Source organism: Zalophus californianus, chromosome 13, assembly GCF_009762305.2.
Source record: "Zalophus californianus isolate mZalCal1 chromosome 13, mZalCal1.pri.v2, whole genome shotgun sequence".
NCBI lineage: Eukaryota > Metazoa > Chordata > Mammalia > Carnivora > Otariidae > Zalophus > Zalophus californianus.
Genome location: NC_045607.1, coordinates 31,861,132 through 32,005,310, shown reverse-complemented (window position 1 = coordinate 32,005,310; position 144,179 = coordinate 31,861,132). Strand labels below are relative to the sequence as shown.

Genomic DNA, 144,179 nt, shown 5'->3' with positions numbered 1-144,179 from the left:
TGACCACCATCTCTCTGTTTCCCTCAACCGCCAGTCCCTGGCTACCACCATTCTAATGTCTGTTTTTGTGAGTTCAGCTTTTTTTAGATTCCATGTCTAAGTAAGACCATACATTGTCCCTGTGCTTGGCTTATTTTACTTAAGCATAATATCCTCCAGGTTCATCCTTGTTGTCCCAAATAGCAGGATTTCCTTCTTTTCTATGGCTGAATAATATTCCATTGTGTGAATATGTGTGTGTGTGTATGTGTGTGTATCTCATATTTTCTTTATCCAGTCACCCCCTGATGGATCCTTGGGTAGTTTCCATATCAGAAATTTCTGAGCTTGTATGAAAAGGAGGAGAGATTGAAAGAGGGTAGGCTTTTCCCATGACATCCACTGCTTCAGCCACCTTCTCTTGCTCTAGGGCATTTGACCCCTCTGAGAAGCAGCCGCTGGCTGGGGTTAGAGATGGGGGTGAGAAGAGCTGCTGAGTAAGCTCCGTGGCCACCCTGGACGCTCCCTCCCAGTCTGGCTCTCTCCTGCTTGGCCCTGTGCACTCGCCTGTCTGACAGGCTTCATTTCCCAGACTCAGGCTGGCAGGTACGTTCCAGGCAAGGGAGCAACATGCCCCAGGGTTCCAGAGCAGAACATGGGATGGTGCCTCTGGGACTCAAGGAAGGCTTTAGGAACAAGGTGATGTTGGAGCTCATACTTTAAGGATAAAATTAGTTTGCAAAGTGAGGAAAACATGATGATGGTGCACAGGTGGGAAGATGGTGAAGGACCATCAAGGATCAAGGGTAGATCAGGAACTGATGCAAACGCACAAAGGACTTCATTGGTGGCTCCCCCAAATATGTCCATGTCCTAACACCTGGGACCCATGAATCTGACCTTATTTAAAACAGGGGTCTTTGCTGATGTAATTAAGGATCTCAAGAGGAGTTCCTCCTGGATTATCCTGGATTATTATGACAGGTACCCTTATGAAGGAAAGGCAGAGGGAGATGCGAGACAGGAGAGAAGGGAAAGGCCACAGAGGAGAAGGCCACATGAAGAAGCAGGCAGAGATCAGAGGGATGCTGCCACCCCCGAGGAACATGTGGAGCCATGAGAAGCTGGAAGAGGCAAGGAGGGATTCTCTCCTGGAGCCCTCAGAGAGAGCATGGCCCTGCCAGCCTTGATTTCAGGCTTCCAGCTTCCCCAACTGTGAGAGATGATGTCTCTGGTGTTTTAAGCCACCAAGTGTGTGGTAACTTGTCACAGCAGCCCTCGGAAGCTAATACAGATGACCAGCTGCTCACTGTGGCAGGAATCCGGCGACCCCTCTGTTTCTGCTTTCTATCAGCTATGGATCCAAGCCATGCTACCCTTCACCTTTCTGGCAAAGAAACCAGCCACCTACAGCTAGCCTGGCTTCTCTTCAAGGAAAGCCAAGCTCGTCAGTCAAAACCAGACGCAACAGTGAGGAGACCTAGGTTTCTAAAAAGGGCCAGGCTGACATATGCTAATCTACTGATGCAAAGGGGCTTGGTCCCCAGTCCCCGGGAGGATGAGAGCCACCCTCACCTCTCATTCTGGGACGTGCCAAAACCGGAGGTGTCACTCAACTTGGTGAAATCAGAGAGAGAGAGCTGCCCCTTGGGCAAAGGTCTGCAGTGAGGACATCACACTTGAGACTGAAGAGAAAACCGTGTGGGGAAAGAGAACCTGAGAGAGGGGAACCCAACGGCAGAAAGTCAGACATAGCCCCGAGGACCTCAGGCCTTTTCTGGTGTGGGCTAAAACAAGGAGGAAGTATCTGCATTTTGTAGCTTGATGCGGGACGTCCCTTCCTGGATCTGGGAAAGAGCCTCAGACAATGACCACATTGTCTGTCTGATGGGTCTGCTGTGGCTGGAGGGGTAAGGTGGGGGAAGGGAGTGGCCCTGGGAGCTTCTCTTCTCTGGAACCGAAGGGTGCTGGCCTCTGCGGGCATCCCTACGCTAGACAAGTCATGTCGGGTGATGACAGCAGCGAAGACCCCCACCCCAGCCAAGCTGGGAGTAAAACCGAGCTACAGAGGAGGGCTTTCAGCCGGGGAGGGCATGATCAGATGTGCTTTTTATAGAGATTTCACTGTAAGAGCAGTGTGGGAAATGGAGTGCACGGGAAGAAACTGGTGACAGAAGGATCATGTTCCAGAATGTTTAAATCACAGTCCAAGAGAGATGAAGAAGAGCAGACGAAGGCAGTGGCGGTGTGGGCAGAAGCGCTGACTGGGGACTGAGCTGGGAGCCGTGCTGTGAACCAAGATCTGGACAGAAGGCAAGAGGCAGAATTCTCCATCTGATTCCTATTCCCCGAAAACTGGGGCTGTTGGGGGCACCAGGGCTACTCAGGGATCGAAAGAATTGCAGGGCATCTCCACGTTTGAGGCGTTCAGTACTTTGTATCAAAAGAAAGAAATGCAAAAATGGGGCCAAGTAAACTGCAGTATCCCTGAAATATTTGCTTAAAAAAAAAATAATGGCTTTTCAACCACATGAACAAAGCAGTGCCTGTTTGTTTACTCTCCAAAGACAATCAGAGAAATCATCAATGAGTTTACTATACCATCAGGGCTCATAAAGAGAGAGAATTTTCAGTGGCACACGAAGAGTCGTCTCCCAGGCTTGGCAGTGCCTCACTGAGACTGTGTGCATAACCCTGATTTGAGATGAGGTTAAAAATAGACACCAGGGGCTTGACACAAATGTGAGGCCTGGGCATGCAGTCCTCAGGAATAAACACTGAGGCCTGGTGGTGGATACTCTGACCGTTGAACCCTGAAAACCCGCCCAAAGAAATAATTAATCCAAAGCTGCTGGCTGGAAAGAGTTAGAAGCCAGCAGGACCAGGCTGAGGAAGGGCTGGAAGCAAAGGGGGCAGAGCCCGGAAGCATTCCCAAGCCCACCGGCTGGCAGGCACGCGGGTAGGGGTAGGGATGTGCTCAGAGGATTGAAGGAGACAGCCTGGGGCCACTCTCCCCGCCTCTAGCAGACTGTGCCAGAATAAAAGCATGTTCCGTGGGGGCCCGGCGCTTCCAGTCGCGTGGCAATTTGTCTCCTGCGGAATGCACTCTTTTGAGCCCTAAGTCCACTTGAGAGGCTTTTGCTGATTGGGATTCTGACCTGGGTTCTCTCTTTCTCCTACTCTTCCATCTCTAACTGCTGGTGCGTGTCCCGTGGAGCAGAATAGAGCAGTGAGAAAAGTGCTGGCTTCGAGGTCACACAGATCTAGCTTCAAATGCATGGGTGCGGCAGTGCCTTATTCTGAGCCTCGGCTTCTCCACCTGTGAAATGGGAGTGGTAGTACTAATCTTGTAAGGATTTGTTGTGAAGATGAACAGACAATGGCGATGAATGTGCCTTGGGAACCCCCCCAGCACCCCAGCACAAGCCCAAAGTGAGGTCATTCTGCTTGTACTTAGTGTGGGGGGCTCCTCCTGGCGCAGGACCCAGAGTCAGGGATGCAACCACAGCATTGTGACTTGCCACCGAAGTTTCCACAACAGCCACCGCCCCTCCCTGTGACTCAGTGCCATGGGATGTCCTCTACCCTAACTTCTCTTTCTTGGCTGCCCAAAACCACCTGTGTCGCTCCAGCTGGCCCTTGCATGGCCTAATTAGGATCTGTTCTTCCCATCAGCCTGGAGCACCATCCTGAGCCCAGATCTTTAGGCGCCCTTCACCACCACACTTGTCCTACAAGGTCTCTCACTTGGGCACTGGCTTTGAACACGGCCGGTCTCTAGTGGTTGGAGGAGCAGAATGAGGAGAGGAAATATGATCGCAGTGACCTTCCAACAAGTATGCCCCCCTGCCGCCGGCCCCATAAACAAGGCTTTGGGTTCCATCCATGTTGTTCTTCAAAGCCCAGCTAACGTGTTTTCCTCCAGAAAGCTCCTTGATATTCCTGATGCTGTGAATTCTGAGTCCCATCTGCCTTCTTTAATGGCCCTGAGCACTCTGAGACATACATGATAGTGATGTGAGTTCAAATAGCTATCTCCCCCACCATATCGGGAGCTCCTCGATTTACCTACGATTCATCTACGTATCCCTTGCAGTGCTGGACATATAGTAGGCACTCAATTACATTTACTGAGTTTATAACAAATGCCCTCATTAAGGTTTTCTATTTACCGAGGGCATCTCTCCACGCACAATATTCTGAGTGTTTTACAGCAGAGCTCAGAAAAGTATGGCCCACCATCTCTTTTCGTAATGGAAATTTTATTGGAATACAGCCATGTTTTTTGTTTATTTAGTGTCTGTCTCTGTTTTCATGCTACAATAGCAGTATTGAGAGTTGTGACAGAGACCTCATGGCCCACAAGGCCTAAAATATTTACTATCTGACCCTTTGCAAAACTTCTGTTCAACCCTATTCTATAGCAAGCAAGTTTAAGATTTTTTATCTGCAATGCAGGGAAAATAACCAGCATCAGAGAGCTGTTGTGAAGATCAGAAAAGGGTAGTGGGTGTAAAATTGTTCTGCAGCCAGCATCCACTTTGCCCGCCACACAGGGTCGAGGTAAAGCTTGAAATCTCGAGTGCTGTTGTGGGAAGTAGGAAGGTTCCCTTGGGGGGCAGCCTATCCCATCTAAGCTGACACCTGAGACAGATACAGTGCTACATAAATACAGAACTTAAATATCTGCCCACAAGGAATCAGATAACCTTGCCCTCCAGGATAAGACTCTTCCCATAGGGCATGAATTCGGACGGGGCTTTGGCTCCTGCGGAGAATAAAATAGGCCCCTGAATGTTCCTGTTCCTCATTTACGATCAATGCTCTGAGAAGTAAGAATGTGCTTTAATTAATGCCATTGGCAGACTTGCATAACTGCTGGTTATGGGAGATAAGAATGATTTTTTTACTTGATTTGACAGAGCTAACATGCAAACCCCAAACTATTTCCAATTAGCCTTCTAGCTAGTTATCAACATGGATCTCACATTTCCTAAGGTGGGCCTCCGAGTCTTGAGGAAGTGGCATGTTTTAAGCTGTAGAGGAAGTGTGGGTGATGGGATGGGCAAGCAGGGGCACGGCCCCATGTTTATATGGAAGGAGACATTTCACTGTGGCCGAGCCCAAAGAAGCGTTCGCCAAGAGGGCAGAGCTGGGGTTCGGATTTGAAGGCCGTGCTGCTCCTGGCTGCCTGTTGCCCCTGGGCCAGGATGGTGGGATCTGATTGTGTGGACGGGAAGCACAGCTGCCTTCATCAAACTGAGCTCTCTCAATCACCTTAATGACATATGAAGTCTTGCCCCAGAAAGGGGAAGTCATGCCCGACGCTCTCCGAGGGAGTCAGGGGTGGGGATGAGCTGGACCCACTCGGATACCCTCTCCCGGCCTCATGCTGTGTTGGTGCTTCACTTTACTGCTCATCAGACACCTTGACTGCCACTTGCAAACTGGACGTGGGAAGGAGACAGGGGGTTGTCAACACTGTGTGTGCAGAGGAGGAAACTGAGGACCAGAAATGAAACAGTGCTTGTGCCCCTCCCCCCCCCCCCCGCCCCCCACCGGTAGCACACACCGCTGGGAACTTGGATCCCAGCCCTGAAGCTTCCTCTCCACCATGTGACTTATGAGGATGGCCTCCGGGGTGTCCGACCCTGGCTGCAAAACTCTGGGTTGGGTCTTCTTATCTGACCACCAGCAGCGAGGCTGAACCTCTGCTCAGGCCAACCTTCCCATCTGAGATACCCCGCCCCCGGCTGCCACCCCTGAAACCTGTCTGGGGTCCGGGGTCTTGCCCAGGCTGGGACGAGGGTGAGGTAAGCGAGGCACCGAGGGGGTGCTCGTTCTCAGGGCCGTGCAAGCGCCATCGTCTTGTCGTGAGGATTAAATGAAATAAGAAAGTGCTTCGAGGCAGAACCTGACACATAAGCTATAAAAATATTCAACATTATTATTATAATCAGTAGTAGCCATACTATTACTGGCAGCATTGAGAGAATGTTTCTTCTTCTGCTCGCTGGAGATAAAATTAATTTTTGTCTGTGGAAAGAAGGAATACTGTAAAGTTCTCCAAATGTAAGCTTTTGTTCCAGAAGGCCTTATACTACTTTGGGAACACCACTGACCCCGAAAGAGGGACAGTTATCTTTGTCCCATTCCGTGGCCTCAAGTGACCCCCTCCTCTGCCTGGCCTACCTTCCACGCTAAGAAACTTGGCTTCCATGAAGGAGCTAACAGGAACCCCTGACAGGTTTCAAGCTAGAAGTGATATGGCAAATCTGTGCTTGATGAAGATCCCTCCGGTAGTGTGGTCTTAGACCGGAGAGGGCCAGAGCCAAGCCAGGGAGGCCAGTCAGAGGCAAGTGAACAGTCCTGGCAAGAGACAATGAGGTTTGAAGAAGGTAGTGGTAGTGGGGACGGTAAAGGACCGAGCAAGAGAGTGGGGATGAGGAAATGAAATCCGTTCATCACTCCTGGAAAAACAACTGTGAATCAGTGATACCATCTTTATCCCCCAAAGCAAACAGATCCTTCATTAGTGCTAGCAATTGAGAGCTGTGTGAGGTTTGGTACCCACTAGCTGCTAAACATGCATATAAAAGGAAGCACACCATATGCTGTGATGAGTTAGTGCCAATTGGCCCCACTCAGATATATACTGCTTTAATTTTAACACTTTATTTGAACAAAAGTCTACTTCTAAGGAAGCTCAGGATTCCCAGAGCTTCTTTCTGCTGGCCATTTGACTTGATTTCTTTCCTCAGTAATGAAATGTAGCTTTCAGTAAGTATGGCCAAGATTCAGATGTCAACTTGATAGAATAAAAAACCTCATGGACAGATGAAATGAGACACCCTCTGCGGTAGTGAGCTCCCTGTCACTGGGGCATTCAAGAAAAATCTGGATGGCCACTTGATGGAGTTGTTGCAGAGAGGATTCAAACATCAGAAGGTGAGTGGAATGGGGATGTTAGACTTGATGACCTTTAAGGTTTTTAAGAACCATGAAATTCTAAGAGATTGAATCACAAATGTACTTCTTGGCTGATCAGGGGAACCCCATAATCACAGCAGAGTCAGAATGAGGATCTAAGATTTTTCAAGCAAATTCAGAATTTTTAACCCCCTTAGGGAAGAAATCCAGACAACCCATCAGCCAAGACAGCTCCAGGACAGAAGAATGGTGATCATCAGAAGAAAAAGTTTCAGTGTCATCCTGTGGAGCCTGGCACAAACAAGGAACTTCTCTTAGGGCTAAGAACTAGAAAAGCACTTTGGTCTTCTTTTCTATATAACTGTCCATGTATCTCTTTTCACTTTGGCAGTTAGGAAGCTCAGAACTTAATTTGCACATGAAAAGAACAACTGCATAGACCCTTATAATCTGCTTGTCATCAGTGCTCTCTCCTACCTCACCATCATTCTGGCTTCTTCTTTTAATGTATACGTTTCCTAGTCCTAATTTTGTCTTTAATGATAGTTTGCCTTCTAATGCTTCCTAAAAACTTCCTCGACTGCTCTGAGAAAAAAGGAGGGAAATCAACAAGAAAATAAATAATAAACCACCATCTGGGAAATGTTATTGGCTCCCACTGATAAACTGTGGGGAAATAGCAGGGGGAGCATTAGACTGGGGGCGCCACTGGAGGTGTCAGCTTTCCTTTGCCACGGTGGGAGCTTGGGGAAGATGCTTCCTGGACTCAGTCTCCCCTTCTGTAAAACAGACTAGAGAATGGGCTTGGATTGGGGTTTGGCTCCCAAGATCACCTTGCCTGCAACTGTCCTGCCAGGGTTCCCAAGTGAATCTCCAGGTGCTGCCCCTCCACCAAGTTCAGACCTCCCCTGGACTTTGAGGTCTCTTGCCTGTAGACAGTATCCTAGGCTTTTTATTTATGTATCAAAACAACAGATGTATATAGTTTTCACTATGTTCTGTACTGTTCTGAGTACTTCGATATAGTGATTGATGTAAATTTTGTAATGATTTTATGAGAGAGGTACTCTTATTATACCCATTTTACCGATAGGAAAATTAAGGCCTTAGGGTTTAAATAAATCACTAGTAAATGACAAAGCTAGATTCAAAAGCCAGGCAATGAGTCTCTGAGTTCATGCTCTTAACTGTATGTTCCTTCAAATCGAGCCATGACTTTGGCTCAGCTCCCTGACCTCACTATAATTCCCGACCTGGATTATTAGCTCTCCTGGATTACTGTCCTCTTGCCATCCAATTAAGCACAGACTTGTCTGAGTACCTACTCTGGATCAAGCTCTGTGATGGACTGGGTACAGGCATGAATCCAATATGGTTTCATCCAATGGGAGCTGTCTATTTGAGGACGAGTCAAACATATATCCCACCCACTAGAATCCAAAGAGGAATTAAATGCTATGTGGAAGTTCACACAATGGCTATGTCAATGGGACTTCCACTGTGGGAGATGACAGTGGAAGCGGGTGGGGAAGAGCATCGCAGGCAGAAGGAAAAGCACGAGTAGGTCCCAGAGGCATGAAAATATATGGTACATGTCAAAGGGTCTGGCTCTTGGCTTTCTTTCCAGTCTGGTCCTGCATCACCCTTCCCATTCAGCTGTTATACATATTTGTTGAGTGCCAACCATGAGTCAGGCACTGTTCTAGGTGCTGAGGATACAGCAATCAAAAATGTAGCTTTAATCATGACCCTCACAAGCTAGTGGAGAGACAATTCATTGACAAATAAAAATGATATGCCAGCTGGTGGTAGGTGTGATCAAGAACAACATGTAGAGCAGCGGAACAGAGAGCGAGGGAAGGCCACTGTCATAGGAAGAGTGCAGTCCAATGCTTTACCCCTAGGCTCTACCCCCTATCACAGGAAGAGCGAACAGAGTGAGCAGAAGAGTGTCCGCTCCAGGAACATTTTAGTGTAAACCCAGAGGAAATGAAGGAGTGAGCTATGAAGATATGTGGTATGAGGGTGGTTAGGTAGAAGGGAGAAAAAAATGCAGGTGCCCAGAAAATGCACTATGTTTGCCATTTCTGAGGAATAGCAAGATGAGGCCAGGGGGAGGGGGAAGATGGAAGAAATGAGATCTGAGCTGTAGTAGGGGCTCTAGACTATGTGTGATCTTATTGATGAGAAGAAGGACTTGGGATTTTGCTCCCAGTGCAGTAGGAAGCCATCGTGAAGCTGTTGTTGGGCCAGACCATGAGAGTCCTGTGAGGCTTTCTAAATCTCTCTGGGAAAACCAAGTTCTGTCCTACCTCAGGGCCTTTACCCATACTGTGCCTTCTGCCAGGAATGCCCCCTCCATCCCCATCTCTTTGCTGAGCTATTTCCTACTCCCTAAAGGCAGTCCTTCAGGGAAGCTGCTCCTAACCCTCCTAAACAAATTAGATTCTCCTGCTAAACAACCTCACCATCCTATACTTCCCTTTTGTGGCACTTAACAAAACTACCATGACATAATATAAACCAATACATAACATAACTTTCATTTTCTATTGTTTTTTCCACTGGAGGGTGAGCTCCATGAGGTGAGACTGCATGTCTTTCCTCTCTACCTCTGGATCTTCAGTACACTGTACAGGGTCTAATTCTTAAGAAATGCTCAATATTTGTTGAATGAATGCAAGAATAAATGAAGTGAAAGGAAAGGATAAGAGGGAAGGTTGGAAGCTCTAACTCTGGGCTGGAAAAGCAATATTGGCCTGTAACAGGCCACAAAGAAAGCATATGAGGGGTGCAGGTCAAGGTACACTTAGGCCAAGCCCCTGATGACTATGGGCAGGAGAGATTGAAAGGTAGTGAGACTAGGGTCAGAGAGAATGGAAAGCAATTTTTAAAACTGTTTGGTGGACTCCCTGCCCTATATAAAATGTTCATATTAAAAGAGAAAAAACTGGGGTGCCTGGGTGGCTCAATGGGTTAAGCGTCTGCCTTCAGCTTGGGTCATGATCCAGGGGTCCTAAGATTGAGCCCCGCATCCAGCTTCCTGCTCAGAGTGGAGTCTGTTTCTCCCTCTGCCCCCCCACCCCCCTCTTGTGTTCTCTTCCTCTCTCTCTCTCTCTCAGATAAATAAAATATTTTTTAAAAATTCATGCTTTCATGAATTTGAGGAGCCACAAAGGTCTCAAGGTATATCCTTGGGATGTTGCTTGAGACGGTGATAATCATCAGCTAACATGTGACCAAACAACAACAACAAATGCCAAGTAGCAGAAATCATATTATATGGGAGTCAGGAGAACTGGATTTTCTCATTCACTCATTCATTCATTCATTCATTGTTCACGCAGTAAATATTGGCTATTGACCACAAACCAAGGGTTAGACCCTGTGATAGGCATTGGGTTTATATTCTGTTTGTTACCTATTGAGTACACAAACTTGGACAAGTCATTTAACCTCACTAAGAGGGAAAAAAACCTTCATTTATAAGGGAATGGCCTTCCTTATTAAAGGAAAATACAAAGCCCTCTAGTACGTGAATGGGGTCTCCACACAGGAAGAAATGATGTAATAAAAGGTCTTAATTCTGTCCCTTTGACTTTCCTTTCCCCTTGAAGTTCTTACTTTGATTTTGGCTGGCACACCCAAAAAAGTCTGTAATGATTGTCATCATCTGTTTCATTGCCTAGAAAAAAATCTTCCTCTTCTTTAAAGTCCGTATCAAACACCAGGGCTCTTGAAACCTTCCTTGGCTTCCTACTTCCTAGGCAAAATGAATCTCTCCCATCCTGCCCTGCCTTGAACACTAGATCATCAAGTGTTTTGCAGCTTACTACTCCATGTGATGCAGCTGAGTTCACCAAGAACTTTTTTCCTCCCCGCCCCCCCCCCCCACCGTTTCCCCAGCCTTTGGCTGAGTGTCTGGCCCAGAGCACATTCTCTAGTTAAATGGATAAAAAGTGACCAGGCCAGCAGAAGAGTTGACAAACCACACAGTGGTAGAATGACGTCCAAAAAGACTTGCTAAGACCCAGAAAGAAGAGACTAAACCAGCTAGGAACATCAATGACTACTCGCTGAAGCACTGAGAGACCATGGGACATTGTGGGTTGGGGTCAATGCAACTTCCCTGTTGGAGAAGACAAAATGGCAGTCAAGTATTTATTTTCTTTAACAAAATTACATGGTAGCCCATACCTTTGCAATTTAGAGGCTGATGTAAACTTGGGAAAGTCATTTAACCTCTCCGTATAAGGAGGAAAACATGCTGATGGCTTACTGAGCTGTCTGTGTGGACATGTGGCCAGGTCTCCAGATGGGAGTTTAAGTCCACAGTGACAAACCCTTGAAGTGGGCATTACAGCTTAGAATTGCTGATATCTTTTCTAATGGAATGTAAATAATTAAGAGATAAGCACAAGATATAAATTTTTAAGTATAGCAGTTGTTCCAGATATATCAAAGCTATGTATCTCACTACATAGCTTTCACTTTGCCCAAAAAATGAACTTCTGTTTGTTGAGGACTATGATGTCTGTGAGTACTACAGTATGGTGCTCAGTGTTTTATATGTATTATGTAATACAAAACTAATGTAGCAAAATGAGGGAAGTTGTTTTTATATTGTCCCTCAGGACACCTCTCAGGGGGGAAAACTTGAACATGACTGCAAGCAATACTTTGATAGACCATGTGAGTGAAAGATGAGACCCCAAAAAACATACTGACATAATAAGGGACAAGTGCCAAAGTTCCTTCTGATAGACAGTTGGATGTCCACTTAATGGCAGGGCTTTTGAACTACTGGGTAGCAAGATGCCCGTGGGACTGCCATGACTGCAACAGTGTGCAAGTTTGGGGCAGAACTGAATTGTTCAGAAATAATAGAGCAGAGGCTGAGGACAGTGTTCTGGAGGGATCCTAGGGACTGTGAAAACCCACTGTGATACATGTAATGAAACCTTCTCCATCTCCCCTGGAAAATCACCAGAAAATTCTTCCTTATTCCCCAATGCTCTTGGGTCATGAAGATTACTTCACAGGGTAGAAAGAAAATCGGAGGTCAGCAAAGTCAGCAGACATAGAGGAACAGCCATAAATCTGGGTTACATTTAACCCACAACCCCATGAGACAAAAAGGATTACCTTCATCTTACTGGTGAGGAAACAGGCTGGTATAGGTTAACAACCTTGTCCGATGCTCACGGCTAACAGTGGCTGGGCAGCCATGGCGCACAGATCTGCTTCATCGCAACACCTGTCATTTTAGCCCCAGGAGATGCCTCCCTCTGTGATTCTATGACTGTTCCCTGCCTATCAAAAAGTTTGATAAGTTGGATGATTGCTCTCCCTCATTATATTTTAAGCCACATTAATAATAGGAGAAATAGTTGCACGTGGAATAGAAGGAGAGGAATGTTTCCAGCCATGGGGTATAAATAGCCCACTGATCTCCCGTCTTCAGAAAGGGACCAGAAGTGGAACTACAGCAGGAGGAGTGATTGTCTGTGAGGGAGGGGAGCAGCCTTTTGCACACATGGGCACACGCTGCCGAAAATGAGACTTGCGTTATCACTGCCATAGTCTCGACAAACGCCCACCATGGAATGACATCACTGCCAAAGCCCAATTAGCTCAAGAAGACCCTGGCACTGGATGATGTTCCTTCAAGATGGCATGAAATTCCAAATATAAATTGGGTCCGCACTGGGCGACGATTCAAGGAATCGTATTGGCCAGTTCACAGGACAGCTTGGCAACTAGAAATCCTTTAAACAGGCTTTTGAAACTGTATCACCCCCTGAAAAGACAGAGGTATAATTATACCCAGATCCTTCAGTAAAAATCTAGAAAAAGAAATGCAGAGGTTCTCTGTCCATGGCGTGATTATATCATAAATTATAGAAAATATGGAGGAAAAGTTCATCAAGATGCATCATCTTCCGGCATTACTTTGTCTTTTCAGAAAAACAATTATTAAACATTTAAAATAGCAAAACTTCCTCACAGCTTATAACTCTTTACAACATGCTGCATGCTTTCATGTACTTCATGTGATCGTACCCTCCCAACAGCTTGATGCAATTATTGTTGCTATTTTACAGTTGAAAACCTAAAGTGTAAAGAGGGATCTGTTAAGGACTGTTTGAGAGCAGGGATTTTGTATCGCCCTTCTCTGTGCCATCAGCTTGGTTTTTAGGGCCTGACATCTCACAGGGTTACTGTAAATGTGAAGGGAATGGAATACACTGGAATAGAACTGAGTGACTCGCCCAAGCCAACTCCCAGCTCAGTGTCCGTTTCTACAGGATGTGCAGCCAAATCATTCAACCAAATGTGGACCATACACCTGTGTTATGTCTGGGCATGTAGAAGTCACTAGAGAGCGTGAAGAGCATGAGGGAAGGCCAGGTGTAACAGAAGCCTAAGATACAGTCCCTGTGAGAGACTGAATATACAAATGGACAATGGCCAGACGTATATAAAAACAGGACTCTGACCCACAATCTGCAACCATTGGTCCAGGAAGACAATCCACTATCTACAACGGACATTCAAGGAAGCCAAACAATGACTCCTATAGCAATCAGCTCCAAACAGTGGAAACTGATGAATCACTGACAGGTTCCCTCTTTGTTCTGGCGTCCAACTTAGGACCAAACAAAGAAAACCAAATATGCACTCCTAACCACTCACATAGAATGCTCTGCTTCTAGTTAGCCTGCCTCCGGCTTATCTATGCCAACGGCCTCCAGTCAGGGCACACGGGAAGCATTCCCTTTTTCCCACTATAAAGCTTTCCTATGCCCCTGCCTGCCTTTGAATCTCCACCCAACCCAAGTGAGGGTGGCTGACTCCCTTAGTATAGCAAACTCTGCCTAAATAGCCTTTGCTTATTCTCATTTGGATGGTCTTTGTTTACTTCTACATCTGTGTTTAAGGAACTCATCCTACAGTGAGGAGAGGAAAAAGAACAAGATATATAGGAAATAATAAAATGATAATATAAAAACAGTGCCAAAATGAGTGGTCAACTACCCGGAAAAAATAAGGATTTTTAAGTACTAGCAGTACAAAGAAATAAGTGATAATTGCCTGGGGGAAGTGCTCCATTACCAAGGTTGATTTGTCTCTGTTGAGCTGGGTGGACAGGTTGTGAGGAGTACAAGGTCATGAGATGTCACAGGGATGACCAAGCTTCCCAAATGCAACCAACTACTACACTTATTTATAGATCCATAAAGCATCCAAACGGCTATGGATAACTCTCTCGACACTCGGAAGTACTGGATAAAAATTGAGAGATTGAGGGGCCAACTTCTTCCAGTTGAAAGGTATGACCTTGAAAGACAAACAACTGTAGGAGGTGAACATTTGGCTACATAAGAGGATTGTGAGAGTCTGCTCAGGACCGTGGTTGACAATGGGCTTTTGGAAAGGTATGGGGAAATCCTATCAGAGCCACAAGATTCTGCATTAACCTAATAAAACATTATCTTACACAATACTTTTGGAACAGTTAAACAATGCCAAGTATTCTTCAAAGAGCTAGAAATACAACAATGAATAATGTTGTCTGTGCCCTCACAGCCCTTACAATCACTTGCTTTAAGTTAAAATTTGAAGGAAAAAGAATAAAAATGCTAGGAAAATTCTAAACCAGATCCTAATACAGTTGTATACAGAAGATATAGGAAGTATCCAATAGTGCTAAGAATCCAATAGGAAAGGCTATCCATATATCCTCAGATATCTGCATACTAATGCCCAGAGCATGGACATAAAGCCACCCTAAAATGTTAATACTGACTAGGAAGTATGTAGAACTTAATAGGACTTGTGCATCAGTCCTGGTATCAACAGGCTTTAAACTTCCTCCCATCTTTCCCATCCTCCAAAAGCCATCAGAAAAGTTTCTTAAGTCTGACATACTTGTGATCATGTAATTCTCCAGCTCAAAACACTGTAGTGACTCCCCATTACCCAATGCATGGTTTTCAAGGCCCTCTACTGTCTTTTAAATTAATTAATTAATTTTTTCATGATTCATTTTTGCAATAAGCCAGCATATAGTACATCATTAGTTTTTGATGTAATGTTCAGTGTAGTGCATATAACACCCAGTGCTCATCACCACATGTGCCCTCCTTAATACCCATCCCCTGGTTACTCCATCCCCCCATGCCCCTCCCTTCTGAAACCCTCAGTTTTGTTCCCAGAGTCCAGAGTCTCTCAAGGCCCTCTACTGTATTATGTTGCCTCAGTAAATCTTCTAATGCAGTCTTCAAAAACCCTTTCCCCAAAAGATCCCTTGTTCTAGTCACTCTAGATCTGTGTTGTCCCAATGGCAACCTCTGGCCACATGTGACTACTTACAATTAAATTTATTAAAATTAAATTTATTAAAATTCAGTTCCTCAGTTGCACCAGCCACATTTAAAGTGCTCAATGGCCACATTTGGCTAGTGGCCACCCTACTGAACACCACAGATATAGAACATTTCCGTCACCATAGAAAGTTCTATCAGAAAGCACTCTACTAGACTAAGCAATCCCTGAACACATTCTCTGTGCCTTTAGTCATTCTGGTCCTTCTTTGCCATTCGCCGTCTCTACCCTATAAAAATTCTAGCCATCATTACATTTTCAGTTCAAGTGGCACTTCCTTCAGGAAGCTTTCCAGAGTAAAAATTAATCGGCTGTCCTCTGTGTTCCTTTGAGTTACCTGGGACTACTCTTCATCACTAGTCATACTTTGCTTTGACTAAGGTCCTCGTGTAAGTAAATATTTCCTCCATCAGCAGAAATTTTTTAGGGCTCTGTATCTGGTAGTGTCTTACACATATAGTTAAGGACCAAAACACTTCTGGCTTTCTGTTGAATCCTGGTGGAACTGACTCCTGACCAAAACGAAGCAATGGGAGATAGGATGACAATACACAAAGGAAGGAATGTGTGGTAGGCAAAATAATGACACCCCAAAAGATGGTCATGTCCTAATCTCCAGAACCTGTGAATATATTAGGTTACATGGCAGGAGGGGAATTAAGGTTGTTAAACAGCTGACTTTAAGATAGGAAGAGCAGCCTGGATTACCCAGGAGGGCCCAATATAATCATTTTCTGATATAAAAGTAGAAGAGGGAGAGGAGAGGGAGAGCCAGAGAGATGACAGTGTAAGGGCTTGGCCTAACACTCCTGGCTCTGAAAATGAAGGAAGGGGGTCATGAGCCAAGGAATGCCGGTGGCCTCTAGAAGCTAGAAATGGATTCTTCCTAGAACCTCTGGAAGGAATGCAGCCCTGTTGATACTCTGATTTTAACCCAGTGAGACACATTTTGGACTTCTGAACTCCAGAACTCTAAGATAATAAATTTGTATTTGTTTAAGCCATTAACTTTGTGGTGATTTGTTACAGCAACAATAGGAAACTGATACAGAGTGGCAAAGGAATATTACAAATCAAGGCTCATGATTCCTGCATGGATCAAAAACTGACAACATTTGTATCCTTCCTCTAGCACTTTACCTCCATACATTTGTCCTAATAATCAGAATTCTCATCCTATATCAGGATGTTCACTGACAGCATTATTTGTTCCAGTAAAAAGTTCAGTAAGAAGGGATTGATGGCCATCCACATAACACATCACGTGGCCATTAAAAAACATTACATCTTTGAAAATGATTACATGACATGGGAAGAGCTGACAGTCAAGTTTAAAAGGCAGGATACGAAACAATATATGATTCCAATTTATGAAAGTTAAAGGAAATATACCAAAATATTAATGATGGATTAAAAAAAATTAATGTTCATGATGGTTATCTTTGTGGGATAAGATTAGGAGAGTTTTGGTTTTCCCTTTACACATTTCTGTGTCTTCCAGGTGTTCTATAATGAGCATGAATTACTTTTATAATCAGAAAAATAAACAATGTTTTTTTCATGTAAAGCAAACCCCTCAGGTAACAAGAACCACAAAATTAATCATGCCTTTGACCACGTAATCGCATTCATGAAAATATATCCTAAGGAAATAATTCAAAACACAAAAAAAATCTTTTAAGTAAAAAGGCAATGTTTTATAGCAATGTTACTTATAATAGTTTAAAATTGGAAGCAACCTGAATATCCAGCAATTTAATTATGATAAAGCAAATTATAATATATTTGCTTGATAAAATATTGGGAACTCATAAAAATAATGAATACCAACATTATCTAGAAATACAGGCATTACAGAATAACACAAAGCAAAAAGCTCAAGGACAAAACACAAAATATCTAGATTATAATAACTCCACTTAACATGGATAAAGATGGGAAGAAGAGGTAGAAATTATAAATCATTGCTATGTTGAATGGAATTCTGAGAGTAATCTGTATAAAGTTGTTTTGATAACAAACACAACTATCTGATAAAGACTCACACCAGCGTGTAAATCAAGAAACCTGAGAGTGACAGACACGTTAAGAATGTGGAATGATAATGGATGCAGCAGAAAAGGGAGCAACACCTGTGAGACAGGGCACCAGAGACCACCCACATGGGGACATGTGTTTTCATTGCTCTATCCAGCAAATATTCATTGAACCCCACATATGAGTAAAACTGTAATGAAAAACCAGGGAATAACAAACACCAAATTTAGCGTTTGAGTTACTCTTGGGGAATTAGGGTTCTACCAAGGAGGGGAACACTGAGAGTTTCACAGGGGATCCGTCATCTCTTAAACTATTTCTTAAATTGGATGCATGGATGTTCTTTTTATGATTCTTCTGATAAATCACAAGTGCTTACAACAGTGCTTGGCATATATTGGCTCACACAAGAAACTATTTGTAGAAAGAAACTTTTCGGGGCATCTGGGTGGCTTAATGGGTTAAGCATCTGACTCTTGATTTCGACTCAGGTCATGATCTCGGGGTAGCGAGATGGAGCCCCACATTGAGCTCTGTGCTCAGTGTGGAGTCTGCTTGTCCCTCTCCCTCCCCCACTGCCCCGCCCCCTGCTTGCGCAGGCACGCCCTCTCTCTCTCTCTCAAATAAATAAATAAATAAAATCTTGAAAAAGAAAAGAAACTTTTCAGTGGCTCTGTAAATAAAGCTCAAACTCTTTAATATGGCATACAGAGCTCTTCAGGAACTGACTTGTACCTAATTTATCAACACCTATGACTTCCCCCCAATCTACAATCACTCTTGTTCATTTTTTGCTAACGATATAGGACTTTTTGGTGCCTCTGAGACTTTGTCCAGCTGCTTTTTTTTTCTTGCTGGAATGTTCTGCTTCACCTAGAGATCTCCTAATCTCAAGGCCAAGTTACACCATATCAGCTTCGCAAAACCTTGCTGATCTCCCTAATTGTCTCTCCTCTATGTTCCCGCAGTGTTTTCCTTACTTGTGCATTAGAACCTGACTTGCTCTAATCTATTATAATCTCTCATATTATTGCTTTATTGCTTACAAAGTACTCTTAGCTCCATTTTACTTGCAATAACATTGTGAGTTAGTCTCCATTAGCCCACTTAACAGATGCACGAGTTTCCAAAGGAAGAGCAGGACTTGAACACAGGTCTTCAGATTCACGTGGTCCCTGAAGGGACAGGGTTGCTGGGGCAAGAGAGAGCAGGAAGGGGCTGAGGGGATGAAGCTGCGTCTGTTACCACACACACCACGTTTGTAAGATGAGAAAGGACATTTTTGCAAGAATTAAGATGGGCCATGAAGATCAACTCCAACATGCTTAAGACACGTAAGTTATACCTGTCAGAGTACAAGGTGAAACAGGCTAAAAGAATGACCACAAAATTGAAAGGAAAAAAGAAAAGGTTAAATGAATTCAACAGAATGGGCCTTACATCTTACCAGGAAACTTCAAAATGGCAGACTTGTCTCCAAAGTAGAAATCTTGTCTTATTTTTCTTTTATTCCAAGTCCCTAGAATAAGGCCCAGCACTAAAAAGGAATTCAATGCATGCTGAATTAATTAATTAATGAAAGGATGTGCTATTGAGAAGCACAATTAGTTTTAGCTTTCCTGAAACTGCTTCCCCTCAGTCACGTGGCCCTTTCAGTTCAGGGGGACTAAACATCAGTTTCTTGTGTGTTTAATAATTCAGATCCTGAAGCTTCTCTAATGCTCAAAACCAAACAAAATATTCACTTGTTTGAATAAGTCAACAAGTATTTAGGTAGTAAAGTGGATTTAGAATGTGTTAGCAGATACCTGCCCTGTCTTTTATACTATTTTTAACATTTAAGACACGCACAATGCCTGATTAGAATACATGAAAAAAATTCTCATGCCCAAAAGTCACAGATCCAATGAGAAGAAAATCTACAAACAAGAAGCCTTGACCTGCCACAGAGACCCAGCTCTGATGAAACTAACAGTAATATTGAACAAAAAGACACCACTGAAAAACTCAAGAGCTTTTGAAAGCCTCCCATCGAACACCAATGGCTATCTACTCTATAAGTTGATCATAGAGAACATGTTTTTGGGAAATTGGTCATTGAACAAATCAGCCATTAGAGAATTTATTTTTTGCAAACCTTGAACTGAGGCTGGATCCTGGGACTAGGCACTCTGGGTGTTTCACAGCCTGGCCTGTTGAGGCAATCCATAGTTCCTGACTGATCATGGTTCTGGGATACACCTCAGGCAAAGAACAGGTCTAGGTTCAAATAAGTCAATTAAAAGGCAATGTTCTCAATAAGAAAGGATTTAAAGGATGTGCCAAAGGGTTCCAATCCTGGAATGGGCTAAGGGTCTTGCCCCAACTGCCTTCTCTCTGTGTCTCAGTGTATGTTTTCATCTAGCAGGGGAGAGGAGGATGTAGACAGCAATCCCTCAAGGAACTAGGGCTGGATTGCTCATATGTGCATTTCCTCTGATGGGTTCTGCCATCCCCAGACCCAAATGTCTTCCATTCATTCTCTTATTTCATAAACACTAATCAAGTGTCTATATCCTGTTCTAGGAGCTGGGAATATGATAGTGAACAAGACAGGTAAGGGCTGGGTTCTTAGAAAGCTAATGTTGTAGAAGAAAGAAATGATAATAAGAAAATATCAACTTGGCAAAGTTGAAACCCCCCAAAAGTCTGTGCTATTGTAGTCAACAATGTGTTTAATCTTCATTCCATCTCCCAGCAACATCAGACTAACACTTGCCATTAAACTAGACCAAATAGCAGACCTACTCAAATGCTTAGCAGTCCCTGGAAGAATTTGATTATGAGGGGTGGACAGGGGAGAATTTCTCTATTTGGTCCAATTTCTAAATGGAAACTCACAGTGTTTGATGAATAATGAATGTGAATAATTAATGCATTTGAGAAAGGAAAATTTCTTACCTGTCAGTTACTTATCTTGGAGATTACACATCTATCACTCCTCCCCCCAAGGGGCTAGACTCATCTCCATAGAAACTGGGGGCAACCCAGAATGTTAATTATGCCTCAATGCCAGATTTCTCTGCTTAGAATGTGACTCACCGGAAGACCTTCTAGGGCTAACTTGTTCTGAAAAGTAGAAAACTCAATTTATCTGAAGTATTTTTTAAATCTCCAAATAATGAAGTATCTTAATAAGCCTAAAAAACAATCAAGAGAGTGACTCGGTGTGTACACACACGTGGGAAAATATTGTGTAGAAACACATGCATCCTCTGGGCAAGAGGCTAAATGGAAGAAATGGATCCTTGGTCCATTAATAACATAAGTACCAGCACCTAGAACAGTGACAAACACAGAGTAGATGCTCGTTGAATATTACTGTTATTGTTGAATGTTATGTTGAATGTTGTTAAATGAACTACCAATTCTGTGCTGTGATAATACAACAATTCTCATTATTATTGGTGACACTGTACACAACGTCCTTTTCATACACGTTATTTCATTTATTCTTTATTTTTAAAAACATATTTTATTTACTTATTTGAGAGAGAGACAGAGATAGTGAGAGACAGCACAAGCAGGGAAGAGAGGGAGAAGCAGGCTTCCCACCAAGCAAGGAGTCTGATGCAGGACTCGATCCCAGGACCCTAGGATCATGACCTGAGCTGAAGGCAGATGCTTAACCAACTGAGTCACCCAGGTGCCCCTCATTTATTCTTTATAACAACTTGAAAAATAAGTCCATAGTACATTATCCATATTTTTTTTAAAACTCTAAAACCAAAAGTTTGGGGGAAATGAATGTGATGAAAAGCCTGATTTGAGTTGAAATGAGCCTCTTCATAGTCCTTACCCTACTTATGTAAATATTTATACATTTTGCTGCAGAAATATTAATACATTTGCTTTCAGAGGACATCCTAGGTCCTGTTGGGCTTTTTTGATCTATATATCATATGTAACATGTTACTTTTCTAAAATCTAAAAAATTCAGAATTCCAGGAGCACCTGGGTGGCTCAGGCAAGTAAAGGTCCAACTCTTGATTTCGGCTCAGATCATGATCTCAGGGTTATGAGATCAAGCCCCACATCATGCTCCACACTCAGCAGGGAATCTGCTTGAGATTCTTTCCCTCTGCCCCTCCCCCTGCTCAAACACACTCTTCTCTCTCCCTGCCCCACTAAAATAAATAAATAAATCTTTAAAAAAACATAAAAAATAAAAAGTAAAAAATTCAGAATTCCAAAAACACATCTTGCCTCAAGAATTTTGGTTGGGAAGAGGACTCACATTGGACTCTCATAGACTCACGTTATCATCCAACTTTTACAACTAGGATTCTTTGACTCAGGAAAGCTAAACAATTTACCCACAATCACAGAGCTAGTAAATAGATACTTAAACTAAAATCCTCTGATGCCCAATCTTTGGGGTCTTATTTTCCCCACCATACTAAACCTCAAACAATTAATCTGAAATTGAGTATTAAGATAATTGTCTATCCCACTGACATAAAAGAGGTAAATTAATCAGAGGCAGCACAGACTTGGTCGGTACAGCAGAAACTGAAAAAGAACAAATGGCATAGGGTCTGGAGGTAGGTGAGGGCTGTCTCATGTGGAGAGACCTCTGCTCCCTGAAGGAAATGACTTCTGAGACTTAATCTCATTCTCCAGTGCCTAAAGTGCACATGAAACAGAAGCTGACCAAAGGCTGTCTGGTAGACTTCTTTGAATAAGTCAGATGTGACCCACGTGATATTGTCATACCACATCCACTTTTTTTTTTCTAATCACAGAACTTTCATTTAAAAGTGAATGATACCCAGATCTCTCTCTTGGGAAGAGAGAATACGAAGACCAAATTACAAGGTTGGCACTTTCATCAGTCAGGAGAGTCTAGGTTATGCTGTGGTAACAAACAACCCACAAAGCCCTATGGCTTAAAACAACAAAGGTTTGTTTCTTGCTCATATTACGTGTTTACTACAAGAAGTCAGGAGAAGCTCCATTCATTGTAATAATTCTGGGGGACCCACGATGACAATGCAGCCATTCTCTCTAACATTGCTAGTTAGCCTGACAGAAGAAAAGAGAAGGCAACAGAGCATGCCCTGGTTTTTTAAAGCTTCCACCTGACTGATATGCTGTCACTTACACTCACATAGTTCATTGGCCAAAGTAAGTCATCTGGTCACACCCAACATCAAATGGTAGAAAGTACAAAACTCATGGCTTTCAAGATCTTCAATACATTTGCCTACTCAACAAATATTTTCTTGAGTGCCTGCTAGTGCTAAGCACTATTCTATGTACTGGGGATTTAAAAAAAAAAAGTGCTGAGTGCTATGAAGAAAAATAAAGTGGAGCAATGGGTGGTGAGGGATTGGGTTGGGGAAGAAGAGGTGAAAAGCAAGTTCAGGGAAAGATTCTCTGAATAAAATACCTGGAAGAATTGAGGGACGGAACCAAGTAAGGGAATTCTGCCTCTGAGGCCAAAGCAAAACACAAAGAACTCAAATCCCAGGAAAATCCAGAATGATTCCTAAAGTAGAGACAGAGGGCTGAGACATCAACACTGTGTATCTGTGGGGCTGAAATAGCCCCACAGGCTCATTCTCTTCAAGCCCCATAACACACCGTCCCACTTCCTTTTTTTCCTGACTGAAACCACACAGGCAGCAGAACACTTCCTTTTTCCCGTGGTTAAACAACATGCAAAAATGGTTTACTTCAGGAGGGGATAGCAATCAGCAAGTGTTCTGTAAACAAATAAAATTATCCATTTATTGATGAAAATCTATACTCCATGAAGGGTCATGGGTGTTTTAGATACTTCATTTTATTGAATAGGGTTGTTGTGGAAAGGATAAGATGTATAGGATACCATTTTACAAATGAAAAAGCTATAATGTGAGCTAACTGACCTTCTGGAAAGGTGTGCAGATCTTTTGTGGCAGAGATAGAGTCTGACTCCCAAGCCTGTGCCCTCAATTATCATAAAACATAAGGAACCTTAGACTTTTTGGAAGGCAAACTTGTGGAAATCCACATCTACATGAATTCTTATTTGACAATTTAAAGATGGAATTGCCCTTGTTATAGGGAAAAGGAGTGTTATTTAGGCATCTTTGCAACAGCGGTCAGGTCTTTCTACAGATGAGACTGAACCCATGGCTACTTCATCACACACTCATCCAAAGGTCACCTTCTCTGTGAAGTTTCCCCTGACTACCCTATTTAAAATTTCAATGCTGCCTTCTCAGGACTTCCTACCTCCTTCTCTGGTTTTGTTTGTCCCCATAGCACTTAGGACCCTCTTATAAACTGTATGATTTATTTGTTCACTGTTTGTTGCCCACTTTTTGAAAGTAAGCTCCATGGGTGAAGGAAATTCTTGTCTGCTTTTTTAAAAATCACTTTTATTTCCCCTAGAGTGTAGAAAAGTACCTTATACTCAATCAGTAATTATGAATGGATGGTCAGAATGAATGAGTGAATGAACGGATTCAGAGAACGATCTCTTACTTGAGCAAGAGTTTTTCATCTGGGGTACATTAATGGGCTTAGGCATAAATTACATGCAATTGTGTGGGGAGGAGAGTAGTTGTGTGTGTATAGTCAATCTCAAAGAAGCCAATAACCCAAAGGTTAAAAACCACTTTTTGTGGCATAGCCATACAGGGGAATCTTATTCAGCCATAAAAAGAAATGAAGTCCTAAAAAAAAAAAAAGAAAAGAAAAAAAAAAAAAGAAAAGAAAAAAAAAAAAAAAGAAAAGAAAAAAAAAAAAAGAAATGAAGTCCTAATACTGGCTACATGGATGAAGCTTGGAACAATTATACTAAGTGAATGAAGCCAGACACAAAAGGTCACATATTGTGTGATTCCATTTATATGAAATATCCAGAGTAGGCAAATCTATAAAGAAGAACCTAGATTTTTAGTGGTTGCCAGGGGCTCAGGGGAGAAGGGAGGGCAGAAAGGGGAGCAACTGCTTAATGGATATGGGATTTTCTTTCAGGGTGATGACAATGTTCTGGAACTAGACAGGGGCCAAGGTTGCATAATATTGTGAATATAGTAAATACCACTGAATTGTATACTTTAAAATGATACATTGTGTGTTATACCACAATTTTTTCAAAAAAGAACCACTTTGTGAATAAGGAAAACAGATGACAAAGACAAGGCAAATCATCTCATACATCTAACAGGATGGATGATGGAATCTAAGTCTGAAAAACTGTCAGTTGCAATCAAACATTCTAAGAATATATGGAATATGGAATATTTACGAACTTATATTCGTATCAGATTTTGCAGTTTTGAACAAATTTCCCAGCGCATTATTTAATTCCTAGAAAAGAAACTTGTGAGGTGGGTGAGGCAGTTACACTTCTTGATTATCTCCATTTTATAAATGAGAATAATGTGATTCAGAGAGGTTAAGTAATTTTCCCAAAGTCACGTAGCTACTGAACGGTAAAATAAAGATCAAACCCCAGGTCTGTTTATGTTTTTGGCAAATTGGTTCCTCCAGCTCTTTCCAACCTTCCAGTATCTTTCCAGAAATCACAAATCTTCCTGTGGTAAGTCCCCCCAGGTGAGGTCAAAGGCAAAGTTTCTTCTCTAACATTTGGAATGACATCCTCTTACTGTGGTCACACTGAGTACTTCACTGTGACCAGAAGCTCTGGCTAGAAATTATATACACCCATGATAAATGATAGCACTAGGAAAAATAGATTCATTGTTACTTATGTAAATTTTTGAGAGTGAGAATGTTCTAAAATGTAGAGTCAATGGTAAGAAAAAGATAATCAAAGCTAACGAATGAAAGCCAACTTCTTCATTTTGCCAATGACAAAAGTCAGGTACAAAAAGGTTTGTATAAGATGACACAGAGTTAGTATCAGAGGTAAGATTGGAATGCAAGGCTTTTGAATGCTCTGTAAATGTACAGAGTTTCTAGGAAACTAGTCTTCCAACAGCCTTCTCTTCTCCGAGAAGAGATTATTTGAAGTTTGTGCAGTTAGCAGTTCACGAATATGCTGACATTTATCATAAACATGGAAAGGAAGAGGTACAGATTCAGTGACGATAAATAGCCCAAATGCTTAAATTTAGCCTCAAGTGAACCCGTTTTCTCCCTTTTGTCATCTCCACTGGGCTAAAGCACAAGGACACAGTAACTTTTCTGTTTTACCCAAGAATGGTCAATTATCCAGAATTTACTAGTCATGTTTTGTAAACATAGTTGGTGGCAGGGTGGATAATGCAGGCCCACGGTGTCACTTCCACCCATGGAGACACAGATGGTCAGAGCTGAAACCTTAGAGATCTTCCAGTCTGGGTTTCCCCAGCCACAGTCAGCTGACCTCCAGGGAGTTACTGCCTTGAGCCTGTGTCCAACGCCACCTTCCTTCTCAGAGACAGAGCTTGTGTTTGACTCTCCTCCCCCTTCTCATCTTCTGCTCCCTCCCTCTGAGGTAGGTTGAGGGTTTGCAATAAAGGCTCCTAAAATGGAGCATCAGCCATCTTAGGGAAGATGTGGAGGAGAAAACTTGAAAAAGGAGAAAGCACCTGCTAGAACACAGTAAACTTAGCAAAGCTCCCCAGTGTACACATTGAGCTGGAAGGAAGATGTTAAAATCATGTAAACTAAACCTTCCCTCCTTCCATGAAGAAAGTCAGGCCCAGAGAATGGATGTGACTTGTCCAAAGCTACAAAATCAGGAAGTGGTAGAGTTGACACTAGAACTCAGATCCTCCAAATTCCAATCCAGTGCCTTTTCATGATACATTTTCTCAGTTTCCATTGTTCTCCTTTACATAAAATAACCATGATTCATAACCCACCAGTGCCACATCAGGCATTGACTATCCTACGTATTGCCTGCATGTTTCACAGAGTATATTTTAACACTCATGATATAGGAGTGAGGTCATGGGTGGTATTTTTAACCTATAGCTCCTCATAACTAGTACAAGCTCTGTCTCATAAGAAGTATGCATGAGTTTTTTGATGGAATGAATGCTATGGATGGGACAGGTGGAGTGTCAACACAGCTACTAAGGTCTTTCATGATATGCCATCCTTTCCTCAGGGTGAAGGTCTTCTCTTCATGTCCTCTCTACTCTGTTCCCTTTTCCCCCCTGTTTCCCAAATCATTTTTCAAGCCCCAGTCAAAAGCTACCTCCTGTTATCTCTAACAGAAAGAGAACTGCTGGGGCGCCTGGGTGGCTCAGTTGATTAAGCGTCTGCCTTCAGCTCAGGTCATGATCCCAGAGTCCTGAGATCGAGCCCCACGTCGGGCTCTCTGTTCAGCGGGAGGCCTGCTTCTCCCTCTCCCTCTCCCTGCTGCTCCCCCGGCTTGTACTCTCTCTCTCTCTGTCAAATAAATAAATAAAATCTTAAAAAAAAAAAAAAGAAAGAAAGAAAAAGAACTGTCAAGACTGGCATCAAACAACCTCGGATCTGCATGCCCCCCCGACATATGTTATGTGTTAAATGTATGATAAGGGCGAGTTACTTAAACTCTCTGAGATTCAACTTAACCACTTGTTAAAGAGCTCATAATACTGATTTAATTTGATTTTTTCTGTGGAAGAAATAACATACGTAAAATTTCTACCACAGTGTGTGCCACATGGTAGCTACTTAACAAATGTTAATTCCCTTCATCTGGGCAATTCCTTCCTTAAAAGTGTCCCATGGCTCTCTGCTTACTCTCCACTAGTTTATTATGCATTATTTTACAAATTGTTGATAACTTTAGAATACTTCTGTCTCTCCACTAGATCATAAACTATCTTGAGGGCATTACTATATCAGGAAATCTTTGCATTTAACTCACCGTGACTTCCCACAGCATCTAGAAGAACATTTAGCACAAATGTGACAGACAAAACTTATTTTTGTAGAATTGAATTGAAGTGGGTGTGGGTGGTGGTATGGGGAGTGCATAATGTATCAGGCCTTTTAGATTGTTTGCCTGAAAAGTAAGAGCCCTTATGCTGGTGTCTTCCGTATTTCTTCATATTATGTTTCTTTTCCTCCCTAAAAAGAGGTAGACAGGGGTTTGGCAATGACACCTTTCCATCTAAAGTGAGCATCTAAAGAGGTGACACCCCATCAGTGAGTGATCAAGCTGCATTTCTGTGTTGGGTCCTCATGCCCCCATGAAGAGGAAGTGGTATTTCAGGGATGGCAGATGACAGAGTGACGTCACCCATCTCCGTCAGTACTCATTTCATTTCTTCAATTTCAGCAAAGAAATGATAGAAAAGGTTGTTCCTTTGTCACATGGGTGACCTATTTTTATTATTTATTGATGGAAATAGAGAACCCTCCCCACTGAGCTTCCCATTTCTGCCCTCACCTCTTGTCCCAACTTTCTGGAGGAAGTAAAGGCCAGTAACTGGAACTTAAATGGTAAATTCCTAGATCACATCTATCTCTATTATAATCTAAAAAAGTAAAAAAGCCAAAATTTTTTTAAAGAATTGAAGTTTAGATACCTCTGCATCCCTATGATAATAGTTAAAATTAACAAATGTCTACAAATTATCACCAGACAACAGTTAACTGAGTTCTTGTTATGATCAAGTCACTGTGCTCTATGTTTGATCACTTCATTCACTCCTCAGCTAGCCCTATATGGAGGGTGGTATTAACAGAGAGGGTCAGTAACCTGTCCAAGATCTTATATACGGCTAGCAAGAGTCAGGGAGATTTGGATCTACACTTGTCTGAATCAAGGGGATGCATTCATAATCATTACCCATACTGCCTTACCCATCCATGCAAGGGATTGAGTCATGAGTTAGTAATATGGAAATTAATAACACACAGCCACTTCCCTTAAGAAGAAGATAACAATGTAGAATATACATACATATACATATATATCCTAGAGAGAAAGAATATATATATATATAATTACAATATAAAGTGATTGGTGCTATATTAACACTACTAAAAAAGGGCTATGAAAGCTCCCAAGAGGAGAACTGAATTCTAAGTTGAGGTCTGGATAACGGAGAAAACCGAGTATCTAATTTGTATAAGAGGTTGTTCTAGGTACTTTCACATAGGTGATCCTATATAATTTTATTTAATTACAAAGTACTCCTATGTGATAAGTAGGTAGTACTACCCCCATTTTACAGATGTGAAAACCATGTCTCATAAGATAATAGTAAACAGCTATCTAGCATTTAGGACATACTGTGTGCTGTTCTAAGAACTACATGTGTATTAGTTCATTTAATCCTCACAACGATTCAACCATACAGGTGCAAAACCCATTTTAGAAATGAGGAACCTGAGTTCCAGACTGTTCAAGTCATTTGCCCAAGGTCTTACCACCAGTAAGAGGTAAAGCCAGGTGGAGGGGGTACTGAGTCCTTGTTTCAACCATCGTGTTATTGTTCTGTTGGGGGAAAGCAAGATGCCCAAAGTTACCACCTAGAAAGGGGTAGAGTCAGGATTTGGCCCATGTCTACCTTTCTGTAATAAAGACAGTGCTCTTTAAAAAAATTTTTCATTTAAAATAGTTTATACCCTAAAAGACACTGGAAATAGAGGTTGAAGTAAAATGCCCTGAATACCATAGCAAAAAGTAAGAACTCTATTCTATGGCAAGGGAAACCCTTAAAAGATTTTGAGCAGAAAATTAAAAAAAAAAAAATCAATATGATTCAATCTGCATTGAGGAGGAAAGAAAGCTCACTAAAATGTAAACCATGAATCAGAAGTGGGTGAGGCAGAAAGTAACAAGCCCCATTAGGAGGATTCTGTGCAAGTCATAGTGATGAAGGTCTGAGAGAGGACAGGTCATGATTAACAGAGAACATGGGAGGAAACAATCAAGAGAGTTTTCAGAAATGGCTTTGGCAGGACTTATCCAATGTGGAGGGAAAGGGACAACTCAAAGAGGAGCCCAAAGTTTGCATCGTGAAAGGCTGAGAGAACAGTGCTAGTCTTGAATGGTCTGGATAACCTGGAGGGATAAGAAAGGTTTGGACATGTTGAGTTTCTGGTGCTTGTAAATCCTGAGAAGCTAACCAAGAGAGAGTCATTTCAGGAAATAAGAATTATTTCGTCTCTTGGTCTCTAGCAGAAACCCTTCAGGACTGAATAATCCAATCTGCTCTTCGTAAGTCATTCCAGCCAATAAAGCAGCAATTGTGACCTCTTTTCTGTAGCAACACATATGAAGAATGCCATCCACAAACCCAGCGTCCCCTTAGCCACACCCACGATGTCGTAGAACCTTCAAGGTGAGTGAGACAGGTAGTACATTGTACACAATTCTCAGAGCACCAGCTGTCATTCCAAAACACAAAGTTTTTTTTCTTCAGTATTTCTAATAACATGAGAAAATGTTTAGGATGTAATCAGGTTAAGTGGGAAAAAAGCTGAGAACAAAAAGATACATAACGTATTCCAAAAAAAAAATCATATACATATATATTACACACAGAAAAAACACTAGAAGGAAATGCACCAAAATATAAATAGAGGGTCCTTCATTAAGCAAATATTATGGAGCACCTGCCATATGCCAGGCATTGTGCTATTCATCAGGTATGGTGAGAGAAATGGACCTATTTGATGCCCTCATATAGCTTACAGTTTAAGGACTAAGCTAAGCTAAGAACATAAAGACAACTGTGAAACAGTCTGAGTACAGAATCCTTCTAGCCTTTTATAGTTGACCGAGTCCTTGTTCTCAACCATCATGTTAATGTTCTACAGGGGTAAAGTAAGGTGCCCCAAAATACCAGCTAGAAAAAGGCAGAGCCAGGACTTTAACCATGTTGAACATGGACACCAATTCTTTTAGTGGCTTACGTGTTTTGTGGCACAGATGTTTATAAAACATTCAAAGTTCTCAGAGAAATGACTCTCTTTTGCACTCATATTTCATTGATTTACATATTATGTAATTAAATTCTGTAATTACAATAACAAGTATGTCTGGCATTTCTGTATATGTGAATAAACACAAGTGATTCTTTTTGAGCATGGAAGGGGCACAAATGCCTGAGCACACTAAAAAAGAGGCCACTGGCTACCAGCATTCAGCACACTGTGGGCATCAGTTGGCATAACTTACAGAAGTAATCAAGAGAACACCTCAATCTAAGAAGTCAACTAAATGAAAATTGGTTAAGAGAAGCTACATTGTGTCATATTTCTGGTCACACAGCTTGAGATTGCCATAACATTAGGCAGCCAGTTAAATCATATTGACCTCCCTATCAGTTAAAATCTTATTTTCATTATTATATCTGCCATTAAGTCACAATTCTGTGCTTGTTATGGGTTGAATTGTGTTCTCCCCGAGTTCATATGCTGAAGTACTCCCCACCCAGTACCACAGAATGTGAATTTATTTGGAGATAAGGCCTTTAAAGAAGTCATTAAAGTAAAATGAGGTCATATGAGTGGGTCCTGATCCAATATGACTGGTGTTGTTATAAGAAGAGATTAAGACACAGATGACACACAGATGGAAGGGCAACCATGTGAGGACACAGCAAGAAGGTGGCTGGCTATCCACAAGCCAAAGACAGAGGGCTCAGAAGAAACCAACACTGCTGGCCCCTTGATCTTGCACTTCCAACCTCTAGAACTGTGAGAAAAAAAATTTCTGTTGTTTAAGTCATTAAGTCTGTTGTATTTTGTTATGATAGCTGTAGCAAACTAATACAGTGCTTATCTCAATGGCTGGCACATGACCAGCACTCAAATATTGATGTAAATGAGTGAAAGGGGAATATATATGTATCCCATCCTCCATTTCTATGGTTGATTTTTTGAGGACCTTTAAAAAAGAAGTTTAATAAGCATAGGTGTGCTCTAGTTACCTGCCAGCACTGAGATTTTAAGATAAGAAAGTAGGCCTTCTTTTTGATTCATTTCTACCTCTTGATCCTCAGACTCCGAAAAGAAGTTCCCATAAATTCCAATTTAAGACCATGTCAAATGATCAGAGCAGAAATCCCAGCACTATTAGAACAGAGCCAGTCCTCAACAGATTCAGGGAAGCCTTAAGCTCCTTCATGCTGGGTAATGATGTCTCATGGGGCTTCACTGAGGCCCCTGGTACACATGGACAAGGCTAGGATGTGAAATGACCAGAAAAATTGGCAGGCAGCCAAGAAAATCTCTAGGGCCTTTGATACATGGTATATGAGGTCATGGGAACAAAGGTTGAACTTTCTCCCCCTCTCCTCCCTAAGGACAAGAATTAAGGTACTTGAAGAAGCCAACACACACCCTGGATGTGCCCTTAGCAATGTGACCTCAAAACTGGACCGGTAAATTACCTGGATTCTAAGCACTAGCATAGAGTGTCAGAGCCCACCTAATCTCCAAAGGTATGTGGCCCAACCTTCTCAATTTGCAAGGAAGGAAACTGAGTCCCCAAAAGGGGAAAGATCTATCCCCACTCTTGCCATCATCATTTCTTAAGCCTTTGCCTTAGAAGTCGAAGTTAAACATTTCAATCTTCATATTGTTACTTTTGAAAGAGAGCTTCTTCCTGAACACCTTAGTGAATAGCATCTAGACTTTACTCAAACACTTCTAGGACTGGGGAACTCACTGTTCCCGAAGGTAGTAAGACCATCTTTGAACAGATTCCACTGTTAATTCCATTTATTGAGCCCAAATCTGCCTCCCTGCATCTTCTACCCACTGGTTCCCATTATGCCTTCTTAAGAATGAAGGAATCCATCCAACTCCTCCTTTGCATGGTGGCCTTCAGATATCTGAAGACAAAGAAGACTTTTTTTTTTTAAAGATTTTATTTATTTATTTGAGAGAGAGAGAATGAGAGATAGCACGAGAGAGAAGAGGGTCAGAGGGAGAAGCAGACTCCCTGCCGACCAGGGAGCCTGATGCGGGACTCGATCCCGGGACTCCAGGATCATGACCTGAGCCGAAGGCAGTTGCTTAACCAACTGAGCCACCCAGGCACCCGACAAAGAAGACTTTTAACATTATGTCATGTATCATGGTTTTGAACTCTCTATTCATCCTTGTCACTATTGTGAATTGCTTTAAGTCCTCATAAAGACCAGTTAGTGACATATCAACAGACAGAAATATAACAACCTAATTAATGAGCGCTGGTCCCTTGACCCGGAATGAAATTATATATGAATACCCCTAAGTGAGTGGGAAAAGTGGAATGGGATTCCTTACCAATAAAGAGAAGAATAGCCCCTCCCAGATCTAGTTGTCTTGTCTGAAACCCATTCCTTCCCTGAATTATTCATAGGCCTATTACAAGAAGCTCTGTCTAAAGTCTTCCCTGGCCTCTTCCCTGTACACTGGTCATCTCTCCTCCTGCCATCTGCCATCCTCAGCCCTGTCACTTTCGCCCCCAAACCTCCAGTGGGTCCTGGACTTGGATGTATGGAAGCACAATCCAGGAAGCTTCAAGCATCTGCCAAACTTCTTCCAAGGAGAGCAACCCTCACCAATTTTCTGACTTTTTCTTGCTATTCCCTTCCCGATACACTTATTGTAAAAATGAAACCAACACTGATATACTCATCACAGTGGGTTGGAATAAAGACTGGTGCCCATGCTGAAGATCTTACGTGAGCAGGACTCATAAAGACTAACCACCCAGGAGGTACTCCTTACTGAGTGAGTCTTGGCAAGCTGACACAACCAACTCCTCTTTGTTGAGAAGCAAAATGAGCCAAATAAACAGCAAAGGGCCACCAGACCTGGCCAGCTCTCTTTAACTGCTTAGGACTGGATGGAAAACATGTACTGAAGAAATGGGAGCCTGGGTGACTGAGTGGTAGATGAAGGGATGGACATTCCCGTATTTCCTTGCAATCAATCTGCATTTCTAATAGGAAGACTCCAGAGTGAAGGTTTTAAAAGTCTGCTCCTGCTTCCCTGCCTCCCCTCAAAGCTGAAGGGCAAGATGTTTACATAATGACTTTTCTTTGTTCTCATTGCTTCAGAATCCTTCCTCCATGTTTAGGACATCCTTTACAGGGTTTTGATTTTACCTTCTCTGTAAATGAAACTTATGTAGATTGCAATTTTTCATATTAAACACTAGATACTGTGAGGATATAAAAGGATATGCAATTCTTGGGAATGCAGGAAAGTCCAAATGATTAGAGATGTCTAAAAACAAAATTACTTTATTTCGGGTTTCTTCAATGAAGATACTCCCCCCATAATGCCAGAGAATCAGAGATTCCCCTTTGCCTCTTTTATTCATTTTGGGATGTGACAGGGAGGGATGAGCTTAGAAAGTGGGAAGAGGGGCACCTGGCTGGCTCAGTCAGTAGAGCATACAACTCTTAATCTTGGAGGTGTGAGTTTGAGCCCCACTTTGGGTGTAGAGATCATTTAAAAATAAAACCTTTTTTAAAAAAAAGTGACAAGAAAAGAATAGGCCCCAGCTCATCTCAAACTCCAGAAACTTCCACCTTGCCAGAGATGAACACCTTGCTTTTCATTTCAACACATAAGATTCATGTGAGTCATGGGGCACCTGGATGGCTCAGTCTGTTAAGTGTTTGACTCTTGATTTCAGCTCAGGTCATGATCTTGGGGTCATGAAATCAAGTCTCACATTGGGCTCCATGTTCAGCAGGGAGTCTGCTTCTCTCCCTCTCTTTCCCTCTGCTCATGTTCTGTCTCTGAAATAAATAAATCTTAAAAAAAAAAAAGATTCATGTGAGACATAGTCAGATGAAATCAAGTTTAGACAAAAGATGTCATTCAACAAATTAATTCATTCCAACATCTTGCTATGGACTGAATGTTGATGTTCCCCCAAAATTCATATATTAAAATTCTAACCCCCAATATGTTGGTATTAGGAGGGGAGGCCTTTGGGAGGTAATTAGGTCCGTGAGGGTGGAGCACTCATAATAGATTAGTACCCTCATAAGAAGGGGCAGGAGAAAACCTGCATCTTCTCTCTGCTCTCCAACATGTGAGGATACAACAAAAAGACAGCCATCTGCAAACCAGGAGGCAGGCCCTCAGGAGGAACTAAATTGGCCAACACCTTGATCTTGGAATTCTAGGCTCTAAAACTGTGAGAAATAAGCATCTGCCATTTAAGCTACCTAGGCTATGGGTATATTTGTTACAGCAGTCTGAAAAAGACATATCTACGTGTGCCTAGCCATGGGCACACACCACTGGGGAGGGAATGGAATCAAAAAGATTTATAAAATCTGGGCTCTGTCCACAATGAGCTAAAAAATCTAACTGGGAAAATAAAATTCCCATGTGACACTGTTGGCCAATGGAACAGTTTAAAATAAAGTGCTCAATGGAGTGGTACAGGTGCTCAATAACTAGAAAATGTATAACAAAATGTTAAGTATGTGGTCTTGGCAACAAATTTTGAAAAAGTTTAAAGAAAGATCAAGATGGAGTAGAGATATCAGAAAAGACTTTATCAAGAAAGTGGTGCCAGAGTTAAGTTTTAAAGGATAGGCAGGAGGGGGTGGGCATTCTGGGCAAGAATAAAGGCAGAGTGGCAAAAAACACACACAAAAAACAAAAAAAACAAAAAACCCAAAAACCTGACAGTCACTGGGTAGGGATAACAGAGGAAAACCAATTAAATAACCACAAATTGTGAATGTTATAAAACAAAACCAAACAATTCAGATCACACCTAACAAACAAAATTATAATAGAAATACCATGTCTGCTCCCCAAACACATGCACATTCTAACACATTCTTGGAAAGAGTGTTGTAACATTGATTTATATCTGACAGTCCAAGTAAAAAAAAATGAAAGAGCTGCCAAATCTGCCTATATAAATCCCAGTGATTTCACATGTTTTTATCCTATGAACTGAAGGCAGAAAAAAAGATTTAAGCCTGTGAGACAGCAGACAATAAAATGGTACCCTAGCGAAGCTTCTCTGAGGAGTCACTAGAATCATATTTATCATGTCCGAGACTGACATTAATTCTAATGTGCAGACACTCTTCGGCATTCAGATGCACAATATTAAATAACTCTAACAGGTGAATTTATCGAGTTCTGCAGTGGTATGCTGAGCCATACAGAGGAATGATATAACAGCAGTTTTATGCAGAATCAAACACTCCATAGGAGCCATGTTAAGCTTCTTCTGTTGACAGCCAGATGATTGACAAGACCCTCCTCCAAAATCTTCCTAGATAAAAGTGCTCCTCTTTGGCCTTGTGGTGTCAAACCCTTGGGCTGCAAATGCCTTGAGCAACTGATCAGAACCAGAACTGCTACCTAAATGAGAAGTCCGGGCCAGGCTTGTAGGTAATCCTAACCAGTTCATGAAAAGGAGGACTGATCCTCTGTCTTGGTGAGATTACAGATCCAAATCCCTAGCTCTTGGAAGAAAACATTGCTGCTGCTTCCTTGTTCCTACAGAGAAAATCGCCTGCCTCCCTGACCTCATGAGAGTGCCCCAGTTATTAGCTAACAAGCTACCGCTCTGATCAAAAGCCCAAAGAGCGAGGTAAGGATCTGGGGCAGAGCCAGAAATCTGCATTTCTAACAGGCATCTCCAGGTATTCCTTTCCTAATTTGCTTGATCACCAGAAGCATCTGGAGCAGTTTCAAAGTGTGGATTCTCAAAGCACACCCCAGATCTCCTGAATGGAATCTCCAACAGTCTGTAAATGATGATGAAAGTGATGGATCATTATGCTGTTCAGAATTGTTTATATAACAATGAAAGTGAGAGATTCCAGTTGGTGTAGGTGTCACTTCTCTGTTTGCTTCCTTTTACAAGAAAAGAAGAGCTAGGTAAGCCATTATGTTTCTGTTCTTGCCTTGGGTACCAGGAAACTGAAAGCTGATAGCAACTCTTCCTGGCTTAAATTTCTAGGTATAATTGTTTCCCTTTGTATTACTGGTCCTTTTTAGTATCTTTTTTAAATGTAACTTTGAATTAAGTCACCTAGAATTAGTGGGAGCATAAATTACAAATTATTACAATATAAATTCCAATTCAAGCTTTCCCTCAACTTTCAGAAAGTCGCTTTCTCTATTCAGCTTGTAAATGTGGGTGAATCTTGCATTTTACAGCTTCATACCAATGACAGGGCTCCCATCAACCTGCCTCTTGGGACAAGTGACAGAGGACGAAGGGCCCCAAAGGACTACTCTACTTGGCAGAGTGGAGGAACCCAGGCCTTGGTCATTTGTCCAGAAGCTCAGTTGCTCCCTCTTAACCCAATTATCTGTTAAGGAGAGCCAGCTATGGAGTAGGGAAAACAAGATGTGAACCAAGTCCGAGAACCGAGGTTCAAACCCCAACTCTGTGTGGCATTCCACATGCCCTTACCTCTAGTTTCCTCATCTGTGAAATGGACGTGACTTCCTTGCCTTTGCCTGTCTCTTGGGGTTACTGTGAAAGAAAGTTCTTCGTAAAATGAAACGTTTTATACGATGGAAATTAACAACTATTGGAAATAGCTCAGAAATGCTAAATAAAATATATTCAAATGTGATAACTGGCCCTTCATCTAAGAGGGCTCTCTTGCTCCTAGGAAATGGTCACTAGGTTTTAAAAAGAATTCTAGAGGGGACGCCTGGGTGGCTCAGTCAGTTAACTGTCTGCCTTCAGCTCAGGTCATGATCCCAGAGTTCTGGGATCAAGAACCACATTGGGCCCCCTGCTCAGCGGGGAGCCTACTTCTCCCTCTGCCCGCCGCTCCCCCTGTTTGTGCTCTCTCTGACAAATAAATAAAATCTTAAAAAAAAGAAAAAAGTTGGGGTGCCTGGGTGGCTCAGATGGTTAAGCATCTGCCTTCAGCTCAGGTCATGATCTCAGTGTCCTGGGATCAAGTCCCATGTCCCGCTCTCTGCTCAGCGGGGCATCTGCCTCTCCCTCTGTGCTCACATGTGCTCTCTCTCTCTCTCAAATAAATAAGTCAATAAAATGTTTAAAAAAAAGAAAAAAGAAAAAAGTCTAGAGGATCCTAATGTGCTCCTCCAACAGATGAAAACTTAAGAGCCCCCAGTGGGCAGGGTGAGGTCCTCAACTGGGAGGATGGCCTTCGAGGGTCAGGGTGTTTAGTTTAACCTTGACTTTGCCCTGAATTCAGATAATGCTTGGAGCATTGTATTCATCCTTCAACAGCACACTGTAGGAGGCCTTCACCACCTATAGTACGTCCAAAGGAAACCAACCAGGGTGTAAGGGGCCTAGGAACCATGTCCCTTTAAAAATAAAGGAACTCAGCACATGCAGCCTGGAACAGGCTCAGGGGCCATGGCCCTCTCTTAAAATGGATATAGTGACATAAGATTGTCATGGAAAAGAGGGAGGAGTTTCTTTCAGTGTGGACTCCCCAAAGTGGATTTGGGGAAAGTGGATTTCCCAAAGGAAAGTTGCCAGACACAAGATGTCGATTCAGGGGAAGACAAATTTCAGGATGGAGTACACTAACAAGTAAAATGAGGAGCTCCTACAACATCAGGTTTTAGATGTTTCCAAGAAACATCCAAAGATGTTTCTTGCTCTTAGTGAGAAGTTACAATAGATAATCTTTGAAAAGTTCTGACCATAAGATGCTCCAAGCCAATCCCTTCATCAATGGCAGACATAAAGTTTCTCATTCCTGGACACAAAATAAAATCCTTTGGCTAAAGAATCCAAACTTGAGTTCAGGTGGTAGAAGTTTAGAGTTATTGCCGAGAAGGGCTTCACTTTGGAACTCTCAGCCCACCCCGTGCCAAAACTGGTGCTCTTCAACGTCTTCTATATTTACTACTTCACTTTGATTGCGAGACTTCTCAGATCGAAGCTTGATGTGTCACCATCCCCCTTCTCTGCCTCACCTTGGCACCAAGCCAGGAATCCACTGCTGCCATTTGTGTTTTCATTTAGTAAATAAAGATCAGAAATGACTGCTGTTTTAATAGATTGAAAACTCTGGTCTGCAAATAAATATCTTGGGGGAATTAGAGAAGATTTGGAGAACAACAGTCAATCTCAATATAATTAAAAATAAGCTCTCACCTGCTACTAATTTCCTTCTTGTTTCTTTGCTAACAGAAATCTTTGTTTGAACAAAGAGGTAAAAGGCACAGTTAGAAGCTGTTTACATAGTGCAAATGAGAGTGCTAATTGTAGGGAGCCTGCATGTTAATGAGAGAGAGGTTATTTATCAGTGTGAAATTCTGAGTGCAATAAATTGCAGGTGATATTTCAGGAAACATTCATTTTCTAATGATTTCTTTTCACCGACAACAGTGGCCCCAAATCAAAGTGCAGTATGTTGTAATAAAATAAGAACTGCTCTGGAAGCCAGGAGATCTGGTTGTGGCCCAGTGCTAGCTGTATGCCCTGGCATCAGCTGCTCTCCCTCTCTCTCTGACTCTCGGGCTCAGTGGAAATCTGACGTCTCTCATTTTCCTTCCATTTCTGACCATTGTTGTCTAAGAAGTACCCAGAGCTTCTACCGAGAAATGTTTCTTTCTTGGGATAACCTTCGTTATTCTGAAACCAACTTACCAAAACACATTCTTGGAAAGGGCCTGGTTTCCTCACTCCCAGGTTTTCCCCTACCCTGGCTGCTATGGTTTTGCTCAGCAGTTTTGTTTTGTTTTGTTTTGTTTTTAAGATTATTTATTTATTTATTTGACAGAGAGAGACACAGTTAGAGAGGGAACACAAGCAGGGGGAATGGGAGAGGGAGAAGCAGGCCTCCCACTAAGAAGAGAGCCTGATGTGGGGCTCTATCCCAGGACCCTGGGATCATGACCCGAGCCGAAAGCAGATGCTTAACTGACCGAGCCACCCAGGCACCCCTTGCTCGGCAGTTTTTGAGGAACTCTTGGAAGATCCCTGGAAGCAAGCCTCCTAGCAGCACCCCAATACCACGGGCCTCCCAGCTGCTTCCTCGGTCTTTCTCAGATCTCTGAAGAGGCGCCAGGCCCCCTGGCATCCCCGCAACTCATTCATTCAGCAAATACTCTTTGAACACCCACTGTGTGTGCGGCACCATGCTGAACACTAGGGACACAGAATTCTGTGAGGCAAACCTGGGCCATGCCAGCCTGGAAAGCATCTAATGGGGAAGTCAGATGTGAAACAAATAATTATCCAAGCGACCGTGGGATAAGCCCTAAGTGGCCAAAATATGGGTTGCCATGACAGGAGGGTTAGGAAAGGCTGTCCTGAGTGACACTTGCACTCCAACCTAAAGTAGGGGAAAGTTAGTCATGGGGGGAGGGGCATACAAGCTGAAGAAACAGTACTCAGGGCCATGGGTAAAGAGCCCCAGCACATCCAAGGACCAGAAAGTCAGTGTGACCAGAGGGCTTGGAATAAGCAGAGAATGGACCAATACAGTCTGGAGAGGTAGGTAGGGCCAATTCCTGTCAGACTCTGGAGGCCATGTAAGGACTTTTGGACTCTGCCCCAGATAATTGGAAGCCATTGATGGATTTTTTTTTTTTTTTTTAAGTAAGCTCAACACCCAATGTGGGGCTTGAACTCACGACCCCGAGATCAATAGATTTGAAATGAGAAACAAATGTGATCAGACTGAGCAGTTGTATCAACCTCTCTCAACTATACTATCTAAATTCAGTTTCCTGAGGGACTGGGCAGGACCCCTGAAACCCTCGTCCATTCCCTCCCAGGGGAAAGTATACCAAGTCCCAAGAGAAAAGGGAATCCCAGTGTTCAAAGGAAATGGAATGTTCCAAGTGTTCCAAGGAAAATGAACCCACAAATAACATTTTGGTGACAATCCTCACCATAGGAAGAAATTCCAACAGGGATCCTTCCACCGCCCCCTCCTGCACTTCTCCCTCAGGTGTACCAAGTAAACAGGATAGATAAACAGGAAGGAGCTCTACTCCAAAGGGAAACAGCAAGACAGGAAGTGATAAGCCGGGAACCCTGAAGGCTAGAGCATATAAAGGAGTGCAAACAGAAAAAAATGTAGAAAGAAAAGACATCTGCAGTTTCTGGCCCTGGACAGAATTCTCAACTCACACTCCCAGAAGCCTTTGTATGAACTATTGTCAAACACTTGCGGGGGCAACTGCTAATCCCCGCTGTGAGAGGCAATAGCCGGAGGTGGGTCCATGAGCTTTGGGGGATGCTAGAGGCAGAGGTGGAGGGAGATAGAAGTAGCAGCCTTCACAGCGTTTCTCAAAGCATGATCTATAGACTGTATGTTTCCTAATCAAATAGGGTGTGGTGACAAATGTAGATTCCCCAGCCCCAGTGACAGTACAAGTAGCATGGAGCCAGGCGTCAGCACACAGGCCCTGAAGTCAGACTAACTGGTTTCAAATCCTGATTCTACACACTTACTAGCTATGTGAACTCCGGCACTTTGCCTCATCTATTTCCGCCTCAGCTCCCTGGCGTGTAAAAATGCACGTCATAATAGGACCTACCCGGTAGGGTCACTGTGATGAGGAAATGAGGTAACTCCGGAAAAGAATTTAGAATGATGCCTTCCTGGGACATCGTAAGACCCTGATCCTTGCTAACCGTTAGTGTAGCTAAGAGTGGGCCTGGGAACCTGCATTTTTAAATATGTTCCCCAGGCAATTAGCCCCACTCATTAATGTCCTATCTTCAGTTTGAGGAATATCTATATGCCAGCCTCCGAGCTAAGCCTTTTATGTTTCTTATCTCATTTAAGACCCAGGAAGTAGCACCAATATTTCCCCCCTTACCAATAAGGAAGCAGAGGCCTGGAATGGTTAAGTACCTTGCGCAAGGCCAGGTCCTGAAGTTCTGGACATTCTTTCATGAACAGCATATTCCACCAGGATAGAGACAGAGAGAACACAGGTAGGGGAACTGAGCTGTGTGGCTCGTGAGCCCTGCTAAAGAAGCAGCCTTTCAGACTCACCCTCCTCCAGGGCTGGGAATAGAAATCCGCCCCGATATGCCAAGGCATGACCAACCCTGGGCAGCCTACTCCTTTGGGACTGACCCAGTGACTGTTTTCACCACAAAATCACTGGTAAAAGGAATTGAAAATTCTTGCTTCTAATCAACAAGCCTCCCCTGCCATGCAAGTAAGGGCACGTCTGCAGAGCAAATGACCACACAGTGAAGTCTCATGCCCTTGAATGGAAGCCAGGCCTACCTCTGAGACTTTGCTGTGACACCTCTGGACTAAGGGTCCACCTGGTGCGCCAAACACACAAGCATGGAGTGGGAAACTGAGCAGAGCCCAACCTCCCACCAGGGCCAAGCACGACTCAGGAGGGTACAAGACAGACACTTCACGAAGTTTTCTGATGAATGAATAAATGAGTGATTGAAACACTGAAGGAAGGATCCCTTCCAAAAGAGGGCCTTTTCATTTCAAACATTCTAGAGATAAAATTTCAGGCCAGTCATGATTTCCTCTGGATATACAAACCCACAGGAGCGCAAGTGGCTATAAACACCTGGGTGGAGTCCTACCCCGAGTGTCTCATACTCATCAGGAGTTCCCACAGTCCTGAGGGGCAGAAGTTGCCTGGCCCAACACACTTGTCCCCGTTCCCATCTGCCTCTCTGTGCGGCCCACCCCACTCCCCAGCCATTTTACCTCAATTCATTCTTCAGATCTGATCTGAACTCAAAGGTCAGTTCCAGAAGGCCCTTTTTGAAGGAGGAACTGAAGAGCAGGACGCCCACGTTCTTCTTGGAGTAGCACACCTGCCCATCGGCTCATCGCAAAGGTAATGACCTATAGTGGAAAAAGAGAGAGACCGAGGTATAACGCTCACGCTTGGGGTCATGTTTACCGAAGGGTCATGAGATCCCTGTTGGACTCATTAGAATTACTTACTAGCAAACCATCAGGCGAACGAACAGGAATAGCAGCAAAGAGAGGGGAGTTGCCAGGCTGGGTTAACATCAGTTTGTCGGCCGGAGGAGGAACTGAATGACAGGAGGGAAATTTCTGGGGGGTGGGCCACAGAAGTCTACCTGCTCACTGGAGAGCCAGAAGAGAAGGGTTTTGTCACGGTCCCGTTTCCCTTCCTACTAGAGGCGGAGAACGCTGGTGCATACTACAAATGGTTTTCCCCCTCCCACTCCCCACTAGGAGTCGCCGTAAAGGCTCTCGAAGAAATATCTTTCCACATATTTGCACTGTGAGGGGAACAGTAGTCAGGAATACATTTGAGTATGAGACAAATAAGAAAATTATTCCAAAGAGGCAAGGACTTGAAACCAATGTCAGTAATCTAAAAATTGGTAAAGACAGGAATGAAGCGCTCCTTCCAGTTCTCACCAGGATGGGAAAGTCCCAGTTTTCTAAAAGCAGCAACAACTTCTATTCCTTGTAACAAATTCAGTGAGACTCAGACACTAGGAAGTAGGAAGACTCTTGTTACCATCCCTCCTCCACACACACACACACACACACACACACGCCCTCCCAGGAGAACAGAAAGTTCCTCCTATACCATAACTGAGGCAGCGAACTAGGGGGTGGTGTCTTCCAAAAATAACAATCTCCCAAGACTCAAATCTCAGTCTCACCATCCTATAGCCCAAGGTCAAGGGCTCTGAAGCCAATCAGAGTTGGATGGGATCACTTTCAAGTCATTCAATCAGAGAAGCAAATTATCTAACTTTACTGAGCCTCAGTTATTTCATCTGTGAAATGAGCAAAAAGTATCTCTTGCAACAGGGTTGTGATGAACTTTAAAAGACATGACTAAAGTAAAGCACTTGGCAACAATGCCAATGAAATTGCAGTACCTTACAAAATGTTCTGAGTCCTTCCTTCTTATCTGTAGATTTACTCGAAAACAAGCCAGAAAAAATCGAAAGTAATGATTTGTAGAATTTCAAATAAAATATATACTTCCCCAAATATGGACAAGTTAAAAGAAACTATATACCATATTTGGAGAATGACCCTCTAAAATGTAAGAAGAAAGTAGAAAAAAAAAAAGTTCATGAAACAAAATAACAAAAAATATATGTAAAATATATTTGTTTTAACAAAAACATGTAAATGGGTTACAACCCTTATTCAAAGATTCTCAGACTGGGTCAAATAACAAAACCTAATATTTGCTATTTACCAAATACATCTTAAAATAAACCAAACCAGAAATATAAAGAATATTATGTAAAGGCACACAAAAATACAGCCTGACTACAATATCAATCAATATCAGATAACACTGAATACCAGACAAATTCAAGGGAGACCATCATTTTATATTGGAAAAGGGTTTAACTTACCATGAAAATATAATTGTCATGAACGTGTATATGTCAAATAATATTGTATTGACACATTTAAAGAAAAAATTGTTAGAAATACAAAGAGAAAAATGATGGAAATATGATTATATTTTAGAAATCCTAAAACTGTCTTTGACAGATAAAAAGAAATAAAAGATAAAAGGAATTAAAAAAATAAAATGAAGAGTAAGCAAGGAAATAAAGATGCTGATTAATCTATTAAAATTGATTTAACATATAATTTTATAAATTATACAACTTAATATTGTACAAACAGAAAATATAATTTATTTTCTAAGACCTATAGACTATTTACAATAATTTGTGATATATTAGGATAGAGAGAAAATTTCAAAGTTCCAAAACCAAAGTTTCACAAGCTATACCTTTGAATATAATTTAACAAAATTCTAAATTAATAACAAAAGTTTAAAGAAAAGCCCAGCCCCAGAAGATTAAAAATAACTTCATTAAGTAATTGCTAAATAAGAAATATGAATCATAATTGCAGATAACTTTTTAAAGATGAGAAAACTATAAATAAAAATTTATATAAAATTCCCAAACAATTTTCTAAAAAAGAGAGCATTGCCTTAAATATTTCAATATGTAATAGGGAAGACGGGAAAAAATGAACTACTCTTACTTAAGATCTGGAAAAAGAACAGTAGTATAACTTTTAAAAAATAAAAAAAGAAATGAATAAACATCAAAGAGCATAAAAAGGTAAAAGAAAAAAGTATTAAATAGCGAGGACACAGAACTGGTAAATAAACCTGAGAACTGGTCTTTCAAACATCGCAATTACGCAAAAAAGCTTCTAACATATAATTAAGAAAGAAAAGGAGAATTCTGGGAAGACGGAGACGACAGTGGCAGGATCATTTTTGGATATTCGTAAATATCCACATAAAAACAGAGTAACTAGACCATAAAACCAAAATCCATAGACAAAATTTACAACAAAACTAGGTGACAGGTGTCTTTAAGATCCCCTAAATCCAACTGGGTGGGACAAATCTGCAAGAGTCAAGACCTGCATATCACTATCATCTGTGCAAGAAAAAATAGGATATACAGGATGGATCTGAGAACAGAAGCACCCTAAAGGGGCCAGCAGGTATTCACTAAAAAAATGCAATAGGCCCATTTAAGAGCAGTGGCTAAAAGTGGCAGGGATTTTGCTCACTCCAAGACCAGTAAGTACAAAGGAGCCCAAAGGGATGAAGCAGTCCTGCCCCTATGAAATGAGAGAAATGGGAGAGAGACATTTGCAATGAAAAATTTTCTCTTGATACTACAAGATTGAAATTGTGAGAGAAATGGAACAATTTTAAGGAAAGGTAAATTATTTGAATTGATCCAAGAAGATATAAAAGATTCAAATGGATAAAAAACCATGACATAAATAAAAAAATACTCTCCAAAAATTATCCTCCCTAAAAATGTTGGGTACATATGGTATGATGGACAAATTCTTTCAGACCTTCAAAAAACAGATTAATTCTCTTTATTCCAAGGTTTGAGAATAAAATAAATAAACCTTAATAAAGTAATCACACACCCAAAAAAAGCCTATGAAAAAATTATTTATGAACAAAGATACAAAAATTCTAAATATCTTATTTACAAACCAAATACACTAACATATAAAAAGAACAATTAATTCTTTTTGAAGTAATATTTAACCTAAATATACTAAGGAATAAACTTTTTTATTCCATCAATAGGTCAAGAAAGAAAAAAAAAAAAGAAAACCATAATGTCAGCTTCATAGATGGTAAAAAGTCTTAATAAAATTTAGTACCTACTCCAGATAAAAGATTCTTCATAAATTAAAAAAAAATTCTTTCTTAACATGAATAACATTTATCTTACTAATATACACAGCTTCGGAAATTATGAGGAAATAATAGAAACATCCTCATTAAGTAGAAGAGTAAAATGTCTTCCTAGTTTTACCACTAGCATTCAAAATTATTTTAGAATTCCTTGCCAATTCAATAAGTAAGGAAAAAGGAAAAAAGTTATGAATACTGGAAAGAAAAAAATATATTTGCTGAATTTGAAATTATCCTCTTAGAAAATATGAAAAAATAAAATTATAATTTTATTTTTTATAATAATAAAAATATTAGAGATAATTCTCTCCTCCAAAATGTTTTTTTCTAATTAAAGACAGAAGAAAGAAATCAACTGTTTTAGATAAGCAGTATAATTATATTTAAAATCAAAAGAGGTACCCCACAGATACCCTTTATCTCCTCCTCAACATAAGTTTATTCTGAGTGCCAGGTCATATTTTAATTAAGGAGAAAGTAAATTTTTGATTCTGACTCCATTTTGAAAAGTAAATATTATTTGTGTTTTTCTTATTATAAATAAAATACATATTAATTGTAAAAATGTTTAAATATAGATAAGCAAAAACTAAGAAGTGAGTAAAAATCACCCACAAACTACAGAAAGCCACCATTAGTACTCTGAAATATATACACCACTTAATTTTGGTTTATTTACCCATGTTATGTAATTAATCTCTTGCCTATATAAACCTGTATCATATAAAGTTAAAATTTGGTCTTCTGTTTTTCTCATTGTGGTAGGTTGAATAATGGTCCCCAAAGATAGCTAGGTCTTAATCCCTGGAACCTGTGAATGTTATCTTATATGGCAAAAGAGAGACTTTGCACATATGATTAAGTTCAGGATCTTAAAATAGAGAGGTCATCCTGGTTTATCAGATGGCCTCTAAATGTAATTTGCAGACCTCTGACTTCTAGAATTGTAAGAAAATAAATGGATGTTGTTTTAAGTCACCAAGTTTGGGGTAACTTGTTACAGCAGCAATGGAAAGCCAATACACTATGAAATCATCTTTGATAAAAAAGAAAGTCAGGAACAATATTGTATAATTTGACATTGGTCTTAGACATTTAAAAACCAAACCATAAAGTGTATTCCCATTGCCAAGAACTAAAAGGAATTTAGACTCTTAGTTCTAAAGGACTCTAAACTCCTTTCAGAAGACAAATGGGGCATTTAAAATTATTTTTTAAATAAACATAATTTCCATATAAGAAGGAAAGGATAAAAGATAGAAGACAGATAATATAAACCATAATGAAAACAAAGACTAGATCAGTACAAAACAAAAAACAAAAAAACACAAAACACTGACATCTTGAACAAGATGAGACTTTAGGAGGAAGGTGGGAGTGAATCATTCTAGGTAACAAACATGGTTCTTAAGGTGTGTTCCAAGCAAAAAGACTTACAACAAGGAAGGGACAGGCCCATGGGTGTCAACTAACTGATGACCTAGAAATGGCAAAATCACTCAGCCTGTGCTGTGCCTTGCATTTTTTCACAAAAATGATCCCCAAATAGAAAAGGGGAGAAAAAAGATTACCAACATGGAATTAATGTCATGATAAGAAAAATGACATTAAGAGAGTTCCTCATGATAAATCCACCCATCCATCTGTCCATCTATCCATCTACCCATCCACTCATCCATTCACACATCCATTCACTCATCCATCCATCCATCCATCCATTCATTCAACAAATATTTATTTAGTGCCTAATATGTACTGGGCACTGGGACCACCACAGAGAACAAAAAAAGCCAGATGCCATCTTACAGTTACAGTTCAGTGGGAAAAGTGACATTACAATTAATCACATGAATATTGTAATAGGAGCTATGATAAAAGGAAAAGGTGAGATGAGATTGTACTGAGGACTCACTTTAGATTGGGGGTAGCAGATGAGGTAGTCAAGAAAAGTTTCTCTTAAGAGGTAGTATTCATGTCGTCCAGCTGAGGTGAATATGCTAAGGGACTGAAAGAGCACACAGGTATGACTGTAGGCGCACAGTCACTAACCCTGAAAAACACAGAATTCGAGAAGGGAGGTAGGAAAATGTACCCATTTCCAAAAGTGGAGGAAATGTGGAGTCTGGAAACTAAAGAACAGAAAATAAAAAGCTTTGAGTGTGAGAAAAGAAAGAGGCTGTCCTAGTAAGCTCACAGAGAACGAGGCATGCAAAGGAAACTCAGGCAGGCACTCCACCCCTGCTTCTTCGAGTTCTGTGCAAGTCCCCCAGCTCACTCTGAGTCTCTTACTGAGAGACAGAACCTCCTAAGATGCGCTGCTGAGTTGGGTACGTTTAAAGCCTTCAGAGCAACTCAGCATCACAAATCCTTGCAGGATCCTTCCATTTGTCGCCTGTGTCTTCTCCGACTGAGGAGATTTTCAACTCTGTATTTGTGGAAGGGACAACTTACTTCCTTTTCAAGGACTCTGTTTCCACCAGAAATGTTCTGCCATGTTGTTGCTATGACATATCTTCTTACTTTCTCTTAGGGTACACAGTCGGTATAATCTTGCTGGCCCGAGTCAGAACTGCAAAATGATCTTTGACCAATAGATTCCTTCACTTCCTCACAAATTTTGTCCTCTCTGCTTTGCTGATATATATGTAATTTTAAGTTTTCTAGTAGCCATATTTTTAAAAGTAAAAAATAAAATGGATTTTAATAACATTTTTCATCTAACCCAATTCTATAGACTGAACATGCCTCCTCAAAATGCATATATCAAAACCTAATCCTCAGTGTGTTGGTATTTGGAAGGGAGCATTTGGGAGGTAATTTGGCATGAGGGCAGAGCCCCTCATGAATGGAATTAGTGCCTTTATATAAGAGACTCCAGAGAGCTCCCTTGACCCTTCTGCCATGTGAGGTTATAGTAAAGAGACAGTCATCTACAAACCAGGAAATAGGCCCTCACCAGACATCTAATCTGCTGGTGCTTTGATCCTGGACTTTCCAACCTCCAGAACTGGGAGAAAGAAATTTTTGTTGTTTACAAGCTACCTGGTTTATTGTATTTTGTTATAATAGCCTGAATGGATTAAGGAACTAGATATATCTGAAATATCATTTCAACATTAATCAACATAAAAAACTACTAGTGAAATATTTTGCATTCTCTCTCCTTCTCTCTCTCTTTCTCTCTGTCTCTCTCTTTTTACTAAGCTTTTGAAATCCAGTGTGCATTTTTCACTAAATGCCCATCTCAATTGGTACTGGCCATACTTCAAATCCTCAATAGCCATCCGTGGCTAGAAGTGGCAAGACTGGACAGCACAGTTCTAAACTGTAACTTACTTTTATACACGAGAAAACTATAGAAGTCAAATGTATCAAGGTTTAAACAAAAGTACGAAATGGCTTCTTCCAAACAGAATCCTGAAGATCTGGCTCCACATTACACAATTCTTTAGCACAACAGATTGACAATGTCAGTCACAAGGCAACTTTTACCTAGATAGTTTATATATTAAGCCATTATCAGCTAATAGGGCATTTGTTTAAATTTCTTCATTAGATTATACACTCAATTTTGTAGGACAGAATAACATTACACGGCAATGTACAGTTTGCAAGTCTTTTTCTACCATTATCTTATTTAATCCTAATATAATCACATATCCTTGCACTGGGAGAAAAGGACAAAAAGCAGTTAAGTCTTGATCGGAGTGCTAGATTACATGACATACCCGGGTTCTAATTAAATGACAGACATATGAACCATCATTAATACAAACTTTTTTTCTCCTTATATATCAAGGTTTCCAAACTAGAGGGAAGAAAATATTTCTTAGCTCATTAGCACATGTTAACATAAAATAGGCATTACCAGGGTTTTTTTTTTTCCTGCCAGTGTTCAAACAACAACCTTGCTAACCAAAGAGAAAGTTAAAAATAGGAGAAATTTCATTTTTAATAATACTAAAGTTGAAAGACTCTCTCAGAGAAAGTGGACATTATTGACAGTCATTTGTACTTTCATCAAGACTGTGGTTCTAAAGTATTTACTCTTGTGAAGCCGGTAACAGTGGAAAGCTTTGCGTGGATGCTATATTCATGAGCTAGAAGCCCCTGTTTTCTGTCACCATTTCTCCATCACCTATTATTGGAGTGCTTAGACATTTTGACAAGGGTGTTATTTCACTCTGAAACTTTACAAAAGGGAGGAAGAATATTTCAAAAAATATGATGAAAACATCCAAGGTCATTATGCTCCTCATTTCTTTGCACTAAATTTATTTCCTTTTGGTATTTTGCTGTACATGCAAAAAATTTCAATGTAAAAGAAATTCAAAAGCTCCCCACTCCCCAAAAGATAAAAATCTTTAAAGATCATATTTTTGCCCCGGTGCCTTGATTTGTCTTAAGAAAAACAGAATTGAATGTTAAAAATTCAGTATAAGGGCATCAGTCATAGAAGTCCAATTTAATAAAAATTATGTATGGCAAATATAACACCCACGTTTAAGAAGAAGGTCTAGTCAGCACAGAAGAGCTACCACCTCTTAAAATAGTTATCACTATACTCATAAATTGTCTCACCCCAAAGGGCTCAGTATATTTGGCTACATCTGCACTACACACACACACACACACACACACACACACTTCTTAATACATACCTTCTGAAAGGTCCTGTTGACTATGACTTGAGCAGGGAAGTAGTGAGGGATTGCCTAATGAGAGCTACCCCTGAAAACAGATAGACATGAGGGGTTCAGGACCAGCAATCTGCAGGAAAACCATCCTTATTGTTAAGTGGTGAGCAAAGCAGAGGAGTCAAGCATCCTCAAAGTTTAATTTGAGTGCATTGCCAAAATGATATAAATGGGAAGACAGGGAACAGTTACCAAAACAGAATAAAATGAAACAAGCTCAAGAACCAGTTCAGTTATATATGGTGATTAACATAACAATAAAAAAATTAAAAAAAAAAAAAAGAACCAGTTCAGTTAATAACAGTCAGTATGGGAATTAATCTGGTGAGCACAGCCAGTCTGCCATTGTATCCTTTGGGCATGGCTTGCCACTGGGTTGGACTGAGGACATGTCTTGTAAAGCAGTATTTTCCAAACTGTACTGGGCATAGATTTCCCTGAGAAACTTATTGAAATGTAGAATCTGATCATTCTGATTCAGAAGGTGTGTTGTCAGGTAGAGACTCTGCATTTCTTGCAAGCTCCCAGGTGCTGTTGGTCTAATGGCCACATTCTGAGTAGCAAGGGCAGCATCCTGTCCTGAGCCAATAATGACTGCAGTGGCAACACCTTTTGCTACTTCCGTCTTTGCTCTATATAACTCTAGTAGCATTTTTTAAACTTTTTAATCAGTGCTCTTTAGGGATCATACGTAGGTAAATGGAACAAGACTGTACTTCGGACAAGTGTCCGGATCTCTGCCAGTCCAGAAACACTGTGTCATCAAGGAGATCATGATCTACAGAAAAAGTAAAAGGACCTTTTTGAACTTCCTGTTTCAGGAATGACCCAAGGTACAGATAGTGATATAAAAATGGCCAAAGACAAAGCCTGTGTGAATCTTGAAAATGTCATGAGAGAGCCAACTTTTAAAGTGGGTTGGCTCTGAGTTTCTGCTTAATAGCAACTCCAAGAAAAAAGTAAAGCAAGAACAAAAATATTCCAGTAGGAATAGCAGTCAAGGAGCCTGAGTTCAAACTCCCAAACCCAACACCAACATTAACCCCAAATTCATAGAACTGAGAGTTTTACTTCCGATATTATCAAAAACTGACGATGCCAAGGTTGCCTGCCACCTAAAACACTTTAGGAAAGAATATGGGGGTTCCATCCTCCCTTGTCAAAAAATCATCAAATAGTAATTGTTATTTCATTTTAGCGTTTACTGTTTCAGGCGCAACATGTGCTCTATAAGCATTATCTTATTTAATGCTCACAACAAACCTGTGTAGTAGTCACCACTCTTAACCCCATTTTACAGGTGAAGGAGCAAGTGTCAGAGAAATCAAGTGACCTGCCAAAGGTCATTCAGCTAGTAAGAAGCAAACTAAGATTCTAAAGCAAGGCTGGTTAGAATGTTTGCATAATCAAAATATTTTTTAAATTAAAAGACTATATATTTCTAAAGCCAAAATGCAATTAAATACTATAATAACCATCTCTACCCAGGCTACCTCATATGGTATTTACAAGGTTCCATTGAAAAGATTAAAGATTTGAAAGAGCCTGGAAAATATCTGTAGCAAAACAAGAAAGAAAGACAAAGAGACAGAAAGAAAGAGGCTGGCAAACAAAGGTACTTTGTAAACTATAAAGGATGAGTTTAGTTGCTGATGTGATTTATCATTTTTAGATCCCAAGATTGTGGAGCCAAGTCAAGGCTACAAACATAAATCAATCCTTCTTCAAGCTTCAGGAGATAAAAGGACCTCTTTGAACTCTAAACTTCAACTTTTCTTGGCCTTGGTATCACCCTGTGGTAATTTATATAAATGAAGACTAATTGTGAGAAAGATTATTTCTCTTTACCCAAGGAAAATCAATCTCTCTCTCTCTCTCTTCCCCCACTCTTTCTCTCTCTCTCCCCCCACCTCCCTCTCTCTCCCTCCCCTACCCCCACCCCACACACAATTAGATCTAAGACTTAACTTCCTCTTCTTATGAAAGCAAAAAACTGAAATCCAGGGAATAGTGATAAGCCCAAGGTCTAACTAGACAAAAGAGTCAACATTTTAACCATCCATTTGACTCCTTACTGTCTCTTTTTAAAAGGGAACTGGAAACAAGTTATGGAATAAATCCCAGGGACAAAAGGTACAGCATAAGAATATAGTCAATGTTACTGTCATAACGTTGTATGGTGACAGAGGGTAGCTACACTTACGGTGAGCAGAGCCTAAGGTGTAGAGTTATTGAATCACTATGTTCTACACCCGAAACTAATGTAACTTTGTGTGTCAACTATACTTCAAAAGGAACTGGAAGCAGGATGGACTGTATCTTCCTTCCTGGAAATACATTGCTTTTCATTCATTCATAATTCAACACATGCTCAACATTGAGCGCTGGGATCACAAAGGTGAATGGGACATAGTCATAGTCTATACCCTCATGGAGCCAGAGTCCAAGACTTTCTCTGTGCCAGGGACAGCCTTAGCCACCTGGAAAATACAAAGATAAGTCGGAGCCAGTTCCTATTCTCAAGGAAAGTGGTAAAGAAGTAGGATCTGGACCTGAAATGTTTGGTTGGCAGACAAGTGTGAGGAGGACTCAGAGAAGACCAGGATTTGGGCTTCTTGTTGGGGAAAATAACAATTCTACCAACATGATAGATTTGAGAGAAAAATCAATGTGCCTAATGGAAGATGTGACTGCGGTGGAGACTCCTGGAAATAAAGAACTGGTACTGGTAGAGATTTTACATACCTAATCCAAAATTGAGCATCCTCTCAGCAAAGTACACTTTCTTGGATGGGTGGTTTTCCAAGGCATGTTCTGAGAAGTTTCAGGGGTTGAGGCCAAAAGCATTATATTACAACCAGGTTGCTATTCTGATATTATTAATAATTTTTATTATTCATTTTATTCCATGTTTAAGAGAGCACTTCTGCTATTTCTCCAAAGTAGAATCAAGCTTCCCATTCATTCTTGGGGGCCCTCTGGGACTTTATGGGCCATGATTTTTGATTTGTGGAAATTCCTGCTTTGGATTGCTTTCCTAGAAACAACAATAAATCCAGAAGAGAGTTCTTCTAATTCCCCCACTCCTGTCCCACCTACCCACATTTATAGCTCCAAAGCCTACCTTAAAAACTTTAAGGAAGGAAAGGTTCCTGGATCTTGACTGATGGGCTTCCATACCTTGAATTTTCTTCAGCCAGAATCCCTCCCCTATGGTTTAAGCTCATTCCTGCTTCACAAGACTTCATAAAGATAGCTGATCCTAAACCATGTCTTAATGATTAATCAAGCCTAATGCTATCTTCCAAGGAAGGTCTGACTTGCTCTTTTTTTTTCAGTTCTTCATCAGCATTTGGTATTTCTGAGCACTTACCATATGTCAGATCTGTGCCAGAGACTGGAGCAGATACAAAGAGAACCAAACGTGGTTTCTGTTTGAATACCTTATCTTCTAATATAGAAACCATGCAGTAAAATAACTACAGGAACAAAGAGAAGATGCTGAGAAGCATAAGAGAGAAGCATAGACAAAGTGTTTAGGAATTTGAAAAGGAAGAGATTACTTTCATGTGGGGGACAAGGAGGCTCATGAGAGGTTTTGGGGATGGAAAGATAAGAAGGTGGCCATGTGAACGTGGAGAGGAGCAGAAATGGCCAATCCCTTGAGCCAAAAAATAGGACACCAGACTAGTTTGGCTGAGGGAGTATGAGGGAAAGGTGGGAGCCACTGAACAGTGATTTATTCATGGGATCCACACTAGGGAGAGAAAACTGTTTTTAGTCATACACAGCACGAACCCATGAGTCTTCTTCTGTCTATATTCAGTCAAGTGAACCTGGATTCAGAAGGAAGATGCAGAAGAGTTTTCTTTTAGTCTCAGTAGAGGAAGTCACTACCTAGGAGAAAAAAAAGGATTTAACATGATAAGGGAGGACAAGGGTAAGCAGATTTGCTCTTACATCAAAAGCGTATCATGGCATAGACCCTAAAGTTTTATTTACATAGCTACACAAAGAAGGTGTTTGGATAAAATATCATCTTTTAGAATGAAGTGTTTCTTAGATGTTACACTATGTAGCAACATATAGGGAGAATACCAATGCAGTCAAACCCAGCAACAAGCAAATCTCCTTAAAAAGTGAATGTCAAGAAATGGTCATTTTCCCCCACGCTTGCCAGGCTGAGTAATGTGCCCGTAAATTTTACACAATAGCACCCTCAAAAGAGAAAAAAACACAGAACAATGAAATTAGGGAAGGGTCTGGCAATCAGATTAAAGACTCATGGGTGAAAAAAGTCCCCAAAATAAATGTGTTGGAAAACCCATTTTGCTAATCATGCCAAGAGCTAAGACCGCTTGAACTACCAGAGATGTGTGAACCTCCCTTAATGTCATTTTCAAGAGAGTGCACCTAACAAATACAAGTTTCCCTGGGAGAATCACAGTTGTGCAATGGCATCTTTCGTTTGGTTGCTTAAAATGCCTTTTTTGTGTGTCTCTTATTTGTAGAAGGGTCTTCTTTTGTCAAGATTTGGGGTCTTTTCTCCACCTCATGCAACTCTTATGTACAAAAGGAGGGAAAAACACATTTATTTGGGGATAGAATTAAAAATAAAAAATTATTATCTTGAACTTGGGTCAATTTGATGGCGAATATTTTAAAAACCCAGCTTAGTTTATTAGGAAATATGAATCAAGGATTCTTATAAAAGTAAATCACTTTCAGAAAACTAACCTTGGCTGCTATGAAAACAGAGTTGCATTTCCATTCAGTCAACAGACCATTTCTGACAAAATGATCCTATTTGGGGAATACTGGTGAACCCCACTGAACTCAACACAGCTAAATAAAGGTGGTTCATTACCCTTGCCCAGTGGCAGCAGGGCAGCAAGGCACTAATTCAACTTCTCTAATGAAGAATAGTCAGGACAACAGGTGTCTTGTTTGGAGAAAGGTATTGAGCAAGGCTACACGAGACCCTGTAAGTTTATAAACATTGGCATCTACCTTTCTGTAAGGAAATGGAGACAGAAAATAAAGACTTTTCATCACATGAACTGGCTAAAATGAAAAAGGGAAGGGAAACAGTAAAAGTAACCAGCTCCCGCAAAAGATGACAACATATATTTTTGTTTGAAAGTACTAGAAAAGAAAGGTGTGATCATCAGCAACCAGTATGAATTCCAAAAGAGTTCAGAAGGAATGTTTAAAATGCTAGTACATACATACTTATCACACGCAAACACACACACACACATTCATGCACGCATGCACGCACACATGCATGCACATGACAAATTGACATTTTGAATGCTTCTATGTCTTCCCTACCCTTTTCCTTAATAAATGAGTCCACGGAACCAGGAAAAACATAGATCTCAATCCAAAAATATAGTTGGGTAAAGAAGAAATATCAGGAAAAAAATAATAATAAAGAAAAAGGATGTCTTGATTCTTTAAACCTTTTGTTCGTAGATAATCTTAACTATTGCACCAAATTATGACTCCAATGAATGTTGCATTGGTAGTGGGTAGGGTCCACTTTCCCTGTCTGAGGCCAGCCTACAGCTGCATTTTTCTCCTTTCTCCTCACTTTGAATAATCAGAGGAGCCATTGTATTTCAAGCCACGTGAAAGGACACCCCTCCAGTTGTGAAGAAACTATAAAACTGACTCAGATAAAAGAAATTTGCCCGCTTTTCTGGCTCTAGGGAGTACAGATCCGCAAACACTTCATCAACAAAGCACAGTGCCATCCCTAGTGTCCTTCTCTTGACTGCACTCTGGATGCCCATCCTGCTTTTCTGGTACAACAGGAAAGGAAGACAGAGTTCTCAAGAGGCCTGAGCATCTACTGAGGCATTGTTGGTTCACCTCATAGAGCATTCTTTAACTCTGTAGCAAGTGTCCTTTTGATTAAAAGTACTGTATCTTCCTTGGCTTATGTAATTATTTTGGAAAGGTTTTTGAATTTACAAACCCCCAAAGAGCAAAAGTCAGCCTAAGTGGTCTTAGGGGAGAATAAATTGGTCAAATATTAGGGCTGGGACTTAATCCCTTAACAACCAGGAAGGCGTTAGAAGATTGCACCTGGGGGCACCTACCTGGGCGGCTCAGTTTGTTAAGCATCTGGCTCTTGGTTTCAGCTCAGGTCATGACATTGAGCCCTGCATTAGGCTCTACACTCACCACAGAGTCTGCTTGAGATTCTCTCTCCCTCTCCCTCCCCCTCTGTCCCTTCCCCCTCTCTAAAATAAATAAATAAATAAAACCTTTTTTAAAAAAAGAAGGCGACGGCGGCAATCATCCTTTGAATGGAGTAGAACAAGAGCATGCCTAAGTTCACCAAGAACAAGATAGAACAAATTTCATCTGCTTTCCTCATACAGGAGAAGACCACAGATACAAAGTTTTATGTCTCAGTATTATATCTGACCAAGTGTTTCATAGTATACTTACATACCAGAAGAGAAATACAGATTTGTTGATCATGTGGTTACCTAGTAAGTCTTGGTTAATGTACCAAGGTCAACCAGGAGGGTATCTCCATTGGTGTAAAAGATTGTTTAACTAGCTTCAACTCCTAATAGCTCTCTTAGACCCTACAAATGTAGCATCAACCTGCGGGGGCAGGGACCTATATTTACAGAATTTTTTCCTAGTCTTTATAATAAATACTCTATAATAGTAGTCTGAATCACTTTTGTAATTTAAAATAAATCATCAAATATCAGCAATTTCACATAGTTGTACATAGGAAACCAAATCCAACGTCTTCTGCTAGTAATTCATTGGAAATCATCACAGTCTGGGGGGAGAAACTTTAGTTTATACAAGTCTGTGAAGATTAATAATAGAGGAAGGCATTTGAAGTAGGTATCACCACTAATGTTAGTTCACAAAAAAACATTAATTGGACAAAGGTCAGTGAGCTTCAAGCACGGTTTCCTCCTTCTGCTTGACAGAGTAGAGGCCAGTACTACCCAGCAAACTTGAGGACTTACCATGCAGTACTCTAATGTTGATGATTTTCTCTGTCCTCAGTTTTTTAAGGCTTCCTATAAACAGACTAAAACAAAGAAATACTCTCTTCCTTAGAATTTAATAGCTGGAAATTCCATTTAGAGCAAAAGTGAAAACATGTAAAAGTTAATTTAATCATTTCATTTGTAATTATTAGTAAAGAAATATTACATGAAATGCATCAAGTAGTATTAAAAATGAGGTTATACATAAAATATTTCATATTTGTGAACAAAAGTAACTTTGTAATCTAGAAAACTATTCTATTCATCTAGTCCATTTTAGGAAATGCAACCCTGCTTAACTTCAAAGAAAAATATTTTTGTAATTTTTTAAAAATATATATTTATCTTAAGTCTAGATTCAAGTTGTTATGAAGATTTCATCTCACAAGTCTGAATTATAATTCATAATACTCTATCAGTGATCTCTCAAAAGACAGACCTATGTTATTATAGGATGTGCCTTGCCATGAATATATCAAATATAATTTGCCCCCAATTAAAAAGAAAAAGAATTATGGCCAGATGGAATAAAATGTAAATATCCAAAATGCTAACCTATTTATAATATATGACCAATTAGAAAGATGGGAAAGGGGAACTGAGAATATGTTGCCAAAAAGAAATATGACTAAAGGGAGATTTTCATAATTTTTGCTAAGTTTCTGAATTTGATAATTTTCATTGTTTCTGGACATTGAAAAAATGGGAAAGCAGAATTTAATGAATCTGTAGAAAACTTAGGAGTGAAGAGATGGGAGGTAGTGAATGGATATCTATGTTACTCCTAGACTGTCCTGTGTTTGCAGTTTTTAAAATAGCAAAATATCTCTGAGGCATGAGATGCTAAACACTTGAACAAAGAAACCAAAGAGGATTTCTACAAGCCTGAATTCTTTTCAACTTTCCTTTCTCATCCTTGTATCTAAGAATCTGTGACTTCAGCAGAGCAGTTCATTGTGGGGAAAAAAAATGAATGTGAAAAGAGGTGAAATTATGACACTGTTAATCTCCAGCCGTGTATTCATTTTAGGCGGGTATTATTTCATCTTGCCTAGTTCTGTAAAATTCTCTCATAAAAGTCCCCGAATCTCACCAAAACAGTCAGGACATGATGGAAGAACTCCTTTTTTGAGTTTGTGACTCATATAGTTCAAACTTCACTTGCATTATCAGAGTTTCAGTTTTAAGTTCCCTTCATGATGCCCTCTGAGGATGTAGAAAGTTAGAAGTTATCCAGACATTTCAGGTAGAAGAAATAGATATTAAACAGAATAATCAGTATTAGCGATGGGTAGAAATAGAAATTACCATATTAAATTATTTACCTGCCTGATTGAATTTGTCTGCACTTAACTAAACAAGCCAACTGTGGGAAAGAACACAATGCTAGGAGATTCTATGGATTTAAAAAAAAATAGGCATTTATCTATTTGGTTTATTCTTGCCTCATTTCACAATGTAAACACAAAGAAATGCTTGCGGTAGAATTGGAAAAATATAAGTTAAAAATAAAATAGGACAAAAGTAAAATATAAATAAGAGGTATAGGCCAGGGAAAGAGAAGCTCAGATAGGCATACCAATGACCTTACCTAGACTGTAGAGTTTACTCTGATCTTCCAGAATGTCACAGCGAAAGGCCATTATTCTTATTTGTGATGCTGAAATGTAGCTATCACTCTAGAAAAGGAAATATTTTTTTAATCGCTTACCTCTAAAATAAATATCTCTAAATTGAGGAATGCAGCGTAATGCCCTTAACCACGGTGCTTATTATTTTCTATTTGTTCCTCTGCCCCCAATTCATTCTCTTCCCTTCTCTCTGCTCTGTACACAGGAGGCTCACCCTGCAGACTGTCTCTCCCAGGCTTCTTCCTGGCTGGCTCCAGGTTGGGTTCAGCTGGAGATTGGCAGTCAGGAGAAGAGAGAGGTTGAAGAATCCCTTCCCTGATCCTCTCTGCTTTGGTCACATTTCTGCTAGAAGCTGCCTGTCTTCAGGACTGCAGCTCTGTTGAGTAACACTTCCCATGACTCCAACAACCCGTCAGCCCAAAATGGTAAGAGCTTCCCACTTTGTTAAACTCTGGCTGCCTCAACACTTTCTATTAGTTCTCTAAACTCTTATCCACACTTTGCTATCCTTGAAGACTCTTCCTTTCCAGGAATGCCATGGCTTTCCCACCAGGACCCTGATTGATACAGATGAAATGTGTATATCAAAAGCCTCCTTCTCGAAAAGAAAGCATAACCATCACCCTCAAATACATCTCAGTCAAAACACCTCTTACAAGAGTCAAGAAATTATTGTTCAAGTATAACCAGAACTAACAGTCTAGAACAGAGCTATCCAATAAAACTTTCTGATGTAGTGGGAATGTTTTAGATCCGTGTTGCTCCATACAGTAGCCGTTAATTCTATGCGGCTATTGAGCTTCTGAAATGTGGCTAATGTGGTGAAAAAATGAATTTTTAACTTTATTTCATTTTAATTAATTTACATATATAGCCACACTTGGCTGGTGGTTGCATTATTGCACAGCACAGGCCTGTATGAACCCAAGGACAAAACCTAGAGACTACCCAAATACATGGTGCAAAAATAAGTACAGTCCCTGCTGATCAAGAGCCTACAGTCAGTATTTATGACTACAGTAGGAGGAAAATTAAGGTCAGTATAATAAAAAGGACATAAAGTCTAAAAGAGGAAAAGTTCCTACCAGATCACAGGTATCAAGAAAATCTTCAGAGAAGATTTTGAGATGAGCCTGGTCAACTGAATAGATTTTGCATTAACTTCCTATTTCTACTAACCACCACTCACTTCGTGGCTTTAATACAACATAAATGTATTATCTCACAGTTCTGTAAATTAGAAGTCCAACATGGGTCTCCCTGGGCTAAAATCAGGGTGTCAGCAGGACTACATTCCTTTCTGGAGGCTGTAGGGGAAAATCCATTCCCTTGCCTTTTTCACTTCTAGAAGCTACCAAGATTCCTTGGCTCAGAGCCCCTTCATCTACGTTTTCCATAGAAGACATGTCCCTCTGACCACAAGCAGGAAAGCTTCTCTGCTTTTGAGGACCCATGTGATTACACTGGGTCCACCCAGATAATCTAGGATAATCTCCCCAACTTGAGATTGTTAGCTTAATCACATCTGCAAAATCCCATTTGTCATATTGACAGGTTCCAGAGATTAGATTATGGATATCTTTTGGGAGCCAGTATTCTACCTACCAAATGCTTTCTACAGCAAGAGTTTGGAGATGAAAACAAGAGGATTCCAGGAGGAGATACAGGGCAAAAGCAAGGCGGACCAACAAGAATTAACAAAATAATCCCTAGAATCTGTTAGCCAGCTCACCCGATTAACCAGTATCCTCCCTTCCCTCTGTAAGCCCTACTGTAACACATGCTGGATACTCAGGGCCAGTAGGCTACCCTGAAACATCTGTTCACATCTACTTCCACCAGAGGAGTTGTATGCCTACCACGACCCAGCTGTGTTTCTTGCCAAACCTATTTAGGCCAGATGTATTTGTCATTGTAACATATAATTTAATTAAATAGTACATAAACCAATACGATGTGAAAAGAGAGTTGTTGTTTCCATGCAAATGAAGTTGACTACTTTGGAAGGACTCCTTAAAGGTAAGGTGCTAAAAACTTTTGCTAACCATTTAGATATAACCAAGACAACTACAAAGATTTTGGAGAAAATAGTAAAAATCTGCAAAGATCTATAATCAGATTGTCTTTTAAATAGGTTTAATATATACTATGCATTATGAGTTAGTTTACGCAAGAAATGTTATAAAGAAGTTCAGTCAGATGACTCATACTTGAAGAAATGTCCTTTCCTGAGGTGCCTGCCTGGCTCAGTGGGTTAAACGTCTGACTCTTGATTTCAGCTCAGGTCATGATCTCAGGGTCGTGAGATTGAGCCCCGTTTGGCTGCACACCCAGCTCTCCCCTTCTTTCTCAAAAAAAAAAGAAAGAAAGAAAAAAGAAATGCCCTATCCCTTCCTCATATGAATGTACAGTATATCTTCTAAGTATAAAAATGTTTAAGGTATATGTATACTTCTTTTTTTTTAAGAGAGAGAGTGCACAAGTTGCGGGGGGCAGGCAGAGGGAGGGGGGAGAGAGAATCCCAAGCAAGCTCCACGCCCAGCTCAGAACCCAATAGGGGGCCGATCTCACAACCCTGAGATCAAGACCTGGGCCAAAATCAAGAGTCCCATGCTTAACACACTGAGCCACCCAGGCACCCCTAAGTTTATACATTTTTATAATGTCCTTCTTTCAATGACATTTTTCAAGAAACTGGTTAACTAAACATGTTACAAAAGAGGACTTCTGCTGTATTTTAAAAAACAGAAATGGTATAATCGCAGACGAAAGGAGAGTGGAAGGAGAAAACACCACCAGTTCAGGTCAAGTAGACACAGAGAAGGACCTCCAATGTCACACTGAGGAATCTGGATACTGAAACATGCAATAAGGGAAGAGTAAAACGTTGTTGTTTTTGTTATTTGACAGTTAAATGTTTTTGAGCATATCAAAGGACATGCTAAGATTTGCCTTTTATGAAATTAACCTGGCAGCGAGCAGGCTCCCTGCTTCCAGTCCCCAGAAGTCCAAGTCCTTCCTCCCCTAGCAAAGGCCACTGGATTCCCACCCACAAGCTGCGTCTTGACCCTTGGGCTCTAGACCTGTGCTGTCCAACAGGGTAGCCACTAGCCACATGTGGCTAGCCCAAATTGAGATGTGCTATAAATGTAAAATAAACCCAGATTTTACAGACTTAGTAGGAGAAAAAGACTGTAAAAATCTGATTAATAATGTTTTACTGATTGTATGTTAAAACAATAATATTTAATATATATTGGGTTAAATAAAATACATTACCAAAAACTTATTTCACTTATTTTTGTATACTTTTTTAAAATGTGGCTACTAGAAAATTATTGAAAACTACATCTGTAGCTCAAATCTGAGGCCTGCATTGTATTTTTCTTCTGGACAGCAATGCTCTAGTCTTAGATCCGTCCTGGCATGAGATAGAAAGTTTAAGCCACCCCATCCCCGAGCCCAAAGCTTTGGGACTCACATTCCTATAATTGGGTGTCTAATTTGAAATCAAGAGTCCCTGTCTCAATCTTCTTTCTCCACCATGAGACATGGTCTGATTTCCCTAATTTCTGCCTTAAGACGTGTAAGGCTCTTCTCACTTCCCATCATTCCCAAACCCATTCCCAAACCCGTGTTTCCTCCCTCTGGTGACTGTTTGCTTCCTCTGGAGGAGAGACTTCTGGGAAGATGGAGAGCAACAACAGGGCATTGAATCTGGTGGTTAGGGGATATTACTGACCTTCAAGAGAATGACCATATCAACTGTTTGAGTGGACAGCTGAGCCATTGTCACAACTGCCACATCAATGATGTCATGGGCATAAAGACCAGAAGAAGTACAAACGATGACAAAAGCACTTGCACATCCCTTGGGCTTCGTCTCCTGGTGTAACTAAGACTTGGAGAGTGGAGGGTTTCCTGCCTGTTGTTTATTAGTCTGAAGTAGAGTGTTAACCAAGTGTACCCTTTTAAAAGGCACCCTGTTAGACCGTTAGGGATCACGATAAGGTTAAAAAGAAAAGAGGTAACTTTGCAGCACTAAGACTACATTCAGAAGTGAGAGACACCCCCACCAATCGCCTCACCCTCATGCAAACAAAGCTGAGTATGCCCTGATTTATTTGCCCATCCAGGGAACTGGCCAGATTTTTTTTTCTAAAATTCTGGAAGGCAATCTTTGTGTTCATGTTGCCTATGGACATGACCTGGGAGAAAGCATCTGATTCTGTCTTAGAGGCAGTTCTAATTCTTTTGGGCTGCTGGGGAATCTCAACAGAACATGTTTCAATATATATGAGCACATGCATATTTGAGGATATATACATGTACATTTGTCTCATGTGTGTGCTCATATATTTATGCATGTGAGCATTTTAGCTGAGGTAATGCAATAGATATCTAAAAACATGGCACACACAAAAAATCAAAACACACTATTCACTATGAAAATAATGTCAAAGAAGTTGGATAGGTATATGCTTCATTTTGTTTTTATATTTTAAGTTCCTACATTGAACTGCATAACATCTTACATTTCCATCCTGAGATATTCCATGACTTCTTGTAAAAAAACTGATTCCTTCTGGGGGTACCTGGGTGGCTCAGTCCATTAAGCATCTGACTCTTAGTTTCAGCTCAGGTCATGATCTCAGGGTCCTGGGATGGAGCCCCACATCAGGCTCTGAGCTCAGTCGGGAGTCTGCTTGAGGATTATCTCTCCTTCTCCCTCTGCCCCTCCTCTCTCTCTCCCGCAAATAAATAAAAATAATCTTAAAAAACTGCTTCCTTCTGATTTTTCAGTCTTGCAAAGTGCTCAATGACTTTGCTGTTGTAGTCTGGAACAATTTAAACTTTTAGCATTCTGGTTCTCAAAGAGATCTCCTGCTGACCACATGGAAGGCAGTATGAGTGGTAAAAAAGAGTCCTACTAAACAGTAAGCCAAAGGATACAGGTTTAAGCCAGAATTTCACCCATTGTGAATCTAGGCAGGACACTTCATACCCTTTAGTCGATTTCCTCCTTTATAAAATAAGACTATTAACCCTTGACCTGTCTTTCTCATGGGAGTTTAAAAAGAGTATCTGGGCATCAGTTTTATAAACTTTGAAGTACTAAGTAGAGGAACAAATAGGTATTATTATCACTACAATTGTTAAACTATGTCTCAGGCCTAGGAAAAAGCTCCAGTGCTCAGTTCTTTGATACAGTGAGTCAGGAAGGAAAGTATAGGATTCCAACACACACACACACACACACACCTGTCCTGTGACTTCATTCATGAAATTCAGGGTAGAAATTTAAAATGTTTCCCTAGATTCCATTAGAATTACATTGGCTTCAAAGGAGGTAAAAGTCAAGATGTAACAGAAATTTTTACTCTAATTTGTTCTGAAATACAGGTTTTCAATCATCATGACTCCTTAAATTAGAATGGATCTGCAAAAATAGATACATGCAAACATTTTTTCCTAAAATTTTTTCATGTAAAAGTATGCAGCCTGCTATGTAATGTCACACATTAAAATAACACTGGCATAGAATGGGAGTAAAATCCTTTCTCTGGAAATAAGCATATGTTATTAAAATTATGTATCATTTGTAGCCAACTACTAGAAAAGAAGCCACACTGCAGTGTTTCAGTTTAGGACCTGGAGGACCGTGACATTGTGCAGTAAGCATAGGACTAGGAGGCAAGGGGCTTGGGTCCTACTTCCTGATACTCCACTGAGTAAGCTGGGGACTCGAGTCAAGCATTGACTTCCATGAGCCTTAACTTCCTCATGTGTAAAATGGATTAACAGCACATGCCGACTTGCCTGTTTCTCATAGAGTTCTTAGAGGGATCAGATGAAAGTATCTACGAAAATGGCTTTGTAAACGATGAAATGGTGTAGACAAATTAAGAAAATGAGCTTTATAGAAAAGTTCTTGTAACATAATATAGCTGTTCACCAGTTTCTTTATCATATGTATAACCCACAGAGTTACATTGGTAATTCTGTTTTTCATACATTAGCCTTAATAATGTTATAATAACCTTGACCTTAATACAGCTAAAGAAGAGCTAAATATGCTCTTCATCCATCATTCCTCTCCAGAGTTTTTGAACAGAGTGCACCATCCCCCAAGTAATACAAACTTTAGGTACTCTGACAAAGTTGTATACAGAACAAGCCACAAAAATCGCCATTATGAAATTAATAACAAGAGTATGAACAAGACCTTTGAATATGTAAAAAATCCTATAAACACAATGCATTTACAGGATGATAACTAAGAATAGAACAGCAGATAACACAGAAAATGATGTTCTTGAAAACTCAACGCATCTACTGAATTCAGCCAAAGTAACTCTTAGAGAAAAAAGTCAGGATGTTATTCATCTCAGTCTTAAAAAAATTAAAGAAAATCAGCTGAATATTTTAAAGGATAAGAAGGCAACCCAAACAAAAATAAGAAAAGCGAAAAATAAAATTAAACAAGCATACTGGAAAATGGAACAGAAGTATAATTGAAAAATAAAGTCATGATCTGACTTGCTAAAAACAGATAGATCAACAGCAAAAATTAATCAAAAGTAAAATGGAAATAAAGTGAGAAAGAATACTAATCAAAATACAAAATAAAATGAGTGAATACACAGTTGTATGAAAATAAACTTCATGTAATAAATAATTTCTTTTTATAAAATATGACAAACAAAAACTGAAAAACAAATGGAAGATAAGATCAAAGAAAACAGAGGGATTATATGAGTTTATAGATAAATTATCAAAAATGGTCAGGGAATAATATCAAATGTATTATAAACCACTTTTGAACACAGCAAAAATGATAAAACCATAAGTAAACTATGATCTTGGCTCTACAACCTGATAAAGATAATAAAACAGTTCTAGGCCAATTTCACCTATTAATATGCATTCAAAAATGATAAACAAAATATTAGCAACAGAATTCAGCTATTCACTAAAAAAACAATACACCAATGAACAAGTGGGAATTGTCGCAGGAATTTAAGGAATATTCCACATAAGAAATAAGAAAAATTACCAAAACAATATACCACATTAATAGTATAAATAATAACTGTATTTAAATATATGCCCAAAGGGTTTTCAAAAAACATTAGAACTTATTTGTAAGTTTTAAACACAAAATATAAGAATAGAAAGCTATTTCCCTTTGACTTCACAAAATGTTACTAAATCCTTACTATGTGGAAAGACATTCAATGCAAAGCAGTATCTACTTAAAACCACAAGCTAGCATTCTGTGTAACTGAGGAAAACATTAGAGGTGTTCTCACTAACATCAGAAACTAAACTTAAATGCCATTGTCACTGCTTACTAATTAATACTGCATTTCAGGCTCTTACAAATGCAGTGGCACTTAAATAATTTGAGATGTTAGAGACAAACAAGAAAATGTTAATTTCCAACAATATGATTGTATATAAAATTTTTTAATCAACCATAAAATTATCAAAGTTATTAAAGGAGCTCAACAAAGTAGTCAATGATAAAATAAGTGCACACACCTATAGTATTTCTCTATACCAATTCCATACCATTAAAAGTAGTCAGAAATTAAAATAAAAACAATGTATTCTTATCAACAAGAAAAATGTAAAATAGAGTTTTTTTAAAGTACAATTTATGTTAAATTGTTAATTAAAATTCCAAAAAGAAAAGAACAAATATTATAAGAATGAAAACCCAGGGTGCCTGGGTGGCTTGGTTAAGTAGCCAACTCTTGATTTTGGCTCAGGTTATGATCTCAGGGTCTTGAGATTGAGCTCCCTGCTCAGTGGGGAGCGGAATCCTGAAATCTGTTTCAGGATTCTCTCTCGACTTCTCCCTCTGCCCTTTCCCCCTGCTTGCTCTCTCTCTCTCTCTCAAATAAATAAATCTTTAAAAAAAAATAAAAGAATGAAAATCCTCCACAGGTTAATCTGTAAATTAAAGCAACTTGAAAGTGAACCTCAACTATTCCTAATATAACTTGAAAAATTATTTTTAAATTCATTTGCAATGGAATTCCTTTTTAAAATGGAAGCAAATCAACAATCCCTGATGCAGTTACTTCCAGCAGCCCAGTAAAATTACCAAGGGAGGAGAAGTCCAAAATTAAAAACAAGTCTGAAAACTGAGACATGCAGCAAGCTGGTTGCCAGAATTTGGGAGGAATTTTCAGTATCTATGAGACCTATGGAGCTGGATTGAGAAAGACAACCAGTGGCTTCCTTCTGCTTTACAACACCAGTAATAATAAATAAAAAGTCCAAATAATGTGAAATAAAATATGAAGGTACTTGTCTCTCATTCACAATCTCTTCCCTCGCTCAGAAAACCAGAACCAGGGCCAATCAGATTGTTGAGCATCTATTCTTCTGATATTATGATATTCCTTTTTTATGACTTTTCTTTCAACCCTCTCTTCTTTCCACATTCATTCAGAGAAGATACTTCTAGGAAAAGATAGTTAAAGGGGGAAATGGTATTTCACTAAGAAAGCAAAACTAACAGCGAATGGAAATCCTTTCCAAGGAAAGAACAGTAGGCAGGTGCAAAAAAGAAAGAGCCCTGAAAGAGTCTTTTGGTGGACTGTAGCTTGTCTTTTATTCCATTGCTTCAAAAGCATCAACAAACCAGAAAGAGAAAGCAGAAGATAGCACACTGGTGAGCAGAACCACACCACATGAATACTGGACAAATACCTAGAATTGGGCTCAAATTTGCATGCAACCAACTGTAGATCTAAGAAGGGATTTGGCATAGAAAACAGAAGAAGGAGAAGCTGTGCAATCTTTCTTTTGTAAAAACCTCTTCATGATAACTCTCTCACATGAAAATGAGTAAACAACACACAAACATACAACATGAGGCCTCTAAAAAATAATACAGAAGAAAGAGAAATCCATCATCCTAAAAATTAAAAGAAAAAAAAAAGTTCTGAAAATAATCTTCTGTGAGAAGCAGAAGTCATCATTAGAAATTTTTGTGTGATATTTTGCTCTGATGCAAAAACTAGGTTTTTGAGAATCGGAGAGTAATAAAAAAGAGGAAAAGAGTAAAGCACGACAAAAGAATAAGAAATAAACTTAAATCTCACCACAACCATTCATTCAGGAAATTGACATATCCTCCCAAATATTGCCCAGCCCAGTTGATTTTACTAGGTGCCTTTTTTTAAAGTAGGCTCCACGCCCAGTTGAGAGCCCAACTTGGGGCTTGAACGCACAATCCTGAAATTAAGACCTGAGCTGAGATCAAGAGTCAGATGCCTAACTGACTGAGCCACCCAGGCACCCGATTTATAGGAGCATTTTGCTGAACTTTCAAAAAACAGATCATCTCTATCTTATACAAGTTTTTCCAAAAATATAGAAAATAAGATAAAACAATTTAACTCATTGTCTGAGACTAATATAATCAAACTTTAAAAATGGATGAGATTGAAACAAAAATGTTGGCCTGTACCTCTACAAATATAGATGCAAAAATTCTAAGTAAAATATTAACTGAATTCAAAAATATATTTTAAAATTGTATATCATGATCATAAGGATTTTTCCCTAGGAATGCAAAAGAAATCTATCGTTGTAACTCAAAATACTAAATAACTTAAAAAAAAAATCATGAGTATGTCAATGGATTTTTAAAAAGCATCTAGCAGAGACTGACTTCCAGAATGATGAATTAAGAACCTCTGAAAATCTCTTCCTCCATAAAAGCAACAAGAAAACCAGGGAAGAAATGGAGGGCAGGGCACAAAAATCAACTTTTTCAGAACTCTGGAGATTAACCAAAGACTTTCAACAACCTAAGAATGAGTTATTCAAAAAAAATGGCTGTATCTTAATATAAGCAGTGAGTTTTGTGGTATCTTGCCCTATTCCCGTCCTCCTCTCCCATGTCCATGGTAGTCTTGGAACCAGCCTTGAGATCATGGTAGCTACAAAAACCAGCAACCTTGCAGCCACTAGAGGAGGGGGACATGTTTGGACCTGCCCAGAAGCCCCAGCTCCAGAGAACTGCTGCCATTAAACCTGTCTGGCAGTTTCCCTGGTAACCCCCATTTGCAGAGCTTATCTTTATACAACCCGAGTCCAAGGTTGCTCAGTGAGAACAGCCTTTTCCCTGAGATATGTGTCTAAAACAATCAGTGGCCACAATTTAACATGGGGCTCCCTATAGTGTTGATAAGAGTTGGGGCCAATAAAAAGCTGACCTTAAAAACATTTAAAAAAAAATATCTGGTTCTGGTCCATAAGGGGCTTTGAAAACCTCCAACACATTCCTGTAATCCAGAAAGCCACGTGCACATACACAACAATGAACATGCCCAGGAAAGACCTAATTTATCACCTCTGACCTGAGGCTCTGTATAAGCAGGAGGGGAACTAAGGCAGAGTTGTAAACTACCTGACTGAGTGCTGAAGGAATGCCCAACACACAAAAAGAGTACATTAGTGAAGGCTTGAAATATTATTGGCAAAGCATTTAAGGCAAAGAACAAAGGAAAACTCCTAATAAGAGACATCAAAGAAGATTCGAGTAAATGGAGTGCTATGCCAGGTTCACAAAGAGATGATTAACCTCATCAATTCTTCCCACTTCATCTATGAAGTCAGTGCAATCACAAAAAAACATCTCAGCTTTTTAAAAACATTTAAACAAACCATCCAAACCTGAAGTTATAAAAGTCCTCAAATAGCTTGTAAAACTTTGAAAAAGAAGAGAAGGGAGGGGTGATTTCCTCCAACCAGAAATGACATACTAAAAAGCTACTGTAATTAAAACAGTATGGTACTGGTGAGGGTCAAATAGGTCAATGAAGCCAAATGGAGAACTCAGAAATAAACCCACATATGTATGGAAATTTGGTATATGATAAAGAAGCATTTTTAAAATAAGGAGAAAATAATTTATCTAGATGGCACTGGAAAGAATGACTCATTATATGGATAGACATAAAGTTGGTCCCCCCTCCTGATATCATTTACAAAGGTGAACTCAGAATGGATTAAAGACTTTTCTGTATAAGGTAAAACTGTAAGGCTAACAGAATAAAATATGGGAATATCTTTGTGACCTAGGGATATGAAAAACTTTCTTAAAATCCATAATGCACAAACCATATGTAAAAATATATATACATATATTAATGGATTTTACTATATCAAAATAAAGAATTTCTTACTTAGGGATAAATCTGAAAAAATACGAGCAATACTTAATACAAAATATTGCTGAGAGAAATTAAGGGAAACCGAAATAAATGGAGAGGTATACCTCATTCACAGGTTGTAAGACTCAATATTAGTAAGGGGTCAGCTCTTCCTACATTGATCTATAGATGTCATGCAATCCCAATAAAAATTCTAGTATGCTTTTTTTCTGGATATTGACAACTCAATTCCAAAATTCATATAAAATGCAAAGAACCTAGAATAGCCAAAACAAATTTGAAAAAGAAGAACAAAGTTTGAGGATTAATGTTGCCTGATTTAAAGACTCATTATAAACCTATAGCAATCAAATTGGTGACATGATAGAGAACTAGGTCAATGGAATAGAAGAGAGTCCAGAAATGGACCCATACATTTTAGGCAACTAATTTTTAACAAATTAGATTCAGAGGCAATTCATTGGAGAAGGGATCATGTTTCAACCAATGGTGCTATAACAATGAAATATTTATATTCTTAAGATGATCTTTGATTCAGGGCGCCTGGGTGGCTCAGCTGGTTAAGCGACTGCCTTCGGCTCAGGTCATGATCCGGGAGTCCCGGGATCGAGTCCCGCATTGGGCTCCCTGCTCGGCGGGGAGTCTGCTTCTCCCTCTGACCCGCCCCCCTCTCATGTGCTCTCTCTCTCATTCTCCATGTCTCAAATCAACAAATAAAATCTTAAAAAAAAGATGATCTTTGATTCATATTTTGTACTGTATTCAAAAATTAACTGAAAATGGATCATAAACATAAGTTGAAATCTAAGTCTATAAAACTTAGAAAAGAAAATATAAGAGAAAAATCTCTGTGACCTTAGTTAGGCAAATATTTCTTATGTAGGAAAATAGAAGCAAAATTCCTAAAAGGGAAAAATGCTAACTTAAGTTTCATCAAAATTCAAAACTTCTTTAAAAGACATTGTTAAGAGAATGAAAAGACAAATCACAGACTAGAAAAATATCCTTGCAAAGTACTTGTATTAGAGCACAAGTACAAGTAAATATAGGATGTGTAAGTGCAAATATCTATACGAATGCAATATGTGATAAAGGACTTCAACCTAGAATATATCTAAAAGCTCAAAATTCAAGGGGCACCTGGGTGGGACAGCTGGTTAAGTGCCCGTCTCTTGGTTTTGGCTCACTTGGCATCTCAGCGTTGTGAGATCAAGCCTCATGTAGGCTCTGCACTCAGCACAGAGTCTACTTAAGACTCTCTCTCTGCCCCTCCTACTTGCTCACTCTTGCTCTCTCTCTCAAATAAATAATCTTTTTTAAAAACCTCAAAATTGGGGCGCCTGGGTGGCTCAGCCGTTAAGAGTCTGCCTTCGGCTCAGGTCATGATCCCAGGATCCTGGGATCGAGCCCCGCATCGGGCTCCCTGCTCAGCGGGAAGCCTGCTTCTCCCTCTCCCACTCCCCCTGCTTGTATTCCTGCTCTTGCTAACTCTCTGTCTGTCAGATAAATAAACAAAACTGTTTTAAAAAGGTTAAAAATAAAAAAGGTTAAAAAAATAAAAACCTCAAAATTCAAAAATAAGAAAATAAAGAACCCAATTTAAAAATGGGCAAAAGATTTGATTAAAGAAGACATATAGAGGGAAAATAAACACATAAAAAGATGCTCAACATCAGTCATTAGAAAAAATGCTTATCAAAACCACAATGATACCATCCCTTATCTATTAGAATGGCTAAAATTAAATAAACTGACCACATCAAGTATTTGTAAGGATGTGGAGGCACTGGAATTCTCATATATCCTGCTGATCCGAGGGTGAAATGGTATAACCACTTGGGTAAACAGTTTGTCAGTTTCTCATTCAACAATACGCACTTTATGTGTGGGGTGTGTGTGTGTGTGTGTGTGTGTGTGTGTGTGTGTGTGTAGAATCTATATGCTGTGTGTCTATTAAAATTTATTGATTTTTATTACCATGTAATATTTTATAATATCCATCCAGTATATCTCATTTATCCATCATCTGCAGGAAGAAAGTCAAATATACCTTCAACTTTCTATCACATACTTGTACAGCATCCCTTTGTACCTTTGTAGGAACTTACATCCTGGTGTGAATTGCTGGACCATAGAATGTATGCACACTAAATACTGTTATATTGTTTTCCAGGAGAGCTGACAAGAGTAAATTCCAACCAGTAGTGCACAAGAGTTTCCATTTCCCTTCTTTTTGATAATTGCTAAATGGTGATCTTTTAATTACATAATTCTTTCTACATTTATTACTTGGCATATAAGGGAGAGATTTTCAATCTCCACCTGTTCATTTTTTATTCATTTATTTAATCATTGTGGGCTCCTGGATTTCTATTTTATTCAAGGGATTATAATCAATTGAAATCATTATTTTGATGTTCATGTTGTCCCAGAATGGGAGCCCCTTTAAGCTGGTACCTATGTCCTTTTGATAAGTCCACATCATTTTTTTAATAGACTTTTTTTTTTTAGATCAGTTTTAGGCTTATAGAAAAGTTGAGCAGAAAGTACAGAGAGTTCCCATATACTCCTCCCCACACAGTTTCTCCCTTGAGGTCAGGTAATGAATTAAATTCACCCTTGAGTCCTCAGCATTGAGCACAGTGGTCACCACATAGTAACTACTCATATATTCAAAGAAGATATAATCAATTCATAAATCCAGTCTGAGATAAGCTACCACCGATCAAGTTTTCAGAGATTCTGAATATCCTAATAAACCATGGAGGGATAAGCACATTCTCAGAAATGGAATTTCTCCAGTCTTTTGTTGCCAAAATGTTGCCTCATATAGGCTTTATAGCTAAACAATAAACTCCACACTCCATCTACTCTTGGAGAGATCTTCACAGCCTGACAACCCTCCTATAATCCTTTCCTCTACTCACAGAAAGAAAAACAATGTTTGGAGTCATTTCCCCATTCCCTGAAAATATGTCCCAGGCATGTGGTCTCTAATTTCTACATACCACAAAATCACATGCTCATAGAGCTGCAGAATTAGAACTTCCAAAAATCCTTTGCATTCATCATTTTATAGATGGGACAACTGAGGCCTAAGGAGGTAAAATGACTTCCCCAAGGTCATAAAGCAGATAAGCAGCAACAGTAACCGAAGTCTGTTGGCTCCTAATCACCATCTAACCGATGTTACTCCAGTAATAAAAATTAATTCTCCCACCCACACAGAAGAGCCTTTCAGCCACTGGTTCACTTATAAATTGTCCCAGGATCATTGTTAATAATGATTACTAAGTATGAGTAAGTTTGGATACTAAGTCGTAAAATAACATACAACCCCCCCAACACACACACACACACACACACACACACACACACACACACGTCGCTATTGATACAAAACTAAGCGAAACGGTTGACCAGTATCCCATCTAATCAATAGGTCCCTTTGGTTTGTTTTTGTTGTGTGTATGTATGTATGTGAGCGATTTTTTTTCCTCCAATTTCTATTAGCACTATACAAAAGGGGAAGTTGGAAATGTGAAGGCTCCTATTGTTGTGCAGACACGTGACTTGTCTAAATGGCATTACAACTGTTCAGACATTGAAATGAAAGCCAATGTGCGTATTCCTCTCACATTACATAGGGAAACTAATGTAGGCTGAGTTGCATGTCACCAAATGCCCCACATGTGACATACAAGGAAAATGACATAATCCAAGTATTCGGCAAAAGCAGCCCACAGTAACAAATGCATCATTTCTGAAGAGGAAGAGAGAGCAGATGGCTCAGCAAGCAATTGTAGAACAGCCAGCTTCCCCCTCCGCACCTCCAAAACCAAATTGCCTCCCGGTGTCTCATCCTAGGCCCGGGGGAAGCTCAGAGGCAAAACACGCACATACCACATTAACAGCAGCCCTAGCAGGAGTCTTAGGTCATGGTGCCCTGGGCTTGGACCCAAAGGACCTGAGTTCACAGCCACATTCTGCTTCTAATCTTCCTTGCTACCTTAAACAAGTTACTTAATGTCTTCAAATTTTATTTCCTCATCTATAATGAAGGATTAGTACAACTCTATCATGTTAAAGGAGATATCAAAATGAAAATGCTTCATTAACTACAAAGTACCCAACAAATGCTAAAGTTCATTAATTAAAAAATACAGATTAGTTGAAACTAAGAGTTAGAAGCCAACCTGAAACCCAATAGCGTATATTGTACACAGTGTTCACAGAGCTCCAAGCCTAGCTGATCACAGCTTCATGGTTCCTTTTCAAGAATGGTCAGTGAGTGAATTTTGGCTATCTCTGTGTTAAAAAGTCACCATGACTTTATTCCTCTCACAAGAATGGAATAAATCTCTTTATTCATTACTCATTCAATAAACATTTATTGAACATCCACTCTAAGCCACGCACTTGCTAAGTGACAAAAGATATAGTAGCTGAGGATCTTTGGCTGCTAATTTTTTTTTAAGATCATTATTTTTCTTTCATTGCTATTGCTTAAAGGGCAAGCATGGTGGAAAACAAAATAAATATTTACCTACATCAAGAAGGCCAGAAACAGTCATTTCTTGATGATTTGTGTATCAGCATAAGAAATAATAATGACTTACATTCCTAGTATTTTCTGAAAACTTATTTGATAGATGCTGATTCATTTAATCTTCACACTAGCTCTATAAAGTAGGAATTATTTCCCACTCTTTGGAGCCTGAATGCAAATCCAGCTAGTCTAATTCCAAGTCCAAAACACTCCCCACTATACCACACTGCCTCTCACTTTAACACTAAGGGACATCGGAGTGGGAAGAGAAAACTATCCTCTGGCAAGATAAATCATAATTATTTTCAGTACTCTAGTGTAGGTTGTTGGGGCAGATTCCTAGGAATTTACCATCCTCAAACTTCACAAATGGTAGAAAAACAGCTAAAACAAGCATTAGTGAAACCATAAAAATGAGACTAAGTAATTTCAATAACCCCTTTTGCTACTGTTTTAATCCCACACAATACATTTATTTTATTTGTTTATTTCACTGACATTCTGCTAACTGCAGAAGAAACTCCCAAAAGCTGAGACTAGACCAAAATAGTAGAACACTACTAATTGGTGGATCAATAAAGTACTCCATTCTGTTTGCATAAATAGACATTTTAATGGCAATCCTTTGCTTTGATGGCAACCAAAATAGATTAACTGGATCTTTAATAGATGTATATAATAAGAACTGCAGACAATATGCCCTGAAGATTGTCATTCTTGTATTCAGGCAGATGGTAGCAGTGGAGGAAGGGGAAAAGAAGGGAAAGAACATTCCTGGAGCAGCTGTTGCATGTGGGCACCATGCTGGGCACTTTACATATTTTAACTCTTTGAAGCTTTGTAATAACCCTAGGTGCAATTCTACAAATGAGGAAACAAAGGCTCAGGTAGGACCCAGTCCTGTCTCTTTGCCCTACGGCCTTACATTGTCTTCGAAAATGATCTGATGTGGGAGGGCCAGAGCACACGTGTGTTATAGAGGAGCACCTGGCTCCTGATTCTCCTGAGAATTCGAGTGTCATGATGTCACAGGTGGTACACTCGAGGTTTCTTAGCATGGGCACAGAATAGTCCCAGAGAGGGCTAAGGGCAAAGGGTGGAGCTCTAGAAACGCAAATTGGGGTACTAGGGAGGCAGAGAGAGAAATGAAAGATGTGAAAAAACTAGAAAAGTACAAATCCATAAAAGTCAAGTATGTGTTACAAAAAAGAAGTTAGGACAATAAGAATAAAAGCTAGGAAATGACCTCAGGATCAGGGACCAAGTCTTTATTATCCTGCAAGACAAGAAAGTCAGTAAAAGGGTGGAATTTATTTTTTTTAATGATTGTAAAACATAATGATGCATTTTATGATAGAAAATTTTGTAAGCACATAAAAGTATAAAGAAATTGGGCCTAGGCAGGGCGGGGGAGGGGGGAATCACCCTAATTCCACCCTGACATGATTAACATTTTTCAACATTTTAGCATACTTTCTTCTAAACTTCTGGGAACTTTTTACATAGTTGAGATCATACCGAATGTGTAATTTTATGTCATTTTTTAAGTTCAACTTTTTCATTCATCTACCCAAGTCTTTACAAACTCCTATAACTGCTTAATCTTGCATTCCACTGGACCACAGACATAGAGGGTTGGGTCAATGTTTTATTCTTTTGGTACATTTCCATAGAACTCAGTACAGTCATGTACAGACAGTAGGTATTCAAAAAATATTTACTGAGTGGAACACGAACACTAGTGGACTCTCATCAGCCCTTAATTTACCAGTCCTCTCCGCTCTGTGTCTATTGTTCATTTTATGGTACATTGTATCTGCTCTCAGGCTATGTTATTTTCTCTGTTTCAGGCATGGATGCTACCCCTAAGGAGACAATCTGTCCTATGAGAATGAAATCCATGCCCTGCAATTCCTCTTATATCCTCTATTTTCCATCTTCACCAATAGTGCCTACCATTGTGTTCCTTTTACAGAAGACAGTGCAATCTCATTAAATTAAAAATAGGTTGTAGCTTTTAAAAATTCAAAGAACCAGAACATATTTGTGTTGGTGATACTTCTCCTAACACCAAGAGAGCCTTGACTTTGTCCTAAGTTTCACTCCCTAGTATCAAATCCTCTTTATGCCTTCTTTCTCCCTTTCTTTTCCCCTTATAAGTAGACTGAAACTATATATAGGTTTGTGTGTGTGTGTCAAAACTAGAAAATTTCCATAGCCATAAACAATGTATAAATCAGAAACTAGAGCATGATCTTTCTTTCTTGACATGTCCTCTAAACAGGATAATTCAAACTTGGGCTGAATTGAATAAAGTATCCAGAACAAGGAAGGAAACATCATGCTCTGCTATGGGGTGTCCAATAATCATAGAAATACTGTATTCAGTTCAAAAAACAATCACTGTAAAGGAAAATTAAAAGGACAATAATGTCCAAAGTGAAATGCCCAGGTAGGTGATGGGCCTCAAAAACACAAGCAATTATCAAGGGAGCTGGTTTTCCTGTAGGAGATAGATTCAAGGATATAGGAACTTTTAAGTCATGGAAAGTCCTTGACTTTTTCTCCAAAGGAGCTGGAAAGTGAATTTTGAGCAGAAGAATCACATGGTAAGACTAAGGTTTTTGGAGGATCACTTTGTGAGAATAGATAGATTTTAACAAGGGAAGAGTAGAAAGTAGACTGAGTAGGAGGCTATTACAAAAATCCAGAATTTATGATTCCAAAGGGTAAAACCTCCATTGTGTGGAAGTCATAGACAGGCATATGGTATGGGCTGACTCAGAAGGCTCTCGGCCATCAGAGGTGTACAAGTAGAAAACGACTTGGCAAAGATATTGCAGAGGTTGGCCTTATAACCCAGAAGTCATTTTTAACATTGAGACTCCATGATCATTGCCCATAATCTACCCATACCCTCAGTTTAATAACTCCACAATCATGTTCACAATTTATTTCTTATTGTAAAAGCACAACATATTCATTGTAGAAAATTAGAGATTACAGATACAGGTAAGCAAAAGAAAAAGAAATAAAAATATAGTCAACATCCAGAGATACTGTTAGAACCTTGGTATGTATATTTCCATTACATTTTCTTGGCACATGTATCTTTAGGTAGCCAGATGATAGAAAGCACAGAGTTTTTTTCCCAAGTAAATGAGATTACTATCTTTATGGTTTTTTATAATCTTTTAAAATTAAAATATATGGTGACTATGTTCCCCTGTTAATTTATATTTTCTTCCAGAATCAGAAACCCCCTATAAATAGTCCCTATAACAGCCTTGAAGTAATGGGTAATATAAATAACACAGAAACTGGCAGGGTACACATAGTCTTAGGAGATTTTAATGATGAGATAATAGCTTCCTCATGAGTGTCTCCCATCTAGGTTTAAGTGGGATATTTTCAACCATCCCCGTTATAATATTTCACAATCTTCTCCCAGTTTCAACTTCCTCCTTCCATCATCATAACAAGATATATCCCATGTCAAGTGACAGAAACATCACCAGAAGAGAGTGAAGGAACACCAGTCATCCTAATTGAGCCTCAGAGGTCTTATCTGACTTTTCCTTTGTTACCACTGGACATCTTATGATATTAAAGCAATCGTTCATCCCACGAGCACTTAAAAGTTTCCAAATGACCCTGAACTTTATTCATCACCTTAGCACTAAGAGTAACACTTTGGTATTTCCTCAGATACAGCATTCATAGATTTATTCAACAACAAATATTTATTGAGTATCTAATATGTACCATGCACAATATTTGGGATAAACCAGTGAACAAAAGAAGAAAAATCTCTGTCCCAGGGGAGCTTTCATTCTTCCTGGAGGAAACAGACAATAAGAAATAATTAAGTATGTTCAACGGTGGTAGCCACTACAGAGGGAAAGAAAGCAAGGAAGGAGACAAGAGGGAGGAAAGAGATTGTGATTTTTAAATAGCATGGATCAGGAAAGTCCTTGACAAAAAAGACTGACATAGTGGAGGGGTGAACCACAGAGGGCAGTAGAGAAGAGCATTCCAGGCAGTGGCCCTGAGGCAGGAAACTACTTGGGCATATTCTAGAAACACTATGGAGGGAACAATGTGGGTAGAACGGAATGAGGAAAAGAGTAATCAAAGATGAAGTCAGAAAAGGTAGCCAGAGGTAAGGTTACACAGGGCTTTGTATATATATCATGGAAAGTCTTGAATTCTTTTCTGAGACAGATGGAAACCTTTGGTGAATATTGAGTGGAGACAAGGGACATGACATGAGGAGAATTACCTTGTTGAAAATAGAGTGTAGAGGCAAGAGTGGAAACAGTGAGACCCAGTAGGAGGCTGGAACCATTAGGGAGACAGTAGCTGGAACCAGAAGGTAGAGGAATGGGTGGGAAGGGGCAGTCAGATTCCGCACAGATTTCAAAAGAAGATACAGCCTCAGGATAGGGTGACAGTTTTGATACAGGGTATGAGAAAAAGAGGAGCGTAAAGAATGTCACCAAGGTTTCTATCCCTGGAAACTGAAAGAATAACGCTATCGTTTACCTGACAAGGAGCACTGTGGAAAGAGCAGGTCTGCAGTGGGCATGTTTAGGAATTCAGCTTGGGACATCTGAGTTGAATAGCTGCCAAAGTGGAGACCTTAAATAAATAGTTGGATATGTTCATCTGAGTCTTGGGGAGAGGTCATGTTAGGAATTTGGGAGTTATTGGCACAAAGATGTCATCAACAGCCATAGACTAGAAAAGATTACCAGTAAGTGTAGATAGAAAACAAATAGATCCAAGAACTGAACACAAGGGCCAATATTTAGCGGTCAGAGCCTATGTGGAGGAGGAAGAGGCATCAGATAAATACTGATATGCATAAGCCTTCATGCTAACTCCAGAAAAGGTGTAAGTAAGAAGTTCTAAGAAAAGGGAAGCTACCCATCACCAGCTTGGTGACCCTGAGATATGCAAGATGATAAAGGACTGTAACAGTGTCCAATCCTGGAGAATAAGAGAAATATTGACCAGAGCAGATTTGATCCCTACCATTTAATGGCAACTTCAGAACAACTCCATTAATTCCAGTTAAAGCCACTTCCAACAATATTCACATGCAATGTATGAATGTATGAAAAATTAATTTTAATGATTGCATAATATCCCATTATATGAATATATAATTATTTCTTTATTTAAACAACTTCTAGGTTCTGGGCATATGTTTTTATATCTCTTGGCTATTTAAATAATACTTTAATGAACATCCTGGTAAACACTTCTTTGTAGACAATTATTTCCTTAGAATACATTGCTATAAGTATAATTACTAGATTAAAGGTGGTGCACATTTTAAAAAAGCTTTTAATATATATTTCCAGATTAGCCTCCATAAAGGTTACACCAATTTACATTCCCACTAACAGGGTATACATGTCTTATGAACGAGACATAATAAAGCTAGCATGTGAAGCCAACAACCTAACTTTTAGCAGAATCTGCTTGGACAGATTTCATCTGTTTGTTTGTTTGTTTGGTTTTTTTTCTAGCTTCTAATATCTAGACACCCCATTGGTTCTTATTCTGGCTTTAAACCTTGGACTTGAGCTTTCAGAATCTCCTCCCCACTCGACCCCTGATTAAATTGTTCCAGGGGTCTTTCCAGGCCCTGATCATCCTTACCCTTAGTGACCCCATCCCTATTCCAGATGGAGTACAATCATATTCCTGTATCAGTTCAGCACACCTCAAGGTTTTGCCCATTCAAGCTCCAGGAGCACCAAGAAAGAAAACCCACCCATCTAAGTCCCCTCACACTGGGAATGGGGAGAGGTAGTTGAAGACCATCTGTCTTGATTGCTCATCTTCCGTGGACCCCTTCCAAAAGCTTGTCCACCCACTAAAATTTTACTTTCTTTATTCTGGCCCAAGAAGGACACTAATGTTCCCCACTCCCGTGAACTGCCCACCTGAGTGACCCAGGTCAAGAATAACAAGATAGAGTATATAACCTCACTAATTACCTCACCTGAGACTCACAATGACCCCGTGAAGGACATATGTATACAATCATATCACATGCACTCAAGAACTAAGAAAAGCTTACACTTTTAAATGAAATGTCTTACTCCTCCTAAAAGAACAGTGCTTATTGAGATAAATGAAAAGAGGGTGGTTGTTTTAAATCAGTATGACTAATGTTAAAAAACAGCTGGTAAGGAATCCTAGGTAATCACATACACATAAGCTACCAACTGGGAACATTACAGTGTCATACCTACCATAATTTAGTTCTCCCTCCCCACGTAGGCACAGAGTGGCAGCTGTGAGCCTGGGCTTTGCACGTTAGAGACCATTAGGCAAAGCGGCATGATTCATCATCTTCTGCTTGTGTTATTTTAACTTAGTCATTTGGGGGCAGATCTTCTGAGGCACTAACAATAGTCTGAGACTAGATTGATTTTCTTCCTTAAATAACTGGTGGATTTTTTTTTTTTTTTTGACTGCCATTTCAGAGAAAGGTGCATAAAATCTTGGAAGTGGAAGAGAATATGGAGGTCACCTAGAACAATCTCTCACCTTCAACAAACTATCCTTTATAATATTCCTGGCAAATATATACTCTCCTTGATTTCTTCCAATGATAGGAACCTCACTACTCATAAGAGCGGCAATCTTGATTTTTCAGATAGCTCTCAGAATATTTTCTTTAATGTGTTCCTGTACAAAAAATCATTGGTTTTTCATAATTCCTTCTAGAATAATCCAGGAAGAAATTATTCCCTTATCCACATAATACCTCTATATGCCTTTGTCTTCTCATTTCCAAGATAAGCATTTGCAGTTTCCCTTAATTTTCCTTTAGAATCCTCAGCACCCCAGATACTCACCTTTGCCTGAATATCTCTCTTGGAAAATGGTGTGAAAATTTAACACAAGGCTCCAGATGTGATCTAACCAGGGCATAGCACAACGCGACTCTGTGGGCATATTGCTTCTATAGATGCAAATTTAGGTTTCTTAGAAGTCATTACACTATTGATCCATCTGAGTTTACAGTCACAGATGCTCCTGGGGTCCTTTTCAAACAGTCTGCTTTGCTTTCAGGGTGTCCCTGATTCTCTGACTCAAGGATTTGCTTTTTAACCTAAATCCACTATCTTATATACATTTAGATTTACCAAATTTTATTCTATAGACTGTAACCCAACATTTCAGGTACGAAGACCACTTAACTGTATCCACTGCCCCTCCCAAATTTTCTTTTTTTTTAAAGATATTTTTATTTATTTATTTGAGAGAGAGAGAATGAGAGATAGAGAGCACGAGAGGGAAGAGGGTCAGAGGGAGAAGCAGACTCCCTGCCGAGCAGGGAGCCCGATGTGGGACTCGATCCCGGGACTCCAGGATCATGACCTGAGCCGAAGGTAGTCGCTTAACCAACTGAGCCACCCAGGTGCCCCCTCCCAAATTTTCATTGTCCAAAATGTAAGGAATGTGTTTTATGGTTTTATCTTTGATGATTATTTTGGGTATCCAAGGATAGAGCAGAGCATTAGAGACATCAATCCTTTAATGAATGATCTTTGGAGAAGTTTTATAAGTCAGTCTTTTGAACTAGAACCTAATGGTAAAAGCGTTCTCCCAACTACCAGAGAATTGCATGGCATTCTCATGACCCCTGACTCCCAATTTCCCATAGATTTTTTTTTTTTTACACAATAGTTCTTTGGCCCACACAAAGGTACTTCATAAGAAGCAGCCTTGAAAATCACCACTGCATTTCATGTGAGGATGTACTGAGCAGATGGTTTACTATATGACATATGTCCTCTTTACGAGAACCCACAGAAGTTTCTTTCTGTTCTCAGTACTGTTTTTCTTTCTTATAGACACTTTTATTTATGATGTTTCCTCTTTGCACGGACTATTAGGAAGACCACAGCAAAATCTGAAAACCACCTCTAGAAAGTGTACAGAGTATGGCATAATCTCAGAATCTCATGGCAAACATTTCATAGACTAATCATACACTTGTGGTTTCGTCTTACTCTCCCTAACATTTTTTTCCATTTACTCTAATTTCCTCACTTCTTTATTTTGAGGGGGAGGGAAAGTCATCTTATTGAGTTTTATGTATTGTTAAAGCCACCAAAAGTCTTTTTAAACAAAGAAAAAGATGGAAGATAGGTAGATAATCCAAACCACATTTCTCTAAGTATTTTATCTACAAAGATACCATGAGGATTTTGTCAGAGGCTTTGCTGCATCAAAATATACTATGTCTACAGCACTGATGTGATCCACAGGACTTACAATATTTAGTCCTGGTCCTAGTGAATCCACACTAGTTCCTAACAATCATGGCTTTCTTTTCTAAATGCTTACAAATCCTAAGTATAGTTGCATTTTTAGAATTTTTCCAGAGATTGATATCAAGATAGCTACTCTATCATATGGTGGGGCAGGCAGTGAGGGTATATATTTTGTTCTTCCTTTAGAAATTTGGAATATTTGCTCATTCCAAGTTTTTTGGAATCCCTCCTACCCTCCATATCTTATCAAAGATCACTGATAATAGCTGTGAATTATTAACTGCCAGTTCTCTCAGCATTCTGGGGCAAATAATAAATGCAGTGAACTTTATGTTTAAGCCTAAGAAAAATTAGGCATCATTCTTTTGAGGATAAGTTTTAAAGTATGTCACAAGCTGTTAGAGCGGTTAAATTATAATAATTAGTATTTTGTGCAAATGATTTTACCCCAATTAGAAGCCTCAAAAGAGAGGAGTAGGAGATATTAGGGAATTAAAATTTATTGAGTACTCACCATGTACAGGTACCAGGCTAGGTGGTCTATGTATTTTATTATTTCACATACATAATAATCCTATCATTTCAGTTATTGTCCATTTTACAGAAGAGAAAACTAGGTTTTAGAGAAGCTAAGTAGCTGCCCTAAATCACAAAGATAAATTAGGCAAAGCTGGGTCTTGAACCTAAAGCCCATGCCTTCCCCCCGCATCAGACATGCGAAATTGAGAGGAGTAACATAAAAATGGTTAGCCAGTCAAGGCCTTCATATGATTGGAAAATGACAACCTAGCAAGGTGATTCATACCAAAGGCTGAGCAAGAAACTCTGTTAATAACAGTTAAGCTCTCATGTCTAAGTATGAGAAAATAAGACAATGTCCTCAGAATAGAGTGAAGAAAGGAAAAAAAAAATTAGAGCTTACAGCAGGCAATGACAGATTATAGTTAAAGCTTAGTTAAGAAAAAGGTATCTATCCTTAGTTGCTTATATTTCTTTAAATTTGTTTTAAATTGCAGCTGAAGCCATAACATTAGGGTGTAGAGAAGGAACGATCCAACAGACTGGGGTAGGTTCCAGATTATCCTTTCATAATTTTTTCTGGCTAACTCTAGTGCCCAACTCCAGGTGTGAAGTTCGGGCCGTCAATTTTGTGCAGCACGCTGTTTTAGCACCTAGGAGTAAAGCAAAGCAAAGATATCTTCTAAAGTAGAGATTAATAAAGAATTACTATGCAACAGTTTGCATAACTTTCTGGAGAAATAACCCATCTTAAAAACATTTTGTAAATTTTTGCAAAGAAAAATAATGTGGTTTTCCGAGTCCCATCAAACACCAGAGTATTTCCTGAATTCATTCAAAGTGACTAGAATACAAGTCCGATTGTCCTGTAACTCATCTTGTACATGTTTACTCCAGATAAGGGATAAAAGAATGAACTGGGTCACAAACATCAATTTATCGACTTTTATCCAGCAGGATACAAGCCAGAGGATGTTTCTGTTATAGTTGAGCAACATTAATTCCTACAACAAAGGGGGCAGTCCAACCAGATAATCCTGCCTACAAGAAATAGTCCTTTAAGCATACAACTTTCTGTTCCAATTTTTGTCCCTTCTTATTCCAGCTATTCATAATAATGTCAGCACCCTATCAGATCCAGTCCTGGTGAGACTTCACAGTCCCATCCCATTGGCTATAGTCCCTATGGAACCCTACTGTATGCCATTCAGTCCCTAACCCCCTAATCTCAGGACCTGGTACCTTTCATCGCCTTTTTCTGGTAGCAGCTACCACTAGAGAAGCAATAGCCATCATATTTTGAGTATCTACAATGTACCAAAAGTCACTGGGCCCGGCCAGCTTCATAATTAATCTCAGTGAAATCTTATCACTATCCTACAAGTTCTGTCAATACCCTCAATTTATTTTTTTTAAATATTTTATTTATTTATTTGAGAGAGAGAGTGCACGAGCAGAGGGAGAAGCAGGCTCCCCGCTGAGCAGAGAGCCCCGATGCGGGGCTCGATCCCCGGACCCTGAGATCATGACCTGACCTGAGTGAAAAGGAGACGCTTAACCAACTGAGCCACCCAGGCGCCCAATACCCTCAATTTAAAGATGACAAAATTAGGTCAGAGAGCCAGTATGTGGCAGAACTAGAATTGAAACCCAGGTGTGTCCAACTCTAAAGCCCGCACTCTTTCCAAAATGTCACATTGCTCCTCTAACAACAAGTGGAGTATCTTCTTCCTCTCCAGAACACACTCATTTCTCTGATATTTTCCCAGTGGTGAGCACCTTGAATCTACCATAACATATCTCTTCAATCAATCAGGATGTTTTTATTGTCACACTACTGTTCCAAGTACTAATAAACCTAACTCAAACTGGCTTAAACATTCAAGGGGGTTCATTTAGTGCATGTAACTAGAAAGTCCAGAGGTAGGGAAGCAGTAAGCATGCATTCCTCAGGACTCCCGTCCCCTTTCTCTGACATTCTGTTGGCTGTGTTTGACTCCATGAGTTGGCTTTGCAATATGGTTACTAGCAACAATTTCATTGCTTACAAATGGGAAAAAGAAAGTGTCACTTGAGAGAATCATCAAACGAAAGTACTAAGGTTCATTCTGATGGAACCACCCCTACTCTCCACCCCACCCCCCACCCCACTTAAATTAGTTTCAATGACCAGGGGCAGGGATACACTGTGGCTGCCATGGGTCTATGTGCTTCATCTCCAGAACAACTCCTGAACAAAACATCCTAGCAAGAAAAGTAAGAGAGCCCACTGGTTCTCAGCCCTGGTTGTGCATTAGCATCATCTAGGGAGCTGTGTAACCACTACCTATTCTGAGGCTCCAACCCCCATCAGTTCATCTCTAAGGGTGGCTCCCTAGTGTTTGTAATTTTGTTAAATTCCCCCAGTAATTGGAATGTGCATCAAAGTTAGAAGCAACAGGTTTACATTAATCAAACTCCACTAGAGTTAGGAGTCAATCCCACTCACACACTAGCTCCTCCAGAGGTGGAATGGGTGAGATGAAGTGGGGAAGAGGTGGTCTCCATGCCCTCTACAGCACTTACCATGCCGTGGTAGCTGCTTATTTTAATTGTGTCTCTCTCCGTCTAGACAACGAACTCCATGTCATAAACTGTGACAGAAACCGTGTGAACATTACTTATCATTGTATCTTCAGAACCTAGCAAATACCTGGCATCTAGGAGTAAATGACCACTGGAATTTTTCATGAATGAATGAAACCCAGACTCCATTGGACTGGCTTTGCAAATGAGCCCTATTATCCTTGAAATGAGTCGGGCATCTCCTGCAGATTAATCTCTCAGTGCTCACTGTCTGTCCCCCACCCCCACATACATACACATGCTTGAAACCCTCAGGGGCTCTCCTCTGACTTTGTTATAACCTTTAGCAACTTCACCAGGTGTTAAAGGTTCTCTACAGTTTTTCCTTCATCTGCCTCTCTGGTCTCATCTCTGAGGACTACTTGCACTTAGAAGACCTCATCTTTACTGAACTCCTTTCAAAAGCATCCTACCTACAAGAGGCTTTGTTTAAATTTTTGCTTTTTGCCAACATAGAGAAGGGCTATAAAATAACCTATTTTCCCTCTTTTTTTAAGTTTAAAATCAATTTAATTAACATATAGTGTATTATTAGTTTCAGAGGTAGAATTTAGTGATTCATCAATTGCCTTTAACACCCAGTGCTCATTACATCAAGTGTCCTCCTTAATGCCCATCACCCAGTTACCCGATCCCCCCACCCATCTCCCTTCCAGCAACCTCTTACATTGTTGGTGGGAATGCAAGCTGGTAGAGCCACTCTGGAAAAGAGTATGGAGGTTCCTCAGAAGTTTAAAATAGAGCTACCCTATGACATAGCAATTGCACTATAGGTATTTATCCAAAGGATACAAACAGTGATTCGAAGGGGCACCTGCACCCCAATGTTTATAGCAGCAATGTCCACAATAGCCAAACTATGGAAAGAGTCCAGATGTCCATTGACAGATGAATGGATAAAGATGTGGTGTGTATACACACACACACACACACACACACACACACACACACACACACACACTGGACTATTACTCAGCCATCAAAAAGAATGAAATCTTGCCATTTGCAATGACATGGATAGAACTAAAGTGTATTATGCTAAGCAAAAGAAGTCAGTCAGAGAAAGACAAATATATGATTTCACTCATATGTGTAATTTTTTAAAATTTATTTATTTGTCAGAGAGAGAGAGAGAGAGAGAGCACAAGCAAGGGGAGCAGAAGGCAGAGGGAGAAGCAGGCTTCCTGCTGAGCAGGGAGCCTGATGCGGCACTCAATTCCAGGACCCTAGGGTCATGACCTGAGCCGAAGGCAGACGCTTAACTGACTGAGCCACCCAGGTGCCCCACTCATATGTGTAATTTAAGAAACAAAACAGATGAACATAAGAGAAGGGAAGGAAAAATAAAAATAAGATGAAATCAGAGTGGGAGACAAACCATAAGAGACTCTTAACTATAGGAAAATAACCTATTTTCATTTAAAAACTGAACTGGTGTTCTGTGCAAAACAGTTTTGAATTGTATGAGGGATAATAACAATAAAAATACTAACAACTAACACTTTTGCAGCTCTTGTATAAGCAAGGTAGTACTCTTAGCACTTTATATATTAACTCATTTAATCATCCCAATAACCTTAAGAGATGAGTATGAGTATGATCCCTAGTTTCCCAGATGAGAAAACCAAGGCACAGGGAGACTACGTGACTTACCCAAAGCCACACAGCTAGGACATGGCAAACCCAGGATTTAAGACCAAGTCATCTGGCTGCAAAATCCAGGAATTTAACTGCTGCAACACTGAGGTGTCACAAGAGGCTAAACTAAGATGATGGCAGTGGAAATGAGGAGAAAGTTTCATCTGTGTATTCACAGAGAGCTACTAGAAAGGAAAGAACGGTGAGACTTCAACAATACCATGGCTTACAGCTGTATCATGAAAATATAAATACCACCGTATAGGACAATAGAGAAATCCTGGCAGAGTATAGGCATCCTTAAAAGATGAGCTTTTAACCAGATTTTATATGATCTGAAGATTAATAATATCCAGGGGGCTGCCTGGAAAGGGTGGGAAGGTGAGGGAGGGGGGCCGGGGTCGGAACCATGTGAGAATCTGAGGATCAGGGTCTCAGATTCACTGTCTAATACCTGAGTCAGACTGAGACTCAAAAATAAAAAATTCAACAACAGAGTCAAGGTCTCAGAGGCCCAGCCCAAGTGGCATGCATCCTCTTGAGAGAGGCCCTGGATTTTAGAAGTCAAGAAATGTGCGTGGAGAAATAAGGCAAAACACAGCAGGTGATGCCAGCTGGAACCTTCTCTGTTTTATTCATGCCTCATTGGCAGAGGGCTGGTTCCCAGGAGGTGGCTGAATCTCACAAGGTTCAGATGTTAAAGGAAACAAATAACTAATTGTGCTGAACCTCAGCTTGGATTCATTCTGGGGTGTGGACAAGCGTTTGTGTCTCCAGAGCTTGCAGTGAAGTGGAAAGCATGTATTAGCCAGCTTGGTGATCTGAATTGAACAGAATAATTGAACTGTTGCCAAGTCTGTCGGTGACTAGATGTCCTGTATGAGCCTGGACAGTCCTGAGAAATCATAGTAATTATCAACCATGGCCTACATTTGAAAGATAAGGCATGCCCCTCTTTTTGCCTGGTAAGACCTTATGCATCTCTCTAAACTTAAATGTAAGTTTGGTTAAATTCTTACAGGACCCATGTACATTTTCATCTTCTACATTCTACCTAGATAAGTAACAAGTTGACTCCCTGCCTATAAAAGAACACTTCCCTTTTATTTGCTATAAAGCCACCGATTTTGATTTCTACTAAGTCCTGCCCTCCTGTTCTAGTTTAATTCAGAGAGGCCAGAAGTAGAGCCATTTCTGATCTCTCTCTTATCTGTAAGATCTTATGCTCCGAGTTGGACAGGTGAATAGAAAGAAGGATTCAAAAGTTGGTCCCGGACTTCAAGTAACTCCCAAGTCATTGGGGATGCAGACACAACTTTTTTATCATAGGAATCTATGATAGTGGTACAATTAAAATAACATAAGATCTCAAGTGGTGATTCCATTCGTTATATGGTAGGAATGTAAGGAAGCTTCCTAGAGGAGGCACCTCTCAGATTAACCTTGAAGATGGAGTAAAATTTCAACAGGAAGTGAAAATGGTAGTTTGAATCCTCTAAGATTCCTTTAGAAATAAGGTGTGATATAGACACAAAATAAATATTCAAATTGCAGGATGTGCAGAGGTCTATATGAAGACATACAAGAGGTAGTTAGAATTCAGGATTGCAACAACAGACATGGAAGCCACATACCTACAGAGAAAAGCAAAACCATGGAGGTGTCTATGGAGAGTCAGAAGAGAAGGCTGAGCTCGGAATCTTGGGGAACACCTGAGTTTGAGGCAGAGACAAAAGTGGAGCTAGCAACACAGGCTAGGGAGCACTGGTCAGAGGGAATGGTAAATTACCAGCATATCAACAGAAAAAGGCTTCTGAAAAAAAACATCATGTAGGATCAAGATTGGGAAGAGGCCATAGGATTTGACATAGAGAAGCCATTGTCAACTTTCCTTTTTTTTTAAATTTTTTATTGTTATGTTAATCACCATACATTACATCATTAGTTTTGGATGTAGTGTTCCATGATTCATTGTTTGTGCATAACACCCTGTGCTCCACACAGAACGTGCCCACTTTAATACCCATCACCAGGCTAACCCATCCCCCCACCCCCCTCCCCTCTAGAACCCTCAGTTTGTTTTTCAGAGTCCATAGTCTCTCATGGTTCGTCTCCCCCTCCGATTTCCCCCCCTTCATTCTTCCCCTCCTGCTATCTTCTTCTTTTTTTTTTCTTAACATATATTGCATTATTTGTTTCAGAAGTACAGATCTGTGATTCAACAGTCTTGCACAATTCACAGCGCTCACCATAGCACATACCCTCCCCAAAGTCTATCACCCAGCCACCCCATCCCTCCCACCCACCCCCACTCCACCAACCCTCAGTTTGTTTCCTGAGTGAAATAAGTCAATCAGAGAAAGACATGTATCATATGACCTCATTGTCAACTTTCTTAAGAGTAGTCTCGGTAGAGCAGTGGGTGTGGAAGTCAACCGAAATGCAATAAGAAGTGAAAGGCAAGTGAGGGAGTTTTGATAGTTCTTTTTTTTCTTTTTTCTCTTTTTTTTTTAGTAAGTGTAGTGAAGGGGAGATGGCATCTTGAATAGAAATCAATGGCTACATCGACAGATGAATGGATAAAGAAGATGTGGTATATATATATATATATACACATACATATATATATAATGGAATATTATGCAGCCATCAAAAGGAATGAAATCTTGCCATTTGCAACGACATGGATGGAACTGGAGGGTATTATACTGAGCGAAATAAGTCAATCAGAGAAAGACATGTATCATATGATCTCACTGATACGAGGAATTCTTAATCTCAGGAAACAAATGAGGGTGGTGGGGGGTGGGAGGGATGGGGTAGCTGGGTGATAGACATCGGGGAGGGTATGTGCTATGGTGAGCGCTGTGAATTGTGTAAGACTGCTGAATCACAGACCTGTACCTCTGAAACAAATAATACATTATATGTTAAAAAAAAAAAAAAGATAGTAGGAAGGGAAAAATGAAGGGGGGGGAATCGAAGGGGGAGATAAATCATGAAAGACTACGGACTCTGAGAAACAAACTGAGGGTTCTAGAGGGGAGGGGGTGGGGGGATGGGTTAGCCTGGTAATGGGTATTAAGGAGGGCACGTACTGCATGGAGCACTGGGTGTTATACGCAAACAATGAATCATGGAACACTACATCAAGAAAAAAAAAACTAATGATGTAATGTATGGTGATTAACATAACATAATAAAATTAAAAAAAAAGAAATCAATGGCTAGGCACTATGCATATCAGCTGAACCCAGTGATTTCCCATATTTTTAGGGTTTATAGTCTGAGGAGAGAATTACAACAGAGAGTGCCAAGGTGGGTAAGTTACACAAATGAGTAAGTTATTTATGGAAGTTAACATGAGTTATGGGTTTATAATTTTAGTAGGCGTTGTGGATTTTTATTATTTTCTTTGCCCGGCTCTTCTTTAGGAAGCACACCTCTTCTTCTGATGAAATAGACCTGCTCTACTAATGACACCAGTGAAGACTACCAATCTTAGTGTGCACACCCATAGGTGTTGGACCAAGTGATGAGTATGTAACCAACCAAGCTGATCAGAGTCCTTACTAGGATTTTTCAAACAGGAGCTTGTAAAAGAGACTGAGTCCTTCTCAGAAGACAAAGTTGGAACATAAGCCTGGAAGCTGCTAGTAGCTATGTTTCACACCTAGTGGGAAAAAATAAAGAGTGAAAGAACAAACCAACACAGAATGAGAAGCAAAAAATAGTAGATAAGAAGGAAAAAAGAGAGATAGCCCCATAGATATTCAAGTCCCTAATTCCAGAGGTCCCTAAGGCCCAACTCTACCCCCACCGTTCTTGCAGTTTTGTGAGCCTCCCAATAAATTTCCTTTTTCATGTAAACTAGATGGGTTCCTATCACATGCAATCAAGAGGCCTGACTATTATAGAAGAATTGGTAAAAGGTGAAGAATTTTTTTTCTTATTTTTTATTTTTTTATAAGTTTAGGGTTAGGGAATCAGGGTGACTAATATTTATGGCTGAATAATAATGCATGGATACTATCCATTTTGTCTGTCCATTCATTATTTGATGGACATTGGGGTTGTTTTCCAAAGCCTTTTGACTATTGTGACTAGTGCTGCTATACAGATTTGTGTACAAGTTTGTGCCTGAACACCTGTTTTCAAATCTTTGCTTTGTAGTATGATAACTCTATATCTAACTTTTGAGACACTATCAAACTTCTCTACAGTAGCTGTACTATTTTACATTTGACAGTATTGTAAGAACATTCAAATTCCTCCACATCCTTGCCAACACTTGCTATTTTTCATGGGTTTTATTATTATTATTATTATAGCCATCCTAGTAAGTGTGAAATAGTATCTCATGTATTTTTATTTGCATTTTCTTAACAATGAGTAACACTGAGTATCTTTTAATATGCTTGTCGGTTATTTGCATATCTTTTTTGGAGAAATTTTTATTCAAATCCTTTGCCCTTTTTTTTAATTCAGGTGTTTATCTTTCTGTTGTTAAATTGTGAATATTCTTTATAGATTCTGGATACTACTAGACCCTTATCAGATATGTGATTTACAAATATTTTCTCACTCACATTCTGTGGGATGTCTTTTCACAGACAGTGTCCTTTGATGAACAGAATTTTTTAATTTTGATGAAGTCCAATTTATCTGTTTTTCCCTATTTGTGCTTACAGTGTCAAATCTAAGGAACCACTGTCAAACCCATAATCATAAAGATTGAGCCCTGTGTTTTCTTCTAAGAGTTTTATGGTTTTAGCTCTTATATTTAAGTCTTAAATCCATTTTGAGTTAATATTTGTATATGGTGTGATGTAAGGTTCTCAAGCAAGTTTGAACCTTTCTGTATCTCAGTTTCCTTGTGTGTAAAATAAAAATAGTAAAAGTACCTACCTTATGGGATTTTGTGAGGATAAATTATAAATCAATAAATTAAGTTGTGTAAAGTACTTAGAATGGTGCCTAGCACATTCAATAAATAAATATTCACTAGTGTTCATTATTATTTGCTGTTGTTGGTTGGTTGTGGTATGAGAGAAATTATCTGGATATGAGCTGATAAAGTAGAGTGGAAGAGAAGAACAAAATTTACCTCTCTCAGTAAAACAAATGTTTTAGATGACTTAAGATCAAGTTCTATCATCTGTGTATTGTGGGGTTTTTTTATAAGTTAATATTATCACTGCAGTAACACTGGTATAAAGTTCTTAAATAAAAGGAGATGATAGTCCTTTGTTATCCTAGGCTAGTCAGAATACAGGATCTTGTGCCTATTTTTGAGTACACTTAAGAAGAGATTTCGAGGGATGCCCGAGTGGCTCAGTCGGTTGAGCGGCTGCCTTCGGCTCAGGTCATGGTCCCGGGGTCCTGGGATAGAGTCTCACATCGGGCTCTTTGCTCAGCAGGAAGCCTGCTTCTTCCTCTCCCTCTGCCTACTACTACCCCTGCTTGTGCTCACGCTCTCTCTCTCAAATAAATAAAATCTTTAGAGAGAGAGAGAGAGAGAGAGATTTCGATAACCCAAGTTAAATCAGGTAGAGCAACTCAGTTGTAAGAAGTCTCAAAATAATTACGTTTGGAAAAGAGTTGAAATAACTGAGAAAGAGGGATATTTCTATGAGGTTGATGAAGCTTAAACTTCAGGGCTCCTCTGTTGCACAAACTCTTCCAGGCCCTAATTTTGTATTCTTTTTCTTAAGAAGGTGTCCAAAATTACATACACTTTGGGACCAATGAAATCTGTGTCACCTCTGACTGAGAATACACAAAACTGCCATCTTCTTTTTATCTCATTGTAGGTAGTTGAGCAGAGGCTGGATCCATGCAACTGGTGACCTGCAGAAGGAACTGAGTCCAGAACTCAGCAGAGAACAGAATCCAGGACTGGAGGGTGCTTTCTAAACACTATGGTTCCAACTTTTTAAAGTTTCACTCCTTTTCTAGGGAGCAATCTTCAAGGATTTTTTACCCTTAATTGTTAGTACAGTAGTTCTTCGCCATTATAATTAATAATGATAAATAGATGGATGATGGATGCATAGAGAGAGAGAGAGAGAAAGAATTTGGTTATATGTGATTTTTGACATACAACTTCAATATGAGAAAATGTTGGTTAAAAATTTTTTTCAAATTCTAAGCCTAATTCTACCACCAATCCACTGTATGTTCAATTTTATTCTACTTTTCATTGGATATAATTCTTAGACTAAGTAGAAATTTTTTAAACTGTCTGCCTGTCTCCAGCACCTTTATTTTTAATTTTCTTTAAATTTTTTAATAAAAATAGTTTATATCCATTATAGTGTCTCTAAAGTTTTGGTATAATTGCTCTGTTAGGTTTGTGAAATTAATTGAAAACTTTACCATCTGTTTATTAAGGAGCAGTTTATACATAGGAATTAACCATTCATTGAAAGTTGTTAAGATTGTCTGTAAATCCATTTAGCCTAGGGCTTTTCTAGGAGTTAGCTCTTTTTAAATAATTTTTATAATTTATAATTTTACAATTTTTATAATTTCTTTAGTGGTTACGAATGTTCAGGTTTTCTAACTCTAGTTGAGGTCATTTTGGCAATATAATTTTCTTAGAAAAATAATTTGTTTTATCCAGATCTTTAAAAAACCTTGCCATGGGGGTGCCTGTGTGGCTCAGTCATTAAGCGTCTGCCTTCCACTCAGGTCATGATCCCAGAGTCCCGGGATTGAGCCCCGCATCGAGCCCCGCATCGGGCTCCCTGCTCCGCAGGAAGTGTTCCTCTACCTCCCCACCCCCCACTTGTGTTCCCTCTCTCGCTGTGTCTTTCTCTGTCAAATAAATAAGTAAAATCTTTAAAAAAAAAAACAAACAACAACAAAAAACCCTTGCCACGGTATTCTTTAATAATTATTTTAATTATTTATATATAATTAAATTACATATATATATAATTCTTCTTTTCCTTGAATATACTTGCCAAAAATGCATACCTTTATTGATCGTTTCTTTAAAATCAGCTATTTAATTTATTGAGCAATTCAACAATTTTTCCATTTTATAATTCATTAGTCTATTTTCAAATTTCAACTTTTCTGAACTTTGACTATATCTTTAAATATATATCAAAGACATTTGGCAGTGACCAAAGAGAAGACTAAGTTTAGGCATCATTGTAGTTGCCACATACATGTGATCTTAGCCATGCATGGAAGGTATGTTCCTCCAATTGTTACCTTGGATTAGTTAATTGCATTGACATCCCAACATGATTTTAAACACTAGCCTAAAATGAGATTCAAAATATCATATTGTGTAGCAGCCCTGAAATGAAAAATTGTGGGTATGCAAATGATTTTCTGTCTCATATAAGGCAATACAATTAAAGGTAGTCAAAACTGACAAATTTCTCAGAGAATAGAAATTCCAAAGCTAGGAACAGAAGTGTGACCAATGCTGGATGATTTTCCAGTGATGCTAATTGTCACCCAGCTATATGTATTTCAATTAAGGGGAAAAATTATTAGTTTAACCCAGCAGAAAAACACAAGTGAACCCCTTCAGTGTGCTTTCAAATTAAACTGTCAATTCTAAAGGTGAACAGTGGTTATGTTCAGAAAAACAGGAATAAAAAGCAGTGTGTCACCAAAATGTTAGACAAAAGTGATGACTGCAAGAAGAGATGCAGGAGGGATCTCAGACTTGAGTATGAAAAAGGCTCAAACTAAAATTGGTTGTAATATGGAAAAAGAAGGTAGTACGTAGTTGTATTGATAAATATGTACTATATGTATTTATTGACATGACTGTATATGTAGAAAATCCTAAAACACCTACCAAACATTACAGATAAAGGGCTGGTATCCAAAATCTATAAAGAACTTCTCAAACTCAACACCCAAAAAACAAATAATCCAGTCAAGAAATGGACAGAAGACATAAACAGACACTTCTCCGAAGATGACATACAAATGGCTAACAGACACATGACAAAGTGTTCAACATCACTTGGCATCAGGGAAATACAAATCAAAACCACAATGAGATACCACCTTACACCAGTTAGAATGGCAAAAATTAACAAGACAGGAAACATCAAATGTTGGTGAGAATGTGGAGAAAGGGGAACCCTCTTACACTGTTTGTGGGAATGCAAACTGGTACAGCCACTCTGGAAAACAGTATGGAGGTTCCTCAAGATGTTAAAAATAGAGCTATCCAATTATCCAGCAATTGCACTACTAGGTATTTACCCCAAAGATACAGATGTAGTGAAAAGAAGGGGCACTTGCACCCCAATGTTCATAGCAGCAATGTTCACAATAGCCAAACTGTGAAAGGAGCTGAGATGCCCTTCAACAGATTAACGGATAAAGAAGATGTGGTTCATATATACAATGGAATATTACTCAGCCATCAGAAAGGATGAATACCTACCTTTTGGATCAACATGGATGGAACTGGAGGGGATTATGCTAGGTGAAGTAAGTCAAGCAGAGAAAGACAATTATCATATGGTTTCACTCATATGTGGAACATAAGAAATAGTGAGGAGGACCATAAGGGAAGGGAGGAAAAACTGAATGGGAAGAAATCAGAGAGGGAGACAAACCATGAGAGACCCTGGACTCCGGGAAACAAAATGAGGGTTACAGAAGAAAGGAGAATGGGGTAGCCGGGTGATGCGTATTAAGGAGGGTACGTGTTGTGATGAGCACTGGGTGTTATATGCAACTAATGACTCATTGAACACTACATCAAAAATTAATGATGTACTATATATTGGCTAACAGAACATAACAAAAAAAAACTACCAAAAAACTACTAGAACTAGGAAGTGAGTTGAACAAGGTCAAAATATACTATGTAAATATATAGAGATTTATTGCATTTCTGTATAATAGTAATTGGGAAATTACATTTTAGAAAAACAAGTTACAAACTAAATAAGCAAAATCAATTATGTTTCTATATAGCAGCAATTGGAAATGAAATTTAAACAAAATTTAAACAATATCTTTACACTGAATACTAAAATAAATAATTAAGAGAAATTTAAAAAGAGCTAAAATATGCAAAGATAAATCATATTAATATAAAGATGCCAATTCTCTCCAAATTGATAACTTGGTTCAGTTCCAATAAAAACCCAATGGCTTATTTTTTTTAATTGACAAGACACTTCTAAAGTTTATATGGAATTGCAATAAATCTAGAATAATCAAAACAATCTTGAAACAGGAGAACAGAGTCAGAGAAATTATAATATCTACATCTAAATTATTATCAAATTAATTTATCCATCATAAATCTCCTTTAATAATCAATCATTTTTTGACATCTGTATCCAGTTCCATAGAAAGATTTACAATAGTTATTTTTGAGCAGTGATTTTAAAACTTTTTTCCATAGAGTACTAACATTTTGAGGGGGTACCTCACAGACTGCCTGTGGACAGACCTCTTGGTTCTTTATACCCTCTTTAACCAAAGAATGACAATTGTAGCTGTTTTATATTTGGGATTTTCAAGGGAGATTTCCTCTAGATAAAGAATTTAATGACTGAAAATCATTTGATAAACACTGATTGGACATATCCCTATTTTAACCGGTTTCAGACCAAAGGACAATCCTTTTCTAGCCTAAGTTCTCCATTTTTAAGCTTTTCCAAGTAATTGTTTTCAAGAAGGGTACATATTTCTGAGTCCTTGCATATCTGAGATGTCTTTTTGTTATTTCACAAGTTAAGGATAATTAGGCTGGGTATAATAGCAATAACTTACAAACTTTGGTTCTCAAATTTCTATGTAAATACTCTATTTTCTTCTAAATTTAGGCTTTCAGAATAAAAGCCAAAGAACAGCTAGATTTTTTTTTTTTTTTTTTTTTTTTTTTTAGGTATTGGTTTCTTTGCTTAGATGCTTGTGAAAGTTTTTCTTAACTTTATGAACTAAAATTCTTGCCAGGATATATTCTTGCCAGGATATATTCTATGTGTGCTTTTGTGCATTGACTTGTCTGGAACACAATGATTTTTTTCAATATGGGTCTTACTTCTGCTCATGAATTTTTCCTGTTATATCTTTGGGGGGAGGATGAGATTATTTATTTGTTTGTTTGTTTGTTTGTTTGTTTGTTTTAATTCCTGTATAGTTAACATACAGTGTAATATTAGTTTCATGTGTGCAAAATAGTGATTCAACACTTCCATACAACAGCCAGTGCTCATGACAACAAGTGTACTCCTTAATCCCCATTCCCTATTTAACCCATTCCCCTACCCACCTCCCCTCTGGTAACCATCAGTTTGTTCTCTATAGCTAAGAATCTGTTTCTTCATTTCTCTCTCTCTCTCTCTTTCTCTCTCTCCCTTTTTCTGTTGTATCTTTGTTTTTTTCCATTAGTTTAAGTGTCTTCTTCAAGAATACCAGTTATCCATGTATTTACTCTCTGCTCTTTAACATCCATATGTTTTGTATTCTATTGAGGAAGCCAACACTTCCCTGAAATCTTCCAGTTTCTGGACGCTCCAGTAAATCACTTCGAGATATGCTCTTCCTTTGGGTCTTCTAGATACTTTCTTCCCTTGTAGTAAAGTCTTTTTCACACACTTGATGTGGTTTTTACCTCTTCCTTATTTATCTTTGAACAAGTTGAAATCTATTCATACTTGGTATTTATCAAAACACAGAGAAGTTAAAGCACTCTTGGCTCCACTCCATTTATTAGATGTGCACAGCATCTGGCCTAACCCCTAGCCTAAACCCATCATGGCTTCCTCAAAAATTAATTCCCAGCATGCACCATTACTGGGGTTTAGTTCATGGTGGTTTTTGTTTGTGACCCAACCTAAACCTAAAGAGCTTTACCCTTCAGAAATTTTCCCCTGAAAATGCAACATACCTCCACCAGTTCTCCAACTCAGCCAAAGCTGACCTCATTTTCTCAAGATCCAAATTGTTTTCTGAGAATTTTAATTTGTGGGATATAGAATGATGTGAAAATACTCTCAGTCTCACAAAACACACATGAGTAAAAGCCCACCTGCTTGGTTGTATTGATAATGAACAAGACAGTGGAGGGAACACAATACCTTCACTCCCCCATTTCAAAAGGTTTTTTGTGTCATGTAGTAAAGCCAACTCAGTGTGCCATAGAAAGAGACTGGGGTAGGTTTGTCTCAATCTTCCTTTATAATTAGTAAAGATTCTTCCCCCAATTTTGAGACTATCCTGCTCATTGTTTTTATTTTTGTGTTTAAATTATCATATTTTTTTCTTTGTCTTTACAGGCATTTTGGTAGGAAATTTGAGAAAGACTTCCCCAGGGACTTTTAGCCAGGCTCCATTTTTACCTGGAATTCCTATAGCTTCTTCTTCTTCTTTTTTTTTAAGGTTTTATTTATTTATTTGACAGAGAGAGACACAGTGAGAGAGGGACCACAAGCAGGGGGAGTGGGAGAGGGAGAGGGAGAAGCAGGCTTCCCGCGAAGCAGGGAGCCCGATGCGGAGCTCAATCCCAGGACCCTGGGATCATGACCTGAGCTGAAGGCAGATGCTTAATGACTGAGCCACCCAGTCACCCCTAGAATTCCTACAGCTTCTTAATGAATAATTAAGACATGTCTGGGGAGGATATTCAGCAACTAAATCAACACTAGAGATTGTTCATTAAAGATATGAAATCTGGATATCTCAATATGAAAAGAGAGAAATATTATTTTCAGGAGCGAAATAAAATTCCTAATAACTGACTAAGATTCCTTGCAGAAATGATGACAAAGAATGGTATTCCCAAAATAAAAGGCTTATGCTGAGAGCTCAAGTTGCTCTCCACCCAAGCAGAATTAAGAGTACCATTCTGCAGATTTGGGATTCATGTCACCACATCGAGTCCTAGCTATAATGCAGGCAATAACGTTTCGTAAAAAAGAACACCATGTGGCGGCCTTGCTAATCTTCTGGATGAGAATCAGTTGTAAGTTGGCAACACGTATTGACATGCCTTGGACTAAAAGGAGTTCTTAACATGACACTGCAGTTTTTAGGGCTATTCAGAGATAAGAACTATATGGTCAAATATAGCGTGGAATATGGGCAACTGTAAAACAGTTGAATATTAAGCACTTAAGTCAAATGAAATTTTTTAAATTTAAGATAGTTCAAACAAAAGCCTACAGGTAACTGGAGACCACAGTAGTTGATATCTATTCAAGTGGGATGTGAGAACAGTGCTGCTAGATGAGGGTCCACTTAAGGTTGAATCTTGTCATCTTTTCTTAAAAGAATTTAAGTTAAGTTCTTTAGTTTTAATGAAATAACTTTATTAAAGGAATGGGTAGATGGCTCATTCTGGGAGCTGAAACTGTCTCCACCAAGAATAAAATGTTCCTCCATGAGAAATCTGAGCTCTCCATGGCTAGTGCCCTAAATAAAGGAGGCCCAATCACTTTTCTGAGGTCAATGTTAATATCCCCAAACTTTCAAGCATTGAACAGCTCCATGTTCTTCACTAGCCAAATGAGCAAAATTTAACAAGAAAGGGCTTGCCTTCACCACGCTAAAGAAAGGCTAAAAACTACAGCCTGCTTAAATCTAATTTCCCAAGTAAGAAGTACCATAAAGCAAGACAGGAACGGGGAGACAGACAGGGGACAGAAATTGAGTAGCTGAGACTGGGATGGGATCAGGAGGTGGGCAAAATATTTTTAAAAGCAGAGCCTCAGTACTCTGGCAACACATAACAGGGAAACATCTTGTTTGAACTAGTCTGTCCTGTCCTCCCAATAGGAGGGGCCCTGCTAATCCTTGGATAAATTTATTTTAGAGCTGAAAGAGAATTTAGAGATTATCTAGTCCAGTCCCCTCACTTGAGGACACTTAGGCCCCAAAGCATTAAAAGACTTGCAGGGCTCATGTGGTAAATACATTGCAGAAATGGAATTATAACCCCAAACCTCCTATGTTCATTGTGATGTTCCTTCCACAACAACACCAACTCCTCATAGCCCTTCTTGTGGGAATTCTAAGGGAGGCAGTATATTACAGTGGAAAGAGAAGTATATCAACTATAAGTTCTGAGTTCTAGTCTTTGGTCTCCTAGTTTGAATGACAGAACCCTAGAAGTCAAGACTTCATGTAGTTCAACCTGCCATCCAAAGCAAGAAATCCCTAGGTAATATCCATGAACAACTGGACAGCCAGGCTCTTGTGACCACTTCTTCAAGGGCAGATATCTCACTACCTTAGTGAGAGCTGATATGACTCAATGACCTGAAATCTGCTTCTCTAAAATTTCTATTCTGATCCCCAAGAAGGGGCTTTCATCTCTTCTTCAAGATAACACTGCTCATTTAGCTCAACAAACATTCACTCAAAGCCCATACATGCTGGATTCTGGAGCTATAAACTTAACATTAAGGAATGCATAATCTAGTCAGGGAGATAACCCTTAATCACTATTAAATATGATAATGCATGCCTACCAGTGCCAGGCACATCTAAACACTCAAAAAATATTAGAAATTATTCTTACTATTATATAGCTCTTCCAATGTCTTGTGTTCAGACTGAGTGTCCACTTTCTTCAAGCATGCAGCATAGAATGTGGCCTGTAGATCAGGGATCAGCAAGCTCTTTTTTCTGGGAAGGGGCAGATGGTAAATATTATAGGTTTTGTAAGCCATATATTACTGTCACAACTACTCAACTCTGCATTTCTAAGACAAAAGCAGCCATAGAAATATGTAAATGAATGGGTGTGGATGCATTCCAAGAAAACTTGGCCCATAAAAACAGGGGGCTGGCTGGATTTGACCCCCAGGCCATAGTTTGCTAACCTCTGCATTAGATGCTTTGCTATCAGGGGCGCCTGGGTGGCTCAGTCCACTCCAGCAATTGTCAAGCTTTGCCCACAAATACAAAGTTTTCAGTTAGCTTTTTAGTGCCTCATTTTAAAATATGAACAGCTAACCAAGGATCACCAGGCATTTCAGGAAAACCACCAATCAATATTTAAGACAGAGACCAATATAAACATGCAAAAAGAAGAAGCAGAAGCAGCAGAAAAGAAGAAGGAGAAGGAGGAGGAGGAGGAGGAGAAGGAGAAGGAGGAGAAGAAGAAGAAGAAGAAGAAAAAGAAGAAGAAGGAGGAGCAGGAGGAGGAGGAGGAGGAGGAGGAGAAGAAGAAGAAGAAGAAGAAGAAGAAGAAGAAGAAGAAGAAGAAGAAGAAGAAGAAGAAGAAGAAGAAGAAGAAGAAGAAGGAGAAGGAGAAAGAGGAGGAAGGAGGCAGAGGAAGAGGAGGAGAGGGGAAGGGGAAGAGGAGGGGGAGGAGGAGGAGGGGGAGAAGGAGAAGGAAAAGCCACTACCGCCTGAAGAACTGGAAATAATACAAGGAATTTAAAAAGAAACCCTTCCCCCAAAATCTATAAGTAATATCTTCAGAGAGTTTGTTTAACCAATTAGATTCACTAAGCAGGAATAAGATGCCATGAACAAAAGGAATATTTAGATATTCAGAGAATAAGAAAAAAGAAAACAGTAAAGAGAAAGATTGAAAGATAAAATTGAAGAAGTTTTCCAGAGAGCAGACCAAAAGAAAAAAATGAGAATATTAATAAAGAAGATCTAATATTTAACTAATAGGAATTCCAAAAAGAAAGAATAGAGATAACAGAAGAGAGGACAGTATCTAAGAAATAACTCAGGCAATTTTCCTAGAACTGAAGGAAACTAAATTCCCTATTGAAATGGTCCCTGAGAGTTCAACACAATACGCATGCCCCTTGGCACATTATAGCCCCAGTGTTAGAAGTTACTTAGACAACTCACTGTTATTGAGCTGGGCTAGGTACTGGTGGTCCAGCAACAAACAGGAAAGACACAATCCCTGACTTTGGAAGTTTATAGACTAATGGTGGGTCAGCTTTCTTCATATATCCTCCAAAAGATTCTCCTCTAAAAGATACATTTTCCCCCAGACTACAAAGTGTTTGGTTCTTAGTTAATCCTAAGCCTGGTCCAGATGATTAACTTACCCTATCGTGACTAACAGACTCACTCCTAGCCCCAAGTGGCTGGTAGAAATTTAACTTCCCTACCCAAGGAGGTTCTCCCTTACCCCTCTTCTCTGAAACAGGTTTTTGTAAATATTTATTCTTTCTTGCTACAGTTCATCTTGACAACCGACCTTCCCACAGAGTTGGTATATAGTAGAAACCATGACAACAACAACAAGCATGATATACATCTGCTGTCTCAAATTCTTTCTGGAAAGAAACGGGATCTTAACAAACCAGTGAAGATAAACATATATAACATTCGGTTTAGCACTTTACTGGTCTTTTTCACACATTAATTCTCTTTACAACCCCATTTAATCCTCTTTACAACCTTGTGGTGTAGATACTCTTGGCCATTTATGTACAAAGTTCAAAGGGGTTAAGTAACTTACCCAGGGGCCCACAGATAGGGAATGGTACTGTTGGAGTCACTTGCAGGTCCTCTGACCCAAATCCCAAATTCTTCCTTCCATTGTACAGATTTAATTGCATAATGAAAGCCCCTATTTGACTCCCCTCACACATAACACACAGAAAAAACCCAGCTTGTGTAAAGCAACATCTACCAAAATTAATCATTAGCAATCATGAATCACAAATTAATCTCTGAATTGGCACAACACAACACTTGGTACTGCCAGGAAGCATGCATGAGGTACCAAGCAGCATGTACCTAATCTGAGAAAGACAGCAAACTGTAACAGAAAGCTCAATCATTTGACGGGTCAGAGACCAGCCATAATTCTGTCTCATATTTGGTCAGATTATATAACCTCCCTGGACTGACTGATCCTTACCTATGAAATGAGAGATTGAGACTAGATGGTGCTGATTCCCTTCCAGCTGTAACATGACCTCTGAAAACATAAGACTTTAGTCCTTATTTAACTATACTTGATTAAGTAAGTAATGAACATGAAAAATTGTTTAAACTCGCTAGTAATCAAAAACATAAATTAAATCAAGAGGCCAATTTACCTATCAAATTATCAAATCTTTTTAACTTTTAATATTTCTTTAATATCCAAGAAATAAAATCCAAGAGGGAAAGTTAGAAAAAGAGATATGAAAATGTCACTATCCACAATCCTATGAGTCAAATATAACTACCGTTCACATTTGTATGTCCTTCAGAAGCAACATCATGTTATTCTTTTGGTTTAATAACCATTTTACGGGGTGCCTGGGTGGCACAGTCGTTAAGCATCTGCCTTCGGCTCAGGTCATGATCTCAGGGTCCTGGGATCGAGCCCCACATCGGGCTCCCTGCTCAGTGGGAAGCCTGCTTCTCCCTCTCCCACTCCCCCTGCTTGTGTTCCCTCTCTCGCTGTGTCTCTCTCTGTCAAATAAATAAAATCTTTAAAAAAAAAATAACCAATTTACTCCACAAAATGTATTGCAGGTATCTTCCCATTTCAATACAGAGCTACATCATCCTTTTATGGGGCTGTATCATCATTTATGTAGCCAGTTCCCTAGTACTGGACATTATTTGTTGTTATTTTACTATTATAAACAGCACCAGGGTGAGCATCCTTGTAATATACAACTTGTTTGATTATCTCCTCAGGCTAAATTCCTATAAGTGGAATTTCTGGTATGCAAATATTTAAGACTTGTGGCAATGTTTGCCAAACTGTCTCCAGAAGTACATTTCACTCTCCTACCTGCCCCATATGAAATTGCCTATTTCCCAAAGTTTCACCATCACGGGGTATAAGAATCTTAACTTTTGCCAAACTGACTGGGAAACCTGTTTAACTTTAGAGTCTTTGTTTTTTTGTGAGTTAAAACTTTCCATACGTGGCTATCAAAATTTTTAATTATTTATTTATTTATGATGGTTATATCCTTTACCCGTTTTTCTGTTGGCATTTCATGGCTGGTGAGACGGTAATTACTGTGTCCCCATGGAATTTTTCACATAAGGAATAGTTGAAGGAAAAGAAGTTTGTTTAACCTGAGGAAAAGACTCAGGTGAGATAGGATTATAAACTAGAAACATTTGAAGAACTGCCCTTGATACAAAAGCCCGTGTAGGGTGCAGAATGTGGACCGTCATTTATTAGGTGTTTAAATATGACAGCTGGGATTTATACAAACCACATAGCCTGAGACAGGTCCCACGCTAGTTTGGGTGTCATTTGAAGGTGGTTTCCTATCAATCCCCCTTGTACATGGGTAGACAAGGGATTCTAACCATCCTAACCCAAATTGCAGCAGGGGTCCAGCGTGCAGGACCCCAGCCCAGCACAGCTAGCCCAGAAAGTCAGGAACAAGTGGAAGTGAACTCTAGTTTTGAATGATTACCACAGTCATGAGATGTTAATCACAGCAGAACTGTGCTTGTCCCATCTCTTACTACAAATAGTATCACAGAACTGGGATATTGCAGGACAAATGAACCTTAACCACAGATTTTTGCCAATATGTTTTCAGAGGCCTTGGGCCCTAGTTTCAACAGGAAGTATACCCCTTTAGGTTGGAATTCATTTGCAAGTACAAGGATAATTTCACACTCTCAGATAATGGTAGACAATGCCATGCCTGGCTTCCCACTCAGAACACCTACACAGAGTCCACTTGGAAGGCAGGCTGTGTAGTGATCTTCAAGACCTACTTGAGTGCTGGAGGCAGTATAATCACCCCAAAACCAGAATCCTCAAGCCAGGCTGGACCCAATATCCAAGGTAACATGGGAAGTAGGGAATTCAAATATGAACAGCTCTGTGTGACCTTCTGCCTGGACATCCGGGGGTAAAGTCATCTACATGACAAGCTTTCCCACCATCAGTTGCCCACTGATGAATTCACCTTCCCACGTGGGATTTCAGCCATGTTAGAAGCTACATTGGGAAGCTATACCGGTAGTCTTTTAAATCTGGTTAATATTCTACAGTCCATCACAGCCATGGTCAGCAGGCAAGTTGCAGAGTCTCATCATTCCAAAGCCAGCGGAAACACTCTAATGTAAGTTGTCTATCACAAAAGAAAAAAGGACACAAAGCTAGACCTGATCAGTTCCTCCTTTAGAGGGCAATTCAAAAATTACCCAACAGCTGTAAGTAATCAAGGAGTCTAAGATAACTACAGCATAGACAAAGCATCACTCTAGTTTCAAGCATCCAGCATTTAAGTAGGAAAGAACGCCTCATGCTGCCTGGGTTCTTCCTCATACATGGGCACAGACTATGCTAGGACCCCAGCAGATCTGATGAGCTGGTATGGGCAGTGGTCATTCTATCTTTTTACCAGTAACCATATACAAGGAGTCAAACTTGGACAGACATCCATATTAGCTTATTTTAAAAGGATCTGACAAGGTCCTTCAAGAACTGGGCACCTAAGGTATTAACATCCAAATAATAATAACATCCAAATAATAGCTAATGTGATCCTTTCTCATTTTTTTTTCTCCACTCTCCTCAACCAGAGATGACAGATCTACCCATGCCAGGATGGTTTATACTCACTACAGCACTCCTACCACATAAGAAGTTTTCCCACACATGGAATTTCTTTGGTTTGCAGGTGAACATGACATTTTTCCACCTTCCCATTTAAGAAATACTACCAGATTTGACTACTTGATATTTTTAAATTCTGTAAATAAAATCATAGCCAAAATAAAAATGCAAACAACCAACTGGGAACAGTATTTGCAGGAGAAATGAAAGATAAACAAATTATATCTTGGTTGTTTGAGAAGCTGATTGATAAGAAAAACACAAAGTCATAAAAGGCAATTAACCAAAGAGAAAATATAACTATCATAAAACAGACACACATACATGCACTGGCCATCAGAAATATTCAAACAAGGCACAACATTTTATTATTACTTGGCCTCTCAACAGAATGTTTTCAATGATATTTCTCAACCCCTCAGAACTATAATTTCCATGCCCCTGAGCATGACCATGGGAACTTCTAAAGACCCCCAGGACAGCTAGAATTTAGAGCCGGAGTGTGCTCCTTTAGAAGGGATTAGTGACTGAGCAGCAACTGAAGACCCTTGGAGACTCCTACCACCTCCCACTGCCCTAGACCACTATCTCCTTCACTTTGTCCTCTTGGGCCACCCTGTGAGTAAGCTCACATGTGCCCCTCAGAATCCATAGTCCTACTGTGACACATCAGATTTATCAGCTTCATTTCACCACTGAATGTCCCCTATCTCTTTCTCTGGATTCTTCCATGATCAGCCTAGCAAGGGGGAAAAGATTCGGGAGATCAGCCACTTCATACCTGAAAATATATTGGCCCTTTCATAAAGAAAAGTCAGTCTAACTCTATAGCAGAAAGCAAAGCCCGTAAGAAATTGGAACTATGTGAACTGGTTTACTAAGCATACAACTGAATTTCAATTACTAATTCACACAGTGTAAGAGACAGTCGAGAAGCATAGAAGGTATATTGCTGGCCTAGGACCTATCCTGGCTTTCACACTTTTCACAAATTTTCAAAACACAGGAATCATTCACTAACTATTGACAGGAATTCCTAACATAGAAGAGAGGGTTCACTAGAAAAGACAAATTTGTCCCTGACCTTTGATTGCTCTGTAAGCAGGTCATTGGATTCCCTGACTACTAGTTTAATTAAACCCCAGGTAGCTGAGAACCACTGAGGGAGATCTGACCCTTAGAAACAAGGAAAGAGGCTTGGAGATCAGAATGTGTTCCAAGAAGGCGTTTTTGACTCTAGATAGAATAAATCATCAGAGATTAGAAATAAGTGCTCACCCTAGGCAGGAACCTTAAAATTTTAGATTGCAGAAAACCTAAAAGGGTATCTTAAGATCCAAGTACCTATGCAATGCATGAATGGCCTCTACAGCATTCTGGACAGGTGAGTTTTGCACAGCTTCCTTCCATTTCCTAAGCTAAAATCTCCCTTCATGTAAGTTTAACTTTAGACTTGGGAGGTGTTGCTCATGTCACTTGGAAATCAGTCCTGGTTGCTTCCATCTAATACGGGATATGGGAAGGCAGGATGTTACTACTCCGAGACAGTGTAGGAAGTGAATGGAACCTAATGAGTGGAACTCAACTTCATGCATCCCATCCCTCCTCCCTTCCTTCACTTCGCCTCAGAGGAACAGGTTCTCTCCTCCAGTCAAAAGCTAATCTTTCCATCCGAACTCCACCCCAATGATTCTCAAACATTAAGGTGCATCAGAATTACCTGGAGAGCTTAATATAGATTTGGGGTTACGAAAGTTTCTGATTCAGTAGGTCTGGGTGTGACCCAAGAATCTGCATTTCTAAATTCCCAGGTAAAGTTGATGCTGCTGGTCCAGGAACCGCATTTTAAGAACCACTGCTCCAGAACAGGGGTCAAAAGCCTTCTGTCAAGGGCTGAATTGTAAATAGGTTAGGTTTTGCAGGTCATATGGTCTCTTTTGCAGCTAACTCAGCTCTGCGGTTACAGTGTGAAAGCTGCCAAAGACAATATGTAAGTAAATGGATATGGCTGTGTTCAAATAAAACTGCATTTACAAAAACAAGCCATAGACTGGCCTGCAGGCTGTCATTTACCAACCCTTGCTCTAGACTCTATTGCTGCTCAGAGTTCTACTCTCACCCCTAACTTTTACAGGCCAGTTTCTTGAACAAGTCAACAATCTTTGTTTCCACCTCCTCACTTCCCATTCATTCTGCAATCCTTGTAATCTGGCTTCTACCCACTCCATTGCACTGAAATTGATCTCAGCAAAGTCATCAGGCCTGTCATATGAGAGTGGTCAATCGTTTTCATATGTACACTTTTTTCTTGCAATGACTCTGTTGACTTCTCCATCTCTCTTAGGACATCTTCTTCCATCAGCTTCTTTGACACCACTCTTTATAGCTCCTGTCATATTTCTTTTTCTGTTGCTTCTAAGTTTTCCTTTTCTCTGGCCAGGACCAGCTTCACGGAAGTAAGTCCAGTGCAATTGCGTAAGTACGAATGTTCAGAAGGGCCCCTGCTTGGGATTTATTGTACTGCAGTCACTACCTTGAAATTCTTAATACTTTTCCCTTTGAATTTCTGCTTTGTAAGTGAAGTCCAGTGGGACAATGGAACATGCATTGGGCTTGGAGTCTCAGCTCATGTTCATCTTGCCTCACCTACCTCCCATCCTGCCTCACCTACCTCCTCTTCTTGTTGCCCAATGTCATGCCACCTTGCATCTCAGGGCCTGCCTGGCCTCCCCTACTCACCTCCATCCCATGACTCTTGCCACTCTCTGACCCTAGAAAGGGCCTGGCACAGTTCTAGGAGGATCAGGATTGGGTACACATTCTATTCCTGTGCCACACTAGCATGTGTGGCAAGTGATCAACTGGAGACTCAGCCTTGGTCCACAAACCTCTTGGCCACCCCCCATCCAGGTGCTCAGTGTGTTGTGGTTTATTTATTTATTTTTTTAAGATTTTGTTTATTTGACAGAGAGAGATACAGTGAGAGAGGGAACACAAGCAGGGGGAGTGGGAGAGGGAGAAGCAGGCTTCCCGCTGAGCAGGGAGCCCGATGTGGGGCTTGATTCCAGGACCCTGGGATCATGACCTGAGCCGAAGGCAGACGCTTAACGACTGAGCCACCCAGGTGCCCCAGTGTGTTGTGGTTTAAAGTGCAGAGGTTTAAACATCTTTGGGGGCCACCCATCTGCCAGGGAAATGACTGGCTGCCATGAGTTAGGGCAGGAGACCATGGTTAGAGGAAATGACTGGCTTCACATCCCCAAACCCACCTTTGCCCGGGGCTTGCTGTGGAAATTCTATGGTGACAGAAGGGAAAACCTAGCAGCCTTCAGGTCCAAGCAAATAAGTATCCCATATCATGGGGCCTGCACTTGCCCTACAAGCATCCCGGGGCCCAAAAGTGTTCCTTCAGCCAGTTCAGTGGGAGGATGGGATGTGGGAAGGAGAATCCTTTTCCTCTTTCATCCTTCCTGGGGTTGGCTTGAATTTGTCTCTTCTGTCCAGCTTGAGGCACCCTCCAGAAATGAGCCATGAAATATGAAATGTGTCATTTCAATAATTCCACATACTAGTTAAATGCTCTGATATTTGCACTTACAATTGGCATTGCTGAAAGAAGCCAGTCACAAAAGACCACATATTGTATGATTCCATTTATATGAAATATCCACAATAGACAAGACTATAGAGATAGAAAGTAAATTAGTGGTTACCTAGGGCTGGGGGGAGGGGGTTATGGGAACTGCCAATTGGTGTGGGGGATTTCTTTCTGGGATGATGAAAATGTTCTGAAATTAGATTGTGGTGATGGTTACATAACCCTGTGAATATACTAAAAGCCACTGAACTGTGCACTTTAAATGGGTGAATTTACTGTATGCAAATTATGTCTCAATAAAGCTGTTAAAAAACTGGCATTGCACAATATAAAGATGAATGATAAAATTTACGTTAATAATTTAAAGTTTCAATTTTGGGGGGCACCTGGGTGGCTCAGTCGGTTAAATGGATGCCTTCGGCTCAGGTCATGATCCCAGGGTCCTGGGATCGAGCCCCGCATCGGGCTCCCTGCTCAGCGGGAAGCCTGCTTCTCCCTCTCCCACTCCCCCTGCTTGTGTTCCCTCTCTCGCTGTGTCTCTCTCTGTCAAATAAATAAATCTTTAAAAAAAAAAGTTTCAATTTTTCTTTATTGGAATGATATTAAATAGCAAATAAAAGCCACAATAATGTCAAAAGAGAGACCATAAAAGAAAGGAAAAGCTTTGTAATGTAACTATAACAGCACTTTTTTTCTGTGTTTGAGCAATTGGTCCTGTATTTTCATTTACCTTGCCTCCACCTCTGACCTCTTAAGTTTTAGTATTTCCCATGGTTTTACTCTAAGCCTTTTTTTTTCCCTCACAATCTCCCCAGGCAGTCTCATTCAAGACCCAAATTTCAGTTACCATATATTTATTCATGATTCCCAAATCTTTATCTCCAGCCCAGAAAACTTAAGATACAAATATCCAAAGGCCCAGTGAATATCTCCACAGGCACTTCTATCTCAACATATGTATACATGTACCCATAATCTGCTCCTTCTCTGCATTTCCTTTTCTGGTGAAGGACATTACTATCCACAAAACTGCTCAAACCAGAAACACTGGAGTCCTCTTGTTACTTCTTCTTGTTATTTCTCCCTAACCCCTTTCATTCAGTCATTCACTAAATTCTATAAATTTTAAAACCCCAAGTATCTTCTAATCTAGACCTTCTTTTTAATCTCCTCTGTTTCTGGGCTGGTTGCTATCTTCATCAAATCTTAACTAGACTATTCAAATAGCTTTTGTATGAATCTTTTTTTCTTTAATCTCAACCACATAGAATTCATCTTCACTTTCTAAAATGCAAAGCTGAACATGCCACTACCTGGCTCAAAATACAGGTATGTGTCACCATAACCATGATAAAATGGAAATTCATCATGGCATGCAAGATCCATGGATTCATAAAGTATTTTTTAACTTTCATCATAATATTTTTATAGTAGAAAAACACTGGAAATGAAGTAAATGTCCAATAAAAGGGGAGTGCTTAAGTAAGTTGTGGTATATCAACTTGATGCATGCATTCATCTGAAATGTTAAACTATTAATTGTAAAATAAACAGTGATATATTCACATGGTACTTTATTAAATGATGCAGTCATTTAAAACCAGATTATTAAAAATAATTTCTGGTAGTATCGTGCACTAATTGCCAAAACTGACCATCAATTAAGAAAAAAAACTAAAACTGAAAGAAAAAATTTGTATATCTTCTTAAATTAATATATGATATGATAAGAAAATAAGATACCCAATCCAAAAACTAAATAAAGGCAAAAACTCAGAGAAGAAAACAGAGCACTGAAGCTGGCTTTAACCATGAGAATATCTGCTGAATCAGCTCAATTTGAGTTTAATTTTTCACCACCTCTTGAGGACTGGTCAAGGTGGGAAAACTAATGGGCAATTCTTCCCATAAAGTTGAGATCTCAAAGGGCTATGCCCCCATGTAAGGAAGAACGAACAGAAATAAACTGATCCTTACCTTCAAAGAACTCATAAAGAAAATGTCCTGTGTGGGACCTTCATTATGAGTAGGGGTGACAACCAGCCCTTATTTGGATTTGCACCAAAACTTCTATAATTTGATAGGTTTCAAAGAAATAAAATCTCAAGCTGATAATTTAGCTTAAAGTGTCCCAGCTACACACTGATGTTACCCTCCCAGCAACACCTGACAGAAACAAAACCAAATTCTCTCTGAAAGAAACCACCTCCATCAGGTTCTCATACAGAGCTTACCCAGGAAGAGTTCCAAGGCACAAATCACAGATAAAATTCACAAAATGCATAATAAAATAAGATGAAACAACAGGCAGCAGAATTAGAGCTGCAAATAATTAAATACTGGGATCAACAGACCAAAACTAAGAACACTTCAAATTTTCAGGAAATAATAGACTTGAAAACATGAGTAAACAGCAATCAGGTTTTTAAAAAGAATAAAAATAATGTATTAAAAATGTAATCTTTTAGATATTAAAAATGTAATCTTTGAAAATAGAATCTCAATGGACGGGTTTAACAACAGATTAGACACAGTGGAAAAGAGAATCAATGACTCATTAGACAAATCTAAGGGAATTATCCAGAATACAGTGCAGAGGAACAAGCAGAGGAAAAGTGTGAAAGGTTAAAAAACATAAAATGTATGTAAAATTCTAGCATCTATTAACTTGGACTTATAGGATAGTTCCATAACCTTTTAAAATTGGACTAGTCTTATAACCATTAAAGCAACTGGATCAGAGATATAAAGTTTCCACATCTGGAGAAAACTCCAGATACAGAGGGCTTCTCTAGCAAATTCTACCAAATATTCAAGAAAAAAGAATTCCAAACTCATGAAAACTCTTCCAGAGAACAAAAAGTAAGGGAATACTTTGCAATTCATTTTCTCATTTTATAAGTCTAGCATAGTCTTGATTCTAAAACCTGACAAGGACCTATGCCAAAGGAAAAGCACAGACCAATTTCTATGAAGAATTCTGAGGCAATGATCTTAAACAATATATTAATAAATTAACAACCTATAACAACTATCCACATATAGAAAGGATAATCTAGCCATATCAAGCTGGATTTATGCCAGGAATGTATTATTAGTTTAACACTAAAAATCAATATAATTCTCCATGTTAATAAAGGAGAAAATAATGCGATTTCTTCTTATAGATGAAGAAAATAAACTTTTTTAAATTCAATATCCATTCGCAATTTTTAAAAAATTTTGATAATCTAAAATTAGAAGTGAGCTTCTTTAACTTGATAAAGGATATTAACAACAAATATAAAGCTACAGAAATACCACAATTAATAGGGAAACTGTGAAAGTTTTCCCTCTGCCATAGGGAATAAGACCCACTATCCCCACTTTTATAAAATATTGTACTAGAAATCCAAACCAGTGTGGTAAGGGAAAAAAGAAACAAGTGATACAACAACTAGAAAAGAAAAACTGAAATTGTAACTTTTGAATGTGATCGAATCCAAAACAATTTACAGGTAAATGATTAGAATTAGACAGAAAATTTACATATTTTTCTGTATACAAAGTCAATTTACAAAAATCAATTACATTTCAATTACAGAAGAAACAGATGATTAGAATATGTATTTTTTAAATAGGCCATTTTTAATAACATTAAAAAGAAATTTAACAAAAGTTGTGCAAATCCTCTATGGATAAAATATTTTTTAAAAAATTACAAAAAGCACTCACTAAGACCTAGATAAACAAAACAATATTCCACATCCGTTGGACTAGAAGACTCAGTACCACCAAGATATCCATTTCCCCTAATTTAATCTATAAATTCAATGATATTCTAAATAAAATCCTAGCAGTTTTTTTTAATTGATTTTGCCAAGTGGTTTGTAACATTTATATGGAAGAAAAAAGGGCCAAGATTAACCAATACATTCCTAAAGAAAAACTAGGAGATTTGTTTTACCAGATATCAAAACTTCAAATAAAGCTGATATAATTAAGAAAATGTGATATTGGCATAATGACAAACAAATTAACCAAAGGAGCAGATTATAGAGCACAGAAATATATGAAAACTTGGTGTATGGCAGGGCTGGTATTACAAGTCAATGGAGAAAGAGTGAATTTTTAATAAATAAATTGTGCTGAGCCAACTGGTCATCCTTATTTAAGAGGAAAAAAAAGAAAGAAAATGTGCTTTTACCTCACATCACACACAAAGTCAATTCCAGGTAGGTTAAAAACCTAACTGGATGACGGAACTATAACATATTCAGAAGAAATGTAGAATAGCCTTAACACCTGAGGGAGGCAATTTTACTTTAGACACAAAGGGCACAAATTTTAAAATAAAATTACATTTGACTCCATTAAAATTAATATTATCTGTTTACCACTAGATATCATAAAGACAGTGAGAAACAGAGTGGGAGAAGGATAATTGAACCCATATAGCCCAAATAATTAATATCCAGAATTTCTACAAACCAATCAGGAAAAGAGAACCCAAGAGAAATAAAAGCAAGAGATTTGAACAAGCTCTTCACTAGAAGATAAGCCATACTGAAAAGATGTTCTGTCTCATTACTAATTGGAAAAATACACATTTTAACCAAATGAGAAGGTATTTTGTACCTACCATATTAGTAAAAATTATACTATCTGATAATATCAAACATTGACAAGGGTGTAAAACAACTAGAATTCTTACATTTTGCTGTTGGGAGCGTAATTTTGTGCAACCACTTTGGGAAACAGTTTGGAATTACCTAAGTATTTGAAGAAGACTCTGTCTTAGATACACATTACAAAGAAACTCTTAAATAATTGTAATAGGAATTGTATATTACAATGTTCTTTGCCCTACCATTTATAAAGGGAAAAAAACTGGAATAAGCCCAAATGTTCACTATGGACAATAAGTTGTAGTATATTCATATACTGGAATACTTTACAGCCATGCAAATGAATACAATACAACATATGATGACATGGAAAAAAAACACAGGGGTTTAACATTGGGTGAAAAAAATCACAAGAGAATGCATCTACTATGAATCCATTTAAATATAGATTAAAAATTATTTACTAAACCATGTACTGTTTAGAGAAACAACCAAATATGTATAATAAAATTATAAAGAAAACCAAGAGTATAATAAACACAAGATTTAGGATAGTGGTCATATGACCTTCAGGAGGTAAGACAGGATAAGACAGGAAAGGCACATAGGGACTTTCAAAGATAATGGTAATGCTCTTCATCTTAAACTGAATGATAAGCATATACGTATTGATAATATGTTGATTCATTATAGCTTACATGTAACTTACAAATTTTTGTATATATTCAACATTGAATAAACAGTTTTAAAAGAGTATCTACTGACATGAAAATGCATATTTGTTCAAATGGTCATAACAAATTACACTATGTAGCAACATAGAAACATGCTTTTTGATGTATTACTTAAAATTGGAATAATAAATTATGGACCAAAAACTATGGCTACAACTACACACAAATTACGGCTATAAATGGATACAAACTGAATATAAGCAAGGGAAAAGAAAAGGTACTTGATTTTTAGGTTAACTTCCCTTCCTTATTTTTATTTTCATTATAATGTGATCATAAGTCATGTCAAAAATAAAATGATATAATTAAGACAGAAAATTGATGCTTTGAACAGGTCTTCCATGAAAGCTATTTGGACTCTAGGCCAGATTAACCAAGGTAGCAACATTCACCTGGTGGCAGCCTATCTCAATGGCAAACAAAGTATTCAAGGAAAAAAAATCAATCTCTTGATTGCTGCACTTAGGAACCTTGCTTTATATAGCAACCGAAACATGCCTCATCAGCCTTCTTCATCCATCTAACCTTTGACCATAATCCTGACAATCACAGAAACATGGTACCGAGACAGCGAAGAAAGGACACTGCCACAAAAATCTTTCCTAAAGACAACTGGACAACTCTACAACCCAATGACCTCATTTTATAAAAGACATTAGAAAAGAGAGATAATGATCAATTGACTCCTTGTTACTGGGGGGCTAAGAAGAGGGAATATGATTTAAGGAAACCATACCAAGTTCTATTTGATTTGCAACCAAAACTACTCCTACAATTCTGCATTTAAGTATCATGAATAAGCCAAGGTCATCAGACATACTTCACCTCAATTATTATTAAGAAAAAAAATCAAAATGTTCCTCAAGGAGAAATAAAAAGGAAACTTGAGGAACATTAATACTTACTCCTGTACCCATCCAAATATCTGAAGTTTGTGAAAGAATAGAAAATGAAGTACAAATTAGTGATGGTGTTGAAATGACTTTAAATCACAATTAAGCGTTCATACCATCAAACTTAGAAAAAAAAAAGCCAATACTGCTATATTGAAGTTAAGAATAAATTAGAGGCATGTAAAAGTCTGGAATAACAATATGCTATAAAAATTACTGATATAAAAATATGCCATTTAACAAATTTGATACTACAGAGGCATAAAATTCTACAGAGTCTGGAAGCAACCATGTGAGCATAAGGAGGTAGCTGGGGTAATGCCAACATGGTTAATTCAGAAAGAAACTCAAATTTATAACTGGTTAGTTTAATTTCTGTTTTGAAGATAAATTACATGCCAGAAATCTATATGTTTCAGAAATTTTTCTACTGATACTTAAAGGTAAAAGCTGGACTGTGTAAAAAATATTTTTCAGCAAATATCTTCCCTCTTTTTTCCTCAAATCTCATAAGCTCCTCAGTTCACACACATGTATGCACACACTCTCACACATACTCTCATGTACATCTCTTAAACTAGATTTTCAGTGATTAACAATTCTAAGTTACCAACTATCATGTAATATATAGGTATGAAACATTGTTATTGTTTAAAAACTAGTTGTACAATTGTGGTGTTCCAAGATTTTTAAAGAAATTGATTGAGGAAAAGTTGGAAAGGAAGCCCAAGTTGATTGACAGTCTGGAGTTTGTGTTTCCACCATCTGAGCATAGCCAAATGCAAATGTGATTAAGTTCTGAGAGACAGGAATCTGCGAAGTGTCTGCAGCTTATTAGAATCTTCTCTCTAGGTACTATCCCGCAAGGGCATCAAGGGTGACCTCCAGCTTGTTGTCTTAGGAGCCCCTTAGATTAGGGAAGAGAAAGCAATTTTTACTCCATGCACCAAATCTAATCCATTGGTAGAGTTGTTATTGGAAGGTAGGATTCTGAGTTCATGCCCAGGACCAATAGGAAAAAGAACTGAAACAATTTGTCTGCCATAAGCACACAAGGAGAAAATGGTGGCAGAGGTACTACATGGTTGCTATCTTTGTCCTAAGCAAATTTTGTGATTACTTACATCATTAGGTTAAACATACACACATATACACATCCTATGACAAGTGCATTTCCTTATGCGATTGTTTTTGTAAACAGAAATTGTATAAATGTACACCTATTTTGTATAATCACTCAACAAAGACATTTTACAGTTCATTTAGAAAACCCATTTTTATGTATCCATTTAACAAACTGAGTCATAATTATATGTATCACCCATCATTCTAGGTACCTGGAGATATAGAATAAGAAGAACAGGTTCATGCTCTCAACAAATTCACAATCTAGACTAAAAGATATAAAAAATCGTCGTCATACACTATGCCAGTGGAGAAAGGTACAGATATGAAGGAGACACAGAGAAGGAGCAACTAACTCTTTCTAAGGGAACTCATAAGAGTTTTCTCAGAGGAGGTGACATTGCTTTTCGTCTTGAAAGACAGGCATTTGTCAAGTAAGATTGGTCAAGGCATTCCATTCATCACTTAATCAACAAACAGGGTCCTTTAGTATGCCAGAATCTGTGCAAGTTGCTGGGGATAGAAATAAATGCCAAGTCATACCCTCCAGGAGCTGTGGTCTACAAGTCTGGAGGCAGATGAGTAGAATCCGACAAAGAAACAGATTGGAGTGGTAATAGGGATTGGAACGGTAATAGGGATTGGAATGGTAATAGGGATTGTGATTCCAAGGAATATTACAAAAAGATATTTTACCAAGTGAAAAAATATCTTTATAAATCACCCTCTTGGGAATTCTGTTTCCATTTAGAGTACAAAAAGCTGGAAAGAGCTCAGTCCAAACCTAACAATAAAAAGCTGGGTGTACTACAAATCATAACTTCTCTTGAGCCATGAGAGAGCTGCAAATATAGGACAACCTAGTAACCTGAATTCTTAGAAAAGATGGGCCTTTCAAAGGAAAGGCCAGGGCAGGAACACTAGCTCATCAGAGCCAGGGCAATGAAGGAAGAGATACTGGGTGCTATGTAAGTGGTTAAGAATAATTCAGATAAAATGTTTAACCAGTTGCAAAAGGTCAAGCATGGGGTATCTTTTAGCTCTCTCAGCTTGTGACAGCTATACTGTGACCATTTGAAATAACAGGCTTGAGTAAAAAGACAACAATTTATTTAGGTTCTGGAATAGTTGGTTTTTCCAACCCTGACAGGCCCTACATTTCTAGACTCTATTTCCTCTGCTTCTGCTATCAAATCAGCTAATTCTTACCTGAGCTCATCTCAGTCTTGAAAGATGTTGTTACAAGCAGCAAGTAAAAGCCAAACACATCAATGCTCTGACTCTTTGTAACCACTTTCCTTAGAGAACTCAAATGAGAATCCTATAAATGATCATGGGTTCAGTGAACACACACATACAAATCTTCAGGTGGTAAAAGATGCTTACTATGGGACTCCTACACTAATTCATAAGCCTCTAGAAACCTAAGACTCTCAATCCGTTCCTATTTCAAAATCATTACCAAACTTAGAAACCAGGTTTAGAAACAGAATAAAGAGTCCAGAAATACACCCATTCACATTTAGTCAAATGACTTTTGACAAGGCACCAAAGAAATTCAATGGAGAAAGGAAATCTCTTCAACAACTGTGTTAGAATAACTAGATACCCATACCAAAAGTGAGAGATAGGGAAAAAAATTTACCTCACACCATACACAAAAGTCAATTAGAGATGGGTCATATACTTAAATGTATATAAAGGTAAAACAATAAAGTTGGTAGGAGAAAAATTCATGGGAGAAAAATCTTTACAGCTTTGTAGTAGGCAAAACTTTTTCAAGAAGGATATAGAAAGTATGAACCATAAAGGAAAAACCTTGATAAATTGTACTGTATCAAACTATAAAATGCTCATCAAAAGACACCATCAAGAAAATAAATAAGCAAGCCATAGCCTGGGAAAAAAAATTCACAGTACATATATACACATATATCTGACAAATACATTGTGTCCAGAACATACAAAGAAATCCTATAAGTCAATAATACAAAGGACCAAATTTTTTAAATAGGCATAAGACTTAAACATACAGCTCACAAAAGAAGCTACACAAATGACCAATAAGCACATATAAAAAGTATTCAATGTCACTAGTCAGCAGGTTAACACAAAGTAAAATACAATGACATACCACTACACACAATGCACACACACACACCTGTAATTGAAAAAATACTAACAACAGAAACGTTGGGAGAGAATGTTAAGAAATCCAGATTTTCACTGGTTCTGGTGGGAGTATAAAATGGTACAACTACTTTGGGAAACTGTTTAGCAGTTTCTTAAATAGTTAAACATACATCTGCCCTGTGACCCAGAAATTCTATTTATAGATATTTTCCTAAGAGAAATGAAAATGTATGTTTACATAAAGCTTTATATAAGAATGTTCAAAGCAGTTTTATTCATAGTAGCCAAAAACTGGAAACAATCCAAACGTACATCAACAGGAGAATGAAGTTTTTAAAAACTGCAGTACATTCAAAGATTGAATACCACTCATTAATAAAAAGGAATGAACTACTGATACGCTCATGAATGAATCTCAAAAATATTATCCTCAGTGAAAGATTCAAAACACAAAAGAGCACAGACTGAATGATTATGCCTATAAGAAATTCAAGAATAAACAAAACTAACGGATAGTGATACAAAGCAGAGCAGTTGATGGATGAGTATGGGGACTGACCAGAAAGATGCATGAGGGAACATTCTGGACTGATGAAAATATATGTCTTTGTATGCAGTTGTCAAAACTGATCGAAGGTCTGAGCATTTCACCATACACAAATTATACCTTAGTTTTTTTAAAAAGGTTAATCAGTGTAGATAAAGGTTTAGATTTCAGATGGTACCTCCCTAGACCTGACTGACAAAAATGTAAACTTTTCCTGAAGTCCTGGCTTTGCACCTTCTTTTGATACACATAAAGTTTGATTCTCCCTACACTTCCATGAATCTCCTACACTTAGGTTGGAGGAGTGGTCACCCCCACCCATCGGAAATGTTGGCCTCAAATCCTGGAAGAGTGAAAAAAGTAGCATTTCAGAAGAAACTCTGAAAACAGGGTGGGATGAACCTAAGGGACACTACAAGAAGAAAAGGAGACTTGCCACCCTACTATGGGACAGTGACCCGGAGCCGACTCGCCAGATACAAAACCACATAAAGGTGGTCATCAGGGACTGACTCCTCACATCCACCCCCTCTGTGCCTAGATGCAGAGCTGCAATAAGGATATCTTGCCTTATGTTTTCAACTAACCATAAAATGAAAATTTACCGAAACCAATCACCGAATCCGTTGGCTTGAATTTTTTCCATTTTGTCGTTAGAGTACTCAACTTTGAACATAATCTTGGCTGGATGAAGCCACCTGTACTTCGATCTCACAGAAGACTTTCCATAGAAGAGAACACAATTGACTCCCACTTAAGTGTTTTGTCTCATAAGTGCTTTAAGACATTGGTGCCAGCCTCAAGTTATTTTCCTGGCCAAAAATAACCAATTTGGTCCGTGATTCCTGATAAAAGTTGGCACAAATCAAGCTACCATCTTTCAGAACTGACGTCTTTGGGCGTACTGGTAGGTAGATGAAAAAGTTTCAGCAGAGAAAGTTGATAACTTTATTTTTAATGTGCTTATTCAATGCTGAGACAAGTGTTAGTGGATCTGAGAGACATTTGGAATAAGAATGAAAGTTTGGTGTTCTTTGGTCACAGGAACACACTGTGACTTCTCAAATAGAGAAGCAGATTACTTTTTTTTTTTAAGAAAACAAAAGCATCTTAATGATTTTAGGGGGCTATTTATTTATGTACAAATGAATGTGTCTTGCAGAATCTGATTCTGGACCACAATATTCACTAGCAAAAACTACAACCTAAATGTAGTTTGTGGCAAGTAAATGCAGGGGTGGGGGGGGCCCAAACAGACTCTGAAAGCAACCATATTATGGTAACAACAGTGTTGCAGTCCACAGAGTAATTTCTTCCTGGTGGATGTCTGTTGTTATTTAATTCAGGGAAGTATATATGAGGTTGTAATAAATAAAAAAAAAGAACTATGTTTAGTGGTTACATTTTTTATTTTCTTGTAATAATACCCTTCTATTTCTGTGACCACTTCTTTGCATCTGTGCCCTACTTTATCCACTCACCTGACCTAGTGGTTCTGTTCTATACAGTGGTTGTTCTACACAACTCTGAACCCTCATTATTTTTTTTCACTATCCCCCAACTTGTAGAATTCCTCTACTCACACCTTAATTACTATGACTTTATTGATAGGTCCCAATCTTACAACTGTAATTCTTTTGTCTTTTTTAAAAATTCTAATCGTACTGTTTACTTTTTACTTGGATAATCCATCATACCCGCAACTCTGCATATCAAGCCAGCATCACCCCCACTTTCTATAATATCTCTTAAAAGCACTTCCAGGCTGCAAGACTGCCACATCCACAACCTTGATGGCTGATTGCTTTTTCTCCTTTCTTCATCCACATCCTACCAGTCCTCAGTCAAGTCCTGGTAAATCTTCTCTCATCATTTTCTCTCTCCACTACCCTTTCCATTGTCCAATCCACCAAGATCTCCCTCTTGGACTGCTGCAGTAGCCTCGTCCCAATTTCCCTGAGGGTCCACTTCCCATCTATTCACATACAGCAAGAGTAGCCATTTCAAGATGCAAAATTGAACTCGTCATCTCCAGGTTAAGAATATTCCATTGCCTTCTTATTGTTCTCAAAATAACAAAAGAACTCAGTATTATCTGGCCCCTGCCTTTCTGTTCAGTCTCAAGTCAGCACCCTCTACTAGTGAACTTTCACTTTTTTTGAATGTATGCTCCCTGCTACCACAGGGCCTCTGCATATACTGTTGCCATTGTCTGGAATGCTTTTCTCCCTTTCCTCACTTCCCTTGGCATAGCTCAGTCCTATTCACCCTCAGGCCAAAAATCTTTTTTTTTTTCCCAGAGAAAATATCCCTGATTTCTATCTACTCAAACTAGATCAGATTCCATCCTATTATACATCCTCATATCATCTTACACTTTTTCTTCATAGCATTATCCTAGTTTGTAATTAATCTCTGTCATTATTTAATGAACGTCTGACTCTCTTACTGGTCTATAAACTCTCAGATGGCAAGAATCATGTCTGTTTGGATCACTATTAAATTACTGGCATGCTCTAACTCATGTCCAGAGCCTCGCTCAAACCCCTTCGGTAACTAGACATAGTGATGTGCATTTCCAAATCCTATCATAGGTATTATCTGTGCAATTCCCTTGATAATATACTATAGACTAGTTTTAAAGATTTATTTATTTATTTGAGAGTGCGAGAATGAGAGAGAGAGAGTACATGAGAGGGGGGAGGATTAGAGGGAGAAGCAGGCTCCTCGCTGAGCAGGGGAGCCCAACACGGGACTCGATCCCAGGACTCCGGGATCATGACATGAGCCGAAGGCAGTCGCTCAACCAACTGAGCCACTCAGGCGCCCCGGCTACATGATGGTTTTTAGCTTTCCTTGTTACTGTGGTGGAGTGGAAAGTGTACTGGAACTGGAGTCCAAAGACATGCCTAGATCTACTTCAGCAACAGCAAGGGCACATCAGACAACACAGCTGGGTGATCTTAGGCAAATGGCTTAATTTCCAGAGCTACAGTTTCCTGTCTGAAAAGTGGGAATAACGGTACCTCACAGGCGGCTGTGAGGGTACTTGGAGGATCTAGGCCCACAGGCTGCTGGAAGAATGGTCTGTCCGAAGACACTTTGCAGACAGGAAGCATTATGCAAAGTGTTTGCTGCCAGTTGGTAATTACCCCCACATAGACTAGAAACTCCCTGCCAGAAGGGGCAAGTGTATCGCATTCCTCGGTGTCCCTCAGAGTGCCTAGTAGAGTGTCCTCCCCATGATAAGTGGTCGCTAAATATTTGTTGTATAAAGAGTGAAGTCAGCCCGGCAGCTGCAGGCAACAGGGTGTCCCACAGCTCCGCTGCTCCTGGCTGCCATCCGGTCGCCGCTCGCCCTCCTGCTGCACTCACCCCGAGCCTGCGTATTCCCCGCCTCCACCAGCACCAAACTCTCCATGCACAGCCTTGAGCCCAGCTAGTGGCTGTGTAATACGGAATCAGTAATTTATGGGTGCTTTTCACTTTCTTCACTTCCGGAACAAAGAATGGGAGCAATGATAGCATGCTAACCCTAGAAACTCTGCTGTGACACTTTCGGTACCAAGGAAATTAGTACAGAGAGCTCTTTCCTGAGGTCATTCAGTTCCTTCATCCGGGAGCTTTATGCCGCTGAGAACGTGAATGAGAAATCACAACTCAGTCTAATCAATAGAGACTGTAACGAGCTCTTACATAATCATTAAAGGGTCCATAGCTCCATCAAGAAAGTAGGGCTAAGGGGTGAGGATGGGGATGGACAGGCCATCTGAACACACACAAAAATATTTTCTTAGAATCTTAGAATTGAAAGAGATCCTTGATGTCATTTAGATCAAATTCCAAATCAAATACAGTAATGTCTACTCTGATATGTCTCATGGCCCTCTACTTAAACATTTCCAATGACAGGAAACCCACTGCCTAGGAAGACAACCCACTGACAGACCAACTATAAATTCCACTTTAGAGCACATCTAATCTAAATCCTGATTTCCCAGATGACACAGTTGAGGCCTACAGAGTGGAGAGACTTAACATCACACCGTCATTTGGAGGCAAACCTAGAACAGAGATTCTTCTGCCCATAACAGAAAGTTAAAACACTTCGGCACCCCACATCATCCCCTGTTATTCCTACTCTCTGCTCCAGGTTCTGTCTCCAGAGCCACACTCCAATTGCTTTTCCACATGACAGTCCTTCAGATTTTTCAGGAAAGCTTTATTTCAGCTCTTGAGTCTTTCTGCAAAAGAAGAAGTCATAGTCTCTATTCCAGCCCTTTCCACTTTTCTTCACTTGGCATGACTCTACACCCTTCATCACCTTCAGCACTCGACTGCCCACAGGTTGAAGACACTCTATTTTTTTTTTTAATTTTTAAATTAGGGACACCTGAATTGAACAAAATCCCTGCAGTAAATAGTACAGTGGGCAATGAGATTCCTTGCATCTTGACACCTCATTTCTATCATTGTACCCAAAGATTGTTTTACCTTTTTAGCAACCAGATCACACCGTTTGAACCTGTTATAATAGTTATCTATTGAATACTTATTATATCCCAGGCATTGTTCTGAGTACATCACATGTGTTTAATGCTTGCAATTATTTCAACAATATTAGCTAGAACTAACATTATCATTCTCATTTCCCAGGTAAGGAAGATAAAACACAGACTTTAAAAAACATACCCTAGATCATACAGCCAGTAAGTAGCAGAGCCAGGATTCTAACCCAGGCAGATGGCTCCGAAGCCTGCACTCTTAACTTAATGCCACACATACTTAATGAAAAATAAACCTCTTTATAAAAATTTGTTAATTCTATTCATTTCTGTCAAGGTAGACCTCTCATAACCCGTGAAATGGGATATTTTGCTTTATTTTGCATCCATCCCTATTAAATTTCAGATTGTGAGTTTGGGCTTCTCCTTTTCAACTTCCGTTCTATAATTCATTGTATTAGCTTTTCTCCTTCAGTTTGTGTCATCTTCAAACATGATAACATGCTTCCTAGCTCATTTTAAGTTGTTGATAAAAATTATAACTAGCAAAGGGCCTGGTGATATAAAAACTTGATTGGCAGTAAAAAAATAATCTAAGGGTTGGCCTTGTCTTTGCTCTTCCTGCTTAGCCAGTTAGAAAGCTACATAAATACTCTAGATTCTGTCCCACATTTCTTCATTTTGTCAGAAGGATATAATAAAGAAATTTAACAAATACTGTATAAAAATCAGGATATACTAAGACTACAGAATTCCTCAGACCTCTGTGCCTAGAATATCCTTATGGAAATGAGGCTAACGTGGTCTGATGTGTACTTTCTGAATCCATGTTACCTCTAAAGCACTACAACTTTTGGTAAATTACTTACAAACCATGTTTAATGGTCTATTTTAGAAATGGAGCCTACAGTTGTCATTAAGCTTACTGGTCTATAGTGTCTAATCTTCACCTTTCACCCTTCTTGAGGTTTATTGGAACTACCTATGGCTTTCTCACTCACCCATCCATTCTCAGGACCCCAATAAAAGTTTCCAGCAGTGCTACCTCAAACACATATGCACATTCTTTTAAAATCATGGGCAGCTGGTAATCTGAACCTAGGAATTGAAACATATTTTCACAGCTTCAGATTCTTGGATCATCTGCCTCTGTGACATCTTCATTTGCGCATCTATGAAGTGCTTCTGATTTAATATGTATCAAATAGAGCTTCTAATTGTCACCCCAGTCCCAAACTTGCTTCTCCCCCAGTCTTTCCCTTCTCCATACATGGGTAGGCCACAAACCCTGGAATCCTTCTTGATTCTTTTCCTTCTTTCACATTCTATAAGCAACCCATTACCAAATCCTGTGGGTCCCTGCCTTCCAAAATTTTCTGGAATCCAACCACTTCTCAACACCTCTACTGTTACATTCTAGTCCAAGCCACCTCCATCTTTCTTCTGGACTGTTGCATTAGCCTCCTAATGGGTGTCTCTCCTTCCATCCTTATTCCATGTAGAAGATGCTGTTGGTATGCTCAGTCAGGTCCCCTGAAATACCTTCTCTCTGTGTGGTTGGTGAGCCCTTGCCCCAGCTGTTGTGAGCACATCCATAAGAACTGCCCCTTCAGCAACAGAAGCCACTGTACCCAGAAGTGCCTGGGATTTACACTCTCCATCTCTCTCCCCAGAGTCTTTAGCCAAGAACCAGGGTGAGGGTAAAAAGCACCTCTCCCTTGCCTCAAGTGGGGAAAACTCAACGGTGAAATTTATGCTCCAGAGCTCCCCATGGGATAAGGCTGAAGCTTCACATCACCCAAAACCATTTTCTTGCCATTCTCCTTCTTCATTTCGACCCTGCTTCCTTCACCAGTTTCTTCATAAATCATATGCACTTACCATCTCAGGCTCTTCTTCTAGGTCACTCAGCCTAACTTACTCCCCTCGCAGCAGCCACAGTGATCTTATTAAAATGTTCACATCATTCCTTTGCTCAAAACCCTCCATTGGCTTCCCATCTCACCAAGAAAAAAAAAAAAATCCAAAGTCTTTGCCTTACTCTGAAAGACTCTCTATGGTCTTCCCCAGCTAACTTTCTGGCATGCTCCCTTTCCCTCTCCCCCTCATCCATTCCCTACCTACAAATGCTGGGCAATCTCCTCTCTCAGGCCTGTGTACTCAACTTTCCTCCACCAGGAAATCTCTCCCCCCACGTAGCCACGAGGCATCTTCACTTCTTTCGAGTCTCGGGTCAAATGTCACTTATCCTCCTCTAATTACCCTATTATAAAACAGAATGTCCAATGGAAAAAAGATAGTCTCTTCAACAAATGGTGTTGGGAAAATTGGACAGCAGAAGAATGAAACTGGACCATATTTCCTTACACCACACACAAAAATAGACTCAAAATTGTTAAAAGACCTAAATGTGAGACAGGAGTCCATCAAAATCCTAAAGGAGAACACAGGCAGCAACCTCTTCGACCTCAGCCGCAGCAACTTCTTCCTAGAAACATCGCCAAAGGCAAGGGAAGCAAGGGCAAAAATGAACTATTGGGATTTCATCACGATAAAAAGCTTTTGCACAGCAAAGGAAACAGTCAACAAAACCGAAAGACAACCGACAGAATGGGAGAAGATATTTGCAAATGACATATCAGATAAAGGGCTAGTATCCAAAATCTATAAAGAACTTATCAAACTCAACACCCAAAGAACAAATGATCCAATCAAGAAATGGGCAGAAGACATGAACAGACATTTTTCCAAAGAAGACATTCAAATGGCCAACAGACACATGAAAAAGTGCTCAACATCCCTCGGCATCAAGGAAATCCAAATCCAAACCTCAACGAGATACCACCTCACACCAGTCAGAATGGCTAAAATTAACAAGTCAGGAAACGACAGATGCTGGCAGGGATGTGGAGAAGGGGAACCCTCCTACACTGTTGGTGGGAATGCAAGCTGGTGCAGCCACTCTGGAAAACAGTATGGAGGTTCCTCAAACAGTTGAAAATAGAGCTACCATATGACCCAGCAATTGCACTACTGGGTATTTACCCCAAAGATACAAATGTAGTGATCTGAAGGGGTACGTGCACCCCGATGTTTATAGCAGCAATGTCCACAATAGCCAAACAATGGAAAGAGCCAAGATGTCCATCGACAGATGAATGGATAAAGAAGATGAGGTATACATATATATATATATACACACACACACACACATATACATACAATGGAATATTATGCAGCCATCAAAAGGAATGAAATCTTGCCATTTGCAACGACATGGATGGAACTGGAGGGTATTATACTGAGCGAAATAAGTCAATCAGAGAAAGACATGTATCATATGATCTCACTGATACGAGGAATTCTTAATCTCAGGAAACAAATGAGAGTTGCTGGAGTGGTGGGGGGATGGGAGGGAGGGGGTGGCTGGGTGATGGACATTGGGGAGGGTATGTGCTATGGTGAGCACTGTGAATTGTGTAAGACTGCTGAATCACAGACCTGTACCTCTGAAACAAATAATACATTATACGTTAAAAAAAAGAAGAGAGTAGGAAGGGAAAAATGAAGGGGGGAATCGGAGAGGGAGACAAACCATGACAGACTATGGACTCTGAAAAACAAACTGAGGGTTCTAGAGGGGAGGGGGTGGGGGGATGGGTTAGCCTGGTGATGGGTATTAAAGAGGGCACGTATTGAATGGAGCACTGGGTGTTATATGCAAACAATGACTCATGGAACACTACATCAAAAACTAATGATATAATGTATGGTGATTAACATAATAAAAAAAGTCAAAAGAAAAACAGCACACCTGTCCCACTTCCTGTCACTCCCTTCATTGCCCTACTACCACCATGAGAATGTAAATTCCCTTGGAATGGGAGCATTGCTTTGTACACTTGTATCAACAGTGTCTGGCATATATTAGACACTAAGTAAACTTGTTGAATTATAAGTAGACTATCTTTTGACTTCCTATACACAATCCACACAAACACACATACACATCCAACAACTACCTTTGATTTCAAAGCCCTATTAACACTATTTATTCTATTTTTTATAGCTTAGGAACCATTACCTGTGATGGCCACAACAGAAGCAAAATAGAAGTTGAGTTGTTATGATTTTTTGCTGTAATCTATTAATGCTGTTCCACTAGAAAAAAAATGGATAATATGTGGAAGTCTAGAAACAATAGAGCTTTGCAATCCAGAAAGCTTAAGAATTGTCCTCTTAGTTCAAATGGCTCATAGTCAAGTTGCTAGGCAGATAACTCCAAAATAAGGAGCACGGTTGCTATCACCAGTGAAAATTAAAGAAGTGAAATTCAAAGTTAAGAAAAACTTACGTAACAGAGATCATTGATATTTAAAAACCAAAGAAAGTCCTATAACTATTTAATCATATAAAGAGTGGATAAATTTCTCTTATTACTCATAGAAAGGCTTTTGTGGTAGGTTCCTGGAATGGACAAAAACTAATACAAAAGAATTTTGGGTTTGTAACACATGGACCATGGAAATGAAACTGAAATGTTTAATCTATAATTTTTAAATGTATAAAATTGACCCTGAGGCAAGAAGTATTGATGGTATGAGAGGCACAGGTTGATCTATGAAGGAATGTCACACTTTGCTTAGATAAAATCATAAATCTAGGAAAAGCTGTCCCTACCCACAGCTTAGGACACCTTCCTTCCATATCCCAAATTCTTTTAATACTCTTGTTATTTTTCCAAACAGATGAGTTGATCAAAAATGTCATAAAAAGTCAGTGTACATATTAGATAAGTGACCTATAGGGAGCATTCTAGCTTGTTGGCAGTTGGTGGAGGGAGTGGTTAGCTCTGGGCTTCTTCCTATACCAAGGCCTACAGAGCCTCCCTCGTACTTCCTTGGCTTCATAGACTCCAGACCCCTCTACGATATGCCTGCTCTATCCTGAGGTCTTCTCATCATGCCCCTCCAGCAAGATGCCCCAGAAGCTGCCCATGTCTCATGTCCCTCTGGCATAACTGCCCACCCCCACAGTCTGCCCATGTGAACACTTCTCCAGTGTGCTCTGTGCTTTCTAAAGCCAGGCTTGATAGCTCTCCCTCCTACCCTCTGCTCCCTCAACCACCAGGTCCCTGGCTCTAGGTTTTTTTGTTTGTTTTTTAATTGAAGTATAATTAATGTACGGTGTTATATTAGTTTCAGGTGTACAATGTCATAATTCAATCATTCTACATCACTTGGTGTTCATCATGATAAGTGTACTCCTTAATCCCCATCACCTACTTAACCCGTCCCCCCACCCCCCTCCAGTAACAATCAATTTGTCTCTGTAGTTAAGAGTCTGTCTCTTTTTTCTTTGTTCATCTGTTTTGTTTCTTAAATTCCACATGTGAGTGAAATCATATGGTATTTGTCTTTCTCTGACTGACTTATTTCACTTAGCATCGTACCCTCTAGGTCCATCCATGTTGTTGCAAATGGCAAGATTTTATTCTTTTTTATAGCTGAGTAATATTCCATTGTGTATTCATATCACAGCTTCTTTATCCATTCATCTGTCAATGGACACTTGTGCTAATTCCATACCGTGGCTATTGTAAATAACAAGGGGTGCATATATCTTTTCAAATTGTTTTCTTCGGGTAAACACCCAGTGGTGGAATTACTGAATCATACAATAATTCTATTTTTAACTTTTTGAGGAGCCTCCGTACTGTTTTCCACAGTGTCTGCACCAGTTTGCATTCCCACCAACAATGCATGAGGGTTCCTTTTTCTCCACACCCTTAGTGGCTGTCTCTACCTATCCTCTGCTCTCTCAGCTACTGGGATAAACCTCTCTCTCTGACAGAGTCTTCACTGTTCCCAGAAGGAGTCATTATTTATTTCCCAAAGGTACCTCTTTTACCCTTTGACCTTCCCCCAACAGCTCCCTCTGCAACCTGTTACAGGGCCTTTCAAAGAGTAGTCCCAGGTCCCCTGAGAAAAGATCTTGGGTCTGAGCCAGAAATTCTCAGTGTGTCATGTGTCATTTCTAACAAGCTTCCTAGGAGATTTTGTTGTGCATGTAAGTTTAAGAACCACTGCATTCATGTACCTTGAGGAAGTATCTCTGTAAAACTCCCTCCTTCTCTCACAAAAGTCTCCACCCCTCCCCATGAGTAGCATCAGAGACAGAGGTGGTCTACGGTCAGGGCCTCTTAGAGGCCAGACCACTTCCAATTTCTGAGAATGACAGTATTTTAGAAAATGAAAAAAATGTCAAAACAGTATTACAAAAATTGACATATTTTAAATGTTTGCACTCAATAAATATATATAGTGCAATGTTATTGTGCTATTCACAGGTTTACAAAATATAAAATTTATAGTACCCAACAGCTAATGTGAGCTGGTCATAGAACACAACCTTAAAGTCATATGGAATGACTTTTTTGTTTTTGTTTTTTGTTTTTTTTAGATCAGTGTATGTTTGCGGCTATGTTAACCCCATTTGGAAATAACATCAAAAGTCTAAATTTGAGGCCTTGGCAATATGGCCCTCCTGATGCTCACTGTGACTGGCCCTCTCCCTTATCTCTTCAAAAGTGGCAAGATCCCCTTTCCTGGGACACAGTCCTAGATTTGTTGTGTGGTGAAAGAAACAAAGTTCCCTCCCCTGGAAGGGTGAGTAGAACAAGAATTAGCTGGTGGGTTGGGGGGATATTGACAAGGTGAGCACTCCCCAGGTGTGCTCTTTTGTTCCAGGCAAACCCAGCAGACATCACTGACCAGCCTAGGGAGCAAAAACTGCCTCTGTGGAGCCAGATCAGCGTGCACTTTCCACTCTGTGGTTGACACCTGCTCCTTACCCTCGTTCCCTCCCCCATCCCAATTAAGATGGGCTACCTGTCTGAGCCAGGGTGACCCTCCTGGTGGCTGCTGTAACAACTAGTGATGGAGGGAGGTGGGTGGGGGATGGGCTAGATGGGGGATGGGCATTAAGGAGGGCACTTGTTATGATGAGCGCTGGGTGTCGTATGTAAGTGATGCATCACTGAATTCTACTCCTGAAACCAACATTACGCTATATGTTAACTAACTAGAAATTAAATAAAAAATTGGAAGAAAAACAAAAACTAGTGAGAGATTCTCAAAGAGGAGTGGATGGCAGGGTCATGGGCTCCTCATCACACTTCCCAGTAACACCCTGGAGGTCTGGGATTTGGTTTCAAGAGGTGAGATGGTGGGGCTCATCCCAGTTACATAAGTTAAATTTTCCCGCCATGCTTACCTTGCATTAATCAAGAAAATCTGAATCTTTACAATCAGTGACACTCACTAGAGAAAGGAAGTTCTAAAGGAAAGAGGTTTAATTTCTTCTTTTGGGTCTCATTCCCACTTTACACTGAAAACCCAGGACTCAAATTTACACTACTTGGCAGACACTTGGAGCTGAGGTTGTTCCGTTTTCATCCATTTTCTCCCCAGGGAAAAATAAAAATCCTTTCCACACCTGAAGGCTTTCTGTTTTCCTGCCATTATACCAAAGTAAAGCATCATCTCCTTGGCAACTGGTGCCCAGGCTGAGAAAAGGTAAGCCCCTGGGCGCATGGGCCCAGTGCCTCTGTGGGAGGAGAGGGGTCTCCACAAACATACTCCTTCCTCTTCCCAAACAGACGTTCTGGCCTTACGTTCAATCCATAACTATGTGGATTTATTTAGCTGCAGTGTTATCTCCATTAAGCCACAAGAGACAATTCTCTGCTTTTATTTATAACCTGAAGGGATTATTTTTGAGTTAAGGCTTTAAGAATTCAGATCTATCAGGAAAGAACAGCTTGTGTAATGAACTTCCTGTTTTCATCATATTTGGACACCGAGCCTCCTTGTTGCCTGTTATTATTACCCAGTTAATATGAACTGCCTGGAGTTTATTTTTAGCTGCGTTGACTCTATTGTAAGGACTGCATAACTGCTTTCAAAATGAGAAAATGTAATTACGGGATCTAACACTAAGTTGGGGATATTCTTAGGTCCTTTCACAAGGCAGTGGCTTAAAAAATGAAAATAGACCATTTTAAATGGCTAAAGAAAACACAGTTATTTGATCCAAAATAGCCCATTGATCCTTTTACAAACTAAACACTTACTTCACAGAATAAAGTTTCATTTTTGTTTAACTGACCTAAACATATGAATTTATTTCCAAGTTCAGAGTGGGGGGAGGAGAGTGAGGAGGAGAATTGAGGCAGGAAGGGTTTAAGCATCATTTACCAAAAGAATACAAGTTTAACACTGTGCTGAAGGCACCTAAACTCCTACCTAGGGGGTTAACAGTTGAGGGCTGGAGAAGTGAATCTCAGCACGTCCTGGGTCATCCTATTGCGTGCACAAAGTGCCTCGTTCAGCGGTGTCAGGGGCAGGGAGGAAGTCAGCACTCAGAGGGCTGCATAGGCTTGACCTTCACATTTAGTGGCCTTGAATTAGTCACTTGTACAGCCCACTGCCTCAACGCCCACCTCCTCCAAGACTCCAGTTACTTGCATGCCACTATCCACTCATTCAACAAAAATGTACATTTCCCTCTTATCGGGGGATTCGTTCAGAGATCCCCCCTGGATGCCCAAACCCCAGAGAGTACAGAACTATATAGATATATGTATACACACACACATACCTATGATTAAAAGTTTAATTTGTAAATTAGGCACAGGAAGAGATTAACAACAATAATAGTAAAATAGAACACTTATAACCACATATTGTAATGAAAGTTATGTGAATGTGGTCTGCCTCTCGAAATAACTCACTGTACGGTACTTGCCCTTCTTTGAGTATGTGAGATGTTAAAATGCCCTCATGATGAGATGAGGAGAGTGACGTGGGCATTGTGTCATTGCTTGAGGCTACGTCATGCTGTGTCAGAAGGAGGAGCATCTGCTTCCCTACCTCTGTAGTCACCGTGGACCATTGCCCACAGGAGGGTTAATCGAATCTGCAAACAGTAACCCTGGATAGGAGGGGGAACACTGTATTGCGCACTCAGAATGTACTGGGATCCAGGAATGAAATGGAAAACGAGACATCATCTTAGCTCTAAGTGTGACAAGTGCATTGGTAGAGAGAAGTCCGGGGGATTCTAGAAGCACTATTTGTACACCTAACCCAGCCTGGATGAGAGGGGGGAAAGCTTCTTGGAGGAGTTGATGTCTTAAGCTGAGTCCTGAGGTATAAGCTGTGCTTGTTCTGGAAAAAAAAAAAAAAAAAAATGGCATTGTAAGCAGAGGAAGAAGCTGGACAGAAATTCCAGATGTGAAAGGAATCGTGGTAAGGTCAGGTAGCCTGACTGAAGGAAAGAGTGTAAAGGGAGATAAATAGAATGAAGGCTGCTGGGTTAGGGGGCAGGGTGTTGTAAACCATAGTAAAGCCTTTAAGGTTTATCCCGAGAGTAATGGGGACAAGTTACTATAAGGTTCCAAGGGGGATAATACATAGTAAATATCACCATGGTTCCATCGATGTATGAATGGATAAACAAGATGGGTAAACAATGGAATGTTATTCAGCCTTAAAAAAGGACAGAAATGCTAACACATGCTACAACATGAACTTTGAGGACATTATGTTAAGTGAGGTAAGCCAGTCACAAAAGGACAAATACTGTATGATTCTATTTATATGAGGTCTCTAGAGCAGTCAGATTCATAGTCACAGAAAGTACAATGGTGGCTGCCAGGGGCTAGGGGCAGGGGGTATGGGGAGCTAGTGTTTAATGGGTACAAAGTTTTGGTTTTGCAAGAAGAAAAGACTTCTGGAGATTGGTTGCACAGCACTGTGAATGTACATAATACCACTGAACCGTACACGTTAAAATGGTTAAAATAGCCAATTTTATGGTATGTATATTTTACCACAAATTTTTAAGTTTTTAATCAAAAAAAGAAATATCACAGGGCGCCTGGGTGGCTAAGTCAGGTAAGTGTTGTACTCTTGGTTTTGGCTCAGGTCATGATCTTACGGTTGTGGGATCAAGTCCCGAGTGGGGCTCCATGCCCAGTGCAGAGTTTGCTTGAGATTCTCTCGCTGTCCCTCTCCTTCTGCCCCTCCCCCGGCTCGCATGCACTATAAATACATACATACATACATAAAATATTTAAAAAATACAGAAATATCACTGTTGTGGCTGGGTTTATATATGTGTGTGGGTGTATATACACATGTAAATGTTAATACGTACATTTATTGTATTACAGGCATGTTTCTGTGTATATATACACATATGTATCCATATACATACCTATATATGTATGTGCCTATATAGGTACATGTATGTACGTATATATGTGTACATAAATATATATATACCCACACACTGCAGTGGCCATATTAATATCTTGTTATCTAATATATATGTATTACATTTATTATCTACATATCCAGTTACCACAGTGATAACTGGCCATACATGTGTACACAGATATATAGCTATAAATAGGTAGACTGATGTGGGTGAGTACATCTATACATCTGTGTGCGTGTGTGTGTGTGTGTGTACAGAGTGAGAGAGAGAGAGAGAACATAAAGTAGAGGTGAGGACACCAGTTAGGAAGCTGTTGCAATAATGCAGGAAGAGATCAAGGGGCCTGAATTTTAGGCTGCGTGAATAAAAATAGAACAAAATCAAGGTTCATTTGGGCAATAGAATAGGAAGACCGAGTATTGACTGTAAGTGAGCACTGAGAGAAAATTCATTTGCTCTTTTCAAGGAACCCCTCCAGCATGAAAAGAGACACAGATATAGATATGTATGTAGATGTCTCTCTCTCTATGTAATATATATATATATAAAACTTGTTGCTAGTGTCTCTCTTAAAATGTAGTGCCACAAGTACATTAATATTTAATAATACCACAGTATATTGTTTATATATATTAAACGTAGTATTAATTTTGAGTTAAGATATATATTATCAAACCATCAGCACTTGGACATCTCAAATTTAGTCCGTCCAAAACTAAAGTCCTGATCTCCCTCCCACAGTCTTCCTCATCCAAGATATGGCAACTCCATCCTTTGCATTCATTGACGTACTTGCTCAGACCAAAAACTTATCTTTTTTTCACAACTTCTATCCTACCAGTCACCAATCCTGGTGGCTCTACCTTCAAAATAGATCCAGAATCTGACCACTTCTCCTCATTCTCCCTACTACAGCCCAAGTCCCACATCTCACTACTGTCTGTTTTGCACAAAGCAATCAAAGTGATCCTTTTAAAACATGTCAGATCCCATTACTCCTCTGCTCAAAACCCTCCATGTGGTCCCTGTCTCATTTTTAAAACCCTTTAAAATGGCCTACCTGATCTGGCTCTCTCCTCCCTCAGTGGCCTCCCAACCACTGTCTTCCCATGCTCCATTCCTGCCACATCCATCTCCTTGCTTTCTTCGGACATGCCAAGCACATGCCTGCTTTGGGGTTTTTGCACAGACTGTTCCCTCTCAATGGAAACTTTTCCCAGAGAGACTCACATAGCTTTCTCCTTCCAATCTCTGCTCAGATGCCACCTGGTCACACTATTTAAAATAGAAATTCCACCCTCACATCCTGTGCCCCCTATCTCTCCCTTACCTACTTGACTTTTCCCCAAAACGCTTATCACCAACCGTCACACCATGAATATTTTTATTTGTTATTATTGACTGTCTTGCCCCTCTCCCCACCAGAATGTAAATTCTGTAAAGGCAGGGAGTTCTATCTGTTCCATTTACTGATATATCCTCAGCACCTAAAATGGTCCTTGGAATACATTAGACTCATATATTGATGACTGAAAGAATGAACAAGGGAATGAATGAGTCTGTTCCCAACTAGACACACTGGGGTCAGACCTACAAAAACAACTCTATTCAATTGCCTGCACTTGTCCTAATAAACCACCATAATTCTACCCACCATCTTTTACTAATTTCTTCTTAGGATTTGGGCAAAAGGTATTGGCTTAATTCGATTATGAACCTTATGTCATAATTTCCTTAAATAGTAGAGCTGAAGATGCTATAATAAAATGGATCTCTTCAAGGCTTAAAAAAAATCTATGAAGAACATTCTCATCTAATTTTGAATTTTAATGAATAGTTATAACGATGAGTAATTAATTTTGATATTTATAGAAAATGAAATGCATTTCTTCCTTTATGAAAATCTAGCACTTCAGGAACAACAGATTCTTGAAGAAAAAATCCTAATGAGATCATTAAAGTTGGAAGGATTGTACCAACCTAAGCCATAACAGGCACAGCAACTGAATGGACACCAAATTGTACCTCCCTGTTGTGCCCAACTCTGCTATTTCTGCTCATTAATTCCTCTAATCTGTATGGAACTGCCAGTGGAGGAGTACTAGGGGCAAAGCATGAGTTTCCTGGTACCTAAGGCACAAAGAGAAATGCCTGGTTGCTAACCCATGTTACGAGCAAAGAAAAGCTCATGTCCTGAATCCAACAGGAATTTATCACATATATTTTTTAATAACAAATTTTAGATGACATAAAGCACAACATCCTCAGCAATGATATTTGCCAAAAAATGCAAAAGCATTGTTCCAATGAACAATTCTGATATTGATTCTCACAAAGGCTCAAACCAGACTACTGAATTTTTAACCCAGTGCAAGAATTTCTATCAGGTACAGAGGTAACCCAGCCCAGATATGTTGCTTCCCAATATCACAACGAACCACAAGAACAGAGATTAGTTTCCTGGAAGGAAAATGGAGAGACCACCCATTTTAAATTGTCTCTCTCCAATACCATGTGTCTTCGGTGAGCCTTTGGCAAGTGCCCAGTTACAAGTCACTTCGGGATTGAATTCACCGACAAGTGTCTGAAGTGCCAATAGTCTATGCTGTTGATTATCCATAAGCTTTAAACACCAGATGTGCAGGAAGTGAGGCTGACATTCTGTTGTCAAATTTTTAAGAACCTAACTCGTATTCTTGCCATTCCATTTCTGCACAAAGATAAGCTGCAGGAGTTCCTGCAGGTGACAACAGTATTTCCTTCAAAATGGAGCTTGAATCCACTCACACACTTTGACACTCTTTTGAGGACCCTGAGTTTTTCACGATATTGCAGAAGATGATTTGGTCCAAGGCTGTTCTTAGGGCAGGTATAACCACTCAATCATTTTAACTATTTTTAAAAATAAAATAAAAACAGCAAAATGAAACACGTTCCTTGTGAACCCAGTTGAACCAATATCTGGTAATCTGGGTATGCCTGTCACAGGAGTTAGCAGAGGAAGGAAGAAAGGAGGGAGGGCGGGTGGGCTGGAGGAAGGTAGGAAGGGAAGGGGGGCGGACGGAAGGAAGAAATGCTCCTATGGACCAGAGGAGTTGACTTCTTGATTAAGGTTATCTGACATAGTATCTATCTGATGTCGAGGAGCATCTGCCAAAAGCAGCAATTTTAGCTCTGATAGAGTAGATGCTAAGCTGCTCTTTCTAACAATAATTAGTCAGCAGGTTCAGCTGCTTCTTTTATAGTATTGTTTATTACAAAACATTACAAAAACATTGACAAAACTCAAAATAAAAGAAAGAAAAATCCACCCAAAATCCTGCCATCCTACAAACCAAACTGTTTACATTTTTTTCATGCTCCCTTTTAGTCCCTGTCCATATGCAGACAGAATTTTTACAGTTGTAATCATAGCACAGATACAATTTTGTAGTCAGGTTTGTCTCAATTAGAGTTTCTAAAGCATTTTTCCATTTACTCCATCATCCTTGGTTCCACTACTAGGAACACTTCACCCCCACCATCCTTACTGACCTCCCGTGGGATTCTAAATGATGAGGAAGACTTTAGAAGAATAATAATCAACAGAATAAGGGGAAAGGGCTATTTTAAATTCTCTGTTGAAGGATGGGGGCATCTAAAATGAAACTTGTATAGAAAGGATTTCTCTCACCCTTTGTTTGCTCCCATAGCTGGAAACCTTTATGAAAATAACTCCATTTCCCCACTCTCAGGCATGTTTTTGTTATCTTAAGAAAGAACCCTTGCAGGTATTTCCTCTTTACCTAGTTTGTTTTGAAGGCCTGCTTAGTATTTAGGACAATGGCATGAACAGACATTTTTTCCTCTATCTGCTATATGGATTTATGTAACTTGGAATTTAAGTGTGGACACTAGATACTGAATCCATATGAACATGAGGTGAAATACTCAACTATCAAAATGTTGAATACCTGGATGCATCTTTTTACCTTTTCCTTTGCAGCTATGTAGTCACTGGCTTCCACACCAGATGGCACCTGAGACTCATCTTGGCCGGAGCTGGTAAAAAAAAAAAAAAAAAAAAAAAAAATACTCATATAGATAGATCCTGAGACTCACCCTTGACTTTGTGAAGCAGAATCTCTGGGACTTGGCTACGGACTGATGTTTAGTAACATCATACCCCATAAAACGTCAAAGGTCTCTCTTTCTTGATAATAGCTCTGATTATCATGGGTTGTAGATTTTTATGGGGATGGAAGGGAAACTAGCTGTAAGGATTCGGAGAAGGGATGGTAATATGAAAGATGAATATGGCCTATAGAAGCTTTGTTGAAATTTCTTTTTTTGAGCAAACAAAGAAGTTAGAGGACAGAATGACAGGATATTTTCCTCTCTCCCTACATTAGACAAAGAAGGAGAAAAGCTTTCCAGGAACAAATAACAAAAAAAGCAAGGAATAGAGGTACTACATACCCTAATATGTACAGAGTTTGTATTCACCACCCAACTCCTATCTACAAACCAGGTGGGTTTTGGCTTGTTCCAAATGTTCCCCTGGGGAACATTTAGCAATGGAGTTATTTTTGGTTGTCATACCCAGGAGAAGGGTATACCACTGGCATCTAGTGGGTGGAGGCTAGGGATGCTGCTAAATATCTTAAAATGGCACAGGATAGCCCCGCCACAACAAAGAATTATCTGGCCCAAAATGTCAGTAGCGCCAAGGATGAGACACCCGCTGTGAAGTGAATGGTAAGCAGGAAATAAACCTGAGAGGCTCATACAAACCAAATCATGGGAGGCCGTGAATTTTGTGTCAGGGAGCTTGGATTTTTTTCATTGTATTTTTATTTATTTATTTTTTCACTGTGAATGATGGAGAGTCACTGAAAGGAAATTACCTGATTGAATTTGGATTTTAAATATATCACTCCGAAGGCATTCTGAAGGGTAAATTGGAGGATGCCATAACTGGAGACAGAGAAAATCCTTAAGATGCTGTTATAAAGGCTCAGAGAGAAATGTAAGGGCCTGGGCTAGCACAGTGCCAGGAGGGACCAAGCGAGAAAGGGACAGCATACATGTAAGATGTAAGTCAGCAGGTGTCAGGAAGTGAATGGGGATATGAGGTGGGCAGGGAGGACTCCAGGAAAACTCCTGGATTTCTCTTTCAGATGACTGGATGCATGATGCCTACATAACAGGAAGGAAAATTTCTGGAAGAAAAAAATAATGTGTCTAGATAAAAGTTTCACAAAATTATTATTTGGAGGAGATAAAGCAGATAATAGTATCGACTCATTCAACAAATATTTTCATAGCCATTATCTGTAGAAAATAGTTGTTACCTAAAGCAGGTTAGCTCCTTATGCAAGCAAGCTATTAGACTGAGCCTTGAGTCTTTCAATTTAAGAAGAAATTTGATGTTATTTGGACGAAGTCTCTAAGAGCCTTAATGGTTCTCTAATTTCAGGAGATGGAGAGTTTCCCTTTTAGAACCTAGAGTCAACTACACTTAGGGTTCATCTTGAGGGAACCATACCTGTGGAGTTAATTAAGGTAAATAGGTTGGCAAGGACTTCAGCCAACTACTCAAGCAAGATCAAAATAATTCTGTCAGCAAAGATTTTCTTCTGGAGCTCCTTTCAGCCTTGAAAGACTGGACTTTTTTAGAGTTGATGAAAATAATGGATTCTGGCTATGGAGAATACTGGAGACAACAAAATGCAGAGATACAGAGTTGAAATTGAGATGATTTGTTTAGTACTCAATCCATGCAAGTGATTTTGAATTTCCTCATACTGAAGTGACACCAAAGAAGATATAGTCCCAAATCCATACGGTTGATGTCCCTGAGGTTGAGCACAAAATATTCCAGAATAGTTTATGTAATTTAATTTTTGGAAAGGATAAGTTGTTTTTAGAAGAACTGTAACTAAACGAGTCTTTGGATGACTTGATCTCTTGTTATATTTGAGATAAGATCTTGACAATATGGCCTGGAATTTTTTTTCTTTCTGATCTCTTTTGTGAAGCAAGAGATAAAAGAACTTCTTCTTGAATAGTCCAGCAACATAAGTACTACAACTGCAGTTTGTTAATATTATAGTTATTTTTTAAGACTTCCAGAATAGGGGGCGCTGGGGTGGCTCAGATGGTTAAGCATCTGCCTTTAGCTCATGATCCCGGGGTCCTGGGATCGAGCCCCACATCAGGCTCCCTGCTCAGTGGGGAGCCTGCTTCTCCCTCTCCCTCTGCCTCTCTCCCTGATCATGCTCTCTCTCTCTCTATCTCTGTGTCTCAAATGAATAAATAAAATCTTTAAAAAAAAAAAAGACTTCCAGAATAAAATGTGTGCTATAAATTCTTTGTTATCATAAATTTAGTTGCTCACTTCAGTATAACCGTATCCCTAAAATCTCACTGATTGAGTTATGTGTAGGGACAGATACAAGGACAATTTTGAAAGTTCAGATTAAGTTTAAGGGAAAAATATTTACTTTCCACCAGTCTAAAATATCCAACTCAAGGTTGTAGATAAGCTCCGAAGAGCTAATTCTTCAATCATCAATAATGCTGCCTCTGGTTGGAAATGTAAGTGAAAGTCCACAGATTTATCCCACAGCCTGCCATTTACCATTATTGGACTATGATTATAAATGAGTTTGACCAGATATTTTCCTCTTTGATTCAGACAGTTATTCCTGGAGAAGTGCCTTAAAAGGAAGAATCTGACAATTGCTGTTTTCTGATAGATGTAGCTCTGGTGGAACTTCTGCCAATCCTGGCATTCAAGTCCCCTGAAATTATGTCAGCTAACGCATACTTAGAAAACATAAAGTTCAGAAGGCTGCCAAATTACCGTATGATTTGAAGTATCAGTATGTACATTGTAGGAAAAACGTATGTGTTAAAACCCAAATCAGTCTTGCCAGGAGCTGGATTAGTCCATAAATTCCATAGCTTATAAATATGATTTTTACTCAGTGAGTGCCTTCTATGTGCTGGCCACCATGCGAGAAGTTTTCATGACAAAGTTTCTCCATTCATCTCTGCAACAATCCTTTGAAGTAGTCACTGTGGTCTCCCATTTAGAGATGAAGAAGAGCTAATGTCCAAGGTCATCTTTCTAGTAATTGTTGGAGCCAGGATTTAATCCAGGTCTTTTGACAATAAATCTACCCTTTTGGCATTATACCATTCTCCCTCCTAAAACTCCAATTTCAGGAAATCAAGCTTGGCGTGTCAGTCTGAGTTCATCATTTTCCTTCCCAATTTAGCTCCTTCTGTTGAAAACTCACCATCCCTCTGTCTCCTCTCCCCATGACCAATCAAATGTCAACTCCTCTGAATCCTATCTTCAAATTCCTTGTTATTCAGTGTGCTCCTTGGGCCCGCATCATTGGTACCACTTCGGATCTTGTTATAAATGCAACATCGCAGGCCCCACTCAAACCTACCAAACCAGAACCTGCATTTTTATAAGATCCCCAGTGATTCATACAATGAAGTTTGAAAAGTATGTCTCTAGGCTAAGTGGTCCCTCTCCATTCCTGCTACCAGCATTATTCATCAGGTTCTTAGTGTCTCTGATCCAGAGTGTTTAATAATCCCTTAACTGGTCTTCCTCACTTTGGGTATCTCCCTAATTCTTCACCACCCAATTCCTATTGGTAAACCACCAACACGTTGCACTTTTCTAAAGAAAAAATTGAGTCATTCACTCTCCTCCATCCCCTGGCTCAAAAACTTCCACTTGCTCCTCAGAGCCTATGAAAAATAATAATAATAGTTAACAATGACATACTTTGTGCCACATATTTTATAAGTCCTTTACATAAACTAACTCTTTTACTCCTTACATCAACTATGAAATTGGTACTATTATTACCTCTATTTTAGAGATGAGAAAACTGAGACTGAGCAAGGTTAAATAATTTGCCCAAGATCATGAAGCTAGTAAATAGTAGAAGCAGGATTAAGGCTCCCCCAAACTCCTTAGCCTGGCCTCATATGTCCTTCACAGTTACATTAAAAAGGAAGGGAGAGTTTTTGTCCAAGCATCCACTCTTTGCCAGAAACTTAGCTAGAAATGTCCATTTGACCACCCCTCACAACAACCCCACAGCAAGGTTTTGATGTTATTATCCAATTTTTATAGATGAAACTAGGAATTAGAGAAAACTGAACCAAAGCTCAGTTAACTCCAGGCCAATATAATTTCCACTCTATAGCTCTACTATTCCTTCCACTTAGGATGTGTTCCCTACATCTCTGAGTGCCCAGATTTTACTATCTTTTAAGCCTAGTATAAATCTTACACACAAATTTTTCCCTTTTCCTCCAATTTGGAAGTACTCTTGCCCGCCTCTGAAAATTTAATATCTCTTTACCTCCTTTTTCCTTTGGTGCTACTTTGTATTTTTTTATGGTTATCTCTGTATATGTATAATGAGGTATATGCATGAACATTTTCAGAATACTGTACTCTACTTCCTTTCAGTAACTCTGATTATTATTCCTGAAGTTTTAGAAGATTAATCTAAGGAAACAAATTAAATTAGAACCATGATATTGATAAAATTTAATATAAATTCATGAACAGAAAAAACTATGTGTGATCATTCGGAATTGAAATAAGAATTATTATCCTGGATAAGACAGAATTTGAGAAACAGGCAAAAATTTATATTTACTATTTAATCTCTTCCCATAAAATCAAGCAAATCCCTGTTATGTTTTGATTTTCATGCAAGATGTTTTCTGGATTTTCCACCAACTCATCAGTTATTTTCTGTCACTTTGCTTACATCTTTCATTCTATTTTATTTTTCCTGACAGTTTTCACCTGTTACAAACAATCCTTTCGGATAGCTCCATTCTGATAATAATTCCAAAATTACCTCAATATAATTCCAAACTTTTCTTACTACCTGACATCAAACATTCCCACAAATAGCCCACTTTAAATTAAAAGGGGTATGAAGGGAAAAGGAGAGAAGACTTGGCTTAAATATTCTTTTAAGGACTTCTCTTGTGGTAGTTCCTGCAACACTAAAAATCCATTGGCAAGTAAATTTAAAAGTTTACCAGCCCATGTTAATTATATTGGAATAAAAAAAAAAGTTTATCAGTCCATTATTTTTCCAGGATATATGTCACATACTAGATTGTCAACCAAATAATAAATTTTACACATTTTGCTATTCTTACTTATTTATCATTATTACTGATATCCAATAGAGAGCTTTATAGTCTAGAGCTGAATGCAATTTTATAACTCAATAAGTATTAGCATACTGGCAGCAACCAAGAAACTTTCATTTCCTCTTTCACTGATGTTGACTCTCAAATCTAAATAAAGGTCAATCTTAATTATTCCAGTAATTCCTTTTTTTTAATGTACTTCAAAAAACAGAGCTCTGAAATGTATTTCTAAAGGTGTCCTAAGATATACTTTAAGAAGAGGATGTAGTATGCAGCTTTGACCTAAATCCTTTCCAGAAAGAGCATCTCAAAATGGTTTCCATGGAACACCTTCTAGGACAAATTGTAAGGTATTTATTTTAAGCCAAAGGAATCCCCAAAAGCCAAAAACAAACTTCAGATATATTGCATTTTTTTTCTATTCTGCTCAAAAGAGAATTGGAACTAAGTGAAAGTG

The 144,179-nt window shown here is 39.4% G+C and overlaps 1 long non-coding RNA gene across 1 annotated transcript; it reads right to left on the bottom strand.

Moving 5' to 3' along the window:
* Nucleotides 1-53,872: 53,872 nt before the first annotated feature.
* On the bottom strand, nt 53,873-138,572 carry LOC113934408. Its single transcript, XR_003523668.1, has 4 exons — nt 138,502-138,572; nt 101,113-101,219; nt 58,719-58,806; nt 53,873-53,993 (listed from the first exon to the last, which is right to left on the bottom strand). It is a non-coding gene; the product is annotated as an uncharacterized LOC113934408 (long non-coding RNA).
* Between the last annotated feature and the right edge of the window lie 5,607 nt (nt 138,573-144,179).